The sequence below is a fragment of the Ursus arctos genome, unplaced genomic scaffold (assembly GCF_023065955.2).
Source record: "Ursus arctos isolate Adak ecotype North America unplaced genomic scaffold, UrsArc2.0 scaffold_5, whole genome shotgun sequence".
NCBI lineage: Eukaryota > Metazoa > Chordata > Mammalia > Carnivora > Ursidae > Ursus > Ursus arctos.
In genome coordinates this window covers 42,642,116-42,786,294 of record NW_026623067.1, presented here as the reverse complement: position 1 = coordinate 42,786,294, position 144,179 = coordinate 42,642,116, and the positions used below count along the sequence as shown (strand labels likewise).

Here is a 144,179-nt window from a genome sequence, read left to right as displayed (position 1 = left end):
ATTCAGGTCTCACTATGAGAGGAGCAATCAAAGAAATTGAAATTTGGCCTGAAGGAACAGGATGGGAACTGTGAAGTCCAGAATAGAGAGAGAGGGGTTTGAATGGAAAACAGGAGGAATGGCGTGGAAAGGTACCCTCGAGCACTGACAGATGGGCAAGGAGGGCTTCTGTAGACACCTGTGCTATGACCTCACGTCGTTGGGAGGGAGCCAAGGAGGTGGAGAATTCTCCCATCCACACAGGAAGTTCAGCCTGGCATCTGAAGAAACAATGATTCCCTTTGGGTCTTTTGAAAAGATGAAGCAATGAATCCCACTACAGTAGCAGTGCCCAATTTTTTTGGACTGGATATTTTCTGGGCTGGATATGGTCTGTGAGTACTCAACGTCAATTTCCAGCTTCCTTGAGGTACCTTTAAGTATTTAAGAGGCTAGAGCTCATAGGTCATTTCCAGACTCCCTTGCAGCTAGGGTTCTAGATGTGAGAGAGATTTCATGAAGCAGAGGCACTCGAGCAAGACTGGAAGGCAGAAATGAAGTGAAAAGTAATCTCCTTCTAGGATTGCTGTTTTCAAATGGGCAAGGAAAAGCACGAGATGCTAATGTCTCATCTTCAGCAGAGGCCGTGGTAGTTGTGGTGGTTTTAACGGTCCAGTGTTCAGACTGCACACTGCATGGGCAGTGGAGACCATCCTGATCTCTGGATAGCAGCCAAGGCAGTGTGTTCTAGACCTCACTTTCTCCAGAGGGGAGCTGTCTGCTTGTGACAAAGGCCACAGCTCCCATAATATTCTGGGAGTCATTCCTACATGCTCAACTACAGCCCTCACAACAATTCTATAAGTACTTAATTCCCAGTATGAAATCCTGGGCTTCGAAATTGCTAGGGTGATTTCAGTTTGTACTAAAACTTTTTTTAATGGATAAGGAAATGGAATGGATAAGAAAAAATCATACTCTCTTAAGAGAATATAAATAGATGGATGAGACTGCACAGCTAGTAAAAAAATAGATCCAGAATTCCATCCTTCATTAGACAAAAAGGGCTCGAGAACTTAGAACAAGAGTGAGGAATTCACGGGCTATATTTCTAATAGACCTGACAAAGCAAAGTACTGCCAAGCCAAGTTCACATATACTCTCTTCCCACGTTTAAACCTATGAGTTGCACTTGTGATTGCGGTAAGTGCTTAACTTAATTGGTTTGCATCCATGCCGGGACCTCTGGGATGCCACTTACATAACTCATCCACAGGAGTCTGTCTTGCCAATAAGTACTTGCAGAGGTCCTCACTCAATAGCCACATTAAACACAGAGCTCTGTTCTCTGTAACTAGCTACGTGCCTACCCCAGTTCTTGGGGGTCAAAGGAAGTAAGGACAAAGCACTAAGAGTAGTTGACCCATACTGAGCGCCTCCCCTGTGCCAGGCGTGCTCTGCCACAGTACATTATTCTCCAGGGTAAGCCTCACAACCACCCCGCGAGGTGAGCATGATGACTATCTATGTCTTCAAGAGCAGGAAACTGAGGTACACAGAGATGACGGCACCTGCCTGCGGTCCCGCAGCCAGGGAGGGACAGAACCTAAAGACTAAGCCAAGTGCTCTCTTATCTATAATGCTCTTCGGCCTTCCAGTCAGGCTCAGAACGCTTGGTCTAATTTTATGGATCACAGCAAACTGCATGAAATCCTCCCTGTAGTAAGGTGAGCTCTACATAAAACCACCCCCGGAGTGATAAATTAATTCCTTCCTTTGGGATCAGCCCTCGTGCACCTTGCCTCAGCCCATCCCTGTCCTCTCCCGGTGCAGCGTCTTCCAGGCCGCTCCGGACCAGCCAGACCAGGCCCGCCAGCCTGACTAGGAGAGTTAAGGGGGCTACTTTGGCTCGCTCCTCCGTTCATCTTTCCGGCAATATGTGACAGTTGCCACAGGACAGTGGCTGTCCCCTCCACGGGCATGCGGGGCACAGATGTGTCTAGTTAGAGCACCAGTGTGTGGGCACAGAGAAAGCAATCAGAGATGGTACTAGAAGCTGGTCAGACCTCACCCTCAGCAGTCTCATGAAAGTTTAAAGTCAGAGTAAACACAAGGCTCTCTAATTAGACAGTCCTCTTTCTCCTGACCAGCGTTTCTACCCGACTCCCAGGTCTCCTAGAAATAGATCGTCACGAAGGCGAACATCTTTTTAAAATTCTGTGCTACAGAGAGCCAGACTAAGATGGTTCTGTCGAAATTACAAAACACTATACTTTCAAATAGCTGCTGAATTATTTAGTGACTTTACACTGTCCAAATGCTAGGCTCTTTGGGTAGGCAATGTCTTGGTTTTCCTCCTATCTCTTTTGTTATGACATTCAGTAAATGGAGAGATATTGCTCTTCTTAATAATTTATCAAATAATAATCCACATTAAGGATCAAGCTCCTCTGATAGATTTGGGGTTTTCAAATCAGGGAGTCAAGAAAATGAGCAGCTCAAAATTCTCTTCTAGTTAAGTGTTTGGTCCTGGCATGCTCAAGCTTTTCAGTATTTGCTTCATTCTCCTGTCAACTTTTTCTCCTTCAATTTTTCCTTCACCTTATTGAGCTGGCTTGGTCTGTAAGCTGTACTCACTCTCACTTCTTCAGATCTATCTGATTTGATCTTACAGTGGAATATGTCCTCTTAGAAGCAGCAGGACAGTGTGTTTTTGCAATGCACCTGACATTTCAAAGCTTCCCATTTACTTTGGCAAAGTCATTTTTTCCTCACCTGTTCCTAAAAGAAAGGAGAGAAGGAAGGAAGGAAGGAAGGAAGGAAGGAAGGAAGGAAGGAAGGAAGGAAGGAAGGACGGGGAGAAGGAAAGTGGGAGGGAGGGTGGGGAGGGAGGGAGGGAAACAGTCAAGATGGGAATGGGCTTGTGTGTGTGTTGTCTTCTCTCAAGGGCACACACACATTCCCTCACCTCTGTTCATTGCAAAGTCAACACGAATTCTGTGACAGTTATAGAAATTATTAAAATGACCAAGTACCCACTTTTCCAAAATCAGAGAGTTCTAATAAATTCTGCAAGTTCCTTGAGAGTGGGGATCCTGATTTTTTTTCTCATTGTTTCCCCCACAGAGTTCAGTATAGTGTCTTGCACATCCATCCAATAAACAGTAACGCAGAGCTCCTAGCTCTGAGGATACACAGAGGAGTAAGCCCTGAGCAGAAGCGCAGAAACAAATATGATCTGTGTGGTGGGTGCTGTAAAAACGGCGTGCGGTCTGGGAGAACAGAGGAAGGAGCTACTGACTGAGTCCGCCTAGGGAGCACGGGGAAGGAACACAGAAGTGGCATCAAGCGAGGACTTGAAGGACGATGGCATTTCCCAGGCAGAGGCGCAGCATGTGAAAGTTATGACAGCCGGGAGATGGGATGACGTGACGGGAAACACTGACACTTCTGAATGTGCGGGACAGAGTACCCATGAAGATGCCCTGGGAGTGTGGGCCAGAGTGGGGAAAGAGGCGCTCTCTCACACGACTGCTGGGTGCGTTCAAGGCATAACCTCTATGGACAGCAAATGGGCGATATCTGGCAAAAGTAAAAATGCACATCCCCTTTGACCCAGCAGTTACACGTCTAGTAATTTATCCTAGAAATGTTTTGTGAAATTACATATGTACCAGGTTACTCATCACCACATTGCTCATAAAAGCAAAGGTCTGGGGGAGAAAAAAACCCAATTCCACCAACAGGGATTGGTTAAATAAATGATGGTACATCCCTAGAATGGAATACAATGGGCAGCTGTTTAAAAAAAGCAAACTCCTTATCTACGGATAGGGAAAAAGCACGAGGATATATTAAGGAGAAAAAGAGAAGTATGGAACCGTATGCATAGTCTGCTACCATCTTGAGAAAAAAGGAACACATGAAAATACATATGCATAAATATGTATTGACAAGCAATATATACAAGCAAAGATATACGCTTCTAATTAATAAAACTTCTCTGGAAAGATATAGAAGACAGAGATACTAGTGCTGGGTGGATGGGAAGAGAAAGCAAAGGAGGAAAACTCATGGCTTTGACTTGAACCATGTGAACATACCACCTAGTCAAACAGAATACGATGAAAACTGATGACAGCCACCACAAAAAGGTCTGACGTAATCAAACATGTCTTTCAGAAAGGTGGCAACTATGAAGAGCAAGGACCAAAGAGACAAGAGGCCAGAGGCAGGAAGACTAATTAGGAGCCATGGCCCCCGTCCAGTGACGAGACCACGGAAGTCGGTGGAAGTGAGCGTGCAGCACGGATTTCAGCCGTCATTTGAGGATGACTGTACCTACCTTACTCTAAGCATTTGCTGCATGCCAGGCACTGTATACACATCAAGGAGTTGATCCCCTCCTGCCCCATTTTACAGATGAGGAAACGGAAGCTCGGAGAGGTTGAGTGACTTGCCAAGAACCATACAGGTAGAGCACATGGGAGAACCAGGATGCAAAGCCCTCCCCCCACCCATGCCATTCTGGGGGCTTTTGTCACAGCAGAGGCGGTGACCAGCTCTGGGGGCAACTTGCCGTGAGTAGAACAAGGGAGGAATCTCAGACAGAACACGGCAGCCTTTTTGGCATCTCTGAAAGACCTCTGGGGCTCCTGAGGCCAAGGACAGCTCAGGAAAAGAACCAGGGCATGTACCCTGGTCTGTGGGCTGGAAATTGAGGTGATCCTTGAGGGGCAGATGGCTCCAGTGCCCTGGGACTGACTCTGAAACTTCGGGAGATGCCCAGACCTAAGACCCAGGGAAGCAGAGGCTCCATGAGACACCACCCTCCTGGTGCCCTCCCCAGGGATTCAGCGGACTGGCTCCCCGGACCTGCTAGGGCAAGATGGGCCTCTTCCTCCCCGCAGGAAGTGCTAGGAAGGGGTTCCCCGGGGGGCCGTTTAGCTGGAAGAGCCTCCATATTTTCCTCTCCCATCTCCCTGTGGTATCAAGTGTGTGACTATTGATTTCCTCCCTGCATTTGTTTTTGTTATCCATTATTTATGGGATCATTTCTCCATCCTTCGTGCATGAAGGCAAATTTTGTGTAAAAATCAATTGAGTGAGCGCCGCCGATGGCTTGTTGCATTTTCCTGGCTTTCATCTCTGAGGCACCAGTTCTCGGGAGATGCCAAGCAGGATATTAGGGAGCACACCAGAATGGGAAAGGGAGCTGCGGTGCAATGCAGGGTTCAGAAACCCCTCTTGAGAGACCGAGCCTATCAGTCGCGTGTGGTCCCTGGAACAGCACACTCTGTTGAGCTCCCCTGGAAGTCTAGGTAGGGATTCAAGTCTTCCCGCCCTTATCTGATCTCTATTTCTCTATTTCTTGCCCATTTGCTGGGCCGCAATTTCACATAGATTTGTTTCAATGTGAAATCCACAGGACTCTCCAGGATAAAGGCTTGGGGACCCACTCTCTCTAGCAGCTTAACCCGAAGATTCCAGGAAAGTCACCCTGAAGGATTCGACTCGGAGGAGTGGGATTAAGGGCAGGACTGACAGTTACTAAGCACCTGCTATATGTTGACTGAGAATTTCACTTATATTCTTATTTGAGCTTCAGTGCACCTGGTGAGGTAAGTAGGGTATAAAAGAAGGAGCAGGGGATTTGATGTCAGTTTTCTTATAAAATGGGGATAACAGTGCTTATCTCAAATGACATCGCACATTTAAGAAGAGTAGGTGACTGGCTCACGGTAAGGATCCAACAAATAAAAATGTTTTCAGCTGAAGTGTTATTTCCACATTTTACCCCAAGCTAAGGGGTACTTCCAACCCTGGCAGTTACTGTCTGTCATAACTTTCTGTCCCCATGAGGACCGACATCTCACCGGTCTGCCCAGAGCCTGGTAGAGTGCCGGCATGGCACATAGTGGATACGCAACCAACGGTAGTTACTGTTACCATCATTCTCATTTTCCAGACGGGAGCAGAAGGGCTAAGCCATGGGACCTGCCCAAGGTCACACAACTAGCCATAGCACAGCTGGCCTCCATGCCCATCTTCCTGACTCTCTCCCACTCTCCACTTTCGAGGTGCCATGAGGTCAAATTCAGGCTAACAGTTGGCAGAACGGGACCCTGGCAAGGTATCTGCCGTGGAACCACGTCCTCTGTCCATCCCGCTGCCTGTTTTTATAAACAAAGTGCTGTGAGAATGCAGCCATGCCCGTACGTGGATATATGCTCTATGGCTGCCTCCGCAAGGTCATGGCAGAGTTAAGCAGCTGCAGGCTGTGTGGCCACAAAGCCTAACATACCTACTTTCTGGCCCATAGAGAAAAACTAGGCCATGTTGTTTCCAAACTAGGTTCCAAGGAACATGAGTATCCCTCCAAACAATGGAGGCCCTGGAGAAAAAAAAAAAAAAGGACAGGGGTCCTTCCTCGGTCTGATAGGTATGACAAATGCTACATTCTGGATTCCTTTCCTGGAGAGTCACATTCATTCCAACTTCTAAGAGATTCTAAAAAGTCCCACAGTTAAACAACAACAAAGTTCTTTGAAAACTGCCCAAACTTATTTAACTTGTCAATGGGATACTTCTTAAGGTGAACCATGAGTGACCAGTGCTATGTGGACCACAATTTGGTAAATATCTATGAGGCTCCTTGATTCCCAAACTTCAGTCACTTGTATGACCTTTATGATAACTGCCTTAAGTATATACCTCCTAAATACTATTTATTAAATATGTTTACGAAAAATATTTCCTAGTGGTGCCTGGGTGGCTCAGTCGGTTAAGTGTCTACCTTCGGCTCAGGTCGTGGTCCCAGGGTCCTGGGACTGAGCCCCGCTTCTCCCTCTGCCCCTCCCCCTGTTTGTGTGCTCTCTCTCTCTCGCTCACTCTTAATAAATAAAATATTTTTTAAAAATGTTTCCTAAACATTTGTCTTAAATTTACTGCCTTTTTAAACTTGATACCAGCCAGGCAATGGTAGCCATGAAATCACGGGCTCAATGTACGTGTTGGGGGGAGGTGTGTGTGTGGAAGGGGTGGGTGGGTGTAGCTACAAAAATAGACATGTTTTTCTGTCTTACTTATCCCCATGCCACCCATGAAGGAAGACATAATGCATGTTGGGATATACTGGTCCATCCTGCCCTGCCCAGTTCAGTAGCCAGTAGCCACAGGGGGCTTTTTAAATTAAAGTAAAAACTCCCTTCTTCGGTTGCATTAGCCTCCTGTCAAGTGTTTAGTAGGCACACGTGGCCAGTGGCTACCATACTGGACAGTACAGATACAGAAAACATTTTCATAATTACAGAAAGTTTTATTGGACAGTACTGGACCTTTCTAAAATATTTTAAAACCCTACTCAGCAGTTTTACCCACCCAATCTCCACCCACCCTACCCAATTTTGTATAATTCGTCCATCAAACCATGAGAAGTATAGCTTACTGGGGCCAAAGCCAACACTGTCTCTCTTCATCTTATCTCTTCACCAGAGTCTTCCCCTTCTTCCCTTATACTCTGCCTCCCTTTCTCTCTCTCTCTGTCACACGCGTGCACACACCCACACACACACACACACACACTCCAAAGCCACCAATGTCCACCCTTTTATACAGGAAGGGCTCACAGCTACCCTCTGAGATCCAAAAAGCAGTCTAGATCCTTCTCTTGGGCAACCATGACATGGAAACATCCTCATTCTAGGCTCCCAGTAGTCAAAAGAAGACCGGAGCAAAGGAGAGACCACAAATTGGTGGTCTAGGAGCTAAATCTGGCTTGCATATGTTTTTAGTTGGGCCTACCTGACTTTTTTTTTAATGAAGAAGAGACAAGTAGGTGTCACATTGTAGAAACCTAGATTTCCAGCTTCTCTGGAAAAATCAGAAGATTTGCTTACTTGGGGCTCATTTTCCCACACAGCAGTCACGAGCTGATGCTGGGTACCTCCAGCCCCTTTCAGGCCAGGCCCGTACCCTCCGGGTCACTGCCACCGGCGCCACATTCTGCCACCCTGTGTGGGGCTCATTGTTCTCATTTACTTGACCTTCTGGCATTTTGGGGCTGTTACTCTGAAAGGATCATCTCAAAGGTTTCATCAGTTACTTTCCACCTCGGATTTCCAACATGTGAGCACTCCCCCCTCAGGCATAATGCACGGCTCTTAGGACCTAGACAAGAACTAGAGGAATGAATTGGTCTTCAAGGATTGTTCGGTCCTAGTGAGGGAACCTTCAACTGTTAGCAGGATTGAAAAGTTTGAGGCTGGTCTGATATTTTCCATAATTCGAGTACCTTCAAGCTTATGCCACCTTCTTCCCAATGTAACGTATGCTTGGCCTCTGGAGAAACGGTCCTTAGATTTTGAGGACAGATCACTTTGAAAATCTGATGAAAGCTCCGGACTTAGAGAGGGTGAGAATATACATGTAAAGACACACAAGGCGGCATAAAGTTTCAGGAGATACAAAGACGCCTTTCAAAGCACATCGGTGATCCTTTCAGGAGTCCTCGGACCTTCGTTCAGAATCTCTGCTCTGGAGACTTCCAGTTAAAATAGGAGACTGAACATATACGTCAGCTCCCCCTCTCCCAGAACCTAACCTTAAAACAATGATTAAAGGATACTGAAAGCATAAGCCTACAGGGACAAAGACAACAAGGAAAAAGACAAATGCAAAAAAAAAAAAAAGGGGGGTTTGGAAACTGGAGAGCAAGTAAGAAGTGATAACAGAGTCAAGAAAGCTGAATTCTAAGTCAGCGCGGGGTGGGGTGGGGGGAGCTGAGAAGCAGCCCAAAATGCCCAGCAAATCCCTAAAAGACAAAGTGACAGTACCTCGGATCTCTGGAAGTGGGAGTTAAGATGAGGCTGCAAACGGGTGACTTGGCAGAGAGCTTGTTTAGAAAGCAGTTAGACCTACCTCAACCACGTGGCCCAGCTGGGGACCCGCCTCACCCAATCCCCGCAGAATGCTGGTAATTTATTCACTAGAAAAATGTGTGGGGGCTTTTTTTTAAGGACTGTGTTTGGGACACCAGCCACAGTTAAGGGTGGGAAACTATACTGAAAACAGTGTAACAAAATAAAATTTTACATTCTAAATGTTGAAAATCACATCCCTTTTCTCTCACTCAGCATCCCGAACACGAACAGGCAGACACAGATGCTTCAAAGGGGAAATTGAGAGATTCTTCTCTGGGAATTAACTAATCCAAGGAAAAACAAAACAAAACTAGCATTAGAGAATCTTCAAGGAAACAGCCCAACCAGGTGACTCTAAATAGAAAACCCAAGTAAACAAAGTCAACTCATGTGTGCAGAGTTTCCAATCAACTTTTTACCTAATTAAACAGTATCAAGGCACAGAGACCATAACAGTCATATTGAAAATAAAAACACTTTGGAGGAAACAGACACTGAGGAAAGAAGAAATTTAGAAGAAGTGATTAGTAATATTAGATATATATAATTGAATATAACTCAGAGCTAGTATCACTAAAAAGATAGCGTCCCTGAAATAAGAAAAAAATCAAAGAGCAAAAACATCCATTAGAATTTTTCAAACATGGGGCACCTGGGTCGCTCAGTCAGTTAAGCATCTGCCTTCAGCTCAGGTCATGATCCCAGGATCTTGGGATCAAGTTCCGCATCGGGCTCCTTGCTCAGTGGGCAGCCTGCTTCTCCCTCTGCCTGCTGCTCCCTCTGCTTGTGTTCTCTCTGACAAATAAACACATAAAATCTTAAAAAAAAAAAAAAGAATTTTTTAAACAGCAAAACAGGAGAAATTTAAAAACTCAATAAAAAGGTTGAAATATAAAATTTAGGGAAATATCACCAAAGAACAAAAACAAAAAGAGAAAAATAGTAGAGAAATGATAAATCAGAGAGCCAGTCCAGATGGCTCAATATCAAAACAATAAGCATTTCAGAAATACGGAGGATAAAAACCAGAAAGCTTCCAAGAAATAATGCAAGGAAATTCCCAAGAATGGAAGTTGTGAATGTCAAGATGGAACTTGTTCAGCAGAATAAATGTTAAAAATATACCGGAGAAGCTTCCAGAGTGAGAACATAAATTTCGTACACAAATCAAGAATGAGAATGAAAAGGGGGGGGGGGAGAATGAGAATGGCTTTGAACTTCCCAACTTTCAGCATTTTCAACACCAAACGCTAGAAAGCAATGGAGCAAACTCTTCAAAAGGCTTAGGGAAAATTAATTCCAACCTATAGCTGTCAAATAGCCATTTACCAGTTAGAATAAAATAAAGATGTTCTTAGACCTGATGGTTTTCAAGAAATCTATCTCCATCACACTCTCTCTCAGGGAACACGTGTGCCACCTAAATGAGGCATGAACCCAAAGAAAGATATTGATGCTGGAAAACAGAGGATTCGACCCAAAAGAGAATCTGTAGGCTGATGACAAAGGGGGCCCCTAGCATGACAGCTGTCAGCAGGAGTACAGAAGCATCCGGGAACAGGTCAGAAAGCTCCAAGACAGGTTCCTTCAAGGGCATTAAACTGATGGAACACTTGATGTGTTCAAAAGTCTTGAGATGAGATTTACATAAATGGGGAGAGTTTGGGGTTCGTTAATAATAGAGAAAACAAAACAGAAAAAGGCAATAATTACGAATGCCAAGAAAAAGAAAATATGATATGGAAAAGTAAGTCTACTGTCTTCATGGCTCAGCAGTAAATGTTGTTTGAGAGTAAAACATATGAACACTGAATATCGATCTAACCAAAACTGAGATTCAACTCTATTGGAACGGCGAGGGGGTAGGGCAAAAGAGAGAGCTAAATCTTCCCCTCGTTACTGGAAAGTGAACACGCAAGAGGTGACAATATAAACATGATATTTAGAGACAGTGAAGCAAACAGCAGGAGAACCAGCTAGTGATCGCCCCCAGAATCGGAGGAGGAGGAGGGAGACCACAGGATATTTTCCTATCATGCCAAGCCTTGCTAAATTATTTGAACTTTGAAATGATGGACACATATAACTTCCACTTTAAAGATAAATTGACATGAAACAAAGTCTTGCTTTAACTCCTGGGAGGAACATAAGCATCACCTCATCTCTAACTAACGGAGTTTCTCACTAACTATCCTAGACGTAGCCTGTGTTGCCTCTTTGGCAGCAAACCTCGTCCTTCAGAAAAGCAGCAGCTCTTCTCATACTCCATCCCACCCTCTGAAGTCATCGTAACTGGGCTTGAACTCTGCGGAGCCCAGCTGCATGCCAGTCAGTAGTTTTGTCCACTTTATCCTACGGGAGCAAGCGCGCCATCGTGGAAAGAGTACATACCGCTCTAGAGCTAGACGACCCTGGGTTTCACTCCTAGGTTCTGTCATTTGCACTTCCATGGCCTTGAACAAGTTGTTTAACCTTTCTGATACCTCATTTTCAAAATACAGTTTAGGGACGCCTGGGTGGCTCAGTTGGTGAAGCATCTGCCTTCCGCTCAGGTCATGATCCAGGGGTCCTGGGGTCGAGTCCTGCCTCAGGCTCCCTGCTGGGGGGGGGGGGGAGCCTGCTTCTCCCTCTGCCTCCCGCTCCACCTGCTTGTGCTCTCTCTCTCCTTCTCTTTGATGAATAAATAAATAAATAAATAAAATTTTTTAAAGAATTAAAAATAGGTTATAATAGATGTACTTCACCTAGGTTTGTAAAACATTTTAGAAGGAACAGTACTTTTAAGATAGGAACTAACACTCGGCGGGGGGGGGGGGGGGTGGGATAAATAGGAACACTCTATACCCTAAAATTTCCTCCTTTCCTCCCTTCGCCTTTGGGGGGAGGGGTGTAGTCAGGAGGATTATAAGCAAGAATAGCTCATTCATAGATTTAATTTCAAAATCTGTTAAATACTTGCTGTTCTAAAGCAATCATCAGAGTTGTTGCTTGTTTTACTGTGATTTACCATATACCTACTCAATTGCTTTTAGGTCTCATTTTTGCCCTACAATAAAGAGGTTGCATTAGAATTTGCTGGCAATCTAAGCTGCTTGTTCTTATGAGCCACATATCAGGGTGCAGGGTCTGGTTACACCAAAAGCTCTGGGTGCTGCCCCAACTGATTCCTTAAGTAAACTAACGTCACAATGGTGAGGAGGGCAAAATAGTCACAGATACGTTGTGCTATGGGAGGCAAATTTTACACCACCTTTAATGAAAAAGCATTGAAAGCAATTGTGTTTCAGGCTATATACCCAAAGTCCAGTATGGGGCACTTTGCTAGGGCGGGGGGGGGGGTGGCTCTACAAAACATCCTTCTAAATCTGGGCGAGTAAGCAGAGTCACCTGGAGAGATTGTGAAAAATACAGATTCTTGGGCCCCTAGAAATAGATCATGTTCTCCTCCCAGAGGATCTCCATGAACTCTTCTCCTTCCCCATTCCAGGATTTCACGTGCCTAACAATGCTAATAGAAAGCATTTGAGGAAATAGTATTACAACTCTTCTTGTGATGGAAAACCCTACCTTGACAATCAAGAGATACGGACCTTCCTCTCAATGACCTAATAGCACTAGACGTCGTAGGGCCATCCAACCCAAAGCCATAAGCAACACTAAAATATTATGGGAGAAAAACTCAAGAAGTAAAAATTATGGAGCACAGGAATTAGGTGAAGGTTACCAAAAGGCGCGAACTTCCAGTTACAGAATAAATAAGTTCTGGGGATGTAATGAACAACATGATGACTACAGCTAGCCAAACGGTATTATATATTAAAAGTTGCTCGGAGGATAGATCTTGAAAGTTCTCACCATGAAGAAAAAAAAAATGTAACTACGTGAAGTGATGGATGTGAACTGGTCTTCTTGAGGTGATCATTTTCAATAGCTACGTGTAACAAGTCACTAGGTTGTACACCTTAAACTTATGCAATGTTATTTGTCGATTATCTCTTGATAAAACAGCGGTGGGGGGTGAATCTACAGGACAGGAGAAACGTCAGGAAGTTGGAGGCAGAAGAGTTGAAGGGGGCTGATGCTCTTATCATTTTATCTGAACCAGATGACCATACAGCCCCTCAAAGGCTGAGTGAGCCGGCAGCTGCAAGCATTGACCCAAGTCAGAAAGGGGGGTGGGGAATGAAGCTCTGAGAGCCAGAACAGGAGCCCTGGTCAGCATTCTCTTACCTGTGGATTCCAGCCAGAGCTGGAATGGGCTTGGATGCCAGGGGGCTACCCTGCCCAGCCCACGACCACCACCCCCTCAGTCTCTACTCCTCACTGGGGCTCCCACACCTGCTGATGAACTGGCTTGGCTGAGCCAGAACCATTTAGTCTAACAAAATATTTTAATTTCATCCTGCCTCCTACACTCCCCCCCCCCACTGCCTTTAATTTTTAAACTTACAAACTGTTGCTGTTTTTATTTTTTCATTAGGACATGGGGTTATGTTTCCACCACATGGTTTTAGAACCTTAATGCTGGGAACCCAGCGGACACCACACTTGGTAGCCTCTCCTTCCAATTCTACTTTGATTGTACATCTATCCTTCTGAAAACAGAATAGAAAAATAAAATAAGCTGAAACAAATACTAAACGTAAGACCTGCCAATGCCTACAGACACAAGCTCACATAATGTCATAACTGGCAGCTTCGCACGTCATCTGGCCCAACCCTCTCATTTTACCCATAAGAAAAGAGGAGGTCAGAGCAGGGAAGCCCCCAGCTCAAAATCTCAATTCTAGTTGTTGCCAGACTGGTTAAAACAAAACAAAAACACTAGATTCTGACCCCTAATGTAGTGCTTTTTTCACTCCACCACACTTGTCTCTTGGGAGACTATTGATCTGAAGGATGATTTTGCCAAAACCATTTGGAGTCTTTATTGACAATTGGCTCATACTCTAATTGACACTTTATTTTTACCTTCAGGAAAGTTCTTCCCAGGTTGCTAAACCGGTTTCAGTGCTTATGGGTATTTGACCATACATTCAGATAGTCACACAAAGAGTAGCCTTTAGAGGACCTGTTCCAGGGGGGTCTGAACCTGGGACTCATAAACTCATGGGGTGAATCCAGCAGATACGTGGTTAATCTTCAAGAAGTTAGCAAGAAGTTTGTGTGCACAGATGTCCATTTGTCTGGGTTAGGGAAATAGTTTTCTTCAGATTTTCAAAGGAGTCCATGAATCCTCACCAAAATTGAACTACTATCGAATTCAGTTCCCTACCTTAGAGCTGGGGAAACAGAGGCACTGAGAAGTGAACTGAGTTGCCAAGAACACATCCAACAGCGTGCCTGAACTCACACCTTTCTGTGCACGTTTCAGAGTCTTTCCCACTGCACCCTGTGGCCTGTATGGCGACCAGAGATGACTGATTCTCCTAGTTAACTCTTTCAATCCATACTTTTCACTACAAGAATTCACTGAGAGAGTATGCAAGGCTCAGCATAAATCAATCCTGCCCCTGAAACAATGGTTCCCTGTACATCGCCCAGCAGTCAATCCGGATCACCACCCTGAACTTCTGTCAGAGACAGAATTTATGCTCTGAGGCTCCTAATTCCCTCACATGCAGGAGCTTGGCTGGAATTTCTGCAGTCTCGTGCTCAATCCCCAGCCCTAGGCGGATTATTAAATGATGTCACTGATGTACTCTTCGGTCCCATCATTGCTATTCTACGCCACAGAAAAACTCTTCTTACTGCAAAAATGGGCTCACTGAATCCATAGTACTTACAGATAGGACGCTTTAAATTCTACTCAGAAGGCGATGGGATAGAATGCAATCAGTCCATAAACACTCTTTATGTTTGTGACTAGGCAGTTTTTGCACATCATGGAGTCTGCAACTCCAAATTAATTTTTAGCAAAAAAAAAAAAAAAAATCAGAATTTTCAACTGCCCATTCAGTTCATATTTTTTTAATTATTGATTTTTGTATAAAACTTCTTAGGTTTCTTGCTATGGAAAGATTATTCAAGATTATTATTATTCCTAGTTCTCTGATACCAGAGCAAGAAATTAGTGCACAATGACTAAAAATGACAAATCAAAAATGACAGCCAATAAAATCTCTCTGGAGTATACACAAGAAAGGGAACTAGCTAACTTTGGTCAAGGATGGAAGAAGACTTTTCACTGCATATCTTGTAGTTCTTTTGAATTTGAATCTTGTATTATTTAATCAATACATGAAGACACAAACTCTGAACTTTAAGAGGAGAAAAACAGTATCAAAATATATTATTTAGACATGTAATTAACAAAAGAAATAGCTAAAAGTGGATGAGGGTGGGGATTGGTCAAATTGTATTTCTGTGCTCAATTTTTAACTATATTCATGGATTACTCTGACAAAATATAAAAATAGTTTTTAAAAAATCACCTCCAACCTACTAATTTTACAGGTAAAGAAACTAAGGTCCTAAGAGTGGAAAAGACTGGTTTCCCAAGGTGGCAGAGCTTGGATACATCGTCAGTTTGCTGTGTCTCAGGCCAGACCTTTCCCTAACATGAAAAGAGATTCGTGGAGTGGCTGGTGTCTAAATGCCTTCTAATTGTTGTTGTTGTTGTTGTTATTATTATTATTATTATTAGATTAAGACATTTTTAGAATATTTTAATAAAACTGACCTCTCTACATTCTGATCCTCTGTGCTAATAATTGTACCCTTTTTTATTCATTCAATTACAAGCAAATTGACAGGAGACATTTATATGAGGCAGCTTAAACCCCAGCTAATGGAGTGCCTAATGACTAATTGATCAGATCCCAACCCAGAGAGCAGCCCTGAGTGGCCTAAAGGAATTTATGCAATTAGTTTAGGTTTGGTAGAAATTGAGTGCATATGAAAGTAAGCTTTTTATGGTCTTGATTTATGAAGGCTGGACATTAACTATATCTGCCAAGAGGTGAGCTGCCTAGCAAAGCCCCAGGCATTGGGAGGTTCTGTCGCAGGAGGGGATGTAGGGGTTTTGGAGCTGGGCTGGTGTGTGTGTGTGTGTGTGTGTGTGTGTGTGTGCGCGCGCGCGCGCGGGATGGGTGGAGGACGTGTTGTGTGGAGGAAAAAAGATATGGTATTGGGGATGGGATACGTCCAGAGACTTCTTGAAATTATGGTGATGCTCCCTCCCTGTGTAATTCAAAGTAAAAACAACATCAATCACAAATAAGTATAAAGAAGTCCAAAAACATTTTGATTTTCGCAAAATGAACACCAGGATTTTGTGTGTGTGAAATCCTAAAATTCAAATTTAAACTCAGAGAGAGACCGTGCTGCTTCGGTTCCAGTTTGCCTCCAGTACCAGGCTGGGCAGTACCGGAATGAGGACAAGTGCAGAGAAACGACGCTTTATGGAGACAAGTCCTCCAAGCGCTGGAGACAGAAAGCAACCGGCGGAGAGGACTTCCCGGGAGGAGCCTGGGCCCGGCTGCCCATCCCTCTTTTCGCAACGCCTCCTCCCGCAGTCCGGGGGGCTCCCCAAGCCGGAACGCCGCGCAGAGGAAGCCCCCCTCCGGTGGCGCGGGGAGGAGCCGGCGAACCCTGACCCCGCGGAGGGAGCCCTGGGAGCCGGGCGAGCGCGGAAGCGCCGTCGGGGGGCGGAGGGAAACCTGACCTGATCGGAATAGAGCGATCGAAGAGGTGGCTAATTCGTCTGCCGGGGACCTCGCTGGCTCCGTCCGCCCGGCGGGGCGGGGTGACCGCAGGGGGCTCCCGCCGCTCGGCGGAAGAGAGGGAAGAGCGGAAGGGGGGATTTCTGCGCGCGCAGAGGTCGCGGCCCATCTCGCCCCTGCACTTTGGGGTCAGTTTCGCGCCTGCGAGGTTGGACGGAAGCTGAGAGCGGGTTGCGTGGGAGTCAAGCGCACACACGGACACCAATAGTGACGAAGACCTGGGAGGCGGCGCGAAACCACGAGGGAGAGACCCGCAGCGCGAGTGGAGGGCCCCGAAACGCGGCGAGGACGGGGGGAGGGGGCTCGTCGGCTTACACCACCTCTTTGGTTCGCGCGGCCCCGGCAGCCACGTCCGACGCTCCCGCTCCGCCTCCACTCCAGCGGCCCCCCTCCCCTGCCCCCTGACTGAGCTGGGTCTCGCGTGCGGACCACTGAGGCGAAGAAGCCGGTGTTTTGCCAGCTCCCCACCAAATTGCTGTGTCGCAACTTGTCCCCGGCAAGTAACATAAACACCCTGTGTCTCCAAGTTCTCATCTGTAAAATGGGGTTTAAAATGGGACCTACTCGTGTTGTTTAAGAATTAATTGTACATATAAAGAGCTTGGAACAGTATGACATACAGGAAGCCCTTAATACGTGTTAGATTTTATTATTCGCTTATCCCACGAACGTTTGTGAAGCGCCCACTGTGTGGGAGGCTCTGCGCTGGGATGGGGAGGGGGTGAGGGAGAAGGGTACTGCACGGAGCAGGTTCTTGCCCTGAGCGCATTTACCGCTAAATAAATAAACAGGGTGCGGTCAGGGAATGATGAGGACTAAGAAAGAAATACAGCAGCGTAACAAGACGGCATGACTGGGGAAAAGAGCAATCTACGGTAGAAGGAGCCACCTAAGTCCCTCCTCCCCTCTCTGGGCCTCAGTCTCTCCTTAAGTAAAAAGAGGGGCTGTCGCCAGCAAGTGTCGCCCTAGGCTGACGCCTTCTAACACCAAGCCCAAAGGTGGAGCTGGGCCCGGGAGACCGAGTCAGAGACCCCATCGCAGCTTCCTCTGCCCACTGGAGTCCGCCCCTTGGGAGGGAGAGCTGCGCCGAGTCTCGCAACCATCAAGACGTTGGTGCTTGCCAGGATTCTGCAAAGAAGGAAGGCGTGAGTTCAAGGAGCCGCCATTGGGGTCAAGCTTGTCAGTGGGAACTTAACTCGCACCTTGGACTCCAGGGCAGCGAATTACATCGTCCCTTCCGTACCTGGGCCACACGGTGTGCAAAGAGGTTACTTGTACACTTTCTGGTTTACCCCTGACAACCCCATGGAGAGCTGGTAGTCACTGCTACTGCTCTCATTTTACAGAGGAACACTGTGGTTCACAGAGGGAAAATGTTGATCCTAGTTGAGGCCAAGCCCTGATTTTGCCCCTGCAACACTAACTCCCACTTTTCTGAGCATAAGTAATGTTTTAAAAAGATTAAGTATCTATTAATACCTACTATGTGTCAGGCCCTGGCCTGTGTGATACTCTTCACGGCAATTCTGAAAGATAGTCTTTTTTCCTACTTTACATATGAGGCTCCTGAGGCTCAGAGAGTTAAAGGGAGTAAAGAGAGTTAAAGTTATTCATCTAAGAGATGGAGTAGGTATTCCACCCCAGGTCTGTCTACTCCAGACCCAGAGGCTCTCAGCAGGAAAGTAAAACAACCCAGGCTCAACAGCCAAGAGGGTGTCAGGAACATTCAGCAGGGCAGAGGTCACCCCCTGGTCCTCTTCCCGGATTCCTCCTCTAGGTTCTGAGGGCCCATATCACAGAGTACCCCCTCTGTACCCATGATAATCACAGAGGGATGCAAGGTTTCTTCTAATTTAAACAGGAAGGAAACTGGCTGCCTTTGAATGGAAGCAGATCACCACCTTGACCCTGACCCCACTCCCTTGTTTATACTTGAGGGTGTCTGCTCTTCCCTACAGTACCCAGAATCTACAAAGATTGGGCTGGAAGGCGTTCTTTCATTTTATAAAACAAAAACCTCATTCATTCATTCCTTCATTCATTTCACAGATACCTATTGTCGGCCACTCTGGGCCAGACCCTGAGCTGGGCACTGGGTATAAAACAATGAACAAAACTCATAACTGTCTTAAGCACAGAGAGAGAGGAAGCTCCTGGCCAGAGATCACACAGGAACCCAGGGGCCCAGGATTCAGGGGGAGCCCTGGCTTCAGCCATTCCGGGTCAGACCCTAATTCCAGACAGTCAAGTACCTGGAATCCTCGCCCAACTCCACAAATGACTCTCAAAATCCCACCTCGAATGGCCCAATGCAGCTTTCCATACAAACAGCCCTGAACATTGCCCTCCTCCCTCCTTTCTCTTGGCTAAGTTTAAAGAAACTCCAGCTGGGCCGGGACAGTGAATATTGGTAGTTTTAAGTTGGTGGTATTTTGGAATGGAAAATCCGCTTTGAGTGTTTTTCAGTTACTCTGCAAAACTATTTTTGTGAGGCCTGCAGCCAGCAAAAGAAGCTTACAGAAGTGATATGACTTGCCCAAGGCCACACGGTTAGGTTTGCATCCACCAGGATGCAGAGGAGGCCTATGTGAACCCCAAACCGGCTGGTACCTACCCACCCTCCACTCTTCAGAGGTCTGTGCCTCTGCCGGAGGAGTGGCAGAGGCGACTGCATGATTCCGGAGAAACCACAGCTCCCGTTGCTTCCTGAAAGAGCCCAAGGAGAGAGGCAGCGGCGCCGGCACGGCGCGCTCAGTGGGTGGGAAAGGGTGGGGCGCGTCGTGGACGGAGCAGGAGCTCCCGCCCGCAGGTAGAAACTGATCAAAATACCAGTGCGCCAGGGCAGCCCCGGCGCTTGAAGCGGACCAGTCGCTGAGGCGCGGGTCGACTCACAACCCAAACAGGCCGGTTATGGAGCAGATCTTAACTTTCAGGAGGCTCATCAGTCCCTCTCCAAAAAAAAAAAAAAAAAAAGTCTTCCAAACTTTTGAGGTTATTAATTTAAACAGCAGGGAACTTTTCAGAAAGGAGATGGAGGCGGATATCGGGTTCTTTCCCGGGCCAGAAAAGCTGAAGGCTCTTACCTGCAGGAAACGTCGCAGCCCGCAAAGGCGCGTCTGTCTGGAGCGCTTCACTTCGGCGCGGGACGCTCACGGCCGCCTCCTCTGCAGCCCGGCTGGGCTCCGGCCCTGTGTTTTATACCACTATAGGCAATTAATATTGCATCAGCCGTATTTTAAATTTTCAAAACCCACAATATAATGTAATGGCATAAGGGCATTTATTATTAAAGGACACCCGATGGAGAAGGAGGTGGAGGCCTCGCTGGGTTTGTTGCGCTAGGTGGGGGCGAGGGGCTGAGGCCCAGGAGTTGGGGGCGATCCCCAGGTTTGCTTGTGCAGCAAAGGGGGTGCACCGCGCCGAGGGGAGACCCGCTGTGCTCCGAATTTCAGGCCGGAGGTGATGACCCACCGCTCTTTGAAGACACAGAGGGAAAATGTGCAGACCACTCCTAGACTTGGAACATTAATTTTTAGGTCGTGAAGGTGTTTCTGCCGCTCACAAAAAGGTTTCTTCCCCCTTTTGAAGAGAGTGAGAGAGAAGGGAACTGCCGTCTGTTGAGCACCTACTGTGCGCAAGGCACTATGCTAGGATCTTTGCAGCAGATCTATCATTTAGACCCCCACAGAGAAGATGAGATAGACCCTGGGGTGAGTAAGTTCTTGGCTGACAGTTTTAAATGAGCTTCTGAAATGACCCTCGAGGGACCCCAACAGACTCTGTCCCAGCGAAGAACACTTTCCTCCCTCTTTGCATCTATCTACTCACTTCCTATCCAGCCATTTGAATCTTTTGAAATAATGTTTTATCTTAAGCACCAAGCACTAAAAGATGCCTTAAATAAACAATTTTATTTAATCTTAACAATAAACTTGTGAGGGAAATATTCGCCTCTTCATCCTGCAGACAAGCAATCGAGGCTTTTTAGAGACAGTAAGAAACTGGCTTCAGGATCATTCAGCCAATGAGTGGAAGTACTGGGGACTTCTACTCCCATCAGTCAGGCCTCAAAGTTTGCAACGGGTCTGAATCAAGTTGAGCGAACGGAGGCTGGTAGATTCGCATGCAGGGAAGCATGGGGGGAAGTGCCTTGTAACCCTAGGTCTGGAGATGAGCTGCCAGATCTCCCTAGAGGAGATCAGAGTAAGAAGGTGAGGCTGCGTGGAAAAGGAGAGAGATGGCCAGAGACCGGCCTGCTGGAAGTGAGAACCCAGCCCATATGTGTTCTCACTTTTAAATCCTTTCCAAGACTAGTACTTCTTAGCCTACGAGAAAGAAAAGCACTGTGATGCGGGTTGAAAAATAAAGCATTTATTTTAGAAGTTAATTCAAGGGGTAAAGAGAAGAAAACTTAATATTTTATTGTATCTATTTGGAGAACAAAACCAAAGGTCACACAGCAACACGCAAATTACATGAAGCAACAAAAGATAAAATGTGACGGGGCCAGAGGGACGTGGGTGAGAAGGGTCCAGGCCAGCTGTCTGGCTCCTCTTTCCCCCCAAAACCATAAGTGAACCTCCACCAGGAGACACCCAAAAAAGGGGGATGGAAAGAAGCAGAGTTAAATAAATAATAGGCAATAACAATGCTAACAACAATAATAAAATCACAACGAGGTTAGACGTGTTGGAAGGACTTGCATATGATTCAGAGCAGTTACAATTACTTTTGAAGAGCCGCCTCTATGCTGCGCTGGGAATCTGGCTGGAGCAGCGAGTTGGGGTCACAGTCCTCAGTCGGTCCAGAGCACTACCAATCCCCCTCATTCTCCATCGGCAGTAATTACCCCCTCAGACACCATCAGATCGGGGAGGATGGGCCAGAGCAGTTGCCAGCTGCTGCTTGCAACCAGGAATGTGATCCCAGCATTTTCAGTCGCTGAATTGGGCCCATCTTTTCTGGAGCCCAACTTACCGCAGAGAACAGCTGGGACCTCGAAACTCCACGCACACTTTCCCTGAACCTAATCCATGCTACCTTAGAAAACTTACTACAAACCAAAGGATGAGATGGATAAAATTTAAGAGGATAAAGGAGTATAAGGCTATCCTTTGGAAACATACATGTATTTTATATACTCTAAATAAATCTCCAGTACATGTTTGTGCCCCAGTTAGACTTTGTATTATTATTTATCACTGCCTTCCCATCCCTTCATCTTTTGTCTAATCGCGCTTAGCAAAGTGGCGCCTTCACCCCCAGAGTCCTGCGGTCGGGCCAATTCACTATCCCTTGCATTTGGGCTCCTGCCCTGAGGTCGCGCAGCCTAGCGCGCGAGGGCGATTTTCAGCACCAGGGACAGCGCTAGTCCCTCCAGGCCTGCCCTTCTTCAATTTTTTCTTAGCGCCATAACTTTTCTGGTGGGAATAGAAAGGAAAGAAGAGAAAGAGAAGGCCGGGAGGCAACGAGGTGGGATAAAGGGGAAAGTCTGTGGCTTCGGGGGAGAGAGCCTGACCTGCCAGGAAACGTCTTGGAGTCCCCCATAACCGTTCCCCCCCACTCCGGGGGTGGTGTACACTCAGCTCTCCCGGACCCGGACGCTGCGCCCCGCCGCAGTCAGTGGACAGCCGAGTACTTCATTCGTTTCTGTTTCTGTCTCTGGTTGCAAAACCAGACCCTCACCACGTTCTTTTTAAGGTCCAGTTTCTCGGCGATGGCCGCGATCTTCTCCGATGAGGGCCGCGGTTGGATGGCGAAGTAGGCCTCCAGTGAGCGCTTCTCCGGCGCCGCGATGGACGTGCGTTTGCGCTTCCTCTCACTGCCGTTGAAGAGCTCTGGCTTGCTGTTTTTCTCTCGATAGGCGGCCTCGGCTTCCTCCAGCCAGGCCTGGAGCACCGGCTTGAGCGCGATCATGTTGTTGTGTGAGAGAGTGAGAGACTCAAACCTGCAAATGGTGCTCTGGCTGAGCGAGCCTACTCCGGGGATCTTGAGGTTGGCTAGAGCCGCGCCCACGTCCGCCTGGGTCACCCCCAGCTTGATGCGCCGCTGCTTGAAGCGCTCGGCGAAGGCCTCGAGCTCTCGGGGGTCCGACTCTACGTCGCTGAGGCATGTGGGCATGGCGCTGTGAGGCGCCACGGCATGTGGGTGACTCATGCCCATGGCCTGGTGCAGGTGGCCCATGGCGCCCAGGTGGTGCGGGTGGATCTGCGCCGGCATCACCGAGTGCTCTGGGGCGCCCAAACCGCTCACGCTCAGCGTGGGAGAGATGTGCTCTAGCAGGTCGCCCTCGAGGCCCTGGTGCACGGCGTGGTGCGGGTGCGAGGTGAGCGCGGCCGGGTGGGATATGGGCACGGTGGACGAAGTGGACGTGCAGGGCACGCTGCTCATGGTATGGTAGGTGGCGTCGGGCTTGAACGGATGGTTCTTGCCGTGGGAGACGATATCCACCGCCGCCAGAGCTTCGGCGCGTGCCAGCAGGCTCTCATCAAAGCTTCCAAATATATTACCCTGCAGCTGCAAGCGAGAAGGCGCACAGCACGGTCAGTGGGGAATACTGTCAACTCAGGATTAAAACACATTTTCAAGCAACCGAGATGCCTCTCCTCAAAGCCCAGGTCATAAAAATTAATACGGAGACAGAGGCTCTGCTGGAACAGACGTGTGGATCAGAGAGACATGAATGAGAGAGAGAGCGCGCCGGGAGAGAGCGCGGGGGAGACAAGGAGAGGGGTTCAGACAGCGGCGATTGTTCTGGGCGACATGAAAAAAACATGAAGCTAGTGCCTGTCAAAAAATGTGCCTTAGAGCGGTAATTATGCTCCACTACGTACCTGCGGGGCTGGGAGACAGACTCTGCGCATGGCCTCGGAACCGGAGTGCAGGCTGGAGAATTTGGGTTCTTGAAGCACCGGGTGCATGCCGAAAGGCTGCTTGGCGTTCATGGCCATCATCTTCGCGCGCCTGGCAGGGAGGCAGCGAGGGGCATGGATCAGACTCGTCTCCCTCGCTCGCCGCGCTCCAAGTGAGCGCCGCTCAGCGCCGGCGCTCCCCTCGCCCTCTCGCTCGCTGCCTCCCCTCTCCCCCACCTGCTTCTTCACTCATCTTACAAGCAGCTTGCCAGGAAGGGCCCGGGCGCGCGCAGGCGTGCTCACGCGCCCGGGACTCGCAGGGGCGGCCCGGGAGGCGAGGCCAGGCAGCAGCTCTAGGCGCGTCTCTGTGCGCCCGCCACGGCCGCCCCCGCGACAGCATTTATACCCCGGCCCGGCCCGGCCTCTCCCGGCCCGCCCCGCCCCGCCTGGCTCCAGCGCGCAGACCTTCCGGATTCTTCTTCTTCGTGGACTTGTTTCCCCCCAAAGTGCCAAACCTCTCTGTCCTGTCCCAACTCGCACTGCCCAGATCGAAGGGCAGCCCCGGGCTGAGCGGGGCCAGGAAGCTGACCCTACTACACACACACACACACACACACACACACACACACACACACACACACTCCTTGTCGGCCAGGCTGCCGCCAAACTGCCCATTTCCAGGGCGCTCCTGGCCCCACGCCCGAGCCGTCCACCAGAGTCCGGCCTCGCGGCTCAGCGAAGAGGCGCCTCCAAGCACCCAGACGGGCTCCAGGGAGGGTGAGGGGCTGCCAGAATGAGCCCCAGGTGACCTCAATCGGCCGGCGGTGTGGAGATGAGGGAAGTAACTGCCTGCCCGGTCCCGGAGGCCTGAGGCTTCCTCCCCACGCTCGCGGTTCTTACCTTCGCTAGAGAAAGATAACTTGGCCCCCTTCCCTTTTCCCAACCCGTCTGTCTATGGAAGCTTACTGAGCACTGCCCACCCACCTTGGGAGTCAGTCAGTACACTTCTGCTCGGCTGCCAGCGCTTACAAGTCCCATTCCCCCAGAGCGAGAGCTACCATTTTTGAGCGCCTAATACATGCTAGGTCGTTTAGAGACTTAGCTCATGGTATCCTCACCCCCTTAGGTACTGTTATTCTGTCTTACAGTCGAGAGAAACGAGGGTCAGAGGGTTAAGCTCCAGACAACAGAGCTGGTTGGGAGCAGAGCCATTCAGTCACTCTTCCGTTATCCATTCCACGAACGTTTACTGATGGCATACTGTGTGCTGGGCACCAAGTCTGACTTCCCAGGCTCCACAATTCTGTACTTTGTCTTCCTCCCGGAGTTTCGTGGACCGGAGTGTCCCAGGGTTGGTATTGCCCCACCCCTGCCTCCCCTCTACCCTGATCCCCTCTCCTTCCCCCTCCTTCCCTCTCCTTCCCTCTCCTTTCCCCGGGCTAGTAAACATCGTGAATAATGGACGGGGAGTCCTGGTACCACCGCAGAGCCGCCCTCCGGGGTTCGGAGCGAAGCCCCACGAGCCCACCTGAGCCCACCTCGCCTCCCACGCCGCCTCTGCGCAGGAGCGGCCTTTGGGTTTCAGAGTTCTCACCAGCCTGCTAGGGCTAGGCCTTGAGCGCCCGCGTGTGTGGGCCCGGGTCCCCAGACATGAACCCACGTGGTGGTTGGGTGAGGAGGGGCCAGCCCTTGGACTGAGAGGATATCCTGCCCAGGCCTGGGCTCCCCACACGCGGGTCCTGCCAAGCCCCCTTCTCTGCATGGCAGCCAGCCCCTTTGCCTGGTTCCTGTCCATCCTCTGTCCTCTAACCGGGTAAGAGGACTCCGCCCAGGTGCCAGAGGCCAAGGGCTGCCCTCTAAACCTCTCCCAGCCTCGATTTCCTTGACTCTAAAATGGCAGCTGCACTACTGTTTGCCTTCTTGGGTTCTGGTGCAGGTGTTTTGAACTAAAGGAGAAAGGAAAGCATTGAGCTTGGTACCTCGTGCTCAGCAAACCTCACAGCCTGACGCTTTGGGGCGCAGGCTTTGCCCTCAGATTCAGCATGCATCTCCGCCTCTTGCTGACGGAGAGGCCACGAGCCATCTCCTACGTTGTTGTGCTGTCATCTCCTTACATGTTAAATGGAGAAACCGGTTCTCCTCCACTGACTGCTGAGAGCAATGCCCTGAGATAAGCATTCGGCACGGTGCTTGGCACATTGAAATCAGGAAACAAATCTTCGTTCCTCTCTTCTTCCTCTCTCACCTTAAAGATAAAGCATTTGGGAGCCCGAGTGGCTGGGCTGAGTAATTTCCCTGGAGAATGGTTGGTCTGAAGGTGCAAACTGGTTCTCTGCTGTCCTTCCTTTATTCAACACCTGCTTTGTGCCAGATTCCATGCCGAGGACCAGGACACAGATGTGAGTCAGACTCCATCCTTGCCCACATGGACTCAGCAGCTGAAATCCACTGCAGGAAATAGACCATGAACTTGCACTGCCGGGGGGACGATGTAGACTCCTGCACAAGACAGAGGGCAAAGCTGGTGGGATTCTTGAAACACAGAGTACACACCAGAACTGTGAGCCTTAGGAGGGCTGGGGTTTAGACAGCATTCTAATATTGGGCCTTATGTGATCCTGGCTGGGCCTCAGTTTACCCACAAGAAGAGGGCTGGACTAGATGATAAGTACTTCCAGCTCCAGCCAAATACTGGATAACCATTTAAAATAACCTTTCTGGTTAATTTAAATGAAACGCATTTGGGGGCGCCTGAATGGCTTGGTTGTTTAAGCTGCCGACTCTTGATTTGGGCTCATGATCTCAGGGTCCTGGGATCAGCTGAGCACAGTGCATTGGGATCTGTGCTCAGCAGGAAGTCTGCTTGTGGGTTCTCTCTCACCCTCTGCCTCTGCCCTTCCCTCCCTCCCCTCCTGTTCTCTCTCTCTCTAAAATAAATAAATCTTTTTTAAAAAAATGAAACGCATTGTGAATAGTCGAGAGCTTCTTTCCAAGGACTTGTAACTTCCCAGAAGCTGAACACAGCATTATTTTATCACTTCGCCAGCGTTAAGGATCACTCATTCTTGTTCTCTGCCCAGTGCAGGGAGGCAAAAGGGGGAAAGTAATGTGGGGATGGTGGATCCTCCAGGGAGAGAAATCTGTAACTTGCCTGACCCCATGGTGCCGCGACACCCCCACTCACTTCATCATACCCCAGTTGTCTATGAAGCTGAACCCCCAGAAACAGAAGGACAGGCCCATCCACATCCATCCTTCCTTGCCTTGTCCCCTTAGGGGCCTGGGAGATGTTTGTCACGGTCGAGGTCAGGCAGGGGTCAGAGTCAGAGCAAGGCTAACTGGCCTCCTTAGGCCTTCAGTGCTTCAGCTCACCAGCCCCCCTTCGAGCACCCCCAGCCAGTAGCATCACAAATCAAAAACCGCTCTTGCATCAGGTAACCTGCGTGCCCTGGGTTTTTCTCATCCTTCCCTTCAAGAAGGTCTGCTGGCAGCTCTGCACAGCCAGCAGTAAGGTGACACTCATGCTTAGGGACCTGTCTTTCTGAGAAGGCCCTGGAGAGAGAGGAGATGAGGCAAACTCCACACAGAATAGAATGAGAGGGAGAGCCACGATCACTCTACAGGATTTGCAGACTTCAAAACTGTCAGAAGCAAGTCCAGGAAAGTAAACTAGTTGGGTGTATAAAGGGGAAGATGGGGACTGAGGTAAACTGGAGAGCAAATGCCCCACCCCCACCCCCGTGGCATTAAATTACAATTAAAATGCACATGCATGTGCCCCTGGACACACACACAACCCCACATAACAAAATCCGTCTGAGGGTCCAAGTAGGGACCACAGGAGCATGCATGGGAGTGATACTAAAGGGGACACTTTCTTCATGCTACGATCATTGCAGAGTACCTCCTGGAGGCTGGTCTCGTGATAGGTTCTGCAGGCATAGAGCCCACTGCTTCAAGAGCTCAGAGTCTGGTGGGAACATAAAATTGCCACATGTAACTCTAAGTCAGAATGCAAAGCCCTCTGTCCCCCCAGAAGGACTAGCCCTGTAGGGATGCTGGGGCAGAGGGGCAGAGGCAGTTTCCTGTGGGCCACTGGTTTTCAACTTCAGCATAAGCAGGAATTATCTGCAGCCCCTTAAAATACAGCATGCTAGGACCACAAGGACTGAGGTACTTCCTAACGGACATTCGTGATTTGCCTGGGACCCTCAACTTGAAAACATTGCTCTGGAAACTTGTTACCTGACATTCTTTTTTTTTTTTTTTTTTAAAGCCCTGACCTAATTATGTAAGTTTTGCTAAGACTCAAAGAGATAGTTCCTCTTCTTGGAGTCTTTTGCGTCTTCCTCTATTATCTCTTGGTAAGAACATGATGTTTTATCATCTCAGCTCCTTGAAGGACCCTGGGACTTTTTTAAGGCTGGGTCTTATCTGTCCATGTCTACAGGCCAGGCACCATATAAGAGTTTAATATAATAATTTGCATGGACTGAATGAATGCATGAATAATATCCTCCCCAAGATTCTGGAAGTAGGATGATGGTGACAGTAAGAAAACCCAGTTATGGATTGCCAGGCTCTGGGCTATGTGCTTTAGAAAAGAATTATAACTGGATCTCCACATTAAGACTTTGAGACTGATTGTATTTCTCCATTTTCCAGATGAGAAAACTGAGGCACCGAGAGACTGAGTTCTCCAAGGTACTGGAAACATTGAAGCCTGGTAGGCTGGGCATTGGAACCCAGGTTTTTCTAACTTCTGAGCCCATGCTTTTAACTAACGTTCTGGGCTGGCACCAGTTTCCCCACCCTCCAAGCCCAGAGGCTGAGCCTGGGAGGATGAGCCGGTTTTACTTCTGTCCCAGAAGGGAGGCGGCCTCTCCCCCGGAGGCACAGAGGCTGGCCCTGCTCCAGACACGCTTCCGGCAGAGGCCACCCGCAGAAGCTGCAGCTCCCCGGTCCCACCACCATCCCTGGCCGAGCTCCACCTCTGGGGAGATGGGGAGGAGGAAGAAGGGTGGGATGGGAGATGGCCAGATAGGACGGCCCGGCCCCGGCCCGAACTCAAGATGCCATCGCGGGCAGGCAGCTGGCGGGGCTGCCGGGCCAGGTGTTCGCAGCCGCCCGCCTCCCCTTCCTCTCCTTTCTCTCATCTCCTTTCACAAACTTCTCACATGTACCCGCCGCCTGCGCAGCTGCTGCCGGCCTCGCCTGTCGGCCGCTCGCCTCACATTGTGTGCGCGGGCTCAGAAGACCCGAGACGCCCAGAGGGACTGCGGAGCCCGAGGCCGAGCACCCGTGCGGGGTCGGCACGCGCCAGCCCTCCCCTTCCCGGCGTCCCCGCCCGCCGAGCTCCGGCCCTCCCGCGGGAGGGCTCCAGGCAGGCCCCGGACTCCTGAAGGCCTCACTTTCCTCATCTGAAAAACGAGGGGACCAAGCCAGGGATCTCCGAGAGCCCCCCTCCATCATGCACTCTCTCACTGAATACATTTATTGAGCATCTACTGTACGGCATCCCCCTCCCTCCCACTTACCCGAACCCCTATGGAGCCGACAGGGCATTCGAGGTCTACTTCCAGTAGCTGTGTAGGAACAGGGTTGCTGCGGCCGGAAACGGATGAGAGAGGCCCCAAGTTTTGGGGGTTTAGTCTGTGCTTCAAGGAGAACCAGGCGGTAGTTTGGATCTGACAGCCCATCGCCCAGGACACTCTTCCTAGTAACTTCCCACAGTCAGCCCTTGGCTTTTTCATACTGTCCCCCCCCACCCCCAAATAGGCCCTGTTGTGTCATCATGTTTGCACTCTAGGCTTTAGAATATCACTGTCATCAGCAGCATGGCCAGCTCCGTGCTTGTCCTCCAGAATCTGAACTCGATAATCACATGGTTCTATTCCTGGCCCATGAAAACTGGTTTTGCCTTTCTCTTCTCCAGTTCATGGGCATCTTGGGAGTTCAAAGTCATAAAGTCAATCCCCATGTCACCCAGTTGGTTTGTCACCTCTTCCCTGACCAAAGGATTAGGCCTAGGACGTTTCTGTTGCTCAGTCAGCTTGGTTGTGAAGAGGCAGCAAGGGAAAAGGTCTGGATTCGAATCTGGATATGTAGCCAATCTGCTATGTGACCCTGGACAAGTCACTCATGGGCTCTGGGCCTCCGGTTTCTCAGGACTGCAAGAGGGTGAGCGAGACAGGATTCATGGGCCCTTTCAGTGTGGATATGTCAAAGTTCTACGTGTGGATCTTGGAAAGATAGTACAGGTCAAATCCATCACCATCAATGGAAACCAAGTTCAATGGTTCTGCAGGGTGCTCTGCAAACAAAGCAGGACACTCTGTTGTTTCATGTATTCATCAAATGCTTGCCAAGCACTTCCTCTGTGCTGGGCACTTGCTAGGTCTGGAGATACAAAGATAAACAAGGGCTACGTGGTCCCTGCTTTAAAAGCTTAGAGTCAGGCTGTTGCCTTATTCATTCTTCACAATAACTTCCCAGAAGTGAATTATCCTTCCACCTTTTCTTTATGAATGAGGAAACTGGGTCTCAGAGAGGTTAAGTCACTTGTCTGCCAATGCACAGCTCATTGTTTGCTGAGCTCTTGCTCTGTCTGCCTGGCTGTGTGTACTCCGTCAGTTAATCCTAACAGCCACCCTACCTAGGATGTAGGTACTGTTACTACCTCTATTTCACAGGGACGACTGCTGAGGCTCAGAGAAGTTGTGTTCCTCGAAACCACACAGGAATAAGCGGCAGGGTTAGGATTTGAACTCAGGCGCGCTGCCCTAAATGGCGGGCTTTCCCACCCATACCAGGCAGCCTCCGGGAAAGGGGGTGAAACTTCCTGTACCTTGTTCACTTCCCCTTCCGTCCCCTGGATGAAACAAAGAGTAGCAGAGCCATTAACCGGTCTCTGCAAATTAAAAAGAAGGAGGAGGAGAGGAAAGTGAGGAGGAGTGGGGGAACAAAGAGGGGGTGGAGGAGGAGGAAAAGAAGGAGAAGGAGAAGGAGAAGGAGAAAGAAACATAGCAAAGAAAAAGAAAAAGGGAAAACAAGCAAAGGCTTTGCTCCCATCAGGGGGGAAATCGGCGTCTTGTCGCCTAGCTCCATGCCCTGATTTATGATAAAAAATTTAGAGGAAATCATTTATATTTTAAAGGCTCTAAATAGCTGCATGAAAGTTTTATCTAAAGTGCCACTGTATTTATAGGCAGTCCTTCCATGCTGGAGGTAATTAATAGATGTAGAAATCGCAGGGCTCCGGGCTCCCCTGCCCGCCGGGCAGGATGGCGGCGCGGGCCTTGGCACCCGGGGACCGCGGGGCGGAGGAAGGGGGTGGCAGCGGCAGAGAGAACTGCACCATCCCCACCTCCCACCGGCCCGGCCCCGCCCTCGGGAAAGCCTATGCTGGGACCCCGGAGCTAATTCCCCGGGACTAAGGGATGCAGCTGGAGCCCAAGTTGAGCTGCGGTTCCCAGCTGCCCAGCTTCTAGTCCCCTTCAAGAGTCCATCACTAGAGAGTTCTAGAGGCGGCCCTCCTTGACCCTTTCCTGCCCCCAGGCCAGCGCCCCGGGGAATTTGCCGGCTGTGCTCTGGCGGGTTTATAATTCCGGGAGGTCTTGGTAAGTGAGGTCCTGGGCTTCCTCCCTCCCCCACCCCAACTTTAGCCCAAATCCCATTTCTCTCTCTGTGCCCCCTGGTCAAGGTGCCGGGTGCTTGTTTTGTTTTGGAAAAGGAAGCCAGTTGTGAGAGGCTGACAGCTCTCGGCTTACTTTAATTAAGGCTGTGAAATATTGATGGTGTTGGCTCTCTCTGTGGCCGCCACACCTTACAAGCTGGGAGAGAAGCCCAGGGATGAACAAGTTAAGGTAGGCCAGATGGTTTCCCTTCAGAAACGCCATTCAGACCTACAGAGGTGTCACCCCCTGAGAGCCTCACTGAGCCTACATAATTGATGGATCTCCTGAATGTGGAAGCTAAAAATCCACCAAACTGGAAAGAAACAGTGATGATTCATTCGGGTTGAGGGGAGGGTGTGCCCGTGTACTGGGCTAAGGGTGGATAGGCTGGGGGTAAACAGCAGCTACCCTGATCCTTTTCTTTCATTGGGTTCCTTCCAGCTGGGCTGTATGGAGCCACTTTCTGTCAGGATGTAGGGCAGAAAGAACCCTCCCCATCTAAACACCCTCCTTTACCTTCCCCGGGGGACTAAGAGCAGGCATTCCTCGATGAGAAGCAACTATCCATCTCCCTTTTTATTTTATTTTTATTTTTTAAAGGTTTTTATTTACGTAATCTCTACACCCCATGCGGGACTCGAACTCATGAACCTGAGATCAAGAGTCGCATGCTCTTCCAACTCAGGCAGCCAAGCGCCCCTGTCCATCTTCCTTTTTAAAGTCCTGTAATTTCCTATGCTCTGATAAAGTACCACCAAAAGTGGGTTCAAAGGAAACTTACACAGTCACCTCTTTACCCCACCATCAACTTTGCACTACAGGATGAATGTGTGTCTGTGTTTCTTGGCGGGTCCTGCGGCTCTGAAGAGCACTACAAAAGAGTTGCCATCCTGGCGCATCAAGATATTTTGATCTAATGGGTTCATACATTTATGGGAGTTGGAGGGGACTGAGTCAGTGCTGTTTGTGGTGGTGGTAGTGCGGTGAGGGAGACTCGGTCTTCCAAAACCCATGTCTTCTGCGTGCGTGAGCAGGGGTGAAACATTACTTTTGACATCGGATGACCTTGCCATTGACACATTTTGATACATCAGTCCAGAAGGGTGTTATAAACAGTTGCTTCTCTTTACTAAAATTCATCACTTTACAAACAAAATACTATAAATACACTCTGCCCCATTCCATTTTTTCCCATGTATATTTATCCATAATTTATTATATTTCTCAAACACTGTTTTTCTCACATAACAAAAAGGACAATGAAGGTCTGGCTCTACCCCTGGGTTTAGCATCCAAGTTCTAGTAGATTAGAAATAGAGAACCTGGAGGCTCTTCTCTCTTATTTTCCCAGATATTTTTCTCTCTGTGAGAATGACAGTTCATCTATTTCTTCTGCTCTTTGCGGAACAGGGTGGGGGAGATCTTATATGCATTTGCAACGGAGTCTTTCAGAACTCGAACAAAATCAGGTCTGGTGGTAAATAGAAGGATCTGGAAGTGAAAGTCATATTCCAAAGGGCTGTATACATCACAGTATGGTAGGTGGTACTCTGTCAGATTTCACTTCGCATTTATAACCTCATTTTCTCCAGAGAGCATGTTGCATACGACCGGCCAGTTCCAGGACAGTAGGAAATGACCGAATCCTTTGTGAATAAGCGCTAAGCGTTTGCTAGCTGTTTTCAGTGTGCAGAGTGGCTGTGTGAGAGGGGATGGTCAGAGGGTGTGGGGGGTCAGGGAAGCTTCCTCTGAGTTGCTGTGAGCTGAATGCCACGAAGGAACTCCCATGTGGTAATCTCTGAGGAGAGTTTGCGCAGGAAGACTAAGTGCAGCACCCCAGGCTGGGAAAGCGTTCGTGTGTCAAAGACCAGGGGAAAGGACGCTGTGCTCATGGGGCCAATGAACAAGGGAGACGAAAGGGATGAGTTTGGAGGGGTGAGGGGATTAAACAGGACCTTATAAGCCATGGTAAGAAACTGGCGCTTTGTTCCAAGAGCAGTGGAAAGTTTTAAGCAGGAAAGTGATAAGCCTTTTGATAAAAGTCTCCTAAAAGGGAACACAACCTAGCAGGCACACAGCGGGGAGGTCTTCCAGAAAAAAAGTGGTACTCTGGCTGTTCCCTCTGTCTGGAATGCTCTTCTTGCAGACAGGCACGTGGCTCACTTGCACATTGCCTTCAGGCGTCAGCTTAAATGTCATCTTCTCAGCGAAGCCTCCCCAGATCCCTCTCGTTACCATTTCAGCTCTCTCCCCCCTCCCTTCTCTGCTTTGTCTCCATAGCACTCATTAGCTTAGAAACTTTATAGTTGTATTTGACTTTCTTGTTAGTTTGTTGTTAATTTTGCTAATACCATGTAGATTTGATGAGGGCAGGGGCTTGGCTTTAGTCACTTCCATATACCCAGTGTCGCCAACACTGCCTAGAGCTCAATAAATTTGCACGGAATCAATGAACTCACCTGAGCTGAGTTTTGACAGCCTCTGGTTTAAAAAATGACGCTCCCTGGGCCATTGGTGAGGCATGTATTTGGGTCCCCTCATCCAGGGAGGCCCCAGAGCCTTTTGTCACCTTGGAAGGTATGAAAGGTAGGTAGCCAACGTGGACATCAACCTCGCCTCGGCCTGTGCCCCCATCATCCTGCTCATCGGGCTAAGCCCCTTCCCATCACAGAATCTCTGTCTTCATGTTCTTCTCCCTGGAATCTTATCCCCCCATTTCTTCGCCTGGCCAGCTCCTCCTTGTCTGTCATTGAGTCCACATGTCACCTCATCAGAGAGAACTTCCCTGGCCTTCCTTGCCTCCCCAGTCAAAATTGCATATAGCCCATACCCCCACCGGTCACTTTCTACCCCATTACTCCATTCTTGTTTTTCAACCCAGCACTTAGGACGATCTGAAAATTACTTCTCCCTTTACTTGTTGATGCATTACCACCCATGTGCTTTCACACGAACGTAAGCTCCATGAAAGCAGACGAGGCCAACCTCGTTTTTCACGGACTCTCCAGTGCCTGGCACACAGGAAGCTACTCCAAGCGTGTGTCGAACGAATGCATAAATGAATAAATAAGTCAGACAAGCTAAGGTTGGCCTAGAGCTGCAGAGTGAGTGATTGGCATTGCCCAGGAAACCCAATTCCCAAGTCCCTCCTCCCTTTAGACCACATTGCCTCCCCGATGTATGTGGGAAAAGATAGCTGAAAAGATATACAAGAAGAGCTGAAACTTTTCTAAGCCCAAACTGAAGGGGCAATGCTGAGCTCTTTCGGAGGAAAGAGGAGGCATGTTCCAGCTCTGGGAGGATCACTGCTTCCATTGTTCGGCTGAGCCTTTGGGTCAATAAAGCAGATTTCTGACATCATAAAGCCAATTAAGACAAAAAAAAAAAAACCATATACACAAAACTTGACACTGGCTATGACATGACTGTTCCATTGTACAATCTGATCGAGGAAATGTATCTAGGATTACCCAGACAGTCAATTATTCATGAGCTAAACGTCCAGGCATCAATTACCTGGCTTGATGCTCTTATTCATTAAGGAGATTGAACAGCCCAACTTAACAAAGCAGGAGAAAGTTGCTAAGTAACAGAAGTTACCTGACCAGCCTGCAACACTGCAACTTCCACAATATGAGGCTTTTCATGGCAAGAGAGGGCTGCAGGATCACCAGCACCAGAGATCAGGTGGTAACCCCCGGCGGGGTAGTTTCAGCTTCAGCAAAGGGAAGGGAGCTCAGGGGACATGGGTTTGATTTAGACACTTGGAGGATTGTACAAGATATAAGCTAAGTTCCCTTTACCAAATGAGGGGGATATTTACCAAGAGGAATAAGAATATTTCACAACACGGATTAGTTAACATTTTAGTTGAAATCCAAAGATGCCTCTCTAGCATATAATTGAGCAAAAGTAGACTGTAAGTATAACAACAATTCCCCTGGGTGCTGCAAATTCTTAGACTTTCTCTTCAGGCATCCATCCGAGAGTGAGTCTAAAAATCATGCTAAGGATAAGAAAGGGTGCCTGGGTGGCTCAGTCGTTAAGCATCTGCCTTCGGCTCAGGGCGTCATCCCCGAGTCCTAGGATCGAGCCCCACATCAGGTTCCTCCGCTGGGAGCCTGCTTCTTCCTCTCCCACTCCCCCTGCTTGTGTTCCCTCTCTTGCTGGCTGTCTCTATCTCTGTCGAATAAATAAATAAATAAATAAATAAATAAATAAATAAATAAATAATCTTTCAAAAAAAGGATAAGAAAATTTATAAATAGGATACAAAAGTTTCTATAGAGGACACAGAGCTTTATATACCCAGCATAATTAACTTTCTCCTTATAAAAACTTGTTTCACTACAGATAAAACTGCAGTTCCCTTGGCTACTACTTCTAGTACTTGTCTGTATTACTTTTACAATCAGAAAAAAACCAAACTCATGTATTCTCAGATGTGAACATACAGATCTTGAGGAAAGGAGTTTCTGTTTGGGGCTTCCAGGGAATATAGTGGTTGACACAGGGTTTTCCAAAAATTGGGGTGCATTACCACATCCAATGTGTTGTTTTGGGACATAGTGTGATGTAGGCAAGGCTAGTTACACAATTTGCAGGACCCAGTGCAAAATGAAAATGTAGATCCCCTTGCTCAAAAATTAAGAATTTCAAGATGGCAGGGGCACCTGGTGGTCCAGTTGGTTAAGTGATTTCAGCTCAGGTCATGATCCCAGGGTCATGGGATCGAGCCCTTCATTGGGCTCCAAGCTTGGTGGGGACTCTGCTTGACATTCTCTCTCCCTCTCTCTCTGTCCTTCGTACCACCCCCGAAATAAATAAATAAATAAATAAATAAATAAATAAATAAACAAATAAATAAATAAATAAATATTTTTAAAAAATTTCAAGATGGCAACAACAGAGCGTTAAACCGAGCATGGGGCCCTTCTCAGCACAGAGCCCTGTGCCGCTGCCCAGGTCGCACACCCACCAAACTGGCCCTGGGTTGCTGAGTTAAGAACACAGGCTTCTGGGTGAGACAGACTCCAGTGTGAGTCCTGACTTCACCTTTACTAACTAGAAAGCACTGATGAGTCTTCATTTTCTTGGAGGTAATAATAGGAGCAAAATGAGGATGAAGTGAGACCACGCCTGGCACATGCCAACCACTCCACAGGGGATAATTATCTCTAATGCTGTGGAAATATTAATGACAAGTTAGTGACAATGGAGCAAGGCTGCTCCTGGCCCTGCTGGTAAGCGTCTGCATGGGGTAAGCTGATTCACACACTCGAACTCCAAAACAGGGCAAGCCACGACGGACTGACACGGACGCTCTCTCTGCACTTGGGTATCACCTGGTCCGGTTCAGCGGAATTCCTTTCTTCCCACAGCTATTAGCACCTGAGAAGGGCCTGATTTGGGTTGATGTGAATATTTCATGTGAGGTGAGGCTCTTGCAAGTTTGATAACTGAGGCTCATTCGGAGCCAACATAATCTGGCTCATTCATTCATTCATTCATTCATGAAATGCTTTGAGATGGTCATTCGCTGGCACTGGGGAAGCAGATGAATCTTAGGCAGTTCCTATCCTGGAAAATACTGCCACAGCCCTCTGCGGGACTGACTTGTTTTCATCTTTTTAGGTCTCGGCTCAACTATCAGCCCCTCAGATGGGCCTTCCTCCCTGCCCTCCCCAAAGAAGACCGCCAATGACTGTCTCATGACCTCATTCAGTGCCTTCATAGGTCCTGTTGACTTATTTGTCAGCAATAGAGCCAGTATCTTGCTCATTCTGGATCTTTGAGCACAGAGAAAGTCCTGGCTTCCAGCAGGAACACAGTCAATACTTCCCAAAAAGTTAGTGAATAAAGGTGTACGGAAGTTGGATGGTGCTGTGGGAACACAGAGGAGGAGCACAGCGTTCTGCGCGTGGAACTGCTGCCCATGCTTCCCAGGGGAGGGGCCATTTCAGGTAAGTCTTAAGAGATGGAAAGGACTCTGACAGGCAAACAAAGGTGGGTGGATGTTCTAGACTGAGGGGAACAGCATGTGCAAAAGCAAGAGGCCCAAGAGAGTTCAGGGACTGCAGATGTTTTAGTGGAGCCACAGGTCGGGTGCAGGTCAGGGGAGGGCAGGAATTTGGCCCAGAAGCTGACGTGGGAACCAGATCACTGAAAGCGTTGTATGGAATTCTAAGGAAGCTGAGTTTAACCTGGAGGATGTCAAGCAAAGTCCAATTATCTGCCTGCTCAGTGGCCGGCACCGAACCAAGTGTAATGGGTAGAGCAGTGAATAAAACATACATAGTCCCTGACCTCAGGGAGCTTACCTTCTAGCAGGAAAGACAGACAGGACACAAAGGCAGAGTGCTTTACCACTCCATCATTAAACAAAGACTACTAAAAGTGCTGCGATCAAATAATAGAGGGTGGGGTGAGAATCCATAACAGGATATGCGACCTGGGTTAGGGATTGGAGAAGCCTACAATTAAAAAAAAATACTTTATTTATTTATTTGAGAAAGAGAGAGAGAGAGAGAGAGAAAGCACGAGCAGGGGGAGGAGCAGAGGGAGAAGCAGGCTCCCTTCCGAGCAGGGAGCCCAGTGTGGGACTCCATCCCAGGACCCTGGGATCATGACCTGAGCCAAAGACAGACACTTAACTGACTGAGCCACCTAGGTCCCCAAGCCTACCCTTTTTGATGCTCACATCGGTCCTGGAAAAATCTATTGTTTGATGGTTTGGTTTTGGCTTTTTTTAATGTTGAGTTAGCTACTGTATAGTACATCAGTAGTTTGTGATGTAGTGTTCAGTGATTCATTAGTTGTATATAACACCCAGTGCTCATCACAACATGTGCCCTCCTCAATACCCATCACCCTGTTACCCCATCCCCCACCATTAACTCAAACACATTTACTGATGGGGGAAAAAAATCTCACAAATCTCACATATATACTGAGGATTTCAATAAGCCTACTCCCAGAAAGACCCATTTGGTTTGACGCCACTTATATAATATTTTATTTTATTTTATTTTTTAAAGATTTTATTTATTTATTTGACAGAGAGAGAGAGAGACAGCCAGTGAGAGAGGGAACACAAGCAGGGGGAGTGGGAGAGGAAGAAGCAGACTCCCAGCAGAGCATGGAGCCCGATGCGGGGCTTGATCCCAGGACTCCGGAACCACGCCCTGAGCTGAAGGCAGCCGCTTAACAACTGAGCCACCCAGGCGCCCCCACTTATATAGTATTTTAAAGCATGCAAAATATTATTATCTGTTATTACAAACATATAGCATGAAGACATGCATGGGAATGAGAGAGACCAGAAGAAGTGTAGTGCTTCCCTTGGGGGTAGGGTAAAGTTTGGAGTAAGAAATACCACTGGAGAGGTTGAACTTCATTTATAATGGTTTATTTCTCAGCTGGGTATAGATATATGAGTTAATTTTATTCTCCGTATCTTTCCATATTTTTGAAGTATTTCACTTTTAAGAAAATAAAGTTAACTGAAGTCTATATTAAGTATTTTTTATTAGTACCATTACTGTAGAAGAGATTGTAACAGGGGCACCTGGGTGGCTCAGTCAGTTAAGCATCCAATTCTTGATCTCAGCTCAGGTCTTGATCTCAGGTTTGTGATTTCAAGCCCTGAGTTGGGCTCCACGCTGGGTGTGGAGCCTAATTAAAAAGAGAGAGAGAGAAAGAAAGAGAGAGAGAGATTATAAGATCTGTTCTTTAAGACAGTACAGGAAATGGAAGTAGTATGCAGTACCAATTTTATCACACATCGCAGAGTGAATAAACAAAGGGCACAGACATTTTTATTAGGTCAAAAACTTTCCCTCATTCTAAAATTTCTTCTCAGAGATTCTGTATATAAAGCAAGAAGTAAGTAAAGGAAACCAGGACTCTTTAGTGACTGGCTGGACTTCTTGCAAATTCGGGTTATCTTTATTTGGGAAAGAGGCAACTGAAATGAAAAGCAATCCGGAGAAGGCAGAAGGAGCTAGAACCTCACGTTCTCACCAACAGTGCTGAAGTCCAGGCGCCAGTGGAACAGCACCCCGATCGATGGCTAAGTGCATGGGAATGACTGGTCTTCTGCCCCATCACCAATGGCTTTCCATGGTGCCCCTCTGAAAGGACTCCCGGACCTGTGTGCATCTCTGGGCACTGCGACCAAGGTCAAAGTTGGTATAGGGTGCAAGAATGGGCTTACTTGTTTCAGAATATTTTTTCATGAGCCCATGATGGGTCTCTGTGGCAGTTCTTAAAATAGCTCATACGACTCCAGGAAGGAGTCACTGGACTGGCGGCCACTTCTTGATCATTCAGCAGAGTGCTAGCAGCTGTCACCAGGCCAGAGGAGCAGAGAGACCATGGACCTGCCCTCCCCTGGCAGAACACATTTCCCCAAATCCTTATCGCAGACGCAGAACTAAAAGCTCTACCTAATTTGCTACCTCAGCAGCACAGTGTCCGATAATCTCCTCTGATAAATGGAGATAAATAGTGTTTGGAAGGTGGACAGTGCTGTCAATCTAGCCCCATTCTAGGAGACACAAAGGCGTCAAGCCATCCTCTGAAGTCAAAGTCTATAAAACCATCGGTAGTGGAGGCTCTTTTCCACCCTAGACATGTTTCTGTGGGCCTATCCAATTGCTAAATCCATCCATCCATCCGTCCATCTATCCATCAAAACATGGTTCAATGTCTCTCTGTGTCAGGTTCCATTTCAGGCTATGGGATATGAAAACGACCGGGATTCGGGCCTGGAGGAGCACACAATCAATGTTGACCGCATACCTGCTGAAAATAGGACCTGGCACTAGATTCCTTCGGAAAAATTCTCCTTCCAGCTGTGATATGACAAGTGAATGAGATGATAAGATCAATGGTGAAGGCCAGATAGTCTTGTCCAGGAGTGGCCAATACATTTGCTATATCCTTGTGTCACTTATACTCAACTGGTGATGGCTGTCTAGAACACTGTGAGAATGACTCTGAGTGTAAGTTTAGCTGGTGGGAAAGAACACTGAGGTTGATTAGTGATGTCCCTTGCAAGTGGAGAATGGGGGAGCGGCTGCACATATTTGCGTTCTCTGGGGCAGTGGAAAGACAACAGACAAGAAGTCTGTACACAGAGACTTTGATTTTATTTGTACTAATAGCTGTGTAGCTTAGACAAGTGAGCTACTTTCTCTCTGTTCCCTGATCTGTAGAACAAGGAGTGTCACATATTCTTTGCTCTATTTTCCTCCCAAGGTTGCTAGTAATAATTGAATAAAATAAAATATGAGGAAGTATCTGTCACTATATAATTATGTTGTAGGTTACCATTATACTGAATTAGGCTTTAATCTGGGCGGGGCGGGGCGGGGAATCAACCAGTTTGTTTCCCTTTTTTTATGGATTTGATTTTGTTTTTCTATGCAGTCATATTACAGAGAGCACTTGTGTAAGGTAGGTCTTTCTGATGTTAAAGAACATTCAAGATAGGAGAAGAGTATTGTAAGAATTCCTTTAAAATGAGGAAAACAGAGTTCTCACCGAAACCCAGGATAGCCGGGATTCATGGACACTGGTCCCCAGTTCAAGATAAGGAGTGTAGTTTATGATCCAATGTCGCCCTATGGCCTTAGCACTGTCTCAGCAGCTGGAGTCTGATCCCCGACGTCACGACAGCTCTGTCATGCTTACTCCTCTGTGTGATGTTGGTAACGATGATCATGGTGATAAAGATAGTTATTGATGCTGTGTCAGGCACTTCACCCAAGGCTTTACTGAGATATCTTCCTTTAATCTTTCCAACCATCCCATTAGGTATTCGTATTTTAGAGATGAGTTGGCCGAAGTCCTAAGAGGCTAAGCAACGTCAAGGTCACAGAGATAATGAAGATCACCTGAAAGCAAAATCTGGGAGGAGTTAAGATGGCGGAGTCGTAGGCGGACCCTAATCTCGGCTCGTCCCTCGAACACAGCTAGATAAATTTGATAGCAAAATCTGTTGAGGTCTCACTCACTACACTGCACTACCACCCATCCCACGAGTCTCCGACTGAGATGATTTGACCACACAGCAAAGAGTAATTCACTCAGGCTGGGAGCTGGATTGACAATCCCAAGCACCTCAGCAGCTTGGAGTTCTGGGACTCGAGCCCCATAACACTGGTGCAAAGAACTGTTGTTTCAAGTACAAGGGTTATTTTTCAAGAACAGGTAGCCTGATAGAATCAAAAGGAGCACAATTGACCCAGGGACATCGTAGTTCTATTCATGTGTGTGTGTGTGTTTTTTTTAATTTAAGTACTTTGGATTAAGTTCTAGCAAGGCAGCAAAAATTAGAATTTTCTCCCATTTCACTCACATCACCTGTTTCTGTTCCCAGAACTCGTAAAATCTCCATTTTCTAATATCACATTTTACAGGGCCCTTGTCCATAATGTAGACCACATCCTTTCAGCATTTACATTCTAGCAGGTAAATAACATTCATTTTAAGAAGTTCCCATCATATGCTTCTTAAGAACTCGCTGAAGTCTATATATAGTGCAAGTGCTTGGGCCTGTCTAGACCGCCAAAAGGAACTATTCTGCCATAGAACACTGGCTGAAGTTTGTTGAATTAACAGCCCTCTCAGAGTCACTGGTCTCAAAATATCTTGTTGAAACTTCACATCTTCAATTGTGTCCATTTTGCCCACAAAGTGATTATACGAACTTATGGATGGACAGTCTAGCCAGATGGAGCTCAGCCGTTTAGCCCCAAATTCAGCTCTAGTCCCACCCTTAGTAGAAAATTTACAGAGAGTAATTTATCTGCATCCAGCGTATACTATTTGGTACCTAATCATAGGGTTGTTTGAGGGGAAAGAATAAATTAATGTGCCCAACGTGTGGCATGCCTGAAACATTAATACCCTCATTAATGGTAGGTCTAGCCATCATCATGGTGGTGTCAGGGGTGGCCACGTTCGCCCTGCCCCATGCACACGTAAAGCTCTGCCCAGCGTTCCATTACATTTCATTATTTGCTTATTCATCTGTATTTTATGAATTTCTTAGAGTGATTAAAATGTATCACATGGGGCACCTGGGTGGCTCAGTCGGTTAAGCATCTGCCTTCGGCTCAGGTCCTGGAATCGAGCCTCGCATTGGGCTCTCTGCTCAGCGAGGAGGCTGCTTCTCCCTCTCCAGCTCCCCCTGCTTTGTTCTTCTCTCGCTGTCTCTCTGTGTCAAATAAATAAATACAATCTTAATGAATAAATAAATAAATAAATAAATAATAAAACAAAAAAATGTATCACATGAGTAATAAGCGACATTTTTAAAGGCTGGTACTTGCAGTCACTTGTTCTTGCTGCGAAGTAGGTAATCATCAGATGTCCAAAGTCTTCCCTAAAGACACACATTTGTAGGACTGTTAGAAAGTCTCTCCTAGCTGATCTTTAAATAGCAAAAAGAACGCTTCCCCATATTATTACTAATTAAGCATCTCAGAAAGAACTAGCACAGGTGACCTCTTTCTAAACTGAGGAAATTAGATGTCTTTGTTTATTCTTTGCAATGTTTAGCCATATTCAGACTGCAGACATGACTACTATATTTGGCTATTAACCAATGTCACTAAGAATCTGAGTACGAATTTTAGCCCCAATTCCTATAAAAACGTGATGTCCTCAACAGTCTTTTTAGAGTGGGGAGGGCACGTGGGCTGTCTAAGAACCCACACATACAGTTGCGAGTAAATGTCACTGTGTGCCACCTTCATTTAGGGAGCTGGGGGGACACTGAAGGGAAGTTCCTTATGAAAACACACACATTTAAAATATCACATAACCTTTTTAAAGACATATAATAATTTCAAATGTATTATAATGGTCTCTTTTCTCTCGATTATATATATATAATTAAGGCAGATAGAATGTATTGCATAGCTGGTTCTGAAATGAGGCAAAAGCCTTTGTTTTTCCCTGGAGGGCTGAAGTTTTTCTCCAAAATCACTGTAATTAGAACAAGGACGTCTGTGGTTCTCTTCCAGCTATGTGAGTAAGTGACAGCTTTGCTCTACATTTTGCTGTGTCTTCCCCTTACTTATGGTGTGATGTTTGCCTTGTTCTAATTGCGTGATTACCCCAAGGCTTCTGGAAGGTAGGAGTGTGGGAGGAAGAAGGCTTTTCAAGAAACCTAAGTGAGTCTTTGTAAAACATGGTTTCAGTCCGTGGAGGGGGCCACGAGGCCAGGAGAAGGGCTCGTGCAGTCTATAACGTGCCTGTCAGTCCGTTCCCTGGGGATCCCTCTACTTTTGTGGATTAAAACATAGTTGTTGTACATTTTGCCCGTGGCATTCAGATTTGTGTCTGTGCACCTGTGGGCGTGTCACGAGGCAGTGGTTTTGTGTGTTAGCGAGATAACTAGTGACTCCAGTCTGTTCCCTGAAACAGAACGGGACGAGAGAGAACTAATGGATCGAATTCCCAAAAAGAACGGGTGGTAGGAGAACAACCTCCAAAAAGTCTTTAAATGCACAGGCTTGAAAAACAGAAGGTTTGGATGAAACGCTCTCAGCAGTTACAGAGCTGGGCCACCAGGAACCCAGCCCGCTCAGCCCACAGTCGTGGCTGGTGCTGGAAACTGTAGGCACGGATAAGACAGCCTTCTGCCACGCGGGCTAACAATCCTGCAGTGGTGAAATGCTGCATCGGGACGTGCGTGCAACAACCGGAATGGCAGACGGGGAGCAAGGAACATGTCGCCTCTCCTAAACAGGGGCCCAGTGGGTATACAAAAAGGCACCGAGTACAGAGGCAGCTGCCCGGGAGAGGGTGTGAGATAGTAACCGGAGAGCACCAGCTCTAGAATTGGAAGGACAGGAGCTGGAATCCATGCCTTGCCTCTTCCCAGCTGGGTGACTTGGGGCAAATTAATCAACCACTCTGAGCTACAGTTTCCACATTTGTGAAGAAAGTGCTTTTAGTACCTACCTCCCAGGGTTAGGTGTGGGCATTCATGATGATTGGTGCAGACAAATAAGTGAGTCTTTATATGGGGAGGCTGTTTTGTCACCAGGCATGCTCCCCCAAATCACTCATGATAAAACCAACAACAGCACTCATAGTAGCCAGCACCTACCAGGTATCCATCCGGACAGGTGTCCTACTGAGTGTTTATGGGCACTGCCAGCCCCACGAGGCAGCAGGTGCTATTTGTATCCCCGTGGACCAGAGTGAAAACAGATTCGTAGATTGTCAAGTAATTACGGTAACGGAGCCGGGCGGTCTCCACCGGGACCTGCACCGGGTCTGAGCTCCTTCAGAGTCTGCCCAGCTAAAGATGCTGCTGGCGGTGGAGAAAGCTGTAAAAACAGGAAGAAAAAAAAAAAAACAAACTGTACATAGCTGTGGGCTCAAGTATGGGCTCTGCTTAAGCAATTTGTACTTAAAACTTCACTTCGGGGAGCCTGGGTCATGCAGTCGGTTAAGCGTCCAACTCTCGATTTTAGCCCAGGTCATGATCTCAGGGTCGTGGGATGGAGCCCTGTGGGGGGCTCAGCAGGGAGTCTGCTTGAGGATTCTCTCCCTCCCTCTCCCTCTGCCCCTCCCCCTGCTCGCTCTCTCTTTCTCTCTCAAATAAATAAATCTTTTTTAAAAATTCACTTTTACCCTAAAAAATAGTATTTCTCTACATAACTACGTAACACTTTCTTCCTCCTTAGGCCATAGTGGTCCCTCCCTAGAGGTACTGCAGAGAAAGTGGGGGTTGCCACACCAGCAGGCACGCACTTTCAAGGGTTATAGGACTGGTGAGTGCTCCCAGAGAACTCTGCTGCGCTCTCACAGTCCCAAGTTATTTTTTTTTAAAGATTTTATTTGTTTTTTTGAGAGAGAGCAAGAGAGACAAAGAGCCTGAGCTGGGGGCAGTGGCAGAGGGAGAGGGAGAAGCAGATTCCCCACCGATCAGGGAGCCTGATGCGGGGCTCGATCCCAGGACTCCGAGGGACTCCAGGATCATGACCTGAGTTGAAGGCAGATGCTTAACAGACTGAGCCACCCAGGTGCCCCAGTCCCTAAGTTATAAACGGAAAACATGACTCAATAAAAAAAAAAAAATTATCATGTGCTTATTATAGGAACATTAGAAAATATAAAGAAGCACAAAGAAGGCAATAAAAGCAATTCACAACCACAAATACTCTAACATTTTAGTATTTATCCTCCTACTGTTTTTTTTCCCCTAGACACTCAGATGCATTCATACAACCGTTGATTTCTCCCACCTTCACCCTAAGCTCTCTCTTCCCTCAGAGTGGCCTGTCCCCAAAATAGTACCATTTGCCTAGTTGCTCAGAGCAGTATCTAGGAATGATGTTTGAGTCCTTTCTTGCTCACCCCACATCCAATCCATTGACATATCTCGTCTCTCTCGCCTCCCAAATACAGCTGCTTCTAAGGCCATCATCACGTCCAGACCCCTCTTGCCTTTTCACCTCCTGACTTCTACAATTAGCTCCCTGTCTCTCTCGCTGATTTTCAAAGCAACAATCAGAGTCTTTTTTAAAGAGTTTCGTCATGTCATACCCCTACTCAGAACCTTCCAATAGCTTCCCATCACACTTAGAACGAAATCCAAGACAGTCCCACGGCCTACAAAGTCCTATGTGATCTACTCCCCTCCCCTCACTGCCCCTCTGATCTTCTTACCCCTATCGGATCCCACTCCCCATGCTGCTTCCTGCACCCCATCTCAGGAACAGCAGGGCCCCAGTCTGAAGGTACTCATCCTTCTGTGTGGAGCCCTCTGCTGCCAATCTGGGCACATGACTTGTCAAGCAGCTCTCAGCTCTCTCTCTATGATCTGTCTCTCTCGCCAGAAAGAAACTCCATGAGAGGAGAGGACTTGGTTTACCTTGTTCTGAGGCCCCACATTCTAGTACAGTGTCCATCACCTTAGACATGTGGATCATACATGAGACTAAAAATTAGACTAGTGGATGTAAAACCACAACTTTGATAAGAGAATATACTAGTCAGTAGAAGTTGGGCTAAGGTGCAGTAACAAACAAGGCCTATGTCTCAGTCACCTCAGATAACAAAGAATAGCTTCTCTTTCACAATACTTGTCCATCATACACTGGTGGGGAAGGGAGGTGATCTCTGCCCAGGGTACCCTCACTTGGCGATGAAGGCTGACGGAATCTCTATGCCTGGACAGTTGCAAGACCATGGCAGAGAGGAAAGATTAGAGCAAATTGGACTGCTCCTTACAGGCTTCTATGGGGAATTGATATATGTTGTTTCTGTACCCATTTAATGTACCAAAGCTAGTCTCATGGCCACCCTTAACTCCATGGAGGCAAGGGAAGCATGACAATCATGTGCCTAGACAGAGGGGAATCAGTACAGGGTGTCCACAAAGTCTGAAAACATAGGAGAATACATTTTGAATAGTTTGTTAATATTATAATTCTTGAAAATTTTATATTTTCTTGTTTCCAGACTTTAAATACACTCTATTTGGCCAACAGCACTGAAAAGTTCTGCAGTGCTGTGCAGAAAATGTCTTTCTCGTCCCTGGTGCCCCTGAGAACGCGTAACAGGGATCTGACATCTATTTGTGGGAAGTGCTGTTTGAGCTGAGGTCTTAAGAATGAGTTGCTTAAGGGAGAAGGAAGATGTTTCAGGGAGGGTAAACTTCTTAGGCACAGGGCCTGGGTGTTGTAGGGGGAGTCATGGAAAGAGTCAAGGGTGAGTAGAGCTGGAGATGGAGCAAGAGAGGAAGGCAGGACCAGGGTTCTGTGTGCATTTGGGTGAGGGTGAGGCACATATTATATTTGCAAAAGGGGCATCAAACTCCAGCTGTTTCAGAGCCTGTTTTCTTTTAACTTAACATTATATCATAAACAACTTTCCTTGTCATCATAAGCCTTAATACAACTTATTTTTAATGACAGCACAGAACCATTATATAACCAAATAATAATTCATTTAACCAATCTCCTACGGTTCAGTTTTGAAATGGCTTCAATTTTTTCACCACTGTAAACGGTGCTACAGAGAAGACCTTGTAATTTAGTTTTGTCTCTTCCACCATCATTCACTTGGGATGAATTGTTTAAAGCACAATTGCCGGGTAAACGACTACACACATTTGTTAAGCTTTTTTTTTTTTTTTTTTTAACGAATTAAAAAATTCATTCTCTGGACAGCTTGTGCCACTCTCTCCTACACCACAAATACCACTTTACTTTAAATGTGAAGACATTTATAAGTTACTCGATTTCACTGTTTCCTAGCCCCGTGCACCATACCGAGCCGAGGGAAGGAGGAAGGAGGAGCGAGCAGAGCAGCGAGATCTCCAACTGCGCAGGATACTTTCATTGAGACAAAACGGCAACACTCATCTATCAGGCAATAGTTTCCAGTAAGTACCATCATCTCGTCCACAATATAGATCTCTCTGGCAGCACACATTTAGGGGCCCTATAATTCAGGAGTCACTGTTGAAACAGATCAATGGGTCCTGCACATGATAACAAGCTTTCACCCGCAATTGAGAGCTGGGGAGTCTGCGCCTCTCCCCGCCGAGCCGCCGGCCGGTGAATGGCTGGCGAATCACCATTGAGCCCTGCCGGCGGCGCACTCTCCGTTCCCGGCGCAGCCCTGCAGCGGAAGGGGAAGCAGTGCGGCTTTGCGGTGGGAGGAGGGGACTGCGCCATTAGAACTTCTTTTGGACCCTGCTACTGACTTCTCCCGTGGCCTCAAAGCCGCCTGTCTCCTTCTTCCCAGTGGGGAAGCAGGGAGAAGTGTAGCTTCTCCCACGTAAAGAATCCGTCCAAGCGCTCAAAGTCTTTTAATTCATCTGTGCCTCCGTGAAAGGAAATTTTGCTGCCCAGGGCAATTAATTGGTGTTTTAAAAAGATTTTATTTACTTGAGAGGGAGAGAGAGAGCGCGCGCGCGCACACACAAGTGGGGGGGAGGGGCAGGGAGAGAGGGAGGTGTAGCACTTCAGAAAAATCTAGATTTCCTGGTCACGGAAAGAGGGCAAATCAAAATCAAGGCACCGATGAGAAATAAGAAATGTGGCAAATTGTCTTTTTCTCTACAATGAACCAGTAAGCTAACATGATACTAAAATATGAAGCTTGTTGGAGGTCTGAAAACAATGTAGAGGAAATATTTTTTGTAATTATGGAAAGATAGCAACTTATTACTGGAAGAAAAAGATAATGAAAGCAATATAATCAACACGATTCCATTTTTTTGAAAATTGTGAGCGTAAATATATGTAAATACATCCTTCACAGAATGTGTGTAAATACATTCACTAGAGGTAGACTCATGGAAAAGTATCAAGTGGTTGTCTGTGGGTTTTCATTTTTCTTCCTTTAGCCAATCTCTATTTTCTGATTTTTCTACAATGAACATAAATTACTTGAGCACTAAAAATTACTTTAAAGTAACTGATGAATATTTTAGAGGACAATGATCTCTGTGAACCTAAATAGAGAATAATCCGGGAAGCTTTCATATTATACATATGGACATGATCCAAAACTGAGTAATATGAAATATTTGTTTTCACTGAAAAGAAGTAAGGAAGTCAAAGGGAGGTGGCATTTTCTGACTTGGAGTAAACATATCTGGGGACCTGATCAGGAATAGTTATTGACTTTTGTAACTCCACTTAGGAAAATTCTGTTTCTAAATGCTGTTATGGATCAGATTCTTCTTCTCTGCAAACAATGCAGGTTTTAATTCCACGGAATGGATCATCTCTTCAAATTACACTAGCAGTCACCAACCTAACACAGCACCGTGCAGTCCCATGCAGGTCTGGAGGCATCTCCTGGCACATCACGCGTGTTCCGTATATCCCAAGTACATGCCTATTGTACCAAATAAGAGAGAGGTAAGTGGGGTTCATCCATGACTATAATGATAACACGCCTATATATGGCAGCCCCTCTTATGGACTCCTTGCTCATACCACTCTTGGGGAGGGATTGGATGAAATGTTGAAAGAATATAATGTTAATCTGACCATTTTCCACTACTGGACACTCCCGTTTTGCTTTGGGAACTAGCCCTTTTTGAATGGATACAATCTTGGTGGGACTGTCAACCATGAGTCCTATCCTCCTCTGGCTAACGGTTTGGCATATGACTCAGGGTTGGCCAGACAAGTATTCTCAACATGGACACTGAATCCTGAGTGGACTGACAAGGGCTGTAGGAGCTCATTCATGACAGTTGTGACACCTGAAAGTATGGTCCCGTTATTCCTGCTGCCTCAGAACTGCCTGGATCCTGTCATTTTCTGAGATTTTCAGCCTTTTCCTCAATTCTGTATGGTACTATATTTTCAGTAAATTCCTTTTTTTAAATTAGTTAGATTTATTTTCTGTGGCTCATAACCAAGGAACACAAAAAGATACAAAGACCCCTTGTCATGGACCAGCCTCTGAATCTCTGCAAAATCACAAGATGATACTGGGTGATTACACCTGTATGCCTGGAGTCTGGTGACAAGAGGTCACAAAATACCTATTATTCCCTGGAAATGAAATGAGTACAAATATATGTATGTATACACACATGTGCGCATACATGCAATATATATATGTAAATATATTGTATAATGAATTAATGTATATAATGTATATAAATATATTTACAAATATCTATATTTAGTAATACAGTGCTCTGAAAACAGCACTCTTTTGAGATTAAATGAGTCAACACCACCGCCATCTGCTATAAGAAGAGAAAAACATTCTGAATTATAACTAATGGAAAGTAAACTAAAATCCCGGAAAACATAATTCAAAGTCATGATGATGTGGGAGCTGACGTTTCAGTGATCCCCAGGTCAAGAATTCTGAGAAGGGAGAGCAGGATGAAAGAAGCAAAGGTGGGACGGCGTAACACACAAACTGCTTTAGGCTGGGAATCAAAAGAGCTGATGGCTCCAGGCATTTCTGCATGACGTCACTCAGATTTAGGAAGAGGACAGCATTATTTGTCAACCCTCTCTTTCTGTATCCAAATTCTCAGGGGACAGTCTGGCTGATTTTGCCCGCAAAGACTGCCCTCCCCTAGGGCACGTGTCCATCTAGGGTTCAATCACCTGAGGTCGCAGAAGGTCAAGGTCATGTCATATAAAAAAGGATGCAGAAGCCCAGCCCTGCGGGAAGGAGAGGACAGTTCTGAAAATCAGGGACAGGAGCGGGGAAAGGCATGTCTGCAGCAGCAGGCTAATTTTAGAACAAGAGGAGGGATTAGAAAACAGGTCCCTCGTTCCCAGACCAACGTTTCAGCTACCAGACCACATCATCACTTAGAATACAAGTTTTCTGAGCGAGAGGGTGATTTCCAAAGCCCAGCCAGCACTAGAGCACTGCGGTGACCTGTCAGGACGACCTGTCAGGACGGTTGTGAGGATTACTTTGTTAGTAAACAAAGAACATTTCTTCGAAGTATTTGTTTCGGTGGGGGTAGGTATACTGCATGGTGATAGAGTGTAGGTTTTGGAGTTGGACTCCCTGGGTTCAATCCTGGCTCTCCAGGGTCCCTCCCCATCCACACAGGCTCTCTGAGCCACCTCGTATGTTCTTTGTGAAAGATACACAGAATAGCCGATGCGAAGAACTCATTGCAATTCCTGGCATTTTACTTTTATGAGATATATAAACACCACTGCTGTTATAGCAGGAAAGGATGGATGAAGAAAAGCCTTTCTCTCTCTAAGCCTGATTTCGGGTTTTAGTCCATAATAAATTTATAATCTGATATTGACTTTTTGTGATATCAACCTGATCTCAAAAATAATTCTTTATCATGACGACCTCTTAAGATAAAGTCAGATGAACAAAACACAAATCACTATTTCATCACATAAGCATTGATCATTGATTTTTTTTTAAGTGATGAGGGGAAAGGCATTTCGCAGTAAACCTCGGTTCACTCAGTGAATATTAACATAACCTCTCCCCCCTCCCCACTGCTCCCCTCTCTGCCCCCAGCTTCTCCTCCCTTCATCCTCCCTGTGAGCATCTCCCTAGCACTGTCCTAGCTCCTGTGATGTACCCTCCCAGGACTCTCTTCAATAGAGGAAAAAAATACACTTTTTATTGATTTCATTTCATATACATTTATGCTGTTGGTTGGCCGCTTTTATGTTACATCCAACCTTCAGAATTCGGGTTGAATATGTCATGCCATGATGTGCAGGAGCCTGCGGAGAGAGCGCCCCTGGACATTAATGGGAGCCGAGTACATTCAAAGGAAGAATTTTGCTTTCAGTGTATTTAACACTGTTTGCCTAGAGTTCTGTCTCCGCAGGGGCTAACATCTGTGTAAAGCAGCAGGGAGGGGAGCTCCTGGCCTAGGCCCTGCTGAGAACAAAGCCAGGACACCTGAGAATTAAAGAGCTCCCATCCTTCAAAGCTTTCCCAAGACTTATCATCCCCTGTCTATCTTGACACTTTTACTACCCGCGTCTGCGCCCCTGAACAATGCCGACGCAGCGTCGCTGTGCAAGTTGATAAACTTGATAGAAACGGCATCATACCGTGTAAGTCCTCTTGCCCCTCGCTTTCGACAGGATGACGATCCTGAGACTGGCCTGCCTCGCTCGAGCTCCTTCATTCTAATAGCTGGAGAGCATTTTATTGCTCATCGTGTTTTATTTCTTAAGCCGAGCGGTGGGTACCTTTGGTGCTTGTTCTGTTCTTTTCTAAACTTTACCGGAAGTCTGAGATATGTCCTGATTTCAGGAACAAAGTGAGGGCTGTCCCGCGGGCTCTCCTGGCCATACCACGCTTCGGCAGCGACGCTTGGCCGCACTGGTGGGTTGCAGAGGACCGCTCCCCGCTCATCCGCGTTCCGGGCTCTGTAGGCTTGCGCTCAGCAACTGATCGTTTTGCAAAAAGACTAGTTGTGTTTACTGAGCACTGATGCCGTGCCAGGCACGGTGCCAAGTGCTTTGAGAGGGCGATCTCACTTAGTCCTCATAACAATACTACAGGGAGGGGGCTGTCATTATTATCCCGCCTTTACAGCTGAGAAAGATGAGGCTCAGAAGTTTGGTGACATCGCCAGCGTCAGACGGCGAGGAAGGCGTAGAACCTGCGTTTGCAAGCAGGCCTCTCTGACTGCAAGATTCACGTTCTCATGAATCGCCACCCCATGTTTTTCCACAGTTGGGGGAAGGAGGGGTGCCCTTGGCTTGGTCTGGACACTGTTGGTTGGCCTGGCCCTTCCTCAGAACACGCGCACCCACACACCCATGGTGGGACGGAAGGACAGAGGGATGGAAGGACGGAAGGATGGAAGCAGGGCTGGGATTGTGACCTCCAGCCAGCCCCTTCTTCCCTAGAGTAAGAGTGAAGAAAAAGCACTTTAGGGTGGTTTGATCGCACGCCAAGACGGTTCAAAGCGCCGGCCTCGACCCCATATCCACTTCCACCCCACTGCACACAGGCATTCGCCCAGTGGCTGTCTTCCCACACCAAGGTTCAGACCTACCGCAGGGGTGGCCAAGAGACTCTTTTGGGAAGGGCCTTCAGACCCGTGAGATTTTTCCCCCTAACAAGGTTATACTTAATCTCAATGTCATTTTTCTTTTTTCCTCCTTTCTTCCCTTTCTTCTTCCTCTTCCTTAAACACAAAAAGCATTAACATTTTTCAATGCGAAGATTTGAAGTACGCCAATTTCATATTCTCTTTTTTCTTTTAATGCATTAGGAGACTTTAAAACATGGCGGTGGCTGGACCGCGGAGCAGTCTCACCCGGGCTCTGTAGGAGGGAAGGCTCAGGATCTTGTAGGTCACCCTGCTGTGTGCTGGGAGTTCCCTCTGGTATCCTCGAGAACTCTCTTGAGTTGCGACAGCCAGACAAAAGGAAGCCTCTTGTATGGGTCTGTATTCTCTCTCTGCAGAAGGCCTAATAGAAGGTAACTTGAGGGACGCCTGGGTGGCTCAGTGGGTTAAGCGTCTGCCTTTGGCTCAGGTCATGATCCCAGGGTCCTGGGATGGAGCCCTGCATCTACTCCGTGCTCGGCAGGGAGCCTGCTTCACCCTCTCCCTCTGCCTGCCGCTCCCCCCTGCTTGTGCTCTCTCTCTCTGACAAATAAATAAAATATTAAAAAAAAAAAAAGGAGGTAACTTGAAAGTTACCAGTATTTGTTTGTTTGCTCGTTTTTACCGGATTTCCAATCCAAATTTGCCCTGGCTGTGGAAGAATGACTATTTAAGATCAGTGTTACGGGACCAGGCTGACAGGTGGCACCCCTCAGCGGCAACCTTCCCCCAAAACCTATTCCAGCAGCCCCACAGCGGGGAATTCTCTTCTGAGGCTGTGCTGCCAAAACCCGAACCAGCAGGTGAAAAAAAAAGAAGAAATCAGCTTCATGCATCTGAAAAAATCAGCACTGAATTCATCAATCCTAGCCAGGAAGCTGCTCCGCTGTTTTAATAATTCCAAACGTTCTGAGGAGGACCGCTGCTCCTTGGAAAAGGCTGTCGTAACTTCAGGCACTTGTGACAAAACCTGGGTGAATTATTAGACAATTTCATGCTGGTTTGCGGAGTGATTAAAACAAGTGGCCTTGAATCATAGCACATGTTATAACGAGATGGAGCCTTTCAGTTATAAAAGATGTATCAATCAGGGGAAAGCAAATACAAATTAAAGTTTGATGAGCAATTGGATATTAATTGGTACTAACTCTGCTTTTTATGTCACTTTGATATGGAGTGGATCATAAACATGGTAAGCGATACTAATAATGTATATTCACTTCAATACAACTTTATGGCGCCGTTTATTAAAGAAACCAATATCGAGATGGAGCTGTTGGTGCACTGGCGTGCGCTTTTCCTATTCTGTACCTTCACCTCGCTCTTGTCATGCAGCCTCTCAGCCCCAGCCTGTGGGGGGCATTGCACTTGGTTCAACACGTAAGCCCCGTTGCCTGGTTTTTGCTCTATGCACCAATTCTAAATCAGTGGAAACAGGTTTAATAGCAACCTACAGCCCTATGCTTTTTTCCAGAGTTTTTTTTTTTTTTTTCAAATTGCCTGCCCTTTTCTGAATTTTGACAGCAAGTTCAAGGAAAGGAATGTCATCTTAAGGTTATTAAGTAAACACCACATAGACACGGTAACGTACTTCTATAAATAGCCACCATGTTTTACGTCAAGTATAATCCAACACATTTTATTTCAAATATAAAAGTAATTTTTTCCAATTACAAAAATGCAAAAGTGATACATGACTACTAATAAAAGAAGAAAAAAAATTGTCTTCTTAAAAATTAAAATGGAAGCATACTGGATAATTGGGTTCATAATGTCCTTTTTTCCTTTAATAATCCATTTGGAAAATTTTTCAATTTCATATTACCTAGATTCATTGCCCAGTTCTGCCATTTCTTCACTGTATGACCCTGGGCAAGTTACTTAATCTCTCTGAGCTTTCTCATCTGTAAAATGGGAATAATCACACACACCTTAAGGAGTATTATAAACGTAAATGAGACATTTTTTAACACATCCTTTAAAGCTACTATTTAGTGCTTAACACTACGCCTAACATGTTAAAAAAGTTACCTATTTTTATTAGGACAATATGGTTTCTAATGGGTGGGGTCTAATTGGCTGCATTGCCAAACTATAATTTATTTAATCAATCGACTAATGCTGATCTTTCAGGTTGACACCAACATTTCAAGAATACCTGGCATTATTCCCTTGGGATAAACCTTCAGGAGCCCATGTGGCTAAGAAAACGTCTAAGAAATACAGCTTCTCCTTGCTGCACTGGTTGCTGTGACTTAGAATTTTAGCACAGTGTGTAGGAGATGGAAGGCACTTGCTTCCATATGACAAATTTAGTACGAGTTCTGTTGTTTAGTTTTAAAAATCAACCACAGTTTCCCTTTGGTTGAATAAAAGGTAGGCCAGCTTAGAGCAAGGCTGAAAAACCGCTGGAGATCCTTGGGAAGTCTGGGATGGAATTTTGTTGATATTTGGGGGATAAGCTTTGCCTACTCTGGGGGTCAGCAGCAGGCACACACTGATGTATTTTGGATTTTTTCCTAGAAGGCAATCTATTAATTAGGTTAATGGTCTGAGGAAAGTATTTCACTGAGCTGTTTGCCTCAGAACCTATATTTTTATTTTCTGCCCATTAATTTAAACAGATTATTCAAAGGGGATGTGTATTAATAAATAGCAGGGGAAGGAACTGAAGCTAACCGGGGGCAAGGCTTTCACCGTACGTGTGTGAACTTAGAGGGACGCCCAGCAAGGAGTGAAATGGGCTGTTTGTACAAAGGGAAAGGAGCGAGGCAGGCCAATGCAGAGGTGGAAGGGATCCTTCTGTTACAGATTTGTATGATTAAAAGGCAGGTTTGCTGTCATAGTTTGTAAATATGTCAGGACCATAATTACTACTCACACTAAATTGGGGGGAAAAGGCAGGTTTGTGTGAAAATTAAAGAACCAGAGAGGAGAACAGGCACCCCATGTCGGCAGGTGCTTAGCAAACAAAAGACGTGTGTTACATCTCATTAAAAGACGGTTTCTTTCATGGCCAGGGAGGGACTTGGATGTCATATTTCCCCTCCAAAGTACGGGGCCTATTTCCAAAATCGGCAGAGAGTCCGTGCTCCTTGTATCTGCTCTTAATTCAAGAAATCTATCTAACGGTAGTCTAACAAGAATCAGTTTCAGAAGAAATTAATGAGGAACACCCATTAATTATTTATGCTCTGAAACACTAGGTCTGCTAATGTTTCTGCTAATCACCAAAGCTAAACAGATGTAGCCCCATAAAGACAACCTTGAAGGACAGACTGAGTATAAAGATGTGCAAATAGGAGAAATCCCTCTACGTACAGGGATGACAGGAAGCGATAGTAGTGGAAACACTGCCCCTGCCCAAGACCGTATTTGTTTAAACTGCAAGGCTCTTCTGTTCGCGTTTCCCAGAGTTTGAGTGTTGTATGAGGCAGTAAGAACAGGGGTTGGATGTACGGGTGGAGGATGAAAAGAACGAGTCTGCTACGTGGAAACAGCTTCCAAGGCTGCGCCCTTTCCAGAACTGTTCCAAAAGCAGCTTCTTCCGTGGCTGCTGAATGAGTGGCAAGGCCGTAAATGCTGAAATCATCGCGTACAAATCCGGATGATTCAAACCTTCGTTTTTGCTTTCATGCTGATTTGGACAGAATAAAATGTGTCAGTCCCTTTTCTGAGTTGCAAACGTTGTGTCCATACCTGAAGTACAGAGTGGCAGTTACGGTGGGTCCTTTTTTTCTTTTTTTTTAAGATTTTATTTATTTATTTGTGAGAGAGAGAGAAAGGGAGGGAGAGAGAGACAGAGAGCACAAGCAGGGGGAGGAGAGGGAGCAGTAGGCTCCCCGCTGAGCAGGGAGCCCTATGCAGGGCTCGATCCCAGGACCCTGAGATCATCAGGTTTGATCCAAGGACCCTGAGCCAAAGGCAGATGCTTAACCGACCGACTGACCGAGCCCTCCAGGCACCCCAAAGTGGGGCCATTTCTGAGAGCTGGCCTGTCCAGATTGAAAGCCTGGCTCTTTGCTCACCAGCTTTGTACTGGGGCAAGTGACCTCTGAGTACCGTGTTTCCTGACTGGCAACATGGGACAGCAAGAGGACCCAGCACAAGGTTGTAAAATGAGCTCTTAGGACAACCCAAAATATGTGCTCAGTTTTTGTGAGTTATTATTATTATTACATATTATTTTTACTTATTGTTATTATTTTCAAGACAGCTTTACTGTGGTCAGTTTATGAGTACGGCAGTACTGGGTATTTCGCACAGAATTCACTTCCTGTACGGCCACAGCCTTCATGATGGAAAGATAGTGAGGTTCCACCTTGCCTCCTAACTCACATTGTCCATCATGACGATTTCTCAGGATCCTTTAAGAACAGAATTCCTGGGGCACCTGGGTGGCTCAGTCAGTTAAGCGTCTGCCTTCGGCTCAGCTCATGATCCCAGGGTCTTGGGATCGAGCCCCACATCAGGATCCCTGCTCAGTGGAGAGCCTGCTTCTCCTTCTCCCTCTGCCTGCTGCTCCCCCTGCTTGTGTGCTTTCTCCCTCTGTGTCAAATAAATAAATATAATATATATATTTTTAAAAAGGACAGAATTCTCTTCATGTAGATGTGCAGGATGCTTGGTATCAACTTGGGGACCAAAACAGGGGCCACAGGAGACGGGCGTGCTAGCCCCGTGCCTTCTCCAGGGCTCCCATCGACGCTGGAGACCGAGGATTAGTTCCTTTCAAAGACACTTGCGGCCCTCGGGCCTTGGATCCAAAGGGTCACAGGGAATGACCCCTCTTTGGGAAGGTCCCCTCTGTCCTGCCTGTTGAATCACGTGTCATGAACAGATGGGGTGATCCTAGGAAGCTTAAAAAACATACATGCATATTTACATATGTATTTATTTTATATGGAGTGTGTAGTGTGTGAGTGCAAGTGTGCATGCGTGTTGTGTGTGACTGTGTGGTGGGTGTGTGCTGAGCGTGCCGCGAGAGCGTGTGTGTCCCCTAAGCCCCTCTCTCAGACTACTGAGTTAGGATCGTCGTTGCTGGGGCTGATAGCCTGTATTTTCTGAAGGTCGCCAGAAACTTCTGGTACACAGTCCGATTTGGGAGCTACTGTTGAAAGGCAGGGCTTCCGCACATCCTGCGTCACCGCGCATTGGCATGTCTCTCACCGTTTGCGGTGATTAAAGAGTATCGTCTTGACGAAAGACCCGCTGTCCTAAATGAGGGTGGATGTGAGCCTATCCCCGTAACACGGGCACTGTCCCTCGCTCCCGTGCTCTGACACTTTCCTGCACGGAGGGAAGAGGGAGTTATGTGGCTCGTGCAGAAACCAGCATCCTGGCTCCTCTCTGCAGGAGTCCGCCGTGAGCGGGGGCCACGGATGGGCCACTAGCCCGTGTGGTCCAAACAACGCTTTACTTACCAGAAAAAAATGGGGGGCGGGGGGGAACTATTTTCAGTGGCTAGTGCAGTCCACTCCTGAGAGTGCATCGCTTGGGGCATGGTGCGTGGCCCACCGAGGAGGTCTACCACCGACCAACAGCGTGTTCTCCTGGGCCCAGAAGGCCTGGCTCACCTCTCCAACCAGAGCCTGTCCCAGGCGTGGGCCCACCTTCTTCCCACAGGCAACCTCTTTTCATGCCTGTGAACATTTCCCGCTCGGTGCCTGGTCAGCCGGGACAGCTGCAGCCAAGGACCCACGAGAGCCTCCAGAGGAGTCATGACACCAGACAAAAACAATAGAATCCTTCAGTAATCCTTCAGTATCCATCCCAACTCCCCCAACGCCCACCCCCACCCCTGCTTTCCACCCTCCCCTGTGCGTACTCCCTTAGCATCAAGGATCCCTGGACCAGTCATTGGGGTGTGAAATTAAAAGAGAAATACCGCAAAGAGAGGAGAGCGTATTACCTAAAACCAAGCTCGCTGGAAGTAGCCCAAGAGCTCACGTGTCGAGTGTGTGGGGCAGGGTGGGGGGGCGCGGGCAGGGGCTGGGCGAAGCGTACGCGCCATTAGCCGTTCTAACAAAATCAAGCCCAACGTGCAGTCCGAGCTTTCTGCGTCACTCCTGTGTTTTATGCAACAGCACAGCCTGTCAGGCGGGGGAACGGCCCTGCTTCCTGTACACAGACCAGCTGAATTCGGAGAGCCCCTCGGGGGGCTGGCGACCGTAGATTTAGGGCTTTCTACCCACTGGCCACGTTTCTGATTCCCTCTCCACACATTTCTAAGCCCGAAGGACGTGCTTATTCACTCTGCGATCTGTGAAAACACATCGACTCTCACAGAGCTGAATGCCATTAATGTGAATAGGGTCACAGACACCTTATAAACCCTAAAATGAAAAAAGGTCGGTGGGGGGGGGGGAATGAAGAGATGACTTCTGATAATTCTTCCGTGTTTCGTGCCGCATTGCAACAAAAATTTTTAATTTGCCTATGAAGGTAGGGAAAAGTACGATTTCCAGATCACTCTTCTATTTAGCTGATCTGCACAAACTTCTGCTCAGACAGTTGTACTTTAGGATAGATACTACTACCTTTAAAAAGCAGCACCGGCAAGAGTACCCGGTACTAAAATATCTACAGCGTGCACTGTAACAACAATTAAACCAGCTAGTAGGAAGAAGGAAGAAAATTAAATCACTATTCCAGAATTTCTCTACTTCCCAGTGCGGCCAGCCTCTGAATGCTCAGAAAAGGAGAAAGTCCTTAGAAAAATCTTAGCTAGTAAGGTCAAACAAAAAGCAAGTTGTATAGAGGAGAAGGGCAAGGATGTTTCCTCTGTGTTTATCATATAATTTAACATACTCCTGAAACAAATGGGCAGATGACACTCATTTGTTCCCCATGTCGAGCAAAAAATAACTTCTTCAAAAATTCCCTGAGCTGCTTTTCAGTATTACTAGCAATGCAAGAGTGACAATAGCAGAAAGCTCAAAGCCTCATGACATCTGGGATCCCAGGGTGTAAAGTACTGTAACAGTGTAAATGTTTGAATGATTACATAATTCTTAGGTTTGCCGCCTTAAAAAAAAAAAAAAAAGCACCTTGTGGGTTGTAAGACAGGCTCATTTCTTTCCCTTCAAGGGCTTCCTCTTTTGGGTTATGGCGTAGTGTCGGAACGGAATCCATAGATAATATTCATGACCAGTGGAAAAGGGCCCTTCACCTAATATTCCAGTTCTAGTCCAGATAAAGCCATTATCAGTAATTTTACACCTGCTCTCCTGTTTTGATTTTAAATTTGAAGTGCAACTTCGCTTCTGGCTTCTGGGTAGTCACATTAAGTTAATCATTCCAACAATAAGAAAGAATAAGGCAGGGGCACCTGGATGACTCAGGCGGTTAAGCGTCTGCCTTCGTCTGCCTTCGGCTCAGGTGGAGATACCATGGTCCTGGGGTTGGGGCCACATCCGACTCCCTGCTCGGCGGGGAGCCTGCTTCTCCCTCTTCCTCTGCTGCTCCACCTGCTTGTGCTCTCTCTGTCTCTCAAGTAAATAAATAAATAAAATCTTAAATTAAAAAAAAAAAAAAAAGAATAAGGCAGAAAACAGAGGAGAGGGTCTCCCAGTGAATTAGCATACTACCCCTGACCATCCACAACCTCCTTTCTCCCTAAAGTGAAATACTTTGCTACAGGAAATGGGTTTAAAAAAAAGTAAAAATCTTGCCGTTTTATGAACAGAGAGAGAATGTCCTGAGGAAGTGTAAAATAGAGATATAAACTCATCCTCAGAGAAGACAAAGTCTCCCCCTGGTTAAAGGTGTGGTAAGTTAGACGTGAGGAGGGGAAGCAAGGGGAAGACTCGGTCCTTTCCAGACGAAATGTGTCTGTGTGTTTTCAAGTTGAGTGTCTAAAACATTTTTATTTTCCAGAATGCTCAATAAATCAATACATTTGCTTAAATGGTTACAAGGGAACCCACTAAAAAAAGAAATGTTTCATAGTTTTAATAATATGACTCTTTCCAGAGTATATCATCTGAATAATTTAACGAAGAGGTGAGGAAAATGATAGCTTGCTTTTAAATATTTTTCTGCCTTTTACCCAGAAACACAAAACCCATGAACAATTTGTGCAGTTATTTCACATACTTTGTACTAATGACATACCCATTCAATAGCTAATTCTGGTGTCCCCCAAATATACTCCATATGCAAAATAGTTTCATCAACTTTTCTATTTTAAACTGTTTTCCTTTGGGCTCACCGTAGAGCATAATTCAGTGACCACTTTTTTACACACAGGTATACACACTATACAGAAATGTGACAGCAAGGAAAAATCTCATTTTACGTAAGAAATTCACACTAAAGGATTTTTCAAGCTGGAGCAAATTGTGTGGCAAATAACACAACAGCCCATGTGGGTGATTCTGAAGTATGCCTTTAAAATTCCCAACTCACAGGGCTTGAGACTTTGGGGTGATACTCATGCTTCTCTGTGATACACTGTCAGTAGACAAAAATACTTATTTTCTTCAGGGGACTGGTAGGGGGATCCTAGTCAGGAAATGGAGCCCCTTCATTCTTCTGCAGGAGATGATTGGTACTACTACGAAAACCTATGGTATTTAACTCAGCTCAGGGCTACGGGTAATGTGCATTTACAACTGCTATGTCATGCGGAAATGTCATTACCTGTCCAGTTGTCTTTATCTAGTTGATTAATGTGACATATTACAGAAACATAAAAGTGCGAACTCGGGTATAAAGTATTCCCTTGTCTCCAGCATTGCTAAACACATTTAAGTAATTCCCTAAGATTTAACAGCCAAAGTAGGAAATTCAATGGTGGTTGAATATAACTCCATTTGGACAATTTGATGAAGCTTAGAAGATGTGCTAATAGTGGTTTACGTTTCACAAAGTACTTTCAGAGGTTTTATCTCATTTAATGCTTATTGCAATCCTGTGAACATTAAATGGGTACTGATATTAAAATGCCCATTTTATGTAAGTTGAGCATTTAAGGCTAATTAATCCAAGCTTGCAGGATAGGGACGTGAACACAGTATCAAGCAATGGTTAAAAGCCTTATTGTAAAGTCAGATAAAATGTGATTTTCAGTCGTGGCTCTGCTTTGAGACCATGCATGACACAGTCCATCTAAGGCTCCCTTTTCCCTTGTACAAAAAGAGAAAAACCAGAGTATACCTCCCAGCGTTGTTGAAAGGACTAAATGAGAACGGTTGAAAACATGCAGCTCAGCGAGTCACATAAGGAACACTGAAACGGTAGCCAGGATTATTGTGACCCTAAGGCTGCGGCTCTCTCAGCCTCTGTAGGGTGATGAACGCCCCAGTTGTGGGAGATGAGCTGCCTGCTTCAGACCTGTGGGTCCTCGGGGTTCTGCCTGCCACCTCGCTTCACAAAGGGATACTGACAGAAAGTCTACTACACACAGAGCATCTGGCTGGCTCAGTGAGGGAGCACGAACCTCAGGATCTCGGGCTTAAAAATTTGAGTCCCACGTTGGGTATAGAGATTACTTAAAAATAAAATCTTTTTTTTTTAAGTACTACACAAAAAAGGTTATCATGCTTTAAAGAAACCAACACTCAAATTAAAAAAAAAACTAATTCATAGAAAATACATCAGGAAGCAGTAATTCTTCACAATTCTTTTTCCAAGTTGACCATAATTTCTTTGCGCCATTAAAATGGACTGTGGTGAAATGAAATGAAAATGAATCAAATAAAAAGCAGAGATAGTTATTATCTGCCCTGGTTCTTCCAGTCATTTACTCAACAGTTATTACAGGGCTTATGTGCGCAGAATATTTCACCCTGTCTGATCTAACATGTTTTCTTATTTATGGCACACACACACACACACACACACACACACACACACACACACACACACAATGGGTTCTGTTTCTGGGGCAGCATGCTCAAGGAGTCCCTAGTAAAGTGCTGAACTGAATCACAACTTGTACTTTTCTCCTGTTTTAAGTGTGCAGATTCTCTTTGGAGTCTAACTCACGTAGGCCACAAAGAAAGAAAAACAAGTGCAACCATCTCCTGACTCCAGTTCTGCCATCCAAAGTCCAGGAAGCATGAAAGCGCTGCCAGTGACCGTCACTGAAACAGCAAAACGCAAGAAAATGCAATCCTCCTCCCGCCCCCGCCCCGAGACGCGGAGCAGGCTGTGTGCTGTTTTCACAGACAGCGTTCAGTCCTCTGAACATGTCATAATGTATCAGTTAGGGTTTTATTTCTAGATGTGGCCATTTCTGAGACACTGGTAGGTGCCTACAAGTCACAAATAGATTTTCAAAACTATGAAGGACTCAGCACAGAAGCTTGCCGTAAAAAGAGTCCCTACATAAGGAAGTCCTCGCTTCTGGCAGATTTTAATCATTTACTTCGATCTTTAAAGTCTTCTCTTTGGCTTTATCTGACTTATCAAGAATAGTCACCAAAAGTATAAAACTAAGAGTGGATGAAACTTCTTTGACATACTTGGGGCCTCAGGAGACCGCACAGCAACATTCTATTGAGATAACTCTAAATAATGTTCACATGAGTGGCTAAAGTGCAGAAATGTATAATTTATTAGGATTTAAATAAATCACAGGGAGAGAAGTGCTTTAAAGTCATTGGTAGATTTTCAAAAAAGAAAAAAAATTAATTCTAAGGAATTAAGTTCTGTGTATAAAATTCTTGCCCATCTTTAATATTTCAAAGCAAAACATGTTGATAATGCTTTAAAAACAGTACACCTGATTTTTTAGCATTTAATGACAGTGAAATATTTGTTAACGACAGAATCCAATTTTTGGGGGTAAGCACCTAAAAATATGTACTGTTACCAGCAGAATGTTATAATCACTGTCTTTTGTCTCAGCCATTTCTCTGAGACGGTATACTGGAAATATTCCCGATGGCTACTGAATTTGTCAAGAATAAAAATCTTTTTTCTGTTGCATCTGGTAGAACATGCCTAGATTCCTCATGGGCTGTCAAGGAAAAAAAAAGTTCCTTTCCTCTCAAGGGTGCTTACATCTGCCTTTTTTTTTTTTTTTTGGCAGGTGACAATCACCACCATACCATTAGTAGTCAATAAACATTTCATAGTTGCCAAAATAGCTAAAATTAGCAATTCCCCAAGGATCTAGAATGACATTACTAAAATAAGAAATCCAAACATGTAAAAAAAGTCAAATAACTCTATAAACAATAGAACAATGACATGAACATCAGTTTTATTCACTGAGAATATATTTTTTTAAAAAAATCTATGGCATAAACATAACTATAAACGAACACTGCTATTCTCAGCACTTTCTGCCTAGAAAATTCAGTATACTATATGAAAACATCATTAAATTAAAGCATGTAAACTTATTTATGTACATGATTTTTTCAATGCCAAGGTTAAAAGGAAGGCGGCACCAGAAATATTGAAAAACACAAAGAAGCAAGGTAGAAATACTGCAAGATTATCATAATCCAGTTTGCCATGGGGAAAATATTTAAGATAAAATTGAAAATAAAATAAACATAGGTTATGATATAGCCAAATTAGTGTGAAATGTATCAAACTGGCTGGCTGTACATTATGGAGGTCATAGAAAATTACTTTAAAATGTTTCCCCACAAATTAGCATATATAAAGTGTTCTCTATGGTTTCCAATATGCTACCTAAAAACACAGTTGTTTCTCCCCAAGGGAGCTTGGGTCCAATCCAAGGCAGATGAGATAGACAGAGCCAGAATGGCAGTGTTTGACAGACACTGATAAAAAAGGCCAGTGACATTCTACACACTTGCAATATTCCATTTTATTAGAAGCAGCAGAGCAAAGAGATTAAGACTATGAGCTCTGAAGTCAGACCAGTGTTCAAATCCTGGTCCCACCACTAAAGGCTGGAAGCCACTTAACCTCTCCAAAACTGTTTTCAAAGCTGAACAGAAGGAGGTTAGAGCATTTTCTTCAAAGGGCAGCTGCAAGCAAGAGTATAGGCAAACTTCTGAACCATTATCTGGTACACAGCCTGCATTCAATACATGCCAGTTATTTTTAAAAAGTGAAAAGTTTAAAAATACCAGTTTCATTGAAAACATTTACTTGTTCCCACTGGTACTACAGGAAAGTCAGGCTTTATTGCTTAAGGAATCCCACAAGGAATGTACAGAGAGACAAGAGAATAGAAATACTGAAATGTATAAGTAACTTATACTTGCATGATTAGTACGGATTTCATTACTTTGAAGGCTTAGTGGCTTTTCTCTGTGGCTTTCTGAAGATATGGCCACATTCTCATCAACACGTTCCCAATCTTTCTCTTTACATTTTAGAAACTGAAAAAGTCCAGGCACATAAAGCTACAAATTAAATGCTTGCCCCAAATTAACAAAAGGGGCATGGAATGGGTAATTTTTTTTTTTATACAGGGGTTTATCAATACCAGTCAGGAACCTACAGGGCAATGTGTTTGAAAGGATAAAATGCAATGGCACAATGTTGGAATACGTACAGTGTTCTCACAGAGATAGCACACTTGATTTGCTTTGAATGGTTGATAGCTAAGGGAAACTCCATATGCAAAATAAAATTCAAAGCCAAACAATTTTTATTGATTCACAACCACTAAGTAGTTGCAGTTGTATGGACTTCACAGGCAGGTCCCCTCCTTTTTTTTTTTAAAATAACAAATAATATCTACAAAGTGACTTGAATTTTGTAAAAATAGCACCAATGTAACAGTATTCCACTCCATTCCTGGACAAATGACAAAAATTTACAACTGCAGGTAGGTTTAAAGTCTCTCACAGTTGTCTATTTAAAACAGTGAAAACTATAGGGGCACCTGGGTGCCTCAGTTGGTTAAGTATCCAACTCTTGGTTTCAGCTCAGATCATGATCTCAGGGTCGTGAGATCGAGCCCCACGTCAGGCTCTGCACTCAGCAAGGAGTCTGCTTGAGATTCTCTCCTCTTCACCCTGCTCATGTGCACGTGCACACACGCTCTCTCTAAAATAAATAAAATCTTTAAAAAAACTGAAAACTATAAAACACCTTCATGTTCACGAGCATCCACTGATCGATAATTACTTCCACCTTTAATTTTAGGCCAATGGTCAACAGCACAATCCAGATGGACTACTTTTCCAAGCAAAACACAGAAGACAAAATTTTATCATTTTATATTCAAAATAGTGATGATGTGACAGCAAGGGAGAGTGGTTTAAAAATTGCGATTCACCCTGCAATTCAAAAGGCTACTCTTTTCCAAACTGCAGCCCTGAAGGCCAAATAGTGGGTCCTGAGAAGAATTTTTAATAGAATAAAAAAACTTACCAGGTGCATATACTGCATAGTAAGCATATACATTGTTTGGTAAACTTTTTTCTCGTGTGTGTGTGTGTGTGTGTGTGTGTGTGTGTGTGCTAGGTCATAAAGCAAAATGGGTTTTTCACTCCGAGTTGCTGTGAAAGAGTTAGACACTGCTCTAAGGCCAACTAAAGTTTGCCTGCTGGAGCCCCCTACAGGCTAAGTTAAAAACTTCGATCCTACAGTAAATAAACAACCCTTTTGTTCAGAAACTAGAACTCAATAGTTTATAGAGGAACAGATGTTTCCATAAATAGGCAGTGTTTGACCCAAAAACATAAACCGAACATGTGTGTAAGCTCATTCTTGAAGCCTAATCATCCTCAAGAAACCAAATGAATTTAGCAAGGTCTGTATTAGCCCCTAGGATCTCATTTCATTTAAAATCAATATATATCCTTATCTTGCGGTAATAGCTGAGGACAGACTAAGAGAAGGAATCGCAAGGACTTTAGAAAACTGTTAACCAGACATCCACTGTTAATGAAGTTTTCACAAAGCAGTGTTAAGAAAACCAACAGAAACATGGCGAGGGTCACTGAAAGGCTTGTTTTCACACCTCTATACCCCAACAAAGGATTGAGTAAAGAACAATTTTGAAATATCAAGTCTATATTTAATAGGCTCTATTAAGAACTAATGAGTCATTATACCAAAATAGTGGAACTCTATGAAGTGGTTGGAAAACTGAACTGTTGTAAAAAACACAGGCTGATTTTCACTGAAAACAAGCTAATAGTATATTATTGTATTAGGGCCTTCTTCTCTTGCTCCTATTTCATAAAAGGAAAGAGAACAAATACAAAGAAAAACTAACAGTAATGTTTATCATGCTTACTAATCACTACTGGTCATCAAAAACAAAACAAAATTGCAGAAGCCCAAGAAAAGAGCGGGCTCCAACTACAAATACCTTGCGAATAATCATCAAACACCATTCTGACCTTAATTTCAACTGTATCAAGTCACCTATATCAGAATGCTGGGATGGTTCAGTTAACCTAAGGTCGAATGCAGAATCAGGTTAAGAGGCCAAACGGTAGATGATCCTGTAGAAAGGAGATCACTAGGCAGTAAGATCAAGGTAGCATAAATGGTGATTCAAAACAAAGCAATAGCAGTATAGTTGTTGGTTCTGACTGTTCGCCCCTCACACAGATATCTGAGACTAAATTTGGAAAAAAGTGCCCTACCGATGTTGATTCACGTGTGTAAAGCTATCCTGACTCACTCATCTAAAATGATCACACACGTTGACATTCACTTATCCCTGTTTACAGTAACATAATTAGATACAGACTAGATAGTACACGGGGACTTGGATTCAAAATTTATCCTTGGCTTTAGAAGAATTGACATCAAAATCAGTAAAAACATCACATAAAACCAGTAATTTTTGTCAATGAGAGCTCCACTGTACCAAAATATTTGCTTTGCTACCATTAAACAGATATAATTATGTTTAGAGGTATGCTTGGCCCCTTCCAAACGCCCAAGAACTAATGCTTATTATAAACAATGCTAATTAAATTATTATCTATTCGAAACAAATGGTCACACAGACCTTGCCATTTACTTAATTCATAAAATACAGATAAAGTTTATTTGAAAAGAATGAAAACGAAATTTGTTCCCATTCCTTAATATTTTCCTGTAAAGGTGAGATTTAAAGAATTCTTCAATGCCTAATCACTTGAAGGGGAATTTTATAATGATAAGAAAAGCAATTTTTAAAATGAGAAAATAAACCTGAGTGATATACCTCCCCCCTTCTCATCACCATGAGTCCTTAGTGTGTAATATCACTTTCTTCTCCGGTTATTCCTTACAAATACTTATCACAATTAGAGCTGACCTATCTGTATCTCCTCAAGCTGTTCTTTCCCTTCTCTCTATTCCACTTATGGAAAATGCCCTTCCAATTCATTGGTAGGCATACTGCAAAATCTCAAGGTAACATTAAAATAATCGTTTTCATAAAATTGTGCTTTTGTATCTGTGATATCAGGACCCATCCAGGACTAAAAAATTATGGCTATCCAAGATTACTCACAACTACCACTTCAATACCCTTCTCATTCGTTTTTAAGACCACCCTGTTCATTACATCTTCTTGAATTCATTGAATATTTAATAGCCAGGGACTTCGGTACCCAAATTCATATTGAGTGCATTCTCTCATGTACATGAACCCAACATGAAACACACAGGCATATCCACTGCTCATTCATTCTCACATACAAACAAGCATACACACACATTTTCTTTCTTTCCAGAACAAGCCAGAATTACAGCTCTTTTGGTGATTGTTAGAATTTTTGGAATGGTTCATAAATTTTCGAAATTATTTTAAATTTGTAATACTTTTATCTTTTTTTCTTTTTTCCAATTGTGAACCATTCCATATTGCATCTTTATTGCAAAAGTCAACATGCTTCTTAGAAATTCAGATTGTAATCGATAAAACAAACATTACATATATGAATTTAAATGTATAAACAGTTAGAAATTCAACAATATCTCCTATTATACTATTACACAAGTTCACAATTTTGTAAAAACTATAATACAGGCATACTATACATCAAGAGGAACCACTATTCCTTTTCACATGATTTTTTTCTTCTTTTTTAAATAACGATCCATCACCACGGACCTACCTAACTAGAGTGTTTCCCAATTTATCATCTCAACTGGTGACAATGTTTTCCCGATGTTACAACATGAAGAAAATGAGGGAAATTCTGTATTCCCTGGGGTTACCTTGTTAAGCCTGGGCAGTAATCCACTAGTAAACCAGGCTAACCTCGCCAGACCAGTGGCTGTTACTGCTTACCAGCTTCTTAGATGTCATACTCATTAAGAAGAACAAAATTTGCCTCAGATGGAGTATGTTATTTCCGTAAGGGAAGATACCAGGAAAACAAGCCGTGGTAGTTACTCACTTTTAAGAGAAATTCTGGGGCTTGGGGATTTGAGGGTAGGGGTAAAAAAATACTATAGGAAAAAAATATACACATTCAACTATTTTATGCTAACCTCAAATAAATTTTCTAATATTATACTTAAGCCCATATTTTGAATTCATTTTGGAGAGTCAAAAATGTTTTAGAATTCTTAGGACATTTATAAATTATTTTAGTCCTATATTAATTGTGTATCGAAAGCTACACTATTTTATAGAAAGGGCCTCAAATCTTTCTGAAAAGTGTCCATCTATTCTTTACTTGAACACCCTCTCCCCCAGTAACTAAAAAGTCAAACAAATCTTCAACTCTCTCCATACTGAGAGTATTATAATACAATGTCAATTTTGAAGTTAAAAAAATCATATGAAAAGGAATCTCATTCTGCTGAACTGTCAGTCCACTGAAAATTTTCTTTTACAGCTCCATTAATTTACTGTAATTTTCAGTTTCCAAATACAAAAATACAACAATTCTTATTGAAATCTATACGCTGGTAGTTTTAGTACACAAAAAAACCAAACAAATTATTTACAAAATTATACAGTTTAAGAAAAAACTTTGTACAAAAAATATATAAATCCTTTGTTCCCTCTATCACGTTTAAACTGTCAGGACTCAAAATATTCACCACAATGAATCTTTCAAAATATATACCGACTGAGCCACAGACATCAAAATTTCATTAGAGATGATGGAGGAGGAAGGAGCAAGATTGCTTATTTCTAGGTACCCCGTTGTAAGGTTTTCCTTCTTTTATGAGCTTATTTTAGCTTCAGTGTTATCAGAAATGTAACACAACCTAGAAAAAGGAAGTCCTTATTATTGTGAAGGGAAAATTACATGAACTTAAAAATGATCCTGGTTTGAGACATCATTCCAGGAAAATACGTGGAAGAGAAAAGATAATCAGAACGTGGGATTTAACTTCTTACAGCTAAGTAAATCTAGAGTCCTGATGGTTTTAGGTTTCTTAGCGAACAGTTTCTATTTTGAGAAACAGCCTTTACCTCAGGAAACAAAATCCTTGATATAGTAATCACCAAGAACCTTCTGAAGCCAACAGGAAGTTTCAAATTTTCACACCACACATATATAAAAACATAGATGTGTATATCCTTGAAAAAGTGACATCCTATGTACATTAATCATTTTATTTTCCCAGGGGTCAATACAGTGTAGTGTTGCTCCTCTGCTTTTCCATCTAACATTCAGAACACAAGGACATAAATTTACAGATATATTTTACTTAACAGGTACTCTATACAGTGTACAGTAAAAATGCACACAGTGAAGGAAACTGTCTATTGAAGGATGCATATGTTCATGGATAGCAACAAGCTACAAAATTATGAAAATATAAAGTCATCTGATCAAAGTCAAGTTATGACTCCCATTTATTACTAGCATCCCCATCACCCTACCCAACTCTGCCCCCACCCCAGCCCCAGTCACCTCACCATCATGGTTTAAATTTAAGAAAAGAATTTCAGAGACTTTTTAACCCTTTTGTGTAACTATTAACTAAACTGAAGCTTCTAAAAAGAAAAAAGAAAAGCTGGTGACTCTCTTTCCCCCCGCAAACCTTCCATTATTCTCATCAAAACACCACTTATTTATCAAGGTGCTGGTTTAAACTTTTTATTGGGGACTGACTTTTGGTGGCCCAAAAGAATCACTTATCTCAACAATGGGTAAGTCAGGGCTATTAATAAGAAGGCAGGAGAAAGAAAATGGAGAAAAGAAAGGGGCAGGAGGCGAAAGCCTTTTACATTCTGAGAATATTTTTAAAGAGGACCAACTGAACCAATACTCACTAATTTCAAAGCAAACTAAGGATCAGTAGCATAAATCCAGGACAGTTAATATGATGACAGAATGGAAATACCATGGAGCTAGCTACCATTGCCTTACAGCATTTAAGAATACAGAGTCTGTTATGATTTACACTAAAATAGTACTTGTACTGCACATAAACTCCCCCCCTCGAAAATTTAGATTGAATACAAACTGGGCTCCTCCACAGTAAAAAAATTAAAATAAATTTACTTTTCTTCTTCCAAGACAACGCTTGAAAGCAAAAGGGTATTTTAATTACAAATATCTCCTTCTGTCTGATGACCCATCCATAATAGCTGAGAGTTAAGAGATTCCAGGCGATTTTGACATTTAATGAAATTTTATCAGATTATAATCCAAAATAAAATTTCTGAACACCCTGTCATTTACATCATAATCCAACACCAATAGCAACAAAACAGGTGGTGTGGAAAATAAGGCTCTAGAGATAATCCATATCATTCCTGTGGATCTTCACAATTTTGTAAAAGTCACTAGGCCTTTGGTGCTTTAATATCATGAACAGTTATGAGATGTGTTTAAATAGCAAACTTGCTGTCCTTAAACCTACTGTGTGGAAAAGAAAAATAAAAAAAATTTTTGGCTCATTGACTTCTTTAAATAATTTTAAAAAGTTGTTCTTCTAAACAATATTCCTAAAAATTATACAGCTCGCATCAGATTTCATCTTCGCCATGAACGAGACTCATATTCATCTTCGTCTTCATCATCATCATCATGCAAAAACAAATCTGAGGTCTCTGTTTCCTGAAGAAAGAGAGGGTAAAATCTGCTTAGTGGTACAAGAAAGTGACGTTATTAGGCCAAAGGACAAACAGACTAGTATACAAAACCCAGGCTGGATTTACAACTGACGCACTCAGAGAACATCCTTCAGGGTAAAGACACCCAAAACAGCTTTTTACCATATACATATTCTCCTCCCCCTTGCTGATTTTGCAAGTTTTAAGATTTCCATTCTAATATCATCAGGAAAATAAAGAAGATAATATATGAATGTTTAGTAAGAGAAATAAAAGAAAAATATCTATGAAATAGTTTTGATAAAATTAATTTATTAATTCATTAATTTAAAAAGAAAATAAATGACCAAGCTCCTAAACCTTTCCTTTAATATCCAATTATCTGTGATGGAGAACATACTAACTTCCCCACGACGCCAACATCCTCAACCTTACATAAAAATCTAAAATCTTTCACAAAGCAGAAATATTCTACAAACATTCCCAAAACACCAAGATTTTTCTTTCCTTTTCTTTTTTTTAAACATGGGAAATGTTTCTGCTTTTGTTTTTTAAAATTACCCATATAGTCAGAGGACTCTTGATCAATCATAAATGCTAACTAACATCTTTTAAAAACAAAATTACAACGAATCAGGAATAACTGCAATGCTGGCTAAGTGTCCATTTTAATAAACAAATTAGAAATGGGGAGTAAAAAAGCAAAATTATTTTTCATGTATTTTAAGAGTTTCATTATTCAGCAGTTCTACTATGTTAAGTACTTGGATTTTCTTACTTCTTCCCTTTTATTCCCACGTCTTTACTCTCATTTTAATCAACCATACATAGAAGGAAAACAAGAAACTCAAATCTATTACTTATGGAACATGAATAAAAAAAAGCTAAAACAACCAGCTAAAATTAAATTTGTTCATGTAACCCATGTCCTCACTTACCAGAATAAAAATTTCTAGAGCACAAATAAAGCCAAATAAATGCAAAGAGGAAAAAAAAAAAAAGAAAGAACAGTCTCTCCTAGGCCAGAAAATATCCCCCAGCTAAGGAGCTTTTTATGTCTGCAACTGTTCTGATTCTTCAGTAAACTTGTAGACTAGTCTTAAGTTACTGCGTGCATGAAAGAACAATATTTATTTTAAAATTTATTTTATTTACTTTAATGTCAAGAAAAATATTAATTGAGAAACAATTTAAGTGAATGCTTATTTTCAATTGTTAGATTTACCTCCTCCTTGACTTCTTCTTCCTCGGTCTCAGTGGATACAGAAGGCACCTTGGCCTTGTGCCATGATATTTGTAGCCGACGGTCTTTGAATTTTGACCCTTGGTTTGCAGTCTAAAATAGATTTTAGAAAAACACAAAAGTTTATATTCAAATTGTACGCTATTTAAAAAGTGTAATGACTTGGGGAAGAAAATACTAAAGTGGATCTATACGATCTTCAGTAAGAGCTAGAAAAAGTGAAATCTCCTCCCCCCTTTTAAAACTTATTTAAATTCAATTAGTGAACATATAGTCTATCATTAGTTTCAGATATAGAGTTCAGTTATTCATCCATTCCAAGTGCTCATTACATCACGTGCCCTCCATAACACCCATCACTCAGGTACCCCCATCCTCCCACCCACCTCCCCAGCAACCCTGAAGTCCCTTTTAATTAAAAGGACCACATGTACTATTTTGCCCAGACAGTTATGACTTGTATCTATGTCATGTTAACTTTAAAATTTGTCTTGGTTTAGATGATAAATTATACTGTCACTGCACTTAATAAAAGTCATGATGAAAACAACAAATACTATCTTTTTTTTTTTTTTTTTCCTGCTTAGGATTTTATTGACATCAGGAGAACTGAACAAGGGCTCCTGGGTGACTCAATTGGTTAAGTGTCGACCTTCAGCTCAGGTCATGTTCCCAGGGCCCTGGGATCAAGTCCCGCATGGGGCTCCCTGCTCAGTGGGGAGTCTGCTTCTCCCTCTGCCCCTCTCCCCAACTTGTGCTCGCTTGCTCTCTCTTTCTCTCAAAAATAAATAAATAAATAAATAAAATCTTTAAAAAAAAGAGAGAGACAAAAAAAGATTACTGAACAAGATGCTAGGATTAAAATCTTTTTTTTTTTTTTTAAAGATTATTTATTTATTTGACAGAGAGACAGCCAGCGAGAGAGGGAACACAGCAGGGGGAATGGGAGAGGAAGAAGCAGGCTCCTAGTGGAGGAGCCTGATGTGGGGCTCGATCCCAGAACGCTGGGATCACGCCCTGAGCCGAAGGCAGACACTCAACGACTGTGCCACCCAGGCGCCCCTAGGATTAAAATCTTGATCCAGCTCTACCACTAACTGGCAAGTAACTGAACATAAATGAGCCTCTGTAAGTTGCTTAATATCAAAGTTCTTAGCTTTCTTTCATTTGTTCCTGTTTCAGGATTGCTCTAAGGAGTCCATAAGAAAAATGTGAGTGTTCTATCCAAAAGCACAAAAATTACTGTTAGCATAATTATAAATATTAAAAAAGAGGCATTAACCAAAAAACAAATTAAAATACACCCTAACATACAAATTTTTAAAGTACATAGCAAAGTATACAGCTATGCAAATGACACACTTGGTTAACCTCATGCTTTTCTTTTTTTTTAATTTAAATCAATTAATTAACATAATTTATTATTGGTTTCAGAGGCAGAGATCAGTGAGATTCATCAGTCTTATATAATACCCAGTGCTCACGACATCACATGTCCTCTTTAATGTCCATCACCCAGTTACCCCATCCCCCCATGCCTCTCCCCTCCAGCAACCTTCAGTTTGTTTCCTATGATTAAGAGTCTCCTATGGTTTGTCTCCCTCACTGATTTCGTCTTGTTTTATTTTTTCCTCTCTTCCCCTATGATCCTGTTTCAACAAATACCGTCATAATACGATTACTGGTCTTTACCTTTGATAATCGACAGAGTTAGACTGAAAACTTAAAAGTATACCTACTGATATCACAGCATCTCTTACAGCTCCACCCGTAGCTGATAAAGCTATCCCCACTTCCTCTTCTGAAATGCCATACAACAATGACAAGCACCCAGCCATTCTACACATTTAACAAATGCTAATTAACACCTACTCTCCTAACTCAAGGTAAAATTGCTCAGTTTCAAGTGTATTTCTTAGTACTACCACCCAATTTCTTCCTCCCCAAGAAATTTCATTAAGAGAAAGCAAAAATTTTAAAGAAAAAGCAACAGAGAGAAAAGAATAGGGACCCAAGTATCATTAAAGTGAAAGCTCAGTCATTCTTACAACTTTTCTATCAATGATGCTAGATTGCAGAATATCCCCAATTCTGAGTTCAATCCTGAAAAAGTAATAGAAATGGTTCTTTTAAATATGGGGGTTCACTTTAGTTTTTCTAGGAAAAACGTTGATAAATGTCATTAAGCATTTGCCAAACATTTCCACAGAACACTCAGATCACTGCATGTTCTCTGTCAAATAAATAAAATCTTTTAAAAAGGGGGGGGGGAGGGGGTGCCTAGGTGGCTAGGTCAGTTAGGTGTCTGCCTTCGGCTCAGGTCATGATCCCGGGGTCCTGGGATCCAGCCCCATGGCGGGCTCCCTGCTGAGCAGGGAGTCTGCTTCTGCCACTCCCTCTGCTTGTGCTCATTCTGTCAAATAAATAAAATCTTTTTTAAAAATTAAAAAAATTTTAATAAAAGAGTGTATGTTAAGCCAGATCCATAACCAGTTACTGTTTGCACAGAAATTAGCCTGTAATCTAAGGAAAAACTCTATCATCTCTGTGGGGAGCTGCATGTTTATAACCTGATACCACACATTTTAACTCATGGGACATACTAAAATGATGTATCAAAATGACCCCATCCAAATATACATTTACCAACTTTTAAAAATCAGGTGGATGCTAAGAGAGTAGATCTCATCACAAGGAAAAAGAGAACTCTAACTATGTGAGGTGATGGATGTGACTTACACTTATTTTAGTAATCATTTCACTACAGGTACATATATCAAATCATTATGTTGTGTATCTTAAACTAATACAACGTTGTATGTCAATTACATCTCAATAAACCTGGAGAAAAAAATCTGGTAACGTGTGTAGTAGACATCTTTTGCCCTAATTCATTTAACATACACACCCAATTAGAGAGACTTTTTCACTATTTTGTTCACTTCAGTATTACCTGAATTTTTTCCAGCATTACTGAGGTAAAACTGACAAAACTGAAGGCTATTTCTAAGTGTAAAACATCATGATCTGATGGACGTATAAAGAGCAATTCTCCCTATCTAGTTCATTAACAACACATTCATCACCTCACACACTTACCTTTTTTCTGATGAGAATATTTAGGTTCTACTCTCTTAGCAAATTTCAATTATACAATACAGTGTGATCAACTATAGTCACCACGTAGTACATTAATTAGATCCTTAGACTTTGTTATTTGAAAAATGTAAAAAAGATATATTACTTTTATAACCACAGAAAGTGATGAGATTTTTTAACCTATATTTACTAGGTTGCCCTCCAAAGAGGATAGCAGTTCTGTCCTCCAAAAGGAACTTTAGGGCATTAAATGTACTGCATATAAACTACTGAAGAATCAGAAATTTAATTTGTATGCAGTCAAGAATTAAGAATAACTTCCACACTCTAACTTACAACAATAAACAAGATTAGTGATTAGAATAAAGATGTATTTTAATAATACCAAGTCAAGAATTTTCACACACTACTGGTGGGGATCTACAGTAATGAAACTGGTATAGTTCATTCAACAATTCCACGTATATCCAACATAAATTTGTACATATATACACTAAAGGATCTAGAAGAATACTTCTGTCAACAGTATTTATAAAAATAAAGTGAAAATAACCCAAATACCTATCCACAGGAGAATTGAAGAATAAACTGTGTTATTCTGAAAATTATACAGCAATAAAAATGGCAAACTATTGTTACATGTGACAACATGAATGAATCTTACAAACATAATGTTAAGGGGAAAAAGCAGACACAAAAGAATATAGACTGTGTGGTTCCATTTCATACAAATTTTTAAAATAGAATAATATTATCATCTCTAGGAATACACATTTAGGTGATAAAACTATAGGTGGTTCTCATTATTTGCACTAGAAGTATGAAGTTCACTGCAAGCACAGAATTAGCAAATACTGAACCACTGCACCTAGGGCCAAGAGAGGGTTAGGTTCCTATAAGCCTCTGGTCAAAACATTTTCTTCAACTAATCAATATATAACCTTGCTTTATATTAAAAGACACCTTATTTAAAATACACTGTTGATTCACTGACATTGAACTCATGGCCAAAAGCACTCGCGCCTGAACAAAGCTGACATAATACACGGATCTTCACCATAAGGCACATCACAGCCTTCTTGAACTCTGGACAGAGCACCTGAGAACTATACTTGGGGGTGCATTTCAAATAGCGAAATCACCAATGAAAAGCACAAAATGAGAAAAATGTGGTACTAAATAGACTGCAAAAAGGACAGCAGTTTACAGTATGAGAGCTGAAACAAGAAGGCAGAGTATCACCGTATTTGAACTGAGCTGGGAACATGTGCATTGGGTAACTCAAATTTTTCACAGCTCTGTCAAAGTCTGAAAATGACCACAAAAACATCTTGAATACTGATTTTTGACCTTACAAATGATTTTACTAGGTAGGTTAATGTGCAAATACAAAATCCATGAATAATGAGGATCAACTGTATAACAAAAGCAAGGAGGTGATTATCATAAAGTGAGGATAATGGTCACTTTTCTAAGGAGGAGAGAAAACAGTAACTGGAAGGGGGCTGGGAATATTCTTTTTCTTGACCTGAGGGGTAGGTATATACAAGTTTACCTTCTGATAATCACTGAACTATATATGTTTCTAGTTGGTATAGTTTGTTTCAGTAAATATTTTAAATTGAGAATTACCCTTATAATTTTAAGAAAATACCAAACAGCTAAGATATTTATGTTAAAAAAGCAAGGCCTGGGGTGCCTGGGTGGCACAGCGGTTAACCGTCTGCCTTCGGCTCAGGGCGTGATCCGGTGTTCTGGGATTGAGCCCCACATCAGGCTCTTCCGCTATGAGCCTGCTTCTTCCTCTCCCACTCCCCCTGCTTGTGTTCCCTCTCTCGCTGGCTGTCTCTCTCTGTGTCAAATAAATAAAATCTTAAAAAAAAAAAAAAAAAAAAAAAAAAAAAGGAAGGCCTGAAACACAGCTCTGTATTTATAATGTAAGTCCCCTCTGGTAAATTTTTTCAAGTGAGAGACTTTGCGTGTATATTCTTATAGTAATAATTTTTTTCTATAAAGATATCTAAGAATATGGACTACCTTTTAAGAGTAGGCAGAGATCAACGGGAGATTTTTACTTCTGATTAACCATATTTTAAACTATTTGCATGCACTCATTTTTTATTAAAAAGTACTTTAGCAACTTTAAAACTGGCCTCTAAAATGTCACGTATCTATTAAAATACATAATTTTTCTATACTCATATGTATATTATCTCACACACATTACCTATAATATGGCTTGAAATAATGAAACAGTAGGGAAGAAGGTAGCTGTCCAGCACCACGGGACTGCTTAAATCCAGTGTGGGACAGCAGTGCGGGGAAATACCACGCAGCCATTAAAGAACAGAGCAACACCACGTGCGCTAGTATAGCATCATCTCCATTAACAAGCTAATACATATTAAACAAAAAGTGCACATGCAAGAGAGTACTGTTTAACCTACCACCATCTGTGTTAAAGAGAGATAAAATAACACACATATACAGAAAGAATATCTTCAAGAAGATATGTAAGAAAACAGAAAACAATAAATGCCTATGGGGAGTGAAACTGAGTGGGTATAGAAGGAAACCTTATTTTTCACTGCACACACTTTTATTTCTTTTATTCTTTGTACATGCGTGCTGCCCCTCAAAATATAATAAGGTAATTCAAATAAAAGAATATGTACCAATATATATGCAAATATGAGAAAATAATTATATGCCATCAATGAAGTTATACGTATTAACTCAGCGGTAATTGGAACCTTAGAGGCAGAAGCTATTCAGAGAGAAATTTATCTAGCCCATCCATTTTCCCAGATCAGAAACTGATGCCAATTCTGTCAGTCATCATTCATCAATCACCTGACTAGCAAATATGAAAAAACAAAACTCAAGTGCTATTGAGGATATAAGCAAATAGGTACCCTTATCCAATGTCACCGCAAGTATGAATTAGTACAACATTACTGCAGGGTTATTTGGCAAGCTGTCCCAAAATTTTAAATATGCATGTCTTTGATCTAGTCATCTCACTCCTACAAACCAATGTAAAGAAAGGGTTCTCAACTGAGACAGTTAACATTACTCTGGGGGCATTTTGGGTGTCACATAGACTGGAGAGCACTTTCTGGCATTTAACAGCAGTGCTAAAGGTCTTGACATGTGCAGGACTGTCCCACATAAACTGTTCTACTCAAAATCACCAAATCCAGTAAAATGTAATATTAACATTGTTCATAACACTGAAACAAATGGAAAACACACTAGCCATCAAATGGCAGTAACTATCAGTAGCTCACAAAAAATCTACCATTACTAAAAGTTTTTTTTACACGGTCTGAGGAAGGGCAATCACTGAAGCGCTATTCAGAAAAGTTTCTCTGAATGATACAGAGAAAGGGTAACTTTTGTTCTGGTAAACACAAAGACATATTAGTTGTCAAACGATAAGGTATCACTTTCATATACAGTAAAACTCTCAAATGTATTTTCACACCTATCTAGAGAGGCTAGAGGGAAAAGCTAACCATATGTGAGAAATCTTTAGTAATTATAACAAAAGTATTCCATTGTCTTATATGAAGTTCCAGGAATGAAGGAGCAGGCAAATTAGAAGTTCTTGCCAGTAAGAACACAAAAATTTGAAAGAATTACATAAATATTTTTGGGCGTACAAAAAATCAGACTTCTAAATCTCTTACTTTAAGACTCAAAATGCTCTTTGGCTACAGATAGAAGACTGCATTACATCCACAGTATGCCATGATACTACAGTGATTTATTTTTTAAAGGTATAAATCCATAAGAAAAGAGAAAATAGGAGAGAATATAACACAGCCAAAAAACTGGGGAGCCAAAAAGCAAAAGGATTAATGTCAATACATAATGCTTACAATTTAAAAATCAAGAAGTAACAGTAAAATCGATTTAAAAATGAAAAAACACCCCAAAAATCAGCTAAACACTTTAAAAGTAGACATCCTTAAAGAATAGAAAATGAAGAGAAATAGAATAGGAGAATGTTTAACAACTCTATTAAGTTCACTGACTCTTCAAACGATGTACACATAAAACTTTTATGAAAACTCAACATTCCTGTCAAAAGAATCTAAGGTACTTCAAGTTGTTTTCTTCTTTCTGTAACCAAATGTTTTCCAAGTTTTCTTCAATGAACATCACAGAAGACACTGTCTTGCAAAAGAATGAAACTGAACCATTCTCTTTCACCAAACACAAAAATAATCTTAAAATGGATTAAAGAACTAAATGTGAGACCTGAAACCATAAAAATCCTAGAAGAGAGCAGGGCAATTTCTCTGCTATCAGCTGTAGCAATGTTTTTCTAGATAGGTCTCCTGAGGCAAGGGAAATAACAGCAAAAAAGAAAACAAAAACAAAACCAAAAAACCCTACTGGAACTACATAAAAATAAAAAGCCTCTGCATGAAGGAAACAATCAACAAAACTAAAGGGCAACCTACAGAATGGGAGAAGATACTTGCAAATGACATATCTGGTAAAGGGTTAGTATCCAACATACATAAAGAACTTATAAAATTCAACACCCCCCAAAAACCAAATAATCCAATTAAAAGATGGGCAAAAGACAAAAGTAGACATTTCTCCAAAGAAGATATCCAGATGGCCAACAGACACATGAAAAGATGCTCACTATCACTTATCATCAGGGATGATGATAAGAATGGCATAAGAAGGGCTAAAATCAACAACATAAGAAACAGGTGTTGGCAAGGATGTGGTAAAAGAGGAAGCCTCTTGCACTGTTGGTGGAAATGTAAACTAGGGCAGTATACTGTGAAGAAGAGTATGGAAGTTCCTCACAAAGTTAAAAATATAACCACACCTCTGCCCCCTGAAAATACAACTACTTCAGCAATCACACTACTGGGTATTTACCCAAGGAATACAAAACACTAATTCAAAGGGATACATGCACTTGACATTTATAGTAGCATTATTTACAACAGCGAAATTATACGAACAGTCCAAGTTCCACCAACGGATGAACATATAAAGATGTGTTGTGTGTACACACAGACACACAACGGAGTATTACTTAGCTATAAGAATGAAATCTTGCCATTTGCAATGAAACGGATAAAACTAGAGAGTACTGTGCTGAGCAAAGTAAGTTAGAGGAAGACAAATACCGTATGACTTCACTCATATGTGGAACTGAAGAAAAAAAACAAATGAGAAAAGGAAAAAAAGAGAGAGAGAAGCAAACCAAGAGACAGACTCATCATAACTATGGAGAACAAACTGATGGTTACCAGATGGGAGGTGAGTGGGGTATGGGTGAAGTAGGTGGTGGGGATTAAAGAGCACACTTGTCATGAATGAGCACTGGGAAGTGTTGAATCACCATACTGTACACCGAAACTAGTATTACACTGTATGTTAAGTAACTGGAATTTAAATAAAACTGTAAAAAAAAAAAAAAGACATTGTATTAGTTGTCTAAACCAAGAAGAACTACTTAATGTCTTTCCATTCTAATTGATCCTGATTTTTATCACTAGCTAACTGGCATATGGAACTATGACTGACTAATTCAATCACGGTAATGATTTCCTCCACCGGGGATTAGCTTACAAATGGGTAAGTGACAATTCTGGCTAAGACACAAGAGGGCATGAGTGCTGAGTGAGAGTGGTGCATGTTGGGCATGGAAGGTGAGGGTTGAGGCAGGGATACTTTCTGGGAAGGTTATCTCATAAGTTTAAAAAATGTCATAAGAAAGGTACTGTTTTCTGCCTTTGGACGTTCTTTTTAGAGGCCATGAGGTTTGTGGTTGCTGCAGACATCCTGGTGTCATATCATGAAGAAAAAGGCCTAAGAACAAAAGCCAACATACTAGGATACTAGAAGAGAAATATGAAAAGAAGTTGTGTGCCTGAGTTTCTGAATAAATTAAACCTAAAACCTCCCTACCTCTGGATTTCTTGAAAAGAAAGAAAATAAATGTTCACATTTCCCAAGTTATTCATGTTTTACTTGCAGCCAAACACATTCTGAGATGCATGTATTACTTTAATGATCAGGAAGAAGAAAAAAAAAATCAAGCTCCACCCTGTATCATTGAGTGCAACAGCTAAAACACACTACCACAGGTCAAAAATCTTGCAATTGATGCATACTACTTGAAAATGACTAAGTGCAGTTCAAGTATTCCAAACATTTAGTTTAAGTAATTTTTCTGTTGAAACTCACCAAACCTCTTTAATCAGGGGCAAAAGAATGTGCCTTAGTTTTTGTCCTGTCTGTGCCCTCAAGCAAGGCTCTATGACTTAAAATTTTCATCTTCTGACCTAAAGTTTAATATTAAAATACTTAGAGGGAATTCTTCATAAAGGTCTTTAATATCCTCAGATCTCTGTCAAATGAAAGATATATAAATAAGGACTCTTTTTTTAAAGTTTTTTTTCCAGAGTCACTGATTGTACCTTTAAAATACATAAAACTCTATTTTATATGCTACATAATACTATTTCATATTTTTTAACTTAAATACTTAATATATAAAGTAGTAAGATAACACATACCATCTCTTTGCAAACTATAGTCATCAGGCCAAATGTGGCCCAGCAACTTGTTTTTGATAGCCTGTGAACTAAGAATAATTTTAATGTTTTTAAAAGGTTATTAAGAGTGAAAAAGAAGAGAGGCGCCTGGGTGGCTCAGTTGGTTAAGCATCTGCTTTCAGCTCAGGTTGTGATCTCAGGGTCCTGGGATTTAGCCCAACATCAGGCACCCTGCTCAATGGGGAGCCTGCTTCTCCCTCTCCCTCTGCCTCTACCCCCACGTGTGTTCTTTCTCTCTCTCTCAAAAAAAAAAAAAAAAAAAAATCTTAAAAAACATGAAAAGAGGAACACCTGGCTGGCTCAGGTAGAAGAGCATGTAACTCTTGATCTCAGGGTCCTGAGTTAGAGCCCCATACTGGGTGTACAGATTACCTAAATAAAAAATTAAAAAAAATTTTTTAAAAATAAAGTAAAAAAGAGGAGGGAGGGGGAGGAGCAGGCGAAGGAAGAGGTGGAAGAAAACATGACAGAGACTGTATATAGTCCACAAAAACCTAAAATATTTATTATCTGGTCCTTTATAGAAAAAATCTGATCTCTGATATATGCTATTAAAATATTTATATATAGGGGTGCCTGGGTGGCTCAGTTGGTTAACCGTCTGACTTTTGGTTTCAGCTCAGGTTACTATCTCACAGTCATGGGATCAAGCCCTGAGTTGGGCTTTCGTACTCAGTGAGAAGTCTGCTTCAGATTCTCTCTCCCTCTCCCTTTCTCTCTGCCCTTCTCCACGTGCATGCGAGTGTGCTCTCAAATAAATAAATAAAATCTTTAAAATATTTATATAAGATGTTTTATGTTATAGTTTTCATTGTATGTTAAATATATTCTGTATTTTAAATATGTATGTACTTCAATTTACATATAAGTTTTATATAATCATCTGGGATCTAAAAGACCAACATTAACACATATCTTCTAATTTGGTTTTAAAATATACAGTACAAAAACATTAATATGGGGTGCCTGGGTGGCTTGGTCGGTTAGGCACCTGCCTTCTGCTTAAGTCATGATCCCAGGGTCCTGGGATCGAGCCCTGTGTCGGGCTCCCTGCTCAGTGGGGAGTCTGCTTCTCCCTCTCCCTCTGTTCCTCCCCATTTGTGCTTGCTCACTATCTTGCTCTCTCTCTCTCAAATAAATGAGTAAAATCTTTTTTTAAAAAATACTAATATTGGGGCACCTGGGTGGCTCAGTCAGTTAAGCATCTGCCTTTGGCTCAGGTCATGATCTCAGGGTCCTGGGATCGAGCCCTGCGACCAGCTCCCTGCTCAGCAGGAAGTCTGCTTCTCCCTTTTCCTCTGTCCCCGCTTGCGTGCACTCTCTCTGTCTCAAATAAATAAAATCTTAAAAAAAAAATTAATATTTCATCTTAAATGTAAACGTGATGTTAAAAAGACTAACTTAAAAAGTAGTATATGTTCATTTGGAAAGCAAATAGGTCCTCAGAAAGAAAAAAATGAAAAAACTTTAATTCTGCCAACCCAGAAATATAAATTTAATAGACTTTCATTCCAAGTTTATGTATAATCTTGTATCCTACCTTTTTTTAACCTAAAAGTCAATCCTGAGCATTTTCTCATGTCATTCTTCTTCTTTTTTTTTTAATTTTTAATACTTTATTATGTTATGTTAGTCACCATACAGTATATCTTTAGTTTTTGATGTAATGTTCCATGATTCATTATTTGCATATAACACCCAGTGCACCATACAATATGTGCCCTCCTTAATACCTATTACCGGCCTATCCCAATTCCCCGCCCCCCTCCCCTTTGAAGCCCTCAGTTTGTTTCCCAGAGTCCACAGTCTCTCATGGTTCATTCGCCCTTCTGTTTACCCCTCCTTCATTCTTCCCTTCCTTCTCCTACCAATCTTCCTATTTCTTATGTTCCATAAATGAGTGAAACCATATAATTGTCTTTCTCTGCTTGTCATGTCATTATTCTTTAAAAAGATATTTTCTTCCTTCCTTCCTTCCTTCTCTTTCTTTCTTTCTTTCTTTCTTTCTTTCTTTCTTTCAAGATTTTATTTATTTATGTGATAGACAGACAGCGAGAGAGGGAACACAGCAGGGGAGTGGGAGAGGAAGAAGCAGGCTCCCAGCGGAGGAGCCCAGTGTGGGACTCAATCCCGGAACGCCGGGATCACGCCCTGAGCCGAAGGCAGACGCTTAACGACTGCGCTACCCAGGCGCCCCCTAAAAAGATATTTTCAATAGCAGCAAAATGCCACTGAGAATTTAGATTGTTCCCTCTTTACTAATACAAAGAGTGCTATACTAAGCATCCTTAGAGCTATTACTTGCATACAATCATAATTCCCTTATGATAAATTCTTAGAAGCAGATTACTGGATACAGGAATAAACTGGAGGATTCCAGAATTAGGTCCTCATACTGCAAAAGAGCTTCACTAAAACCCATCTACCATCTTTTCATATGGTTCATCCATGATCCTTTCACAATCATTAAGGAGAGTAAAAGAATACTGAAAATACCCATTTTACTTTTGCCTTTGTGGGATATAAAATACCTCAAAGAAGAGTTACCTTTATGTTTGCTAAATCTATTTACAATACTGTCTAGGCATATACATTTCTGTAGTTCTTTCAAAGAAAGCATACTACACTGCCCAATTATCCATTACTAGGGTGTGTTTCTAGTACTCAAGACTGTCTAACAGCACCATGTTAAAACAAAAAAACAACAAAACACCATCAAAACTGATGGAAATGTCTCCTTCTTGAAGTTACCTCACCTCCATTGGCTTTGTTTGGTCCTTAACCAAATGCCTGGACATGCCCCTTTCCACAAACCAAATGCCGTATTTCAGACTTATCCAATATATGTACATGAAAATTGGTTATCATATGCTCTAGAATGATCCTACTTATGGGAAGCAAAGAGATGCATGTAAGCATGAGTTCTGGGCTAAAAATCTGCATATCGTCTCCAGAGACCCTCAAGATTCAACATGCAGCCTCCTACACAAAGATTACCTCATTTTTTTAACTAGAACTTCTTGCAAATTCAAATTTACAACAATTCTGCTTTACTTCAGTACTGCCTCACCAGAGCTCATAATGGGTCTAAATGCCCAACTTATTTGGCAAGGAAATATTAATTTTATATACTCAACATCAAAAGAAAATCAACATTCACCCAGCCTCCACAAGAATACCCTGCACACATGTAGTGCTGCTCACCATACTTACTCAAAAGTCACTTTTAAAGCTAGTCTCCCAGTTTACAAAAAAATATGTATATATTGGTCAGACTGGTCAAAGAAACTGGCTCAAGAGTGAACAGAATGCAGCCAACACAGCTCTCAAATCTGGACACTTTAACAACCCACCATTCTCTAAACGTCAGGGTGAAAAAGGATTAGGGGGCATCATACTAATAAGAGACAGAGAGTGAAGTCCTGCTCTTTAAGATTTCCTTCACCATCTTTAACATGTAATAGGGCTGAAAATGGGGGCAGTTCTCAGTCCGTTGAGCGTCCAACTCTTTTTTTTTTTAAAGATTTTATTTATTCATTTGACAGAGAGAGAGACAGCCAGTGAGAGAGGGAACACAAGCAGGGGGAGTGGGAGAGGAAGAAGCAGGCTCCCAGCAGAGCAGGGAGCCTGATGCAGGGCTCGATCCCAGCACCCTGGGATCACTCCCTGAGCCGAAGGCAGACGCTTAACGACTGAGCCACCCAGACACCCCGAGTATCCAACTCAGGTCATGATCTCACGGTCGTGGGATCGAGCCCTGTGTAGGGCGGTGCACTGGGCATGGAGTCTGCTTGAGATTCTCTCTCTCTCTCCCTCTGCCCCTCCCCCCAACTCATGCTCACCTGCTCACTCTCTAAAAATATAAAAAATACAAAAATAAAAATAAATACAGCTGAAAATGTTTTCTCTCAAAAAAGCTGTTTGAGGAGTAGGGATTCCAGATGTCAACTGTGTGCATTTTTATCTTGGTTTTGCCGCTTAACTAACTGTATGATCTTGGCTGGTTTACTCTAAAGCTTTAAACTTTTGTTTTCTCAACTGTACACATGGAATTTCACATGCACTTTATACAGTTATTTAAATGAGATCATGTATGAAAACACTCTAGCACAAGTAACACTCAATATTTATTAAATGAATGAGTGAGTGGAAAGAGGATATACTCTGTTTAAGGAGCAAATTAAAGACAGTTACCTGTAACAAATCTCTATTTGCATGTTTATCTAAAAGTGTTTCCCACTGTATACAGAATATAACAATACATGTCTCTTATTCTAATAAATTCTTCCTTTGAATTCTGCCTTCGTCCCAGATTATTTTCACTTACTGACTATAAACACTTGGTAAACCATGTAATATCCCTAAAAACAAAAAATCAAATATTTGCTTGGGAACAACTTGTCACTACAAACGCATTTATGTGGAGTGTTATGGAATTACAAAGCATAAGCTGCTTCTTGACCTTCAAATATATTAATAAGAATTTGTTAATACGCCTTTTACAACTTGATATTCTAATCTATAAAACATGATACTTATGCAGAATGCAGCAAGAAAATGCTGAATACAGTCCTTTTAAAGTCGGCATCTGTCTACTTTAAAAACTTACTGAGAAATGCTGAAGTAATTCATCTTTCTCCTCCTCAATGAATCCCCCAACTGTTAGTGGTTTGGGGCGGTGGTCCACCACCATGTGATTCAGTGAGCCCCTTCCTCTTCCTCCACGGCCTCTGCCTCTTCCTCGACCTTGAGACGACATAGTCTTTCCTCGACCCACAGGTAAAATACCTAATCGTGCAGCCTGAATAACAACAAAAAGTAAAATATAATATACACTGTCAGACTGAACCTTGGAAAACAGAGGAAAGAAAAAAGTATTATTTGAGGTGTTAAATGTAGTGGGTAACTTCTCTTAAACCTCACCTCAACCTGTAACTGACTGAGTTTTTTCCGTAACTCTGTTGTGTCTTCTCCTGAGGATAGCCTCTTGTGAAGGTCCAGTTCAGTATCTAATAGTTCTTTCTGAGCCTTTGGAAAAATTAAGAGTAAAATGTATTTGTTAAAAAAAAAAAGTATTTGTTAGATAACGTCTAAGACCTTATTCAGAATATTATATTGAGAATAAAAGGATGCAATAAACCTGAGTGTTTTAGGGAAGGTTAACTGTGCAAAAACACACAGAGTGTATACTGACATTAGTAACAATAATAAGCATCATTATTGCTTAAGATGGACTAAAAATCAGACCTTGGAAACAGTCAACTGAGAAGACGGAGCTGAGAATAATTTTCTAATAATAAGGAGTCATAAATGAAACACAATCAGACAAAATACGTAGGAAATATTCATTAATGGTAAAAACATAAATAATAGCTACATAATTGCTTTCAGATTTGAACTATTGCCATTCTTTTTTTGATGTACTATCCGTCTTTAGATGGCATGACTGTGAGAGAATCCCCCCCCCCATATACATACTCTTTAATTTTTAAAACGTGTATGTATTCCTTCTATAATTGGGGGGCATTTCAATAACAATTTTTTTTCAAAGCAATCTTGATGAACTACTTTATATTCCTCCAGTAATAGAGAACGAGAATTTCAAACGTATTATAATATTGTACATAAAAATTTGCATTCTATATATCTGATAAATTTATTATTCTGAGTTCTCAAACGGCCAGAAATTAATCTAAAATTTCATTCAGAGCTGTGGCATAATGGAACCACTGTGTACAGCAAGTATTCTCCCAGGGTAAGGAAACAAATGGCAATTAACAAAATTAGACTTAAGTGGATCTAGAATTTCTGATTAATCTTTTCAACAGAATGCCACATTTTTACCTATATAAAGCCAATGATACCTTCTGTATATTAAGAGATGGTTCCACTGTACTACAATATTAGAAAATTCATGAAACAGGAAAATACACCTTTCTTTTTTTTGCCATCACTCTAGCAATTTCATCTTCAGGAAAGGGACTTAAAAATCCAGTTAAAAAACACATCTTTGTTCAAAGAGGGTATTAGCATCTCTTTCAAAGAGAGTACACAGAATACATAGAAACATTAAAAAAAAAAGTTACTCTAATTGTCTCCCCATTAGACTATTAGCTACCTAAGGGTTCCAATGTACTTTCAAAGAGCCAAGCACATAAAGAGATGTTCAATAATCCTATGCTGAATGGAAAATGCAAATAGATACCTCTGTTTTTGTCTTTACTTTAGATGGTGTGGAGACTGCAGAAGATGTTTTTAATTCATCTTTCAATTGTGAGATCTTTTCACCAAGCTCTTTCAAAGTCTTCATTATGTTTGCCCTCTCTTCTGGTTTCATGTTTTTGTTCTTTTCTAGCTTAGATATTAGCATCTATAAAATAAACAAAAAAGTGAAACTACACTTAGTAAGTTTTAATATAAATAACCCTTATAAACTTTACTCTGAGGGTATCTTTGTAAAATCCATTGTATCCATCAATTCCAGCAGGCAAATAATGAGCTCTTGTCTTACCTTCTGGCATTCTATTTGTTTTTCTAGCACTTCTTGCCTCTTTTTCCTCATGTCTTGTTGTAGCTTCATTGCTTCCTATATGAAGAGATTAAAAAAGTTACTAACGGATAATGAAATTTGCCAACATTTGCATGCATTTGAAAAAGACCAACTCATTTCTTCTGGGTCATCCCTATGCTTTACAAGAAAAATTTTGCTCCTAATCAAAAAACAGCTGAAACCAGAGATGAAACCTTTAAATATATTTTCTGTATAGAGTTTATATTTATAACTGTACTTTAAAAAATATTTAAAATACTAAACACTGTATCTATGACATTTATATTCACTTGAATGATGTGAATATATTTATGAAGAAAAACAAGAGCTGTTTTCACTTTCCAGTGTAATAAGCCAATACTTATTTTTCAAGTTTAAAGTTTAAAAAATGTGAGACGAAGATAGAGAACAGAAGTCATAGCAAATTCTATGGATTTCTGCCAAGAAAATATTGCCTCTCACCCCTCTGTTAATCAAATCTCCAATTATACTCAGACAATACATATAAATATCTATTTTAGTTGAAAAACTCTTATATGAGTTTAAATCTAAAAAGATAAGGAAACTCAGAAGTGAGTCATATGAATAACTACTACATAAATGTTTTACTTTATGTGAAACACTGTCTAACTTACAAAGCAAGAGAGGAATTAAAAGAGGAAATAATGAAATAAAACTCTCTGCTTCTTTACCTTGGAGGAAAAACAAACAGGACAACTCAGTGTTGTTTATTTTTATATGGAAAAAATTCTTTCCTTGTGCTGAAAGGCAACTGCAAAATAGTTTTTTGTCTGTTCATCTTTTTTTTTTTTCCAAATGTACACTGCATCAAGAAGCAGCTAAATAAACATTTAAATGTAGTTCCATAACAACATGAACTAGTCAAATGTGTTAACATAATCACTTAAGAATTCAATGGGTCGTTTCCTCTTTAAGGAAATTAGAATCAAGGCTGTTACCTGCTTCTTTTTAAGAACTTCTTGAACATCATGAGATTTAGACCCTGAACAAAGTTTTGAAGGTGTCTTTAAGTTTGAGGAGCTGTAAATCATTTTTGGATGGCCTGGAGCTGAAAATATCTATGAAACACAAATATAATTAAATTAAATTTTAGAACGGTTTTCAAGTAAATTTTTAGAAAGACTGCATGTATTTGGTTTTTTTCAGGAGTTAAAATTTTTTTTACATTTAAAAACTTCATTTACAAAACGAGTTTTTTATGTATACATAAATTCGACTGTCACTCAAATATAAAAACAAAAATTAATTTTAGCAAAAATGTTGTGTTTTGGAATGCAATTACATTACTCCTCTTCTCTTTGTATTTTTTTAATTGAGAGAAAAAGAACTGCAGCCCCTTGTATATAGGAGCTGGCCAACTACTCTGAGTGAGGCCTTACTGTCCCGTTAAACAATTTCACAGAGTATCAACCTCCAACAAGGCCACTTTTGGGACCAGGATGGGTCAAGACAAAAACAAGATCACTCCATTGACTGAACAGACACAAAAAAGAGGAATATAATCTAAACAGTAAAAACGACTAAATATCTCTCTAACCTAACAGGAATGACTGCAGCTTCTTTACCCATTATAGCTTTAGCCTCTAGTTTTCCCTCCTTCTAGGTTAAGACTAATTAAGATGTCTGATCACAGAATTACTCCTGTTTCCTTAAACCCTCCCTCCAAATCACCTAACACAGGATTAGGGTACTTTGTAATCATAATCTTCTTATATTTAATCAAATGCTACATGAATTTATAATAAAACATAAGACAAGCAGTTAGCTCACAGATCTGAGCAAAGTGGTGGTCATCTCTACTATGCCAGGTTTGGTATTTAGATTCCTTTCCCCTTCTGAACAGACCACTCTCCAGTTAGTCTTCCCTTAAGGAACAGCAGAACGACATGGTACAGCACAATCTCTCTGGTACAAGTCTTTCCTAACATACACTCCTCTTTTATCTTTTAATTAAATATATGATATAAAGGACACAGAATATAATTGAGAAATTCACAGAAAATTCAATTGTGTAAACATCATTAAATATTCAGAACCAAATACAAAACTTCTCTCAACCGTACAATAGTTAACTGTCCTCAAAATTAAGCTACCTTAACTACACAGGGGGTCTCTGAAGTACTGTAGGAACCCTACATAGCTGAAATTCATGTTATTATTTATTAAAATAAAAATGGCAACACCTACAAATTACTGAGCACTTAGCATGCATTAAACACTTCTCCTTCCTTGCTTCACTAACACGAAATTTTTCAATCCCCGTAGAAACTCAATTTATTGAAAAGGTAACCATGCTTTACCAACATGAAAATTTTCAATTCTCACAGCAACTCAACTTACTGAAAAGGAAACCAATGTTCCTGAGTTATTCTAATACAGCTAGTAAGAGGCAGGTCAAGTTAGTCGGGGCTGTCTGACTTCCAAAATCTGTAATTGTCTTTGTTTTGGTATCTTTTTATAATGGAATTTTTGAAACAAAAGAGTTGTATTACCAATTTGATGTATCTATCACCAAGCACCAACAATTATCAGGACAAAAAACAGTAGTTCCCCCTTATCCACAGTTTGGCTTTCCATGGTTTCAGTTACGTGAGGTCAACTGCGGTCTGGAAACAGATGACCCTCTGACTCATCAGAAGGTCATTAGTAGCCTAACACTACGTCACAATGCCTGTATCACTCACCTCACTTTCCCTTATCATGTAGGCATTTTATTTTATCATTTCACTTCATCACATGAACAAGGATGAGTACAGTACAATATTTTGAGAGCGACCTCTCTTTTATTAAAGTATATTATTAGAACTGTTCCATTTTATTATTATTGTTACTCATCTCATTGTGCCTATTAAACTTTATTTTGGGTAGGGATATACAGGAAAAAACACAGTGTATATATATATATTTAGGGTTTGGTACTATTTGTGGTGTCAAGCACCCACTGTGGGTCTTGGAAAGTATCCCCTGCAGATAAGCGGAGACTCCTATAATCTTGTTTTACTTAAATCCCCAACTCCACATTCATACCATGTTGTTTTATCAGTAAATATTTCAGTTGTATCTTTAAAAGGTAAGGACCCCCCTTTTAAAGATAACCACAATACCATCATCACACTTAAAAGATAGATGTGATTAGATATTCACATCCTAAGATTGTATTATAAATTTCTAAACATTTTTTTTCCCATTTGAATGGGATCTATTAAAGTCCATCTACTGCAACTGGTTATATCTCTTTCAAGTCTCCTTTAATACTATTTCATTTCCCATTGCTTTCTTTTCCTTGCAAATTGTTGAAGAAACCATGTTACTCATCCTGCAGTATTTGCCACAGAATTCTATGATACCCTGGTAACATGCTCTGCTGTCCTAGAATTTTCTTTAAATTAGTGAGTAGATCTAGAACCTTTATGACAATTTCTCATTCTTTGACAGGACTCTAGAAATCTCTGACAACTTCATTTTCTGGCTGGATAAAATATTCTAGGGTCATCTGGAACACTGTCAGTCCCAGATCTGGGGAAAGCCATTTCTTCAAGAACCCCTGGCTCCTCTGAGTGCTTGGGAGGGGGCAGGGGGTCATTACCCTTGGAAAGACTATTATTTCTAGATCTTTTCAGTGAGCAGAATTAAGAAATGTTCTAGAGTTTTTTATTGCTTGTTTTTTAAGATAAAATGGTATCTGAATTTGTATCAATACAGTTAATCCTTGAACAACTCAGGAGTTAAGGGGTGCTAACCCCCTGCCCCACAGTCAAAAATTCACATATTTAACTTCTGATTCCCCCAAAACTTAATAGCCTACTGTTGACCAGAAGCCTTACTGATAACATGAACAGTGAACACATATTTTGTATGTTATATACTGTATTCTTACAAGATAAGCTATAGAAATCGTTTAGAAAATCATAAGAGAAAATACATTTACACTCTTTACTGTAATTACTTTAAAAATCCATGTTTAAAAGAGCCCGGATGTCCACTGATGGATGAATGGATAAAGATGTGTGTGTGTGTGTGTGTGTGTGTGTGTGTGTGTATAGCCACCAAAAAAAAAAAAAGAAATCTTGCCATTTGGAACAATGTGGAAAGAACTAGAATATATAATGCTAAGCAAAATAAGTCAGTCAGAGAAAAGCAAATATGATTTTACTCATATGTGGAATTTAAGAAACAGATGAACACTGAAGGGAAGGAAAAATAAAATAATATAAAAACAAAGAGGGAGTAAATCATAAGAGACTCTTAACTACTGAGAACAAACTGAGAGGGGCTGGAGGGGAGGTGGGTGAAGGGGTGGGGTAACAGGGTGATGGACATCAAGGAGGGCACTTGATGTAATAAGCAATGAGTGTTAACTGCAACTGATGAATCACTAAATTCTACCCTGAAATTAATAATACACTGTATGTTAACTAACTTGAATTTAAATAAAACCATAAGTAAATAAATAGGTAGATAAATAAATAATAAAGACCCATGTTCAGGTGGACCTGGCACAATTCACATCCATGTTGTTCAAGGATCAACCATACTTTCAATTCAAAGCAGGACTACAGTGTTTTTACTTATCTCACCTACCGTACACTTCTTTTCAACCACACTAAAAATCTCAGTTGTCAGTGACAATATAATCCTTCATTTGATTTATCCTACAATGCTCACAAACCAGTTTCAGAATACCAACACTGGCAACAACATGATTGCTGAAAAATACTTTTTGAAATTGCTTTTTGTGGGGCACCCGAGTGGTACAGTTGGTTATGTGTCCAACTCTTGGTTTCTGCTTAGGTCGTGATCTTAGGGTCATGGGAATTAGCCCCAAGTCAGGCTCCATGCTCAGTGCATAGTCTGCTTGGGTTTCGCTTCCCTTTCTCTGCCCCTCCTTGCCATTTGCTCACGCTCATGCACACTTTCTCTCTCTCAAATATTTTTTAAAAATTGCTTTTTGTCTTCAGGGTTTATCTCACTACGAATATATAGTCAAGTAACTAAAAGTACCTTTTATGTAAACATTAGTTCATTTGTTTCATTTTTCTTTTTAATTTTTAGAGATGATTTTTTTCATTTTATTTTATAACCGCATTCACCATTTACATGGTTCCAAGACAAATCTCCAAAACAAAACATAGTCAAAGCTGTCTAGTTTCTTCTATCCTTACCATAATCACCAAGACTTAAATTTTAGGAATTAAAAAAAATTTTTTAGTTAATTTCAGAAATTTTTGTTTCTGTTAATAAGCAAATACTTAATATGTGTTCATTGGACCTACTTGTTTAGACTAACAGGGCTGACTATATATGTTTTGTTCCATTTTACTTTTTTACCTAATATATCCTGATGATCACCACATGGTTCATATGAAGATACTACTCCTCATTCCACTGTAAAGTTGCACATACACTGTTCTATGAATGTACTACTACATTTTAAGTAACTAGTCCCCTACAGATGGACATCTGGGTTGTTTCCAGTCTTTTGCTATTATAAGGAGTCTACAATTAGTAGCCTAGTATGTACATTTTTTCATAGTTTAACAAATGTACTTTTGGCATACATTCTGAGGAGGATTATTACTGGTTTAGAAAAAATGCATACATAATTTTGCCAGACACTGCCAAATTTGCTTTCATGGGGGTTGTACCATTTAGCATTTCCATTGGCATCTAAATCTCAGATCTTTTCAGAAATTATCCTAGTTTATTATGTAATTTTTAAAATGGATCTAATTTTATATTTTCTATATGGCTATCCAGTTACCCAAACACCATTTACCAAAAAGTCCATACTTTCCCCATTGACCTAAGATACTGTTTTGACATCTAAAAATTCCTATTTTCAAGTGAGTCTATTTCTCGTCTTTTATTCTGTTCCACTGGTCTATCCATGTGCCAGTATGGTTATACAGATTTCATAGTATTTTTTTTTTTTAAAGATTTTTATTTATTTATTCGACAGAGATAGAGACAGCCAGCGAGAGAGGGAACACAAGCAGGGGGAGTGGGAGAGGAAGAAGCAGGCTCATAGCGGAGGAGCCTGATGTGGGGCTCGATCCCATAACGCCGGGATCACGCCCTGAGCCGAAGTCAGACGCTTAACTGCTGTGCCACCCAGGCGCCCCGATTTCATAGTATTTTTTAATGTCTAATACGTCTAGTCTCCCCTTGTTCTTTTTCAGAATTTTTCAGGTCTTCTTTGAAATAATCACCATTGTGGAAAGTCACTGTACAGATATATTCCTAAAAGCAAAGAAACTACTTAAAATATATTCCAAAGTTTGACTTCTGATTATGACAGAATTTTCTTCATTATGTTCTTACTTAAAGAAGAAAAGAAATGGACTAAGAAAGACATCTATTAACAAATGGCTAAAATTCTCAAATTCCTACTTCGCTTTGAATAGGAAAAAAATTTAACTAGCTTATTTCTGGCAGAATCATGGAAATTAGAGAAGTATACCTGCCACACTTAGGTTAGCTCTCACATTTACCTTGACTGAAGAAACAAGACATTACAAATTTGGATGAAAGTCAATTTCTTAATTTCTCTGTGTCACTGACCAGCTTTAAATATATCTGAGGATCATAGAAATACGTACCTGGCAATCTTCTCCAGCACCACCTGACTGATTCAATAAGTGTGATGCATCACTCTGGTTACCACTTGCATGTCCAAGACGATGTTTAACAGGAACTTTGTTAAGAACATAGGCGCCCGATGTCTGTGGTTTACTCATCATCTGCACACACAAAATAAACACATACGTGGTAAAAGTTTTTAAAATGTCCAAGAATGATACAAATTCAGGGGGGTGATTACCATGGGGAAGAAAATAAAGAAATGAGAAAGGAGGGTGCTTCAATTATCTATAAGGTTTTATTTTTAAGTGGCAGATATACAAATGATTGCTATTATCCATACTTCTATGGATGTCTGAAAAATGTCATAACAAAATGCATACATATATGCTCATACAGATAAAAATTTCTAATAATTTTTTAAATGTTCCCTTTAAGGGATTTGGGGGTTTTAACTGATGGTAGCTTACATCAATAATAGTAGCTTGGAGAGACTATGGACTATGAGAAACAAACTGAGGGCCTCAGAGGGGAGGGGGGTGGGGGACTGGGATAGACCGGTGATGGGTAGTAAGGAGGGCACGTATTGCATGGTGCACTGGGTGTTATATGCAACTAATGAAGCATCGAACTTTACATCGAAATCCGGGGATGTACTGTATGGTGACACAATATAATAAAAAATCATTAAAAAAAAAATAAGTATTCATAGAAAAAAAAATAATAGTAGCTTGGTGCATGTATATATGTATATACGCTCATACAGATAAATATGCATGCTTATATGTTATATATGCTCATTCAGGTAAAAATTTCTAATAATTTTTTAAATGTTCCCTTTAAGGGATTTGGGGATTTTAACTGAGGGTAGCTTATAACAATAACAGAACAGGGTCTAATAGATCACAAAGGTGACAGTATCACTTTTATGCACCACCTGGTCAACATCTAGGGGAAGCATTTACCTTTGGGCTCTAACATGAAGTGGGACATAGACAAAAGAAATTCAGGCTTAGGTGCAAATAAAAAGGATGATGACTGGACTTAAAACTATGTACGGTAAGATATCCTTTTTAAAAATCTGAATGCATTTAACTGAAACAAGAGAACACCCAGGAAAAGGTTATGATTATCATCAATATTGGAATGGCTCTAGTGCATGGTAGTTTGTTCTTTCCTTCCTTCATCTATTCATTCAAGTGTATTATGAGCAATACATGCCAGGCCTTGTTTTAGGCATGGAAAACAGAATGAATAAAATAGACAAAATCCCCATTTTCTTGGAGCTTACATTTCAGTTTTAAAAGTTTTAAGAGCTTTTTAAGAGTTTTCTACATGGAAAAATTAAGACAGAAGAGTGGGTAAAAGGATGACTGATTCTAACACAAAACAAAGCAAAAGTTCTAGATTCAGAGTTGTCTGGTAGTGGACAGTTACTACATTTTACTGTTGAGAAGAATCACTAAGGGTATTTCTTTAAACATGTAGATTTATGGGCCTCATATTCTAAAGACTGACTCTATAAGTTAGGGGAGATAAGGCCCAGGAATTTGTACTCAGGTAATTAATTCCAATAGAACAGCACTTGTCTAACTTTACGGTTCATTAGAATCATCCAGAGAGCTTGCTGAGGCCCCAACCACAGTGATTCTGACTGAGTAAGGTGGGGTGAGGTCCAAGAAACTGCATGTCTGGTAAGTTCTCAGGAGAGGAGATGCTACTGTCTGCAGATAAAACTGAGTGGCTTTAACATAAATCACCTAAGGACCCAAACTGAGAAACAATGATCTAGATAGAAGATGGGACTAGAGGACCTCTCATCCTCTGTGAACCAGTGGATTACCTTCTGGATACCCCCATGTACTGTAGAGGGAGGAGACTGGGCCACCAGCACCTGCTGCTGATGAAGGTGCTGTGGCAGATGATGGTGCTGTTGTGACAGGTGACTAAGTGTTTGCTGCTGCTGCAGGAGTAGCTGTGTTGGAGACTGTAGTGCTGGCTGCTCGTTGTTTTCTCTATGCCACAGAACTCGAATGAATCGGTTGTTTAGAACTGCTTCAGTGCTGGAAATGGCTTTCCTGGCCTCCTCATTGGTAAGATACTGGATGAGTGCTGCTTCCGGATCTCCCTTAAAAGCAACCTGTAAGAAAAAACAAAAGCATCAACAAAAAAATCCACAGAAATTAACAAATAGTTAAATGCAAATAAATTACTGAAGAAATCAATAATTCAAAAGTAGGGAAGAGCCTGCTGAAATCCATTCTGAATGCTTTGTAAATAAAGTTCTTCATCCCTCTAAAAGATAATATGCATATTTTCCAAAATGATACATAAAAGAATATTAGATAATTCAATAAATAATCCTAGTAATGTTACCTAACCACTTGGGGAAAAGTTGTTAGATCCCTCCCAGATATCTTACATTCAAATAAACTCCAGAAAAGGAAACTATTTTACAATAATAAACAAAACACCTGATAAAAACACAGAAGAAAAAAGGGTGGACATCTGTATAATCTGAGTGTTTGGAAAACCTTTTTATGCATACCTATAAAAGTAGGATCCATAAAGACAAAGAACAGGAGATTCTACCACATAAAATTTTAAAATCTGTCAATCCAAATATGCCCTAAACTAAATGATGAATGGAAAAACTGTTTTTAATATATATGACAAGCAGTGGCTTAGAAAAGCACTATTGTAAATGCCTTCAAAAAAATGGGCAAAGACAACAGGCACATCCAAAAATAAAACCTGCAAAAGATCTATATAAGAAACATATTTTAAAAAAGCAAATTAAAACAAGTATAATTTTTCACTTACGAAACTGGCTAAAAAATTTTAATGGATCCACATTACAGTGCTGATGAGGGTTCATACAGTGCATTTGGGAGTATCAACTGGCACAACCCTTTTGGAGAACAATTTGGCAGCTCAAATAAAAAGTCTTAAAATTCCCTTTAATTCAGCAATGCATCATAAAAAAATAATGAAGGTTCAATGACAAGGAAGCTCACCACAGCATTGTTTTTATATAAAGCAATAAAACAACAGAAATTCCCAACAACAAAGAACGTAAACAAATTATGGCCTATTGTTAGGGACTGATTTATGACCTCCCTCCCAAATTTTTATGTTGAAATCCTAACCCCCCAGTGTGACAACATTTGGAGACAGGGCTTTTAGGAAGTAATTAAAGTTAAATGAGGTCATAACGGCGGGGGCCTGATCAGATGGTACTGGAGGCCTTATAGAAAGAGGAAGAGATCTCTCTCCCCTTCCACAACTCCAGGACAGCAAGAAAGTTGCGACTGGCAAAGCAGAAAGAGAATCCTCATCAGGAACCAACTTGGCTAGCACCTTGATTTTGGACTTCCCCCGAAATAAGTTTTTGTTGTTTAAGCCACCCAGTCTATGGTATGTGTTACGGAAATCGGACGAGACTCACTGACCAAACTACATTAAGCCATCTTATTTTTTCTAAATGCTGTAAACAATAACGACCTAGGAAACATCTTAAGAGAAAAAAGGCAGTCAGAGACATTTGGTATGACTTTGTATTCTTGAAGTGTGTAAAGTATTTTTAAAAGGAGAACATGTGTATATGTGCATATGTGTGTTCTTCCATATAAACAAATATAGTATGTCTTCTCATTAAAATATTAGTAACTATTATTGCAGAGTAGTGAGATTCAGGTGATTTGTTTTTTCACTTTTGTTTAATGTACTTCCAATCATCTATAAAATTAAACATGTACTACATTCAGGGACAAAAAAACTGCTTAAAAATCTCTCAAAAAGATTTCTCTGAGTTCTTTGAAATATCAAATTTCCTAGTACTACTTTCTTAAACTCAGTTATATAAATCACATTTGGTTTGATGACAACACTAACCATCAGGGGTGACTAACTGAAACTGCAAATTAATGAGGCCTTCCAAATACTCTCAATTACAGCATAACACTCAACCACAAATTCATAAATTGGAGACAGCAGAATACAATTTATGAAATATTAGATAACATGTTATACTGCCTAGAATTCTCAAGATTAGAACCATCCATAACCAATTACTATTTCACTGCAATATAAGAGTCATTCAGTAAACAAAATTACAATCTTAGAAATTACCAAAAATCTCACCTATCTAGTTAGAATACTAAAGCAGATTAAAAAGTCATTTGTCCAGAGATAACACTATGAACAAAAATACACTAACTAGCCTGTGTGTCTTTCAAGAAGAAGTTGTGGATAAGAAACAAATGCATTTAAAAATACAAATTCAGCTTAACAATTTCATCATAAAATTGTGTATCGAGCTATATAGTGGAGTTTAAAACACTTAGCAGAGATAATGAGAGTAATTACTGGCTCATTTAAGCAAAATGAACTGGTAAGAGTATTTTCAAAGATGCATAAAACCACATTAATTCTGTCACCAACCTAGCCACATTTACCTGGATGTTTACAATAGTTCCAAATTTGCTGAAGTGTTCGTTGAGCTTGGTAATATTGTTCAATTCCTGAGGGATTTTCTTGACTTCTAATTTGGTGTTTGTATACTGATTCTTTCTCAAGAATCCTGGTTTACTCTGACTGTTATTCCCTTGCCTGAAAAGAATATTAATAGATCTTGATTAATTCCCCCACCTTACACCTAGCCACGAGAAAGGTCAACAAATAATTTAAGTTTATGTGTATTAAAGCACCATCTGTAAGACATTCTTACATTCTTGAGAAATATACTTAACATTCTTCAGAAATTACTATATAATTTTCACATCTTCCTTGTAGAGAGAAAGAAAGAAGACTGAATGGCAAAAGATGACAAAACGAAAAAGACCCAAATGAGATAAAAAATCATATGGTACAAAGATCCACAACAATTACCAAGGAGTCTAACTTTAAAGCAAGGAATGAACATCATTTTTTTTAATGGCATGTTTTCCAACTTTGGCAAAAGTACGTTGAGTTTTTCCTCTTTACTACTCATTTCCAGTGTCTCAATAATTCTTAATACTGGGCTAGGCCTAGATATAGTAAATACAAATTATTAATATCTATTATTAATATTCTGTTAGCTCTTCCATTTTTAAGATGTTCTAATGATGCCTCTGGGAACCCTAACTTTGAGACACATAGTTTGAAAATCATTGATTAATGACAGCTCTTAATTTTACAAATTAACTAATGCACACAACAATAACAAAAACACCAATTAGATGTTACTAAGTAGCAAATTATCTTACTTTCCCAGCCAAGGTTTCTTTGTGAGTGGCCCTTCCAAACCACTTATAGCTCTTTTTCGGCTATCTGGTTCAAGAACTACTCTGGTTATGTTGCTATTAATTGAAACAGGAACTGGTGGTTCAGTCTGGATGACAATGTTAGCAGCTGTTGAAAACAAAAATTAACATTACTAACAATGCATGGTCCTTGGGGAATTTCAAATGATTAAAATATTTAGCCTAAAAGCTAAAAAAGCACAGTGAATAGCACCAAACTACCATCCCTTTTCAGAAATGCTTAACAGCAAGAAAAAATTATCAACTGCCTTTTTCTCCTTTTTCAAAAAATACAACATCCAAGTTTAAAAAGTCATAGGCAACTCCAATGTAATAACTAATTCAGGCAAGGATCCTCAATGGATGCAAAAAAATAAATCGGTGAAAGACTGTTACAGAACAAGATATTTTTTTTAGAAAAAAATTTTTTTAAAGATTTTATTTATTTGAGAGAAAGAGAGCACGCGTGCAGCACCACAGTGGGGGGGGGGGCTGCAGGGAGGGGGAGAGGAGAGGGAGAAGCAGGCTCTGGGCCACCTGGGTGAGCAGGGAACTCTATGTGGGGCTCAATCCCGGGACCCTGGGATCATGACCTGAGCTGAAGGCAGATGCTTAGCCCACTGAGCCACCCAGGTGCCCAAACAAGATACTTATGTGGTGCCGAAGTACCACTCCACAAGTGATTACACTACAAAGGAGAGATCTAACTATTATCACTGCAGGCAAGCAATCAAATTTAGCACCATAAATATTGTGAAATTATTTGTATTCTGATGTGATTCAATAAAAAGTCCACCTAGATAGGATATTATATTTTCTTATGTGCAGCAATTATAATTTTCTTATGTGCAGCAAAGATACGGTGCTTATATGTGACTACACCTTATTCCTGAATGTAAAATAAAGGATCTAAAGTGCACAATCCCTACAACACACTTTCAAGTAGTTCAAGAAAAAAAAAATGTGAAGGGAGAAGGGAAGAAAGGAGGAAGAGAAGAATGTGTATGTATACAAGCAAGCACTCACACCCAAAGGTGACAAACACAGTAACAAATGGTGAACCAAAGTGAAGGTATTTAGATGTTTATTGTACTTCGATTTTTTTGTAGGTTTAAAAATTTTCAAAACTCAAACGTTGGAAGAAAAATCCAAAGCCAACACTATAAACTGGCATGTTTCATTCACAACATTTAAAACTAAAATACTTTAACTGACCTTACAATGGCTCATCTGTGGGTGGGAAGAGGTGTGTTGAATAAAAAAGTAAGTTAACACCAATCTATGCCTGACATACTCTGAATATTCTCCTTAACTTTAGTAACTCCACCAAAAGTAAAGCTAGCAGCAAAGAGTAACATGTAGGGCTAGATATCTATGTGGTGCCAAAGTACCACTCCACAAATGATTACACTACAAAGAGAGATCTAACAATTATCACTGCAGGCAAGCAATCAAACTTAGCAACATAAATATAATGAAATTATTTGTATTCTGATCGGGGGATTTCACTGTGTGACAGTGAAATTGTGAGGCAAGCTCACTCATTTAACATGTATTTCTTCAGTAGCTGCTACAGCTCCAACAATTATATTAGACCTTATGTGTAAGTTCGTGAACAAAGTCACTATGATCTCTGACCTTCTATGGCGTTTGTTTTTAGAAGGCTAATGCAGATAACAATTGTGATGGCATAAAGCATTCTAGAATTTGAAATGCCATTATATCTTCCCTAGAATACTTTTGATGACCTCTTAACATTGCTTCGTGCTTTTCTTTACTGAAGTGTTTTATAAGGAAAGGAAAGAGATACATAGCTAGAACTTCAATGACTTGCCAACGCAACAAACCAAGCCTGTTGTACAAAAACCACATGACTTCTGAGTGAGATTATCCATGAATTACTATACATGAACGCACACAAAGACCAGACTAGTGGCAAAAGGAAAACATGAATTTCTGAGAATATGATCTTCCCACTAATTTCAAGTAATCTGGTAATAATTTATGCATTATAGCACAGAAGGTAAAAGCACATTCTTCAGAATTAGATACGCCTGGGTTCAAGTTCCAGTTCTGTCATTAATCGCTGTGTGACCTTGGGCAAGATCTTTTAACCTCTCTAACCCTCAGTGTCTTTATCTGTAAAAAGAGAATAAAAATAGTACCACTTTCAAGGAGTTGCAGGAAAGGAATACAAGAGATAATACTACATATAAAAGCATTTGGTTTCTTCTTGACACAAAACTGTTAGTCTGTAACAGTGATATTAATGGTAGTAAAGAGAAGTTAATAAAAGCAAGACAGGAAAGAAGGTAAGAACAGGAAAATGGACACCATGTAATTAAATCAGAAAAATACTGTCAGGATGGCCCATGGCCAGTCATTCGAATTAAAATTAAATATTACAAATCAAACTATGTAAGAAAGAAGAAATGGAACGTCATCAAGCTTTCTAGCCCAACCTTTCTGAGGGGAGGAGAAAGAAGGACATCAACCCATATTAAAGGTAAATGCTTGGGGCGCCCAGGTGGCTCAGTCGTTAAGCATCTGCCTTTGGCTCAGGGCGTGATCCCGGATCCCTGGGATCAGGCCCCGCATCAGGCTCCTCCGCTGGGAGCCTGCTTCCTCCTCTCCCACTCCCCCTGCTTGTGTTCCCTCTCTCACTGGCTGTCTTTCTCTCTGTCAAATAAATAAATAAATAAAATCTTTAAAAAAATAAAAAAATAAAAGTAAATGCTTGCATTTAGTCTTTATTTTATTTTTCTGCATTTAGTCCTTAAAGTTTTCTAACTATGCTTTGCAAAGGTCCTAACATATGGTTGTAATCACAAATACCAAAAAAGATCAAATGATAATTTTATTGCAGTGTTTCAGATTCTCAGTTATTAGTGTGAAGCACAGCTCTTATAATACAAAGGAGGCCCTTAAATGATCAGTTCTTTGAGGGCAAGGGACCATGTCATTTCATCTTTCTTTACCTAATATCTAACATAGTGCCCAGTAAATAGCTAAAACATAAAGGTCTACAAAAATAGCAATTAAAAATGTAAGCATTATTTTTATTTTAAATATATCCTAATTATAGCTTTAAAATAAAATTTGGAGATACAATTATTCAAACACATTTATTTGATAATTATATAGCACTCTTCAAAAAGACAATGTGTAAGTAATTCTGAACTTTAGTGAGGTCTAAACTGCTAAATTTAGTGAACTCCTGTATAACAATAGCATCAAAGAAAGTATGAGGCAGTCCCACCTCTTGGATTTGCATCCATATCTCCAGATGTTAGGCCAATCAGGTTTGGGCGCTGTGTCTGTGTTCTTGAAAAGAACTGTCTGTACTGAGATCTACCAGAACTGGTAATACTAGGAGCTTCTGGATTATAACCATCTGGTTCATATGTATCTGGGGGAAAACAAAACAAGACACATAACAAATCAGAGAGAAGTTAAGTAATTTCTCATTAATAAAATAAACAACTGCAAAAATGAATTTTTTCTTCAACAAATTTATCAATCTATACATATATATCTGAATTACAGTATATAGATATACCTGTTAGAAGTGAAAGAAATGAAAATGCTCCTGTCCCAAAATACAGATACACAGATCCATGCTTAATTATGGAGATATTCCCAGATTCATTTACCTAGCCATTTTTATCCTCTATATTAATCGCTTAATCCTAGAAACATGCACATACATGAATACCATATATAAAGGACTGGTTGAGTTTCCTCAATTACCATGTCTCACCAATTTCCAGGTACACTTAATTAGGGGGAAATCAATCTAATTTGGTTATTGGTTATGTACAGTTTAAAATGGAAATATAATAGCTGGTTTCATACATAAAACATTTCAAATGCTTTATTTCCAACACCTAAATAAATTTTATATGTCTAAACGTAATCACGATCTTACTACCAACTACCTTATCAATGTCCCTTTTATCACATTCCCTTTGTTTTCTCTAAAACTAAATATTTAATTTTTAAAATCTAATGCTAAATAACTATTTTGTTAGTGTTAAAGAAATTCTGAGTGTTCATCTCTAAACAGTATATATCCTCTTCATCCTACATAAAATCAAAGAACGGTTAAGATTAAGTGAAGACACTGGTTTTCCCCACTGTGCTTCAGAAGTCCTTGCATCTCTTTTTTATTTTCTTAGTGGAAAAATTCTCTATGGCGTTCATATGAAGTTTCAGCTACAAGGTAAGAGACATTCAGATCCTTATTAACGGCAAATCAGTTCTGTGATTCAAAGTAGGTGATCAGCAAATTATTATAAAAAAAGTTTTCAGTTACCACTTGGTAGTCTTGACAGAAGATCTCTTATAGTTAAAATCTCCTATAGCTGCAGGAAGTTTTAAAGAAGTTACACAATCAAATGACCTTGTTCTATAATTCCCGAGAATACACAGAACCCCTAGAAACTTAAAAGTCCTTAAGTCAATTACGATGAACTGAAATCCAAGGGCAAAGTGAGAAATGTTAAAAACCTCATGAGACGCCCACGAAGCACTCCACACAGGTCTTCAACATGTACATGTAGGTGGGAGGGGGAGTTTTCAAGATACCACTGCATTATACACAGCCAGTCCATACATGGGGTGGGGGGCGGGGGGAGACATAATCATCCATGATCAGCAAGAAATCAGATGTTTTTGTTTCGTTTTAAAAAAAATTAACCTAGTTTTTCTTGAAATATATCAATGATTAGAAAACATTCAAATATCCTCTTCCTATTTACTGGATTAGAAATTAGTTCAAAGAACTAGCATGACTTTTGTTCCTGAGGCACTAAAACTCAACATAGAGGACACCAGAGATAACAGACACACAGGAGGCCTCATCATCTTGCAACCACTAGGGACAAATCAAAGACGCAGAGGAAAAGGAAAGAAAACTACCTAAGAGCTTTAATGGAACTTTGTGACAGCAGATCAGGATGCCAGCCACCACTCAGGCTGGCAGGCTGTGGTACAAAAAGATCAGAGAGGTGGATGGCCATTTGTAGCAAAGCTTACCTGGGACCAGAGGGGTGGGGCTGGAGACTGAGGTATGGTACCCAATGGAGGATCCCATGAGGTTTCGAGGTGGCACCAAACGAGCTGCCAACAGAGGAGGCGGTGTCCCCAACTGAAGTCGCTCAGATGCAGCAGCACCATGTTCACGAGAGTACATGGGCTGTCCTACAGGGGAAAGAATAGGAGGGCAGCTGGGAATGAGAGTCACAAGCTTCTCAGGTAATGCCGTACTTCCTGAGACTTCAGCCAAGAACAGAGAAAGTACACCAATGGGAATGGCAGTCGAGAAACGTATTACTGAGATTCTTCCTAACTCAAGAAACAGACATACAAGTGGTTAGGATGCACTAAGGTATAAAGAAAGAATAAGAATTAGGTAGTATGACTGCATAGTCATAGAAGTGAAATGTGCAGTCAACCATATCACACTATCAGACAAATGTGCCCTGAGCTATTACTCATATAGAGACTTGTATCCAATAAAAACATGTAGTTTTGAAGACTGTCATACCCATCAAAACCAAAAACTGTTCTCCTCAAACTCACATAATTTCAGGTTCACACAAAACTACTCCCATATCTAAGAGAAAAAGAATAAAGAAATCAAAAAAATTAAAACACACACACACACACACATACCACAAGCATACCCTCATAGAGAATAAGAAATATTCAAAAGAAAAAACTAAACAAGATAATGAAAACTTGTTACTCCTTAACACGTGGGTAACAAGTACAAAGAAAAAAAGGACAAAACCCCAGTTACAAAGACCAACCACTGTACATATGAAATCACCTCAAATATTAAGAACCACTTTTTGAAAGAAAGGACATTTAGTGCTCACATTTATTAATGGAACAATGTCTGACACAATGAAGTTAAATTTGGTAGAACAGGATTTAAAAAGAAGTATGAAAGAGCAGTTTTTTTCTCTCATTGCTCGCTTAATAGTATCTGTTTTCCTGACTACCCTATGAGACCTATTTATAATATTTACTCAATACTTTATATCTAAAGTCAGACATTCACTATGTGGCACAAGATAAAGTGAATTCAGAATTTTTTTTATACCCAATGACTGTCCCTAAAAGTTACGAATTTCCAAAAGATTTTTAATACACTTTAACAGAACAAGCCACAAAGCAACCACCTGATTTCACAGTAAATGTAGAAGGGAAACAGATGTAATAAATTTTACTATCCTTCTTCTCCTATATGCGAAGTAAAGGGGCAAGTGACGAATCATACTGTACAGCAGACCACAGAACTGTGTGCTTAGCACCAATTCTTTCAATATCTACATTTTAAAAGGCTCTTTCAATCATTGTTACAAAAACAATCTAACATATCAACAACCTAAAAATAGTTGTTAAGAATGACCTATTGTGCAGAATTTCTGCAGAATGAAGGAGTATACTAAAGAGAAAAATGGGGAAGTGCATTCTCAGTCCACATGACTGGTTTAAGTTTTTGACACAGCATTCAATGTACCCAGTATAATTAACTAATAACTGTCTCAAAGTGAATTGAAAAGTTAAAGGCTAATTTGCACAATGTCCTTTCAACACGAATGACAAAGAATATGCATTTAATTGCAGAAAGAAGGCTGTTTATTCAAATTAAGCCTGATGTTCTTCAACACCTGCTGAGATCTCTAAATACTATTTAAAAACAAAAAGCTTCCTTAGATAAAAGGCTGACTCTAGGTCTGGGCAGAAAATTAAGATGAATCTGGTATACTGTCATACACACACACACCTTGTGCTTCTAGAAGCAAGACAACTATCAAACACTAGGTGTGTCAAAAACAAAACAATCTGCAGGAGCCAACATGAAGAGGCTCCCATGGTCAAAGAAGAAACAATGTGAACACCAAAAAGGATGTAATGGGGTGAAACATATCAACATGTTAAAAATCCATGAGTTCATAATGACCCCTTTGGAAAATACTAGGAAAGCAGGTCATTCTTCTGAAAACTGACAAATGAAAGGAATCAAGTATTTATCCCGTCTTTCCTATAAAAACTGCATTTCAAGTTAACCAAATGGTTAACACTACTGAGTTTCACTTCATAGAATGCCAGTCAATAAACATAGAAGGAATTATAGAATTAGAATCACTTTTATATAGAATATAGAATTATAGATTCTATATATATAGATTTATATATATTTATATATATTTATATATATAAATATAGATTCTATATATAAATATAAATATAGAATTAGAATCACTTTTATAACCCCTAATGAAACAACAGATCTAAGCAGTGATCACAAATGGCTGCTGAAACCATGAGCAACTTTTAAAATGGATGAATTAAATGAAACACCTATATACATTGATCAATATTTACAACAAAGGAAAAAACTCGACATTATGTACATCACAGAATATTACAGTAGGAAACATATCAATAAAATATTCATGACAAAAAAAAAAAAACCCAGTGTGAATCTAAAGTCTCCAAATGTAGCCCCCAAATTTACAGGAAATAGAGAGGACTGAAGAATGTGTTAAATGACACAAAGGGATGCAATATGCCAAGTCCAGAATGTGAAAAAATTCTTCAGGACAATGTGTTTCTTAAATAAATGTCAAGGAAAAACCAAAAAAGAGGTACAGGAAATCATTAAAGATTTAAAGACTTAAGAAAGATATCTTCTAAATGTAATATATCACCTTGTTTGGATGCAGCTTCGAAAGAACCAGCTGGGAAAGGACACCTATGATACAGTTTGGAAATATGAATACTGATTGGATATGTGACAACGGTAAATACAAAAATTTGGGGAGTGTGATGAAGTATTGTGATAGTGTGTGTTTAATCCTTACCTTTTAGAGATACAGACTGAAGTTTTTACTGATGAAATGTTACGTTTGGGGGTGGTTCTAAAATAATCAAGTCAGGGGTGAGTTACAGAGGAAGCAAGATTAACCATGTATGTTGAGAAGCACTGAAGCCGGTGAGTACTTGAAAAGACTCCCGCAATATTTGCTTTCCTTTTGTGTGTATTTGAAATTTCCCAAAATAAGTTTTTCTTAAATCAAGTAACGGTGAAGGTGAGCTGGTCATAACTTATATTCATTCAGTTTAGCTCTGGTTGGCATAGAGAGTGACTAGATAATTCCAAACTGCAAACTTCCCCAATTCATGCTCCTATCTTAAGTTTTTCATGTATTTTACATGCCTGAGAGCAAAATTTTCACATTCTTAATGTTAACTTTAGTCAGATGAAGAGTCTTTACGCAAGCTGAAATTTTACTCTGTAATTTCCTGATTTTGTCATTAAGAGTATTCCCAGGAGACAAATCTTAAATTTTAAACTAAAAGCTCAATTAGAAAACAAAAAAGATACACCTTCTAATTACTGGCCATATTTATCATATATCTCTGTATTAGAATCCAAGGTCCCTAGCACATCATCTGAAGTTCCAGGGCCTAAACGGTGCCTGATGCATAGTAGGAACTCAATAAAGAATCACTTAAAGAAAGGATGAAAGCTTATTTATTAGAAGTATCCCAATGACCAGTATTTTGGATGAAACTCTGTATGTTGAAATGGGCAGTGAGATAATGAATATGTCACAAACCAAAGTAAAACACAGGAGACAGAAACCCCAGACAATATTCAATGACTCTATCAAATATCGATATACTTTTCTAGACATCAAAATCCATGATTCTACACTGAAAAATGTTCTATAGAATTAAACGAGGAATCTCAAGTTTAGTAGGAGTATAGTGTTTCAGTAATTTTAGAGAGTTGATAAGAGGAAATATATTTTCAGGAAGATAAAGATAATTTACATAAATTCATTTGAAGACTGACAACTGCCTTCAACCTAAAAATCAGTCTGTTGAATACAGGATATTATATTCTAGCATTACTTCTTCACACACTCATTAGAGTGAGCTTAGCAATCATAAAATTTTTCTACTAGCCTTCTTCAAAGAAACTTAACAGGTTGAATTTAAGGGAAAAAAGGGAATAAACTTGAAAATGGTACTATGAAAACCAAAAATATATACAATGAGTTGGTTAATTCAAATTATGGTACAATATTTTAAGTACTTCAGAGGAAATAGTTGATTTTGTAATAGGTGTTACCATATTGCTCTCTTTCCATACAATTTCAATTATATCTATGATTTGAGTCCTTTTCAGAGTATCTGTGACATTTTTAATTCAAGAAACAACAAAATTGGACTTTTTTTCTATTGACATCACCTTTTAAATAGCATTACAGGAGCCACCAATATCCTATCCAGTTATATGGTGGGGATAATTTCTTTTCTTCTGTTAATACTCAATTGTCTTATTCCAAAACAAGCAATAACCACAGCCGAAATGACGGTTTTATTTTTGACAGAATTAGTTCTTTTGTCACCTGTATTTCTGAGCCACTCTGTTCATCTAGTCATAACAGCAAAATACACTGTACTTGTTTTAAAAAAAAAAAAAAAACACATTCCTTTTCCACTATTAGATTTTCAGTTTCTTTGAAGAATCATTTCTTACTCATCTGTATATTCCCAATACCTAGCATTGAGCAGACTCCTATTTTTACCTCTAAAACTCCAGATTTCATTTTTCTTTGTATATTCCGGGTCTCTACTGACATAATTTTCACAACTAAATGCCATCTGATACACTCTATTCCATTTATAAACATTTTCTGTTATGAATTTTAAAGATAATTTTGACAATAAAATAGCCATTAATTTAAAATTTCCCAACTTATTAAACTTTGAGAGCTAATACATTGTAAACATAGTTTTTTACTTCATTTGAAGTGAAGTTCTAATTTTGGGGGAAATTACTGATTATACTATTGAGGAAAATATACCTGAACAATTTGAAAGATTCAAGTTATCTTGCCTAGAACAAAATTAAAAAAAAAAAACCAAAAACTTTTTAAATCAAGTGAATAGAAAGACATAAAAAAATTAATGACTAACAAACTACATTACACCAAAAAAAAAGTTTTACTGTTTCTTACACTGAGATCAGAAACTATCTCCTATTTTCAAATTTCTCTGAATTTTAGAATCAAAATTTAACTTTTAAAAAAGGAAGAGAGGGGCTCTTGGGTGGCTCAATTGGTTAAGCGTCTGACTCTTGATTTCAGTTCAGGTACTAATTTCATGGGTCGTGAGATCAAGCCCCACATCAGGCTCCATGCTCAGCAGGGAGTCTGCTTGAGGTTCTTTCCCTCTCCCTTTGCCCCTCCTCCCACTCATGTGTGTGTGCTCTCTTTCTCTAAAACAAATCAATTTTTAAAATAAATAAGAAAGAGAGTAGCTTGCACGGTAGAAAGTTTTAAATTGTCTGATACAAATAATTCTGTAACTTTCAAAACAGTTGCCAACCAACTAAATCTCTTTAAACCACTGATGCAATACATGAGACTACCCTCTAAAGCAGTAATTCACAAATGCCAAAAGGGTGTTATCACCTTTTACCTGTCTGAGACAAAAAAAGGGAAAAAATGTAATTAGTATTTCATAAAACCAAATATAAAAGGATAGTTCTTTATCCTGTATTTTAATGTAAAAATTTATTTTTTAAATTGAAATGACCCTAGATATTTTCACATACAATTCCCTGATGTGGCAAATAAAAAGTTGCTAACTACATCTCCCCCAAATTTTCTTAAAAATGTCACCAGCATCTGAAACAGAAGTTTGAAACTTGGGTTTTAAAAGGCCTTTACTAATATATCACAAAATATTTTTGCTTTAAAAAGAGAAAAATGATGTTCAAGTAACATGAAATTCACTTTTTTCATCCTGGCTCTCAAGCATGCAGCACAATCCCTGGCAATAGAAGGCATTCAATAAATATTTGCCCCATTAATGAATATGAAGCTAAGTCACTAAAATAAATGGTAACTGTCTGATTTTTATAAATTAAAATCAAAATGGAATTTCTACAGAGTGAGTCGTGATGTTAAATTTAACAATATTAAAATAAATGGTAATTGGCCAGACTTTTTAAAAAATTAAAAACAAAATAGAATTTTTATCGTGAGTCACAATGCTAAATTAAAAGTAAGAAAATGTGCCATCTGCAACAAACTCTCAGATAAATAATCCATTTTTTGTACTTACAAGTCCAAAGGCATTAGAAATTAAGAGATGAACCGGTGAGAATAAATGATACAAGATTGATAAATGCTGAAGATGAGTAATAGGTATATGGGAATGCATTATACTGTCTTCTTTATTTTTACATTTAAAATTTGTCTAAAAAATGAGAGAAGCAGTAAAACAATCATGCGCTGTAAAAAAGACACTATAGTGTTAGAAGACTGAATACTAAGATGTGGTTTCTGTTCTGAAGCTTAGCTGAACATAAAATTAACATACATGAAAAGAAATCTAACAGTAGGCCTACATACAATCATATGTCATTATGTAATAAATGCTTTTTGGTCCTGTAGGAGTTTACAACAGAGCAATAACGTTCCTCCCAAGTACTTAGAAGATTTAGACCTTGAAAGAAGAGAAGAGAGAGAGATTATTAGGAATGAAGGCAGGAAAAGAAAGTTGAGTCACAATGGGGGCACAGACAAGGTATAATTGGCCTAACCAGAGAAGATACTTGTGGGAGTATAGATAAAAAGCCCCTATCAAGAAGGGTAGGGTAGATATTAAGAGAAACTGCAGGGAGGGGTTCATCGATAGTCTGGGAGGAGGGGCACCTGGGTGGCCAAGTGGCTGAGCTTCAGACTCTTGATCTCAGCCCAGGTCTGGATCTCACGGTCTTGAGTTCAAGCCCTGTGTTGGGCTCCACGCTAGGCAAGGAGCCTACTTAAAAAAAAACAAACATATATATGTAATTTAGGGGAAAAATGTGGCCACTGCAGAGTTCTCATGAGGTGCTGTTCTGATTTGTTTTCTCAGGAAAATTAGCTTAACAGCATTATATGGTATGACTGAGGGGGAGTGAAACATAATGGAGTCAAGAAGATTATAGCAATAACCCAAATGTGAGGTGATTCATGTGTGGATGAGGGCAGAAGCCACAGTAGGAATAGAAAGGGATATTTCAAAGAGAAAGAGAAAGGATTTTTTGATTAACTAGATGTAAATAAAGCAATGAGTCAATCATGTCGAGGTTTCAATTCTAGTGATTAGAAGCGTGTTATTTCAATTTATAAAGAAACACAGGGATACTGGAAGTAGACTCTTAAAGAGAAGATAATTATGTTTGATTTCAGCAAAGATGCAATCTAAGGAGACAATAGTAACCATAATATTATAAAAACTAACCTTTATATTTAGCTTACTAGATGCCAGGTTCTATTCTAGATATATGTATTAATGCATTTATTCCCAAACACACTTTTGAGGTGAGTAACGTTATTATTCCCATTTTACAGAAGAGAAAACTGAGATTCAATGAAGTTTAGTAACTTTTCTAAGATCACAATGACAGTAAATAATGGAACCAGGATTTAAACCTGGGCTTCATTATATTGCTGAATGGCCTTACCATGACATGATAAAGATGAAGAAATGTTTGTGATAAATACACTACACAAAAGATGAATTTATTCATAAAGCTACATAGCTCTGTAAAAAAAAAAAAAAAAAATCTCGGGGCGCCTGAGTAACTCAGTCAGTTAAGTGTCCGCCTTCAGCTAGGGTCATGATCCCAGTGTCCTGGGATGGAGTTCCCTGCTCAGCGGGGAGTCTGCTTCTCCCCCTGACCCTCCCTCCTCTCATGCTCTCTCTCTTACTCCCTCTCCCAAATAAATAAATAAAACCTTAAAAAAAAAAAAAACAACCTCACAACCTGACATTTTTAACAACCAGCTACCTTATTTTTACATTTTTGGAGAAAGGAATATTTTAAAAAGCTTTACATAAACTAAAAATAATGACAAAAACACCTAAGAAATCAGGAGAATTAAGATTTAAAAACAAATTATTATAAACATAAATGTTATAAATAGCATAGCCACTAAATATTACAGTTTAAATGATGCTCTCTATCATCACTCCAGAACACAAGTTAAATAATTATTTGGCATATTTTAACTGACCTTTTGTATACTCTTAGAAGATAAGCCTGATGTTTTGGAAATTCTATCAGAGGAACAATTTTTGAACAGAAGCTTCAAAATAAATTTCGTTTAGAAGAGATTAAAGCTTCAAAATAAATGTCTTTCAGAAGATACTAGTCGGGGCGCCTGGGTGGCTCAGTCATTAAGCGTTTGCCTTCGGCTCAGGTCATGATCCCAGGGTCCTGGGATCGATCCCTGCATTGGGCTCCCTGCTCAGCGGGAAGCCTGCTTCTCCCTCTCCCACTTCCCCTGCTTGTTCCCTCTCTCGCTGTGTCTCTGTCAAATAAATAAAATCTTAAAAAAAAAAAAAAAAGAAGATACTAAATGTTGCTACTTCCTCTAGAGCAGAAGGCCTTGTCCTTCTCTTCCATTAGCACACAAGTTAAAATACAGTCACACAGCATAATCATACAGTGAACTGCCTTGTGAAAACAAACATAATTTATATATGGCATAGTCCATAAGAAGAAAAATTGTATTTTTTAAAAGTATGACACTGAAACTTAGCTTTTCTATACCCTAGCAATTTTAAGTCAAGCAATTATTTACTTACGTTCTGATACTGTATAAAGGAGGTTCTGGGGTAAAGGAGGAGGTAGTCTTGCTCCCACTTGTGCAAGATTGGGCACTGCACTTGTCCCAGGCTGGTCACGGTTGTTTATCAAGCTTGACTGTGTTATGGGTGGTCCTAAGAATTAGAAGAAAGAGGGGGAGGAGAGGGGGGAGAACGGGAGGGGAGGAGGAGATAGAAAGGTAGAGCATTAATTTTTCCTAATAAAAATACTCACTACACTAAAACTAATTTGGACGGTCATAATTAAAGTACCTACTTTGGCATAGAACAGAATTAAGGAATTTGATATATGCAGGCTTCAGCACTGTAAGTTGCATAATTAATTAAGATGACATTTTAGTTCTAGAACAGACAAAACAATTCTAGGGTGAAAAAAAAGCAGGACAGTTACCTCTGGGGAGTAGGAGTGAAAAACGGCTGAGAAGAACTTGAACAATCTTTCTGGGATAATGGTAAGTTCCTTTTTTCTTTCTTTCTTTTTTTTTTTTAAGAGATTTATTTATTTAAAAAAGAGAGAAAACTTGAGCAGGGGGAGGGGCAGAGGGAGAGGAAGAAAGAATGGTCAAGCAGACTCCCCGCTGAGCGAGAAGCCCAATGCAGAGCTCCATCCCAGCACCGAGATCATGACCTGAGCCAAAATCAAGAGTCAGACGCTTAACACTGAGCCACCCACGCGTCCCAGGAATAATGACAGAGTTCTATAGAACTCTTAAGTTCTACAACATTAGGAATATGTTTAAATATACTGTGGTCTGCAACATACTAGGAAATGCATCAAAAATAATAATGGAAGAGTTAGAAAGATATGATAATAGAAATATAATAAAATATTAATCATAGAACCTAAATGGTAAGTATATGGATGTTCAGAGTACAATTATTTCCACTTTTCAGTTTGCTTGAAATTTTTCAAAGCAAAATGTTGGGGGAAAATGACATTCTTGGATTTCACTTTTAAACAGCAATATTCCCACGTAACACATCTTTTATTTGAGAATTTCTGTATATGAAGAAGCTTTTTTATCTGGGTAACAAAATCTCAAGTTGAGCTTCACAATTATACCATTTACATGACAATATTAAATCTATGTATGGGCGCCTGGGTGGCTCAGTCAGTTAAGTGTCTGCCTTCGGTTCAGGTCATGATCTCGGGGTTCTGGGATTGACCTACCTTGGGCTCCCTGCCCAGAGGGGAGTCTGCCTGTCCCTCTGCCTCTCCCTCTCTCTCAAATAAATGAATAAAATCTAAAAAAAATCTAACGTATTCAATGTCTCCAAACCTTTACTAACTTTAACGTGCTCTATAAAGAACATTAATGCAGGAATGCTAGGTGATAGGTACATGGGTTCATGCTAAACTATTTCTGCCAACTTCTTGTGAGTCTAGAATAATTTCAAAAATAAAAAGTTTAGGGGTGCCTGGGTGGCTCAGTTGGTTAAGCGTGTGCCTCTGGCTCAGGTCATGATCCCAGGATTGTGGGACTGGGTCCCACATGGGGCCCCCTGATCAGCAGGGAGTCTGCTTCTCCCTCTCCCTCTGCCCCCCCCCCGGCTCGTGCCCTCTCTAATAAATAAAATCTTAAAAAAAATAACTGAAAAGTTTAAAAAAAGAAAACTGAAAAAGTACTGATCAATAAATCGAATGGAAACCATTTTTAAAATTAACAATTTGCCATCTCTTAACAATGTTAAATGTCTTCAAAAAGATATTTTCTTCTACCTTTGCACACATGTGAACTATTCACCACAATTTTTTTTTAATTACAAAAAAATTTAGTCTTCTTTCACTAAGGTAGCAACTGTTACGGATTTTTAAACGATTATTTAAAACATTTCTTATTCAATTTTGGTGGATGTGATAAGAACATACTGTTCACTAAAAAATAGAGTAAAATAAACAATAAACAGTCCTTATCAGTAAAGAGATACCTACTAAAGTACGTACTAGTGAAATGATACAAGTTTGGGAATTTATTCCAGCAAAAACAAGCCCAAAGAAGTGTGTGTGTGCACATGCACACACACTGCGGGGGGCAAGGAGAGGTTGGAGAAAATGAGAGAGACAAAAACAGGTGAATACTGATAATCACTGAAGTTGAATGATAGTACATATGGTAATATATTAATATTCTACTCTTGTGTATATTTGAAAATTTCCAAAATAAGACTTTAAAAATTATTTTAATATTCTTGAAGAACTTACAAAAGATTTATTTATTGGGGGGCAAGCGCATAAGAGGGGGAAGGGGCAAAGAGAGAACTTCAAGCAGACTCCCCACTGAGTGTGCAACCTACTACAGGGCTCAGTCTCATGATCCTGAGATCATGACCTGAGCCAAAATCAAGAGTCCGAGGCTTAATTGAGTGAGCCACCCAAAGAGATTATCTTGAAGGACTAGAAAATTTCATTACCTTGAAGGACTAGAAAATTTCATTAAACTACTGGCATGTTCTTTTTTCTGGCATCTTCAAAACAGGATTTCTTAAGATGCTGTCAACTAACAAGATTTTGACACCTAAATTTTTTTAAGGTACTAAAAATAATATAATACAATAATGGATAGAATAAAGAATAATGTTTTAATTATAGGAATATATTCTAAATTCTCTTATTAATTTACCTTTCAAAAACTTTAAATCTAGTATCAAGTTAGTGAAGAGGTAGGTTCTTCTAAATACAATTCTTTGCTAAAGAACAAAATATTTAATGAACATGTACTTACTTGGTATGGGAAGCACAACAGAAGGCGGAGGTTGGCCATGTCCCTGGGGAACAGGAAGTCTCATACTGTGGCCTGGACCTGGACCTGGACCTGGGCCTGGGCCTGGGCCAGGGCCTGGGCCTGGTCCTGGCATCGGAGGCATTAACATTCCAGGAGGTGGTGGAGGAGGAAGCCCAGGAGGAGGTGGAGGGAAAGGAATCATGCTTGGCAGAGCAACTTCATCAACAACCAGGGGATCATTTCCATGATCAAACTGACAAAGGTCACCAAGTACACAAAATCCTCTTTCTGTAAGAATATAAGAAGAATCTTATTATGATCTTAGAGTTCAGAAAACAAAACGACCCTGAAAAGCCTACCGATCTGATTTACAAAGTAATTTTTCTCCAAGGAATTTAAAAGCCTTCTTATTCTGTTAATCATCACATATCCCTGAGGTTAAGGATAGATGGATGTACTCTCAACTTTCTGAGACTGTGCTTTGTTGAGGTAGCATGTAACAGGGTCCAAAACAGGCTACTAGCCACTATTAGATTAACCAATTTCCTATTACGTTTTCATAATAAAAATTCACATTCAGCGTGCCTGGCTGGCTTAGTCAGTAGAACATGTGACTCTTAATCTTGGGGTCATGAGTTTAAGCCCTACATTGGTCAGAGATTACTTTAAGGAAACTAAAAAAAAAAAAAAAATTCAGATTCATTTCAGCAAAGACAGGTTATGGGAGTAAGGGACTTATCTGGACAATCTAATTTCAATTATCTATTTTCATGGTATTATTCTAAATTCTATATTCTTGCTATATCTGCAATATGAAACTTTAGTTTAAAATATTCAAGTGGGGGCTTGGCTGGGTGGCACTATCGGTTAAGCGTCTGACTTTTTTTTAAAGAGTGAATTAATTATTTATTTGAGAGAAAGAGAGCACACACAGGGGCAAGGAGGAGAGGGAGAGAGAATCCCAAGGAGACTCCACACTGAGCATGAAGCCTGAAGCAGGGCTCTATCCCACAACCCTGAGATGATGACCGAGCTGAAACCAAGAGTCGGGCACTTAACTGACTGCACCACTCAGGCGCCCCAAGCATCCAACTCTTGATTTCGGCTCCAGTCATAATCTCAAGGTTGTGAGATCGAGCCCCACGCCCATCTCCCTCTGCCCCTCCACCCTTAAAAAATAAATAAAATAAAATAAAATATTTGAGTGGGAAGGGGAGCCTGACTGGCTCAGCTGGTGGAGAAGCCACCACCAACTCTTGGGGTTTTAAGTTGAAGCCCCACATTGGCTGTAGAGATTACTTAAAATTAAAAAAAAAAAAAAAGAAAAGAAAATATTCAAGTGGGTATTATTTACTAGGTTATTCACTGCAGCACTGTTTATAACAACAAAATATTAGAAACACCCCAAAAGCACATTAATAAAGAATTAAGTTAAACATATTTTTCTACATACAGAATACTAAGAAACCTGAAAAAGGTATTAAGGAAGCCCTAATGTATGAATATAGAATAACTGCCATAAAATACCACTAAGTTGAAAAAACATGCAGAAGAGTGTGAAGAGTGTACTAGCATTTATGTAGAAGAGAAAATAGGGGAGCCTACATATCTGTTTATGTACATATACATACACTATGTTTGGAAAGATACACAAGAAATTAATAACATTAAATTGGCCTTGGGAATGAGAACTCTGTGGCCAGATCAGGGTGAGAATGACATAATGCTTGAGTTATGATTTGATTGTATTTCCTACTTAAAAATATATAAAATGTAAAATATATATTCTATATTTATAGAAAAAACATTAAAATGTCTGCGATTTGCTTCAAATAATATAGGTCTGGGAGAAGCAGTAGAGAAATACCGATAAAAACAAAATTACCCATGATCTTCTAACTATTGATGTGAGATCATGGCTACATTAGGGTTAATTACATTGTTTTGTCAACTTTTATTAATATTTAAATATTTCCATAATAAAAAATTAAAACACACACACACACATTCATTCAAGTGGAAAGTCGGCAAATTAAAATTTTAAGTAGGTTATAATGCTTAACAAATTCCCAGCATCAAACACTACACAAAAAAATTACAACTCCTAATGTCTACCAAATTTTGTGGCGTACTTATAGTGTTTGAAGTAATAACAAAAGACAGACGAATAGGTCAAATTCGAACACTCTCTTAACCAGAGCCAAACTATTAAATCAAGAAAGTAAATAAGCATATGCCAAAGGAGGTTTTCATCCTCATTCATCCCTTTTAACAAAATCTGGACTATAATGAAAAGGTATGCAATACTAACAACATTTGCTTTACCAGTACTTTTGGGTACAAGAGAAAAGAGAATTTTTGCCATCATAAGCTCTGCATACACTAGCAATATCAGCAACATTTGGTTTACCCGTACTTTTGAGTACAATATAAAAAAGAATTTTTACCATCATAATCTCTGCATCGCCTCTTTGGTGGTGGGTTTCGACCAAAAGAATTGGAAGAGCTATGATTGTTATAGTAATTAGACCAACTCTCCGTTGTGTTTTCAGAGTGGTGCGCAGGTGCGATCACAGTAACTGTGCTGGGAATAGACTGTGCCCCAGAGGAGTACTGCTCAGAAGAGCTCGGAGGTGGTGCAGACACAGGCACATAGGAACTCTCCAAGTCATTCCTTTCACTCTTAAACTTTGATCTTTCCCTGTGCTCTGCTTCAGAGACAAAATAAAAACAAGCAAGATTAGACATTTATGTTCTTAACGATGTTTATTTTCTCACAGAACAGCGAAGAAGAGAATATTGCAGTAAACTCACTGAGCTGTCCACATGTCAAAGTGCGCTCATTATTAATATACCCTAAAAGCAGGAACATCAACAACGTGACATATCCTGACCAGTAACTTGTGGAAAATCCTCTTTTATAACACCAACATCAATACATAATGAAGAAAGCCTGGTATTTAATAAGAAAGGTATCCAAGCATTGACTTCCAAACTGATATCCCAAGAGATCAGTGGTTGGGATCCCAGTTATTTACGTATCATTTTTTCTTTTTAATTTTATAAACACTAGACAACCTTAAAGCAAAACAATTATTTTTAGTGAGGGGCTGGGGGAGGGAACAGGTAGTCCTCTTCCTCCAATGATACCTTTGTTGATTAAAAGGCATTAGTTTCAATTATACAAAATGGCTTTAAGTCCAGACATGTACTATGATATCCTTACAAACAGCTTTTTAGTCCAACTCCTTTGACTCCATCCTGACAAGAAAGCCCTATCTTTGTAACAAAATTAGCATGAGGTTTTTTTGAGAAATTCTAGATTTTACGTTGCTCAGACACGTTAAAGGTACACTTGCATTTAAAGGGAGCTCTGGTACCCTACGACAGAGGAAGATAAGCAATACAGAGTTTTTAGGAGGAAGCCTCATCTACTCACCAACATTCCTATTTGGATCCCGGTCTTTGCTGCGCCCTCTACTTCGGCTTCGACTTCGACTCAAGCCTCGACTCTTACTCCGACTCTTACTCCTGCCTCTTCTCCAGTCATATTTCTCACGGTATAGTTCATTCCGCTCATAGTACCGGTCATAGTCTCTCCACTTGCCATCTTCTCTTTTTTTCTCACGTGTCCTATAATACACAGATATAAAAGCCATATGTATACTATAGAAACCAAGTATGCAAACAAATCAGGAGTATGAAATACCCTCCTTGATTCATCAAAATTCATAATGTCTATGCTTTTTCAGAAAGCCGTAAAACCACAACATAATTCTTCTGATCCATTATATAAAAAGAAAAAACATTCCCTCAATTACACTGGGTGGGGAGAAATAAAAAAAAAAAAAAGAGGTGAAACCAAAGTATGGGGAGGGGTAGGGGAAATACGGAAATTTAAAACTAGAAAAGAAAAAAAGCAGAAACAAAGTTTTCCTAAACAAAAGACTAATTTTTTAACGGCAGGCTGATGACTCAACACATAAACTGAACTATATGTAGTATAAAATACTATGGATGATTTTAATAGTGAGCACCCCTAACCAAATGGAACATTTCATTAATATCCTCTAAGGAGACTATTCCCACCCCTGTGCTCTTGGGGAAAGCACATAATGATGACTGTTTATAAAAGGAAGAGAAAGCATGACAAAGACAAAAAACACAGAATGGAGGGAAGAAAGATAACCTTCTCCTTCTTTAATCAGTTTAGAGCAAGGTGTCAGTACATATGTTAAAAATCCCATTAATGCTCTTAAGGTAACTAAAAAAGGAGTTATCAGTGTCTCCTTAATTAAATATAAACACACACCTTCGTTCACTAGATTCTGAACGAGTCTTCTGGGGACTAGGATACTTCTTTTTTCTACCATCTCGTTCTTCCTCTGCTGGCTCCTGAAAAACCTATATGAGAGCATTCAATAGGAACAAGATCAGTCCTTCTATTAATTACGAAACACATCTGATAATCTTTCCAGTGCAAGAGAGAGCACAAATACAATGAAATACTGAAGTCAAATTACACCCAAAAAAGTTAGGTAACGGAGAGGAGTAAAAAAGATGCTGAAATTACTTCAACAGTAATACACTAATTTTTAAATGTTAACTTTTCTTTTTTTAAGATTTATTTGAGAGAGAGAACACACGAGCAGGAGGTGCAGAGGGAGAGACGCTCAAGCAGACTGCAGAGGTGAACATGGAGCCTGACACAGGGCTTGATCTCACAACCCTGAGATCACAACTGAGCCAAAATCAAGAGTCGGACCCTCAACCGACTACACCACCCAGGTCACCCAAATGTTAATTTAAGGTAAGAACAGCAGTGCAGGAAGAAAACAGCAATTCATCCCTTATAATGAAACCAAAGAAAGAGCAAGTCTTGGAGCGCCTGGGTGGCTCAGTCATTAAGTGTCTGCCTTCAGCTCTGGTCATGATTCCAGGGTCCTGGGATAGAGACCCATGTCAGGCTCCCTGCTCACCAGGGAGCCTGCTTCTCCCTCTCCCTCTCCCTGCTGCTCCCGCTACCTGTGCTCGCTCTCTGTCAAATAAATAAAAATAAAATCTTAAAAAAAAAAAAAAAAGAGCAAGTCTCTAAGTATCATATAGTAAAATGGCTTATGTTTTCCTAATTATAAAATATATTCATAATTTGAGAACTGTAGATTTATTTCATAGAAAACATTTCAAGAACAAATGGTAAAGTTAGTAAGTGCCATAAAACCACACATTTCACAAGATTTACAGAAAAATGGTATTGGAATTCATAGAAATACTGTCTTCTTTTAAAGCCTAACAGTTAAGACTGACCAGAAATAATCTGTGATTTTATTATTTTTTTAAAAAAGTTAATCCGAAAACAAACATACAGCCTCTACTAAAGAAAGGTGAAATGAAGTCATCTGCAAGAGCTAAACAAATGTCCATCTAATGGAGAAGCTCACTTAACAAACAGGAGTCAGTGAAAGGAACGGATGATAACAATTTAGTAAAACTCAGGCAACATAAAATGGTAGCCACAATATGGCAACCATATGGCACTGGCTAAAACAGGATTCCTTTGTTTAGACTATATTTAAAATTCATTCTCTCTACCTATTTACAGAGAATACAGAGTATATATTACTCCCCTGGGATGCAATCTGCAAATACAGACAGTAAAAACTCTACAGGACAAAAGACTGAGTTCCTTTAACAAAATAACATTTAAGGAAAAAAGTGGTAAGGAAAAGAAGACCAAGAGAAAGATAAAGGTAGGTTTAAAGGGGGATTTAAAGATTAAGAGAAGCTTAAAAGACATCAACTTGGAGATCTTTTTCCTTTTCTGTCTTTTGCAAGGATATTTTGATGGATGTGTAATAAATCTTTTTTTTATTTTATTTTATTTATTTATTCGACAGAGAGAGACAGCCAGCGAGAGAGGGAACACAAGCAGGGGGAGTGGGAGAGGAAGAAGCAGGCTCCCAGCGGAGAAGCCTGATGTGGGGCTCGATCCCAGAACGCTGGGATCACGCCCTGAGCCGAAGGCAGACGCTTAACGACTGCGCCACCCAGGCACACTGGATGTGTATTAAATCTTAATGGAAAAGAACTATTCTTAAAAAGTTAAAGGATCCAGGGAGCCTGGGTGACTCAGTCGGTTAAGTGTCCAACTCTTGACTTCAGTTCAGGTCATGACATCAGGGTCACGGGATCAAGCCCTGTGTTGGGCTCTGTGCTCAGCACGGACTCTGCTTATCCCTCTTCCTCTGCTCCTCCCCCTGCTCGTGCTCTCTCTCTCAAATAAACAAAATCTTCAAAAAAAAAAAAAAAAGTTAAAGGATCGAAGAGATAGATATAAAAACATAACATCACCTAAAAACTTGGGCATAAATGTTCAGAGCAGCATTACCGCTAAAAGCAAAAAAGGATTAACCACTTGCCTATCAACCCAAATATGCATCAACTGATGACCAAATAAAGAAAATGTGATATATCCATAAAATGGAATATTCAGCCATTAAAAAAAGGAATACATGAAAAAAAAAAAAAAGGAATACATGAACCTTGAAAGCATTATGCTAAGTGAAAGAAGCCACTCACAAAAGACTACAAATGGTATCACTCTATTTATATGAAATATCCAGAATAGGCAAATCCATAAAGAAATAAAGTAGATTAGTGGTTGCCTAAGACAGGGGTAGGGGGCTGGAGGAGAAGGGTTGGAGGGTGATAGATTAATGGGAACACTGTTTCTTTTTTGGATGATGAAAATGATCTAAAAATGGATCATAGTGATGGTTGCACAACTGTGAATACAATAAAAACCATCACATTTGTACCCTGTAAATAGGGGAATGGTATGGTAGAAGAGTTGTATTTCAATAATGATATTAAAGGGGCGCCTGGGTGGCGCAGTCGTTAGGCGTCTGCCTTCGGCTCAGGGCGTGATCCCAGCGTTCTGGGATCGAGCCCCACATCAGGCTCCTCTGCTAGGAGCCTGCTTCTTCCTCTCCCACTCCCCCTGCTTGTGTTCCCTCTCTCGCTGGCTGTCTCCCTCTGTCAAATAAATAAATAAAATCTTTAAAAAAAAAATGATATTAAAAAGTCAGAGGGCATGCACCATATGGATGAACCTCACATAATAATAAGCTAATAGGGTACGTGACTGGCTCAGTTGGTGGAGCATGCTACTCTTGATTTTGGGGTTGTAAGTTCGAGCCCCACGTTGGGTGTAGAGATTACTTAAAAATGTTTAAAAAAAAGAAAAAGAACTTTTCTAAAAAAGGCAAAAACCATATGATTTCTTTTATATAAAATGGAAAAAACAGGAGAAACTAGTATGTGGTATTAGAGGAAAGAGTAGTGGTTACCCTGGAGAGAGGGAAATGAGAGGGAATAAGGAAAAGGAAATTTTTTTTTTTTTTTTCAAAGAAATTTCAGGGGCCCCTGGGTGGCTCGGTTTGTTAAGCTGTTAAGTGCCTGACTCTTGATTTTGGCTCAGGACATGATTCCAGGATTCTGGGATGGAGCCTGATGCAGGCTCCTTCTTCCCTTCCTGCTCCTCCCCTCTCTTGCATGTGTGTGCATGCTCTCTCTCTCGAAAAAAAATAAAATCTTTTAAAAAAAAAAGAAATTTCAACCAATCTAGTTATTTAGATCTTGATTAAAACAAATGGGGAAAAATGGACATTTAGGAACAATTACAAATTTAAATACTAACTAGGTGTCTGTTAATATTTTAAGGAGTTACTGCTATTTTTATATAAAATATTCTAAAACATTATTTAAAAATATTACCTTTTATAGATGCATATTAAGTATTTATAGATAAAATTATATATCTGGGATTTGTTTCAAAATAATTTAAGAGGATGAAAACCGGCTGAAATATAGTAAAAGACCACTGCTCATGGATCTGTAATTACTGAAGGTGAATGACAGGTATAGGGAGGCTCATTTTATTATTCTGGCTTCTTTCAAATACTTTTTAAAGGTTAAAAAATAACAATCTGCATTCTTTTCTATTTTAAATAAATTTTCTAGAACTTCCTTAGTGGTTAAGGATATGTTTCCCACAATTATTTCTAACTTAATCTAAAATAAGTTATTTGGGGGGGTGCCTGGGTGGCTCAGTCGGTTAAGTGTCTGCCTTCGGCCCAGGTCATGATCCCGGGGTCCTGGAATTAAGCCCCTTGCCTGGCTCCTTGCTTCTCCCTCTCCCTCTGCCTGCCACTTGCCCTGCTTGTACTCTCTCTCTATCTCTCTCTGTGTCAAATAAATAAAGTCTTTAAAAAATAAAAATAAAAAAATAAAATGAGTTATTTGGCATTATAATGCCTTACATATTCTTGAATTCATACTATATATGAAGACTTCAGGGCACCTGGCTGGCTCAGTGATAAAGAACATGTGACTCTCAATCTCCGGGTCATTAGTTCAAGCCCCATGATGGGTGTAGAGATTACTAAAACATAAATAAACTTAAGACTTCATAAACCAAAACCTCTTATCTACTTCAGTCTTCCTATTCTAAGAATATGAAAAGTAGATTTCTTTATAGAATCATGCTATGACCAGGCATGGTAATTTTTAAAATTCTTCTTCTATGTTGTCCACCTGACTTAAATTTTTCTACTTCACATCCTCTATAAGAAGTCTAATCATTACACACACATGTAAGAAGTTTTAATTATTCATTATCTTGGTCTGTCACGGCTACTTAAGTCTAAGAGCCTCTATTCCACTAGACCATTTTTGATATGTAAGTATAATAAATAAGGGATGCATGGGTGGTTCAGTCAGTTGAGCATCTGATTCTTGACCTCAGCTCAGGTCTTGACCTGAGGGTCACAAGTTCAAGCCCCAAGTTGGGCTCCATGCTGGGTGTGGAGCCTAGTTAAAACAAAAAACAAAAAACAACAAACAAACAAACACTAAACAGGTATTTGGTTGGGGCAGGACTGGACATGGACTGATGAGTTGTTGGGGCTGAGTTATGAATACATAAGACTTCATTATACTACTGTCCCCTTTCGATGTATGCTGAAAATTCTCTGTAATATAATAATGTTTTTAAAAAGTAAAATGAAATATGTTTTCAGACAAATCAAAGGAAGGAAAAACTGTGCTACAGGTTCTCATATTTCTAGTCATAAATCCAAATCTAAGAAAAATTGCCTTCTAACATTTCAGATGATCGAGGCATAGTGCAAATCAGGAATTACAATACCAAAGATCTATTACAATAATGGGTGATTCTTTTGCACTTCTGTGCACTATTCTGAGCAACTGCATCAACTTAGCATAGACCAGAAATATAGCCAATTAGCCAAAGGTATGTGCTACCTCAAACCCCTTTCATTCCACATTATCTAACAAAATTACTATACACTACTTTATACACTATCATATGAGCTTTTATGTCAGTAATGACAATTAAGTTGTGTATAAAAATCTCAGAAAACAAGAGAAATGCCAGACAGTGTCGTCTGGGATATTTACACACAGAAGCTGATAGCCACTTTTCACAATTTTCAAAATTAGGATTTACTACAAAGATACAAAATGAAATAGCATAACAATCTGGTGTTTTTTAAACTGTCCTTTCAAAACTCAAAATAATGAAATTCTTCTCTTATGTTCAAATCAGCTATCTTTCAAACAGATACTTCTAGTCCACTGAACTTCAATGACTGCAAAAGAGGACACATGGCACAAAAATTTTAACTTCTTCTAAAAGATTCAGCATATACGCACAGACCCCTAATTATACATTATCAAGTACGGTAGAAAAGTTTTCCTCTTATTTCCATTACTTGAAGTAACGTACTGGGAACCTCTCCTATTTTAATAAGATTTTATGAAACAATTACAAGGCATGAGCCAAAAGCAAAACTGTGACAGTGGTTTCGACTGATCTGAAATATAGTCATATTTTGTTTTATTTTAATGATAGACCAATTCAATCAGCCTAGCATTTAAGATGGAGCAGAAATGACAACTAAATGTAATACACAATCCTTAGATTGAATCCCATACTGGAGGAGGAAAAAAAGCTACAAAAAGGGGACACTTTTTTGGGGGGGGAAGGGTGGGGACATTGTTGGGTCAATTGATAAAACTGAAATACAGATAAAGTATTTTATTAAAATTAAATTTACTCAAACTAATAATGATATTATATCTATCTAAGAGAACATCCTTGGGGTGCCTGGGTGGCTCAGCAGGTTAAGCAACTGACTCGTGATCTCAGCTCAGGTCTTGATCTCAGGCTAGAGAGTTCAAGTCCCACAATGGGCTCCACACTGGGCGTGGAGCCTACTTAAAAAAAAGTAATAAACATCCTTATTCTTATGAAGTGCAGAGCATCATGAGATCATGATATAATTAACTTACTCCTAGATTCACATGAGAGTCTTGGCTGTGAATACATAAAAAGAGCAAACGGCAAATTTTCAATAGGTGAATAAAGATAAGACTGTGAATGGATGTTTTAGGTAGGATTCCTGTCATTTTTATGTAAGCATAAAATTCTTCCCAAATAAAAAGCTTATTAGATAATCATAATAAAAATAAAAGTTAATAAATATTTCTGTATAATAACCAACTTTTATGTGCCAGGCAGTTGATTAGGATGTATATGTATATAAAATCTCACTTAAACCTCAATGAAATAAGTATGACTACGATCATCATTTTCCTGATGTGAAAATGGAGAAAATAAGTAACAAGAGCGACAATTTTAACTCATGCAGCCGGATTTTAGAACCCATATTCTTATCATACAATACTGTTTTGTCTATACATAAAAAGAATTACAAATGAACTCTGTAAAATTTTCCCCTTGGTTCAAACAATTAGATTACCATGAATTATCATGTCTTTGTACTTCAACGTTGTAAAAACATTTTTTTCTTTTTCTCTCACTCATTAACAACGATATTTATAACTACATTAACTATAAAAAATATTCTCTGGTTAAAAAAAAGAAAATGGTTTGTCTATTACATGGAAATGCGGTACTTAATAATTTCTCTTCAGGTTTCATCAATACGTTACTTTTAGTCAAAACTCTATATTTAACCAAGTTTTCTGAAGTCACTGAATAAGATTTCTCTGAATTCGATATTACTAAAATTTTTCTTGGAACACTAAACAAGCTATCTGAAATTCTTCCAACATTTCAAGTCCAAAGAACTCAGAAGCCCTGATAAAGAATCTGTAACATGTGCCAAACATAGAACCTTTAATCAACAGATAATTACTTTTAAAGAGGTCAACTTCCAACTAAGAATGATACTAGTAATAGGATCTAAGAAGCCCCCAAAAGCAAAAGAAAACTTTGCATTACCTCTTCTTTAATTTCTTCTTTTTCTTGGACTGGTGGTTTTGGCTCAGGCTTAACTGGTTCCAGAGGTGGAAGGTAGTTCTTAGTATAGAGACTTTCGAACAGTTTATCCACAAAACCCGAAGTTTCTAAGGAGGAGAAATAGTATTTAAGTGTTGCACAAACAAAAATAGATGTTTGAAAACATACTCTACGGCAAAAGTGAGGAAAACAGGACATCTCAAATATTGGTGGTGGAACTAAAAATGAGTCTAATCCTTGTGAGGAAGAATCCCATTTCTGGGTTTTGAAACTACTGTAAACTAATAATACAAATTAATAGATTTGGAAAGAAAATATTCATCTAATACTGGGGAAAGTATTAGATTTTTAGTGTGTAAAAAAAAAAAAAAAGCCTTAAAATTCACCATACTATGTAATCTTTTCAAGTGAGAAGCCATACTTACTATCTTTCCTCTCTTAGGAGATATTTGAATTAAAGGATATCTTCTCACACCAACAGTTAAATCAATCAGTAAGTGTGCATTATCCACATTCTTTCCATCTATTCAACAATATTTATTGAATACATTCTATGTGCCCAGCACCGTAGGTTCCAAGTCACCACTCTCAACAAAGGAAAACAAATGGGGCGGGGAGTAATACGCACAGATAAAAAGGCAAATAAACACAGAACATGGCAGGAAGTGACAAGTGCCATGAAAAACAAAACGAACAGGACTGGGAAGAGGAGAGGATGATCAGGGGCATGAGGTATAATATACTGTACATAGGGCACTCAAGGGAAACTTCTCTGAGAAGCTAACATTTGAGAAGAGACCAGAAACCATAAGAGAAGAAACCGTTTCAAGCAAGAGAACAATGAATTCAAAAGCCCGGAGTTGGGAACATGTTTGCCATGCTGGAAAAAAAAACAAGGGGGACAAGGTGGCTAGAAATGGAACAAGTGAGGGGGAGTGGCAGGGGATGAGGTCAGAGAATTAGGAGGGGAGGTCTCCAGGAAGCTCTGCAGGTATGGAAAGGACTTTGGTAAGAAGATGGGAAGTTAAAGGTATAAAGAGCTGAGGATTATGCCCATCTCTTCCTGGACAGCAAGAAGCTGCAGCCAAGAGGGGAAAAGAAAAAAGTAGCTTCAGTGCCCTAACAAGCAGTAAGCATTAGCAGCTACCTTATCCTCAAGTTGTCACCCCCAACCATCAACTAGACTCTGCCACAAGCCACAGAGGACCCACTCACCTAAAAAACATTAGTTACAATTGATTCAACACAGGAAAGAAGCAGAGGCTAGGAAACGGGGGAAAAAAGTCTTCCAAAATACATGATAAATAATTAACATGAATGGATATATTCAAATGTTAAAGGATGCTTTTCTTCCAACCTTTTATTTCCAAGATTTTATACGAAGTCTTAAATTTAAAATCTTAAACATGTGGCTGAAGGCAAATAATATTTACCTTTTTGTAAAAAGACGTCAAGTTGATCAGCACAAAAGGCTTTCAATTCTTTCTCAGGTTTGTCCTTCTTGACCAGTGCTACGACATAGTTGGCTAAGGCTGAAGGGTCAGCATCGCATCTAGTTAGACAAAGAGAAAACAAAAATTTTCAAACTTTTTTTTTTCCAAATAGCAATGTCATCAATAAAGTCACCCCTATTTTGGAAAGATTAAGGTCTTTAAAATAAAGTGACTGCAAACAAAGGAGACTTGTATAACAAAAAGCACATACATAGTGCAGGTAAGACTGTCCTTTTCTGCTTACTTTTATAAAATTGTTTGTCTCCTATGTTCAATGTTCTAATTATACCCAGAATTTTGGACTAAATCTACATTTGCTTTCTCAATGGTAACAGAGAAAGGGTGGCAATTGACCCCTGAGTTGCAGGGCTATAGAAGCACTGTTGATATCCTCAGAAACTATCTGTTTGTTGTTCCATGTGACCAATGATGAAGAACCAGGACAAGTGGGACACCTTTCCCCATTCCCTATAACCCCGGGCACCAGGATCTAAAAATAGCAATCGAGTCCACTGATAATCTTCTCCTTATCTTAAGGATCTCTTAAAAAATAAGAACACAAGAAGGTTGACACCTTAAATATTACTGACAAACACTCTAGCAGCTATAAGCAAGAAAGAAAAAATCTGGGACCTAGACAAGAAAGAAGTGGTAGAAGGGCAGCAGGGACAACCTCTACCTACTTCTCTTTTTTTTTCTAGTCAGTAGTAACTTATCTTTTTTATTTATTTTTTTATTTATTTATTTTATTTATTTATTTGAGAGAAAAGAGAGTGAGGGAGCACAAGCAGCGGGAGCAGCAGAGGGAGAGGGAGGAGCAGGCTCCTCACTGAGCAGGGAGCCGGATGGAAAGCTCAATCCCAGGACTCCAGGATCATGACCTAAGCCAAAGGCAGACCACCCAAGCACCCCAGTCACCTGTCTCTCTACATTCAAAATCATCTATGCCAGGGCAGCACATGTTCCCTGAGTTGTCAACTCCTGACAGGTAGCAATCTTCGGACCTAATATTTTATCTACACTACAAGAAACAGAAAGTTTTTGTGCTCCAAATATGTGTGTGTGTGTGTGTGTGTGTGTGTGTGTGTGTGTGTGTAATGGAAAAATATACTTTTTAAGTAAATAAAGCAAATTTTATAAAAAGAAAAACCAAGCATCAGCACCTTTACTTCCTTCTAGTCTATATTTTTAAAGTTCATAATTCAATAAAATAGGAGAATTTATTGTTGCCAATACTGCTGCGGGAAAGGCTAATTCTTTGAACATCAATGCACATTTATGCACCACATCCAAGGGAGCAAATTTCAGTGACTGTCAATCTTACAAAACTCAGAGCTAATAAAATAAGTTACGGGTAAGGGTCAAAGTGCACTAGGAAAGAGCGTAAGTGTGCAAGATGAGGAGGTACACATTAATAAAAACATGCAATTTAAAAGAAAGCCAGGTTTTTTCTAAGTAAAAAATGTAAATTACACTTTTGAACAGATTACCGTGGTAAACCCAACTGCTAAATTCTAAAATGGATATACAGATCAATATCAGAAAAACAAATACTCTGATCAAAAGATGAGTAGAGAACCTAAACAAAAAAAAACAAAACAAAACAAAAAAAAACCCCGTCAATTACACTTCAATTAAACAAAGAAAAAATTTAAAAAGAAGAAAAAAAGAAAAAACTGACAGGATCCAAACAGACATTTTTTCAAAAGACATGCAAATGGCCAACAGGCATTTAAGATGACGATCAACATCACTAGCCACCAGGAAAATGCAAATCAAAACCACAGTGAAATATCACCTCACACCTGTCAGAACGGCTATTTTCAAAAAGACAAGAGGGTCGCCTGACGGGCTCAGTGGGTACAACACGTAACTCCTGACCTCGTGATTTTGAGTTCAAGCCCTATGCTGGGTGCAGAGATTACTTAAAAATAAAATTAAAAAAAAAAAAAAAAAAAGACAAGAAATAACAACTGTTGGTAAGGATGTAGGGAAAAAGGAACCCTCATGCACTGCTGATAGGAATGTAAACTGGTGAGCCCACTTCGGAGAATAGTATGGAGGTTCCTCAAAAAATTAAAAACAGAACTATCACATGATAGAGTAATCCCACTTCTAGGTATTTACCTGAAGAAAACGAAAACACTAATTCAGAAAGACATATGCACCCTCATGTTCATCATAGCATAATTTATAATAGCCAAGATATGGAAGCAACCAAAAAAATCCATTGATAGATGAAAGAATAAAAAAGATAAAGATGATATGGTATATATACATATAATGTATTATTACTCAGCCATAAAAAAAGAATGAAATCTTGCCATGTGCAACAACACGGATGGACCTGTAAGGTATATGCTAAATGTGCTAAGAGAAAGACAAATACCATATGATTTCACTTACATGTGTAATCTAAAGAAAACAAAACAGAAATAGTCATAGATACAGAAAACAAACTGATGGTTGCCAGAGGGATGGATGAAAATAGGTAAGAGGGATTAAGAAATAAAATCTTCCAGGGACACCTGGGTGGCCCAGTCAGTTTAACATCTGGCTTTGGTTCAGGTCGTGATCCCAGGGTTCTGGGATCGAGCCCTGCATTGGGCTCCCTGCTCAGCAGGGCGTCTGCTTCTCCCTCTCCCTTTGCCCCTCCCCCCACTCTCTCCCTCTGTCTCTCAAATAAATAAAATCTCTTAAAAAAAAAAGATAAAATCTTCCAGTTATAAAATAAGACATGGCAATGTAATGTATAGCATAGGGAATATAATCAATAATATTCTAGTAACTTTGTATGGTGACAGACTGTAATTCGACTATTGTGGTGACCACTCCACAATGTATAAATCAAATCACTATGTTGTATATGTGAAACTAATACAACACTGTATGTCAATTACTCACGAAAAAATGGTAATAATAGGTAATAAAGTGAATATACAGTATGTTCAAAAATGTTACACAGGCCCTGCCCACCTTGCTTAATCCATTAATCCCTTAAAATAGAAATGTGTAGAGAGATTTAATCTCACTCCTGAAAACAGTAAGGTATTTGATCAGTATAGTTCTAATCAACATTCAAATGGAAGGGAGAGGTATAAAAAAAAAATCTATCACATTTCTACCTTTACTTAAAAAGTTCAGATCCTGGATAAGGAAGATATTCTAAACAGAGAAAGAAAAGGATTTTTAAAAATAAGAATGGCAGAGGCACCTGCGTAGCTCAGTCAGTTAAACGTCTGCCTTTGGCTCAGGTCATGATCCCCGAGCCCCTCAAGGAAGGAACCTGCCTCTCCCTCTCTCTCTGCCCTTCCCCCTCACTTGTGCTCGCTCACTCTCTCTCATGCTCTTTCCAGTAAATGAATTACATCTTTAAAAATTAAAAAAAAAAAATTAAAAAGGTAGAAAGAGGCAATATCATTTTTTCTGCTGTTAGGAGAACCTTTAAGAAGTCTCATGACCCAACAAGTAGAAAACTGCATAATACGAGGTTTCTAGTGAGAAGCAGGTACAACATCAGATTATTGCATAAATGAGGGGAGTTAAACAAACCCAGATATCTTATACATGTATTTAGTATTCAGACTCTAAAAAACAAATGCAAAGTAAGGTTGCTCCTGATGAAATACATTTTGATGTGATGTGCTAAGCCTCAAGATGAATAGTTACAAGAAGGTAAAAGAGCAAAAAAAAAACACACAAAAAAAACAAAAAACAAAAACTAGACACCAAGAGAGTGATCACAGATTTTAAATATTTGTGCAGTATGAGTGAACAACTGATTAATAACTGATAGTTAGAATTCTGTACCAAATACAAAAAGCATGTTTACAGCCAAAGGAATGGGACCATTTAAATTTAACAGCTCCTAATATATATCCATAAAATGCACTATGAAGAAAATTGCTGGTGTGAAATAATAAGTCACACCAGTTGAATGGTGAAACTTAAATACACTAGGGAGTTTCATGCTGTAATTTTCTGTACCTTTATGATTGTTCTTATTTATTCTTTCATCACCCCCCTACCATATAATCCTTAACAACTGACAATTAAAATACTGCAGTAGCTATGGTACCAATGCTAACAGTAGCCCAACCAAACTTCCAAGAAGTGTGTCACAAAAATTTGAACATGACTAAGATCCTTGATAATTTACAAGACAAATGCAGGATCACTTCTTACTTCTCTTATCCCAGAGTAAAATCCTTCAGCTATTTATTTGTAACCAAAGCTTATGGAAAATTCATTTTGCATAACTGTGGGGACAAGAATACTTGGGAATGAAAAAGATTTAAGATTTCTGGATCCACGGCTATGTTAAATACACACACTTACAGACAGAAAGGGACTTCTATTATAACAAAGAGATTAGAAAACATAATACCCATCTAAAATTACTATTCAAGTATTGTCTTTAAAAGGCCTTAACAGCACAATCAGTAAGTTATTATTCATTTTATAGATACCTAAATTTGTAAATATGTAAAGACAAATTAAGTGATCCACTCAAGATCAGGAAGAATGCACACCTGTGGAACTAAAACTCAGCTACAGTTCCACAGAATAAAATCTATTTTATACCACATACACTTTCCTACTGTAAATCCTGTTACCTTCCAATTAAAATAAAGAACAAAAGAAATTTCCGTAAGTTTAATGGAAATTAGAAATATGAGGACTCCTTAAAATTCACGTCTTGCATAATAATTTTCTAAGAACATCTTTCAATTATCTATCTTTTATTTAAAAAATAAAAATCAACTAGAATGAATTTTCATCAGGGAAAGTTAATAGAAATATTGCCTTAAAAATGTCTTACCCATAAAACCTCAAACTTGTCTTCTCCTCCTTAATGAAATCTCCACTGCAGGTATATGACACACCTGCTATGCCAGCACATCAGCTTTGCAGATTTCAGACATATACCCAATCCCAAGACCAGAGAGTAAAGGTTTTTCCTTACCTTAGTTCCCAAGCCAAGAAACACTACTTAAAAATTATCAAAGTCTATTTGTTTTAGGAAAAAACCAACACTACTTAAACCTTTTCCAATTTCAGAAAAATCTACATGTTTCTGAAAACGGGCTCAATTTTAAGTTCTACCTTGGTGTAATATTTGTTTCAGAAGAGAGAGAATTAATGAATTCTCTGAGCCACAGTGAAAAAAAAAACAAAAACCCGATCTCTTAATGTGTATCAACAGCCATTAAAAATGTTCATATTCTCGGGGTGCCTGGATGGCTCAGTCGGTTAAGCATCTGACTTTTGGTTTCAGCCAGGTAGTGATCTTAGGGTCCTGAAATCGAGCCCCAAGTACAGTTCCACACTCAGTGGGGAGTCTGCTTGAGTTTCTCTCTCCCTCTCCACAGGCGGGTGCCCGCGATTGCACGCGCTCCCTCTCTCTCTCTACAATAAATAAATAAATCTTTTTTTTAAAAAAGTTCATATTCTCTGACCAGTAGCTGTAGTTGGCCTCAGGGAAATTAACCTCAGGAAATAAAGCCAAATATAGAAAACACTGGTATTTAATTAACACTAAATATATATATGTGTGGTATAAAAACAAATTTATTTTTTTTAAAGATTCATTAGAGAGAGAGAGAAAGTGAGAGAGGGTGCTTGTGCGCATGACTTGGGGGAGGGGCAGAGGGAGAAGCAGACTTCCCTGCTGAGCAAGGAGCCAGGTAGGGCTGGATCTTTAAGGCAGACACTTAACCGACTAGCCACACAGGCACCCCTGAAAACAACATTATTTTTAACAGAAAAAGTAAAGTCAACATAACCATTCTCATCGTTAAATATTTATGAAATAGTAGGCATCCAAAGCGATGGTTACAAAAACAATACACAAATATGAAAAATGTTTCTGAGGTAAGGTCAAATGGAGAAATACAGATAAAAAATTTTAGATTTGATTCTGATTACAGCTACATGGAAGTTCATATACACAAGAGAAACTAGAAATAAATACACGTAAGTAATTTTATTATTTTTTCTTTCTGCATTTTCTGTAATAGTACTTTTATTTTTACTTTATAAGAAAAAAAGTAAATAAAAAACCAAAAAGTCTGCCTCTGAGATCTGTATTCAGATTATTCCTTCGATAAAACAATACTGGAAAATCAAGTAAAGGCGGGGTGGGGGGGGCGCCAGCTGGCTCAGTTGGTAAAGCAAGCAACTCTTGATCTCAGGGTTTTAAGTTCAAGCCCCATGCTGGGTGTTGGCATTACTTAAAAACAAAATCTTAAAAAAAAAAAAAAAGTAATATCTGATTTAACATTTTCGAATTGTTATTTGAGTACCTATTAAGTTCTAAGAACCTGTTAACAGATATTAAAGAGAGAGAAATAATGGCACTTCTACTTCTTTTCAAATAAAAGCTCTCGTCTTCCCCTTAATTAATTAGAGGCTTTCATGAACAGAAGAAAATACCCGTATATTTATTTTGGGTAAAAAAAATATATATACACACATCTGTCAGTTGCAAACACCATTTTGATATGTGGACTATGGCTCATAGAGCAGTAGTCACCACCTAAGGATACCCTGAAAATCAGACTATTAAAAAAGAAAAATCTAGGGGTGCCTGGGTGGCTCAGTCGGTTAAGCGTCTGCCTTCGGCTCAAGTCATGACCCCAGAGTCCTGGGATGGAGCCCCATGAAGGGCTCCCTCCTCACGGGGAGCCTGCTTCTCCCTTTCCCTCTGCCTGCTGCTTCCCCTGCTTGTGCACATGTGCACACCCTCTGTCAAATAAATAAATAAAATCTTTTTAAAAAATATTGTGTTTTAAATTGTCAACCAACCTATATATACATGATTCATTTAAACATTTACTGACTGTTCACTAAATGCCAAGCATCTTGCTTGGTAATGGAATTACTCTGAGCAAGACAGACCTTGCCCTGAAGCCTAGTGGCCAAGAAATGAAAATGAAAACAGATAATTACAGTAAAAATAACAAATGGTTAAAAAAAAATTAACAACAAAGTAAGTAATAACCTTGTGAGAGGATGAGACAAAGCAGTGATAGGAAACACAGAGCTATAAAAGCAACTTCTGGCTTCTAGCCTATAGCAGTTGGGCCAGGAAGAATGAAGTCAGACATATTTAGGAGGCAGACCAAAGGACATAAGAACAAATTTGTCCTTAACTTAGAATACTAAAACTTGCCAAGAAGTCCTCTGGTCAAAATAAGTCCTTTTCTGTGAAATAGTTAACAGTCTCCTTAAACAAGTCCCACCAGCACTTTAAAGGCATACTAATTCTTTGAAGCTGCTAATCACATTATCAGAATTTCTCAGCCTTAAGAAAATACCTCCAAAATACTCATTTCACCTTTGTAGTTTATTTATCTGAGAAGTCAGGTCTCATTGCTGCTAGGTGACAATTTTTCTCCCATTTGAGCAGCCCCAGACATTACTAATCAGGATTTAATGTAATAAAGATTGCAAATCTATGGCAGCAAGTAAACTCTAAGAGTTCAACCCAAGTATAACCCCTCCACGACCACTGAACCAATAAAATGATCTCAGTCTGTGAAGCTTATTGCTGCCTTATCCATCATACTCAGAGACGACAACATATTCAATCTCCTAGTGTACTTAAAAAGACCATAATATGGACTGAATTCACAGTAACAGCACATAATAGCGATGGCTTTCCTTAGCAATTCCCAGTCATACCTATAGGGACCGCAGTGAGATTCTAGCTCTGGGATGCATTAGACTATTATTTTGTAAATGACAGTAAAGCTTAACATTAATAAGTAAAATATTTTTGAAAAAAGAGTTTAAAATATTTTCATATTTCAAAAACTACAAAATTTCATTTATATTTAATGATTCTAACGTACACAGGCCCTTTTTATAGTCTGCACATTAATATTCATATCGTATCTGTGAGGTAGGTAGAAGGCTCATATGATTAACTGTTCAGAGAAAATTTAGAGAATTTTTCCGAAGTCACACAGTAAATCAGACATAGGGACAAAACTAGAAACTAAATGCCCTGATTCACATAATGATGTTTTACTACAATAGGAAGATGCAAGTGTCCAAAAAGTATTACAAACTCTATTACTTTTTAAAACATACACCAAGGGGGCGCCTGGGTGCCACAGTGGTTAAGCGTCTGCCTTCGGCTCAGGGCGTGATCCCGGCGTTATGGGATCGAGCCCCACATCAGGCTCCTCTGCTATGAGCCTGCTTCCTCTCCCACTCCCCCTGCCTGTGTTCCCTCTCTCGCTGGCTGTCTCTATCTCTGTCAAATAAATAAATAAATAAAATCTTTAAAAAAAAAAATACACCAAGACAATTTTTTTATAATAAGCCAAATGAGAAGTCTTGAATTATATGTGTTTATATATATTTAATATATCTAGTATAAATAACTTAAAACATTTCCCATTAAAGACAACATTTTTGGGTAGAAATGCATGTTTTTTTCCTGAAAAATGCTTGCCTGAACTTCTTCTAAACTTTTCATTTCTTCAGTGATTAATATATCCCCTAGATTTACTTAAACTTTACTCTTAAAGGGCTCATGTACTGAAAATGAGAAGTTATTTCTGATAGAAACCATGACATCTCCCAATTGCACATAATCCCTACATAGTCTCTATGACTAAGATATCTAGGATATTTTGGAAGTGAAGGAAGATAAAGACATCAAACAAGACTTGTGAGTTCAGTCTGTTCATGTAGCAGTAGGAAAAGAGATATAAAGTTCTTGACTAAGATGGTTTCTCTCCCTTAACTGCAGTGCCAACAAAAATGGTACTAGGTTTTTCCCAACCAGTTAAAGGAGTCATTTCTTCCAGGTACCCTCCTTCTGTCTTTCCTCTAGTAAAAGTTATAGGCAAGTCCCACATCTACAAAAGGAGTGGAAAGCAACAGATAGGCTCTACCAGCATATGATATTTCTAATTTGTCTATAGGGAATAATTACACGTAAACTGGCTTGGTTCAGAAATACCCCATTGTGTGCCTTCGTTTCACCAGTGACAAGACGCAACATGCTTAAGAATCTTTTATAAATTTAGTTAACTGTAAATTAAGCTAAATAAAAAACACAACAGTGGATCATGCGCAAGGATCGAATGAATCCAACATACCCACTGCAACTCCATTATCTGAAAACCTAACAACTGCTCTGAAATGCTATGTTGTAACAACATGCCAATCTGCCATGAAAATTTTCTTCAATCTGGAATATGCAAACAGTAAATTTACAAATACAACCCATTTTAGCATATCATGTATTACATTTTAGGGTGTCTAAACAAACAAAAAATAATCTCCCATGACAACATACTAAGAATGAAAATATGTATGATATCGGCATTTGCTATTTCTTTCCATTTTTTTGCATTTGCTACTTATTACCACTTCCATCCAAAACCATTACTTACATGAGTTAAAAATTAGTACCTTTATTTTGTACTTCTAGGAAAGCCACCTATATTATTAAAGTCTAAACAGTGACTTTTAGCTCTTTTTAACCCAAAAAAAGTAACAAATTTTTTTTTTAAAGAAAATGATGTGTGCTTTCAGTTGCATGTAACTCAAAACAAATGGGAAAACCAAACTCAAATAATAACTTTATTTTTTTAAATTTTTTAAAAGATTTTATTTATTTATTTGACAGAGAGAGAGACAGCCAATGAGAGAGGGAACACAAGCGGGGGAGTGGGAGAGGAAGAAGCAGGCTTCCAGCAGAGGAGCCTGGCATGGGGCTTGATCCCAGAACGCCGGGATCATGCCCTGAGCTTAACGACTGAGCCATCCAGGCGCCCCTCAAATAATCACTTTAAAGATACTTTTTACCCATGAAAATTACAGAATATCTATAAGCTTATCAAATGGCCAAAAAAAAAAGCCAAGGAAAACACTATTGAGAGGTTTAATAAGTTCCTACCCAAACTAAATTTTCACACTAAGGAAAAAAACGGGTGCCTGGGTGGCTCAGTCGGTTAGTGTATGCCTTCCACTCAGATCATGATCCCAAGGCCCTGTGGGATGGAGCCCCTCATCAGACTCCCCGTTCAGCAGGGAGTCTGCTTCTCCCTCTCCCTCTGCCCCTCACCTCACTGGTGCTTTCTCTCTCAAATAAATAAATGAAATATTTTTTTAAAATTTTTTTTTTAAAGATTTTATTTATTTATGTGACAGAGACACAGCCAGCGAGAGAGGGAACACAGCAGGGGAGTGGAAGAGGAAGAAGCAGGCTCCCAGCGGAGGAGCCCGATGTGGGCCTCGATCTCCGAACGCCGCCGAAGGCAGACGCTTAACGACTGCGCTACCCAGGCGCCCCGTAAAATAAATAAATGAAATCTTAAAAAAAGAAAAAAACCAAAACCACTACCCAGAATAAATCATTTTAGGGAGTTTATAAAAGAAGGGCAATTAACTATAACGTTAAAACTCGTCACCTTTTATCAAAGACACACACATCTAACTTTTTTAGAAGGATCTCTACCAACAAACTCAGAGCCTATATGCAAAATTGTCACACACACACACACACACACACACACACACAAGAGTTTATGTTAAATAACATGAATGTAAAGAATTTTTTAAACACAGACCTTTTTCTTTTTTTCTTTAGCCTGTTCTGTATATGGTCAATTTCACTAAATCTATTTCCTTTATTTCCCACCTTTGTCATAATCCATCTCCATTGCTGCGTTCCAAAACTATACTGTAGAAAAAGTATGATGCACATTCAAGAGGCCCATATTCTTCTACAAAACTTTCAAGTAGACTATCACTAATATAAAACCCAAAAGCCCTAGTGTACTTTCACTCATACCTGTATTCCACTCACATACTCATCCTCAGAATGTAAATAGCACTGCAGACATCAAATCTCCCCTAATGCTGTCTCCTTTAACCATCCTACCTTCACAAGGCTGACACATCGGACTACAGGTGACTCTCTTCCTAGGTGTTAACATCCAAGAAATAAAAGTAGCAAAACAACAACAAACAAAGTTAGTTAACAAGATTTCTCAGGGGGAGCAGGAAATAGATAATCAGGGAAGTAGCTGCCTCCCAAGAGCCCCAACCTTACCACACCTCCATGCCTCCCAAACTATCCCTTATTTCCACCTCTGAAAAACTTTTTTTCCCCCACTAAAACGATCTAATCTAATGAACCATAGCCTGCCCATCTCTTCCTCTTCTACCCTTTTTCCTTCAGCCAGTAAGTCCTTACCTCTAAGAGAATAACTAAGCAGTAGAAATGAGGAGAGGGCAGGAAATGATCCCTTCCCTTCCCTTTCCATGCCTTCTTTCCCAGGAGAGTTAGATATCATCTCTCCAATCCTCCTTTCAGCATTCCCTCTCTTCCCTGTATGGGATGTCTCAGAAACTAGCTATATTCCACTATCCCAAATAAACACACCACAATCCTACCCTCTTACAATGGTTATAAAACAAACCAAAAAAAAGCTGGTACCTCTGCTGTCCCTTTGAACCATCCCAGTATTTCTACAACTAATACTACCCAAAATATTTTTTAAAAACGATCCCTTCTCATTCTTTTTAGCTCAACAAAAATCCTACACCTCAATATCCTCGGTTGCCCTCACAATCCTTCAACAGTATTTACAAAATCCTTACTCCTTCTGCTACCCCTTTTATTCCTCCAATAGCTGTAACTAAAATGCTTACATGCTTCAGGTATACCCCTTTCAAATACTCCTCCAATACTACTAAATACCAGGGTAGTCCTTTCAACCCTTAAAATTTAAAACCCCTATTTTTTCCAACCCTTGATGGTATTTAGAAGTTATTAGTCCTCCTAGCACTAACAACTCCTGGGTAATATTTTTAAATCCCTTCATATCCTTGTTATCATATTTAACAGCTTTCCAGTAATTCCCCAAAACACTTCAATGCCCACATATCCCTTTCAACTACCCCATGTTTCTCAAATCCTTCAAAATTCTTGAACCCTTAGGGCTCATCAATAATCGCTATAAAGCCCTCAATGTCCCTACTATTCCTTTCTGCCCTCATGTTTTTAAAAGGCCCTCGATACTCCGCTTCTGGATCTTTTAGTCCCGCACTAATATTGTTTAATAAAGCCCTCGACATCCTGCTACACCCTTCGAGATCCCAATATCCACATTTAAAAATCCCTCGATAGCCTTGGGATCTCTCGCATTTCTCAAATAGCAAAATTTTAAATTCCCTCACTATCCTGCTAACCCTTCCAGCACCCCAATATTTATATTTAAAAAGCCCTCGCTGTCCTTGCCGCCCCCCCCCCGCCCGGTCCCACAACCACACCGCCTCTACGCCCCTGGCTCTCGCTCCCCCCGCCACCGCCCCCCCCACAATGGTGATAGTACTACAGAGAAGACGTCGCCGGGACCTCCCGACCGCGGCCCCTCCGCTCCGCCCTCCCCCACGCCGCCTCCCCTCCCCCCACGCCCCCGCGGGCCCCCAACGCCCACGTTCGCCGGCCCTGGCCCAGCCTGGCTCACTCACATCGGCTCCAGTAACTTGGCCAGCCAGGACTTGAGGGCATCCACATCCTCTATGAGCATGGTGCAGGGAAGGCGGGCTCGGCCGCCGCTCTTGTTCAGGCCTGCCGCGGGTCTCCCCTCGCCGCCTCCTCACGCCCTCTTCACAGCTCCCGGTGCCCCAGCCCACCGGGCATCTTAGGAGACTTCAACCTACTCCCCCGGCCGGGGCCTAACAGGAACTAACCCAAGAGCCCTCACTCAACCTAGCTCGACGGCTCAGGAGGGCGGGAGATAGCGCCGAATGGCGGGCTCAAGAACCAATAGAAGTAAGAGGGCCGTGCGCGCAAAGCCAATGAAAAGGCTCGCTCGCCCCGCCGGCCGGCCGTACCCAGTTAAGGAGGAGGGATATAGCAAGGTAGGTGGAGAGCTTACGTGAACTCCTGGTGCAAGATGGTATCTTGGAGAAGGTGCTGTGCCTCTTAAAGGGGCCGCGGCACCTTTTTTGACCACGCCGCCGCCCGCCGCGGAATACCGGTGTCTGCTACTGGGAGTGCCTGGGGGAACCCGGCGAGCCCTTCAGCCTGGTTCCTTCCTCTCGTTTTTTCCTGGAAACACACTTGTGTCCCGAAATGACTCAGCTGTAGTAAATCTGCAACACAACGTGCAATACGTTCACGTTCGACACATTGCACAGAACGCAAAATTTTACTTTTTTTCTTACACAATCATTTTGCTCAGCACACATGCTTGTATTTCTCGTCGCTATGCTCAAGTTACGTAGAATGTTTCTGACAACCATGCCCTGGACTCCAATAATCGTCATTTTTAAAACGTGGCGCACAGTTGTAAAAGGCTGAGGCCATTTCAATTTTACCAGTATTTTTAACATATGCTTTATTTAGGAAGAAGAACGATTCTAATATTTTTTAAAATTCTCTTTTCACTAGATATCTAAAATTCAGTAGGGTTTTTTTTTTCCCCAGGGAGAATTTTGGTAAGCAAAAAAGTTTTTAAAAATAATTATTTTCAATCAAAATTAACAAAATAGGCTACTCAGTTTGTACTGAATGAGAAATTCCTTCTGAAGTTTTGAAATTACTAGCTTTTGGCACTGGTCTTACAACGCTTATTCAACAACAAATACTGAGCACCTGCTATATGCCAGTACTATGTAAGGCACTAGCACTTGGATTCCAAAGGTGAGCAAAACATTCTCTCCTCTTAGAAAGTTGGACAGTTTATGGGATTATGCATTACAATAATAACATTTTGAAAAATACCTAATGAGCACACCTCTCCTATAAAAGAGATGGGTCAGCCTAAAATAAGCAGGTATGCTATCTATACATACAAAAGGAAAAAGCAAACTTTTTAAAAAACGGGCTAAAGAGTAAATATCTTCAGTTTTGTGGGCCGGGAGTTCTCTGGCACCCA

At 40.8% G+C, this 144,179-nt stretch overlaps 2 protein-coding genes across 3 annotated transcripts; both read right to left on the bottom strand.

Moving 5' to 3' along the window:
- Positions 1 to 22,243: 22,243 nt before the first annotated feature.
- POU4F3 (POU class 4 homeobox 3) lies at positions 22,244 to 23,577 on the bottom strand. Its single transcript, XM_026498431.2, has 2 exons — positions 23,458 to 23,577; positions 22,244 to 23,140 (listed from the first exon to the last, which is right to left on the bottom strand). Exons 1-2 carry the CDS (start codon positions 23,575 to 23,577, stop codon positions 22,244 to 22,246), a joined length of 1,017 nt encoding a protein of 338 aa, XP_026354216.1.
- A 44,789-nt stretch (positions 23,578 to 68,366) lies between these two features.
- Positions 68,367 to 143,041, bottom strand: RBM27 (RNA binding motif protein 27). Of its 2 annotated transcripts, none has more exons than XM_026498985.4 (21): positions 142,768 to 143,041; positions 130,207 to 130,325; positions 128,756 to 128,880; positions 121,739 to 121,830; positions 120,866 to 121,059; positions 119,874 to 120,137; positions 117,427 to 117,714; positions 114,683 to 114,817; positions 106,049 to 106,213; positions 104,271 to 104,420; positions 100,976 to 101,120; positions 100,184 to 100,337; positions 97,570 to 97,866; positions 95,747 to 95,887; positions 90,086 to 90,205; positions 89,088 to 89,162; positions 88,782 to 88,946; positions 87,500 to 87,604; positions 87,186 to 87,377; positions 72,864 to 72,974; positions 68,367 to 71,642 (listed from the first exon to the last, which is right to left on the bottom strand). In XM_026498985.4, the coding sequence occupies exons 1-21, from the start codon at positions 142,824 to 142,826 to the stop codon at positions 71,559 to 71,561; spliced, it is 3,180 nt and encodes a 1,059-aa protein (XP_026354770.1). In that variant the 5' UTR covers positions 142,827 to 143,041; the 3' UTR covers positions 68,367 to 71,558. The 2 variants fall into 2 exon arrangements, with proteins under 2 accessions (XP_026354770.1, XP_026354771.1); XM_026498986.4 differs by having other exon boundaries at positions 119,874 to 120,134.
- Positions 143,042 to 144,179: the final 1,138 nt, after the last annotated feature.

Excerpts from the sequence above, each read along its gene's own strand:
- POU4F3 (XM_026498431.2), bottom strand. The coding sequence starts at position 23,577 with ATGATGGCCATGAACGCCAAGCAGCCTTTCGGCATGCACCCGGTGCTT. Across the intron at positions 23,141-23,457 it reads TCTGTCTCCCAGCCCCGCAG|CTGCAGGGTAATATATTTGG; the intron begins GTACGTAGTGGA and ends TCTCGCTTGCAG.
- RBM27 (XM_026498985.4), bottom strand. The coding sequence starts at position 142,826 with ATGCTCATAGAGGATGTGGATGCCCTCAAGTCCTGGCTGGCCAAGTTA. Across the intron at positions 121,831-128,755 it reads AAGAAGAAATTAAAGAAGAG|GTTTTTCAGGAGCCAGCAGA; the intron begins GTAATGCAAAGT and ends GCTCTCATATAG. Across the intron at positions 87,605-88,781 it reads AAGTAAAGACAAAAACAGAG|GCTCAGAAAGAACTATTAGA; the intron begins GTATCTATTTGC and ends ATTTTTCCAAAG.